Source organism: Astyanax mexicanus, chromosome 10 (genome assembly GCF_023375975.1).
Source record: "Astyanax mexicanus isolate ESR-SI-001 chromosome 10, AstMex3_surface, whole genome shotgun sequence".
In the NCBI taxonomy this organism is placed as follows: Eukaryota; Metazoa; Chordata; class Actinopteri; order Characiformes; family Acestrorhamphidae; genus Astyanax; species Astyanax mexicanus.
Window position 1 is genome coordinate 7,029,323 of NC_064417.1, and position 144,179 is coordinate 7,173,501.

A 144,179-nucleotide genomic window follows, 5' to 3' on the forward strand; every position below is an offset into this window, starting at 1 on the left:
GCTGCGTGAACTACGCCAGAGTTGCGTTTTTCCTGCGTATTTAGTTATTTAAATGATTGACCGCTATTTCATCTACCTCATAAATTAATTTGAATACTATTTTAATATTCTTCATAAAGTAGATTAAAAAACTGACTGCTAGAATCAGCTTTGCTTTGGCCCTCTACTTTTTAAAATGTATTTTAATTATTTAATCCTTTTATTTATTTTATTTTCTGTTTTACATGTTTTGCCTTTATATATATATATATATATATATATATATATATATATATATATATATATATATATATATATATATATATATATAAATAATTTATTATATATTATTAATATTATTATGTTTTATCTTTTGGGCTTCTATCTTTTTTATGTTTTACCTTTTGAGCTTTTTCTATATTTCGTCCATTTATTTTTTACCTTTTTATTTGATCTCTACCGTTCACTTTCTTTATAACCTTAGTGTTATTTTTTAACTACTTATGTTTAAATTTTTTGTTTATTTTTTGTTATTCGAATTATTTATATCTTTATTTGACTGCTTTAAATTTTTAGCCTGTCATCATTTTATGCTGAATTATTTAATTTCTTCTTAGTTAAATCATAATTGTCTGTTTATTTTTCTAATTCCTTGCCATTACATTTTTATTGTTTTCTTTATTATGTTCCTTATTATACCTTAACCTGAATTAATACTAATTTTATTTATTTTTTTAAGTTGTAAGTGCTCTCTGCTGTATTGAAAACAAGGGTTACCCTCTATTCTCCAGTGAAAATAAAGGTTGATTGATTGATTGAATGATTGTTTATTATTGTATGGCTTTGCTCCTCTGTCCTGTGTTTATGTTATTTGTAGTTATGACATTCACCACAAGAGTTTGTATCTTTGTATAATTTGTTCTGTTATGTATGTTGCTAAAAAATATTTTTTCTGCGTCACTCTGTTGAATATTCATGAACGCACATGCTAATCAGGTCTGTGCGTATTTACGACCGCATACGTAACGTTGCATAATGAGCACGCGCAGGCTCGTACTGAAATCTGTGCGCTGATTGTTTTTATTTCTCTTTGTTGGAAAACGACCAGAAGACTCTTGCTTTAATGTTTTAACGTTAGTGCGAAATTAAATTGTGGCGTTTATTGTGAAGCGTTGCAATAAAACGTGATAAGGCGAGGCTTTCTCACGGCCGGCAGCCAATAGCAGCGCACCTTATTTAAATAACACCCTGCGTGCGTGTGTGCGTGTGTTCACGTTGCGGCCAATGAGATGGAGGAGGGGACACAGCGCGGGGATACGTCACCGCGTACGGGTGCCCAGCGCTGCCGCCGCCGCTGATGATGAGAAACTTGGGGGAAGACACAATAATAATAGTGGCGATAATGCTGAGACTGTAGGGGAATAAGGCTCGACCTCGACCCGGAGTTTTACTGCGTTTTCCCGCATCGCACGCTTCGTGTGGACGCCGCTGGACGGATTAAGTCGTGATTATGGTGGTGAATTCGGTGCACTGGTTTCGGAAAGGGCTGCGGCTCCACGATAATCCGGCTTTGCAGGAAGCGCTGAACGGCGCGGACACGGTGCGCTGCGTTTATATTCTGGACCCGTGGTTCGCAGGTTCAGCCAACGTTGGGGTGAACCGATGGAGGTCAGTCTCTGTGCACGTCTCTCATTTAATTTTCTCCCTAAACAGTGTGTGGGAGCTGTTGTGTTGTGAAAGGCAGCTAGCCGTCTAACGTAGCACAGACGCACTAACTACACAGGTTAACATGGTTAGCTTTTACTCCGGTCCACCTTAAAAGCTGCAGCGGTTGGGTTGTGGCGTTGGAGCTGGCGCCCTATGTAACTATATTGGGGCATTTAAGGTGGAACGGACGTTAAGTTCGTATTGGCCCTGAAGAGTTAGCGTTAGTTTCTAGCCGTGTTGGAGTTGGAATAGCTATATCAGCAGGCTACAATACGCAACACTAAGCTAGCTAATTGACATTACGATACGATTTATTGAAATAGCTACGATATTTGAAGTGGTGAAAATCTTTGAAAAAGGACTGATAAAGCTAGCTAGTTGGCTAGCTATCTAAGTTAGTTATCTAGTCCAACCTAAGATAGCTAGCTAGTAGGGCTGCAACTTACGTTAATGATTATTTTGTTAGTCGACTAATCTAATGATTATTTTTTCGATTAGTCGCTTAGTCAACGATTAATTCTGCCATAGAAACGATAAAAAAACATTTAAAAGGCAATTAAATGTCTAAACGTTGTTTACATCTGGAAAGTACTGATCTTTACTGAGTAAATATGTAATTTGTAATGTTTGGGCACTTTTGGAGACAGAATAAGTTTAGTGTAACCTGTGTGAGTGAGCCCATTACCCATTTCCAGTTGTGTTACTGTAGCCAGCACTTGTATAATGTGTAATTTCAGTAACGACCTGTAACAAATTAACCATTAGTCGACAATGAAATTTGTAGTCGACAAATTTAAATAATCAGCATTGTTAATTATATCGACTAATTCTTGCAGCCCTAGCCTAACGTTACATCTAACGTTACACATAAACATCAGTTTCATTGCCCCTAGATTAAAACCCTGTGGAACACCACAATATATGCTATATCAACCAACAGCCACCAACAGTTCGACATCAACAGTTTCTGTATTACAATTAATAGCAAAATATGGTGTGAAACACTAGGGGTGGGCGAAATGGCTCAAAAATAATATCACGATATTTCAGGGTATTTTTGCGATAACGATATACTTGGCGACATAGGAAAACTAAAATAATTCATTCAATTCAGGAATATAGTATAATAGTAACTGAATAATCATAATATGGCAAAATAAATAATATAGCATAATATAATAGAATGCAGCAAATAATATTGCAGAATATTTAGTGCATTCATATAAACTGCAAACTAAAACAATTATACAATAAGTACATCTAAAGCCTCACAGAAAATAATAGACTAATTGTAAGATAGAACAGCCCTATTATCACGATATAGATTTTTAATATCATGATATTTCTGTCACGATATATTGTATACGATATAATATTGCCCACCCCTATGAAACACTATAGTTCACTGTCTAAATCCTTCTGAGATGTCTCAGAATAGGAATAGTACTGTAATAGCCAGAAACAATAATCAAGCTCAACTAGCTAGTATAAAATTACAAATGTGCGCAAGCTTCACAGAACAGGTAGGCTAAAGGATAATTGGCAAAAGATAAGACACGTATATATGTGGATTACTTGTCTAGTTAACTTTGGTGGTACATGGCCTAAAAGGTTTGAGGTAACAAGATCTAAACATCTCTGTGACTAGCTAGCTAGCCAGTTTTCTAGTTTGTTATCTAGTTAGTTACTTAACCCTAACCTAAACTACTTAGCTAACCTAACTATATTTCAACTCAAACGTCCATGGTAAGGCATCTGCCCCCACCACATGTTGCTGCACTGTCAGCTACTAGCAAGTTTAGTAGTTAAGTAACTGTAGCAGTAACGTCATCTGAAGCCTTCCTTTATAAAACCAGTTACTTAAGTTACATGTTGCGTAACTCTGTCTGCATTAATCATTTTTGCAAAGGACGTGATTAATTATCATAAAATAAATGTCTTAATGCTCTGTTATGCTTCTGCTCTAGTCAACTGCAGCCGCTGAAAGACTATCTGGGACTAGCTGCTGTGTTTACTCCCACTTGGTCACTTGGGTTTTTATGTAATGACCCGAATGACTGGTTTTCAATATTTATTTCTGCGTCATTGTGGTTTTAGTGTGACCTGCTGGATGATGCATTGCAAATAAAGAAAGAGAGCAGCATTAATTTAGGTTGATTGCTGCTGTCAGTGTCCCCTGACCTCTTTCTAAGTAGCTAATGAATGAGTTTAGAGGACTCCAGGTGAAAGGGCAGTAGCTAAGAATTCACAATATTTATAATCCTTTACTATAGGAGGAAGATTTTCAATATGCATATTTACAGAAAAAAAAGAGTGCTTAATTGTTAGGTTAACCTACACATATTGCCAAAAGTATCTGACTGCCTGCATTGTGTTTGGTGATGTGAGGCTTGGGTGCAGACATTTATGAAGTACTTATAAAGACCCAGACTTTTTTTTGCTGTATCAAAAAAATTACTTGAGTAGAAGTGGAAGCTCCACACTTAATGGAAAGTGATAAAGTATTCAATATTTTTTGTACTTAAGTATTGCAAGGAGTTTATTCTAAAGTGTGCTCTCAAACACTGGAAATATAAATACAGTACTGTGTTATATAGTTTTTCAGAAAGCAGTCAAAAGTTGGAATGTCATTGTTAATGTTATTTCACATGTTTAGACTAAAGAACACACTCATTTTTTTAGCCGTAGCAGCAGTACAATGATCGAAATGTGTAAAATAAAAGTACATGCACATAAAAGCCATTAGGATATTTTGACCAGTTAGGCATAAAATGTTACTAGTTGGTCTTTTTTACTATTGTAAAATTAACTAAAGCTGTCCATGGATTCATAAGTGTTTCATATGTAAAAACAAGTGACTAGAGCATCTTAAAACACAAAGCTTTAACTCTTAATTAACAAAAAATGATCAACTTTGTCCCTTTAAAGCATTCCACCTTTCTCTTTGCCACACCTACAAATGAAAACACCACATGAACACCAATTGAACAACACATGAATTTTGCAGGCCTGTATTAATGAACTCTGTAGAAAGTTTGTGACCTTTTTTGCCCTATGCACCTCAGCATCCACTGACCCCACTCTGTCATTTTACCTCATGCCAATTTCTATTGGTCCATTCATCATGAAATGTTAACAATGTGAAGAAAAACATTCAGATTCACGGTATATCATGAAGTGATTTTTCACAACACGTTATTTTTATGCTTTAAGTTGGTTGGAACATTGCATTTACCGTAAATGTATGTGCAGTGTAATGATATTGTTTATTTATTTATATATTTCATATATTTAATAAAAAAAAATACATTTAATTTAATAAAATATACCTAACAGTGACTATTAAGTTTATATGTACAGATTTGTCAGTCAGTGGTTTATTTTGTGCTGTGTGAATAAACAAAGAACCATATTTACTATTTGTGTTGGACACAGAGGGGATTTGGCTTGAACACAAAAATGCACAGTCAGTACATATACTCTACATACATCATGCATGACTTGCATTACAATCATATTCCTAGTAGGGGAATAAAAACGTAGAAGTATTGCTCAATGATTCTCAGTAGTTTATTGTGGTGGGCTTGTCTCGTCTGAGGATTGAACCTCAGACTGCAGTATAGAGGACAGTGTTATACTGTACCACACCAACCACCAACTAGGTTACACAGTTGTTGGATGTTTATCTGAAATATTTTAATTATTTAATATAAATTAATACTTAATATAAATATATTAAAGATGGATTTTCTTTGAGGAAATGATTTGCAGTCTGGCAGAGCTGTAGCTTGTCCTCGTTGTCTCTATCTAAATCTAATAATGATTATCAGTAATAAACTTTTAATTGAGTTGTACTGTGAAATAGAGCACTTCCTCTCGCTTAATCTTAAAACAGTGTGCTTTAGATAACTGGCCTCATGCTTTATGGGTGGATAGCTTCAGCTTCCACTCGACTTTGCATTATTTGTGATTTGTGACTTCATGTGATTCAGAGCAAGCACATCCTATCCTTTAATGCACCACAAAATATGGATCATGTGATCTGACTTACTCTCAGGGTCAGCTAAATGATTATCCAATCTTTGATCATATGTTTGGTATAAAGATTGGCTAATAATAACAATACAGCAATCACATTTTTATAGTGTTACAAAAGCATTCACTCTTGCAGTACTGCAGGTATTATCCTATACAGGGATTTTACTTCAAGGTATCTGCCAATGATTTCACCCTGTTGTGGTAACATGTGCGTGTCTGTGTCCTCTGGCAGACATACATAAAACACATGCTTACTTAGGTCAGAGTACAGTGTGGTTCAAATACTGTACTTATCCCAGTTATCGGCTCCAAACACTGTTTATACCATTAAGTCTGTCGAGAGGTTTTTTTTGTTTTTTTTAAATATAAATATTGTAATTGAAGGCATTTATTCGCAGAAAATGAGAAATGGCTGAAATAACAAAAAAGATACAGAGCTTTCAGACCTCAAATAATACAAAGTTCATTAATGAAGTTTTAAGAGTTCAGAAATCAATCACGGTTTAATCACGGTTTTCATGCATCTTGGCATGTTCTCCTTCACCAGTCTTAGACACTGCTTTTGGATAACTTTATGCCTTTACTTCTGGTACAAAAATTCAAGCAGTTCAGCTTGGTTTGATGGCTTGTGATCATCCATCTTCCTCTTGATTATATTCCAGAGGTTTTCAGTTTGGTAAAAAAAAAATTTAAGTGGTCTCTTGTTTTTCTCGAGAGTTGTATATGCTGTAGGCTTAAGAGGATGTCTTTCTGAACTTGATGAAAATTGTGAATTGTGAAATTGTGCCATGGAGTGAGTGGAGCTGCACCCCACACCCAGTAATTGAAATCACCTCGTGTTTTGTCACTGTCCAAATAAAATAATTTATCTTCAAAATACCAGCGGAAGTCAGTCATTTTGGAGCATTTCTGAAACCTGATATTTTTTTTAGTTCACCTAAGCTTCTACTGTGGGAGAATTAAATGTGTATGATCAGAATGAGTGCAGTTAGTATGAACATACCACTCCAGGTCTATAATAATTCAATGAAAATTGCGTTTTGTCACCTTTATGTCTAGACCAGTTCCCTTTGTCCATGACGCTTGTAGATCATTACTATCAAAAAATCTTGATTTTTATTCCCCAAAGAACATGCAGCCATTGTTGTTGCGTTTTTTTTTTTTCGTGTGTAAAATAATCAAATAAGCTCCCCAGTTTAGTAAAGATACAGCCTTAAAAAGGTTCAAGTTTGCACTTTATCCATACTATCATTCTTACAACATTGAACTGATTGAAGTTTGACTTACAGAGCTTTAAAAAAAAACAGCAGTAACGGCTTACAATGAACAACTTTGTGTTTGGTTTAGACAACAGATCAAGTCTGAGTTTAGACTGTATTAAAATACCAGTAATGATCATGGTCATGGTGACGTTTCGTTTAGTCCCAACTTAGATTGTTCCGAGTTTGATTTGACACACAGTAAATAGAATTAGAGGAGATTTGTCTGTAGGTTTACTGCTGGTTCATGGGTCAGTGGAGGTCACCATGGCCACCTAATGATTTAGTTCTTCAGGGGCACTAATAAACAGTCTCTTTTCTCTGAATCAAAGACAAAGTGAATTCTGTTCCTGTACTAATCTGTACCTTTTAACTTGCAGGTTTTTGCTGGAGTCATTAGAGGATCTGGACACGAGTTTAAGGAAACTCAACTCGAGGCTCTTTGTGGTACGAGGACAGCCAGCGGACGTGTTTCCCAGGCTGTTCAAGGTCAGTTTATGTGTCTGTGTCTAACCAGCTCTGTTTGTTGACCTTTACCCTGTAAGCATCAGGCACAAAGACCAGTTTACTTCACTGGACCAGTAACAAAATGCTGTAAATGTTTAAGTGACACAAAAAAATCTCATGTTCAGATTAAAACTAAATTCTGAAAGAACTGTGGAACCTGGAGAAATCCCTGTGCACAAAGACAATGTTAACAGTCAATATTGGATGCTGGTGATCTTCAGGCCCTCAGGCAGCAGTGGATTAAAACAAGTACAGGTTTTGTACGGGAAATCACAATTTATTGTCTGTGAACACAGTTCACTGTGCAGTCCACAAATGCAGAATTACAGATGTCAAGACTTTTCTCAATCAATTGATTGATCTAATTACAGAATCGTTTTACAAGTCCACTTTAAATACCTTATTGTTTCTTCATTTATCTATATTTTAGTTGTCATGCGAGTTGTACCATGCATGGTTCTGTATGTGACGAATGTGTGTGGATTTAGTCCCAAAGCATCCATATTTCAATGGACTTGTACACTTCAAAAGTATTCAAAACTTCATATAATAAAATGTCTTTAAAGTAATAATAATATTATTATTACTATTGTAAAATAGTATTATTGCGCACAGTCACAATGCAAGAAATATTAAAAAACATTCATCTGCCCAGTAAATCACACACCTACACTACCAGTCAAAAGTTTTAGAACAAAATTTATTTTTCAGTATTCAGTACTGCTGAATTTCCTAAACAAGCTTCTTTTTTATTTCTCATCTTAGCAATGACTTTATTACTGTACTTCACCTGTCAGACCTCTGAATTTTCCCTTCACTGCTGAAACTGAGACTTTGCTATGTGGGTCAGCCAGAAATCCTCCTATATAAGGCTGGGTATTGTTTTAAAAGATTTGACACCAATACCAAACAACACTTTTTTGATACATTCTTTAAATTTTAACCAAGTAATACAAAAAGCAAAAATTATTCCACACAATGTATTTATTTAACAGCTTACATGAGTATTATCATTCTAATACTGTCACCTGAAGGAGGTCCATCTTTCAATGAGCATGTTTGTGGCACTTTTTGAAGAACAAAAACAACAGAATTACTTGCATAAATTGTAAATCTTTTCTCTAAGCATACTGCTGGGTAGCATTTCAGGTTTTCTTTATTTTTAATAAATATCAGCATTAGATTAAATTATATTTATTTTATTGGTGTCAATCACTTAAAAATGAATTATCATGAATCATTTTTTTTAATGCAGGTAGTAGGGGTGGGCGATATGGCCCTAAAATAATATCACAATATTTCATGGTATTATCGCAATAACAATACTCTTAGCGATATGACAAAAAAAACACTACTGCAAAAAAAAAAAATTTGTGTACGATATGATATTGCACACCTGAGATATGATATTACATTAACTGAGATATTAAAAAAATACAAGAATTTTAGCAGATTTGTAACAAAACTCCATATATCCAGGATTAAAGTAAAATAAATGATACTGGACAGATATAATCTGTCTCTAGTAGATATCTAATAGGAAATGAGAAATGTGTGATTTTTTTTCTTTTGCTTAAAACAGCAAAAAAGAGGAACTGAAGTGATAATTAGGGGTGAGTGTTATGGCACGATATTTCAGGGTATAATATCGTTCACGATATTCAAAAATGTTGACGATATTATCGCGTACGATACGATATGGCACACCCCTAGCAGGTAGTACTTTGTATTTTTGGGAGGGAAAAAATAATAATAGTGTGGTGTGGTTTACTTCTGGTTTACTTCTAGCAGAATTCTCAGAGTAGAGTACAAGAGACAACGCGAGTGAGCAAGAGACGGCACGAGAGTTTGTATGCGTCAGGATGCCTCGCTGTGCACGTTCTCTGTTTGGCACGTTTTATGCAAAGTATTGAAAATAGGCACCAAATTTTATTTGACCTTTTACTCTTTGGTAGTACCAAGACATTTGGGTCAGTACCTTTTTTAGTATAAAATTTTGATACCCAGCCCTATTCCTGTATCAGTTTTCTCCAGTTTCCAAAAGTCTTTTGAAGGTTTAGGAAACCGTACTCACTGCTCTCTGGCTTTATCTGTAATTTCTCTAAAGAAAAGACGTCTACTCTTAATAGATACAGAGTTTCTCTGTGTTTTTGTGTTGTTTTCTAGTTATTATGATTGAAGTGTGGATGTGCTGTGTGTAAGGTTGTAAATGCTGCAGTAGAGACATTTTTAAAAATTTTAAATCCATTTCCAAAGCTTAGTTCATTTCTATTCCTACTTGCTGGTCCAACCCATGATCACTGTAGTGCACATACTCCAGGTTACTGGATTTGATGCAGTGCTGTGCTGCTCTTTTACTGCCTGTTTAATGAAATCCCAGCATGTGGAGCAGGAGTCACGGTCAGCCTTTTGAAAAGCCCACTTCAGCAATTTCACGCAAAATTTCACGTCTTCAGAGAGGTCAGCTGGCTTCAGGGCAGTAATTGAGAGTGCAGACTGGTCAGAACAGTGTCCTTAATATAAAGAGCATGAAGCCAAGTGAAACTATTCCAGCCTTCTAGGAATAACTAGATCAGACATGCCAACATGACTTAATAAAAGCTAATTGGTAGCAGCTGACTTTAAATAATTCACAATTTGTTGTCAAGGGCTGGGTATTGTTTATAGTTCATTGATGTGAATACCACTAACCATGCTTTACCTTCTGTACAGATTCCTTAATGAGTTTTTCCTTTAAATACTTTCAAATATCTAAGTAAAAATAACAATACATGCAAGTACATTTTGTTTGGTAAAGTAAAGCATGTTTCTGATTTGCTAGAATGACTTAGAAACTGAACTATTTTAAGCAGTTTAAGTTCATTTCTAAATCTTAGTAACTGAAGTGCTATTTAAATAAAAGGCAGGTAAAAAAAATAAATATATATATATATATATTAAACATGATTATTGTGCTTCCCTGCAGTCACCCTCCTGTTTCCAGAATAAAGCCTGTGCCCTATTGGGCATGTTGTTTATAATAGTGCCATGCTGTTTGCACTGATAACATTCTGTGTGTTCTCTTCCCTACACCCTTTTGTAACAGTTTAGGTGCAGTCACCTGTGACAGACACACACACACGAACACACTCCTCCAGTTTTCCTTTGCTGATTAATTTCTCTCCAGCCAGGGCACAGAACACACCCTCTGGCCAGAATGATTTAGCCTCTTAGCCATCTTGTTATTGAAAGTAGGAGGCTGGCTATTCACGAGGTGTTCTGTGTGTTTTCTTTCCCAATGGGAGTAAAAATTTGGCCCTGAAAAGAAGCACTTTTTGCGGGTTTTTCTAGGAAGCAAACAGAACTTAGATTGATCATGTCTGGTGTTATGTTGTCAGATCAAACTTGTACAATATACCATTTTAAAATATTAGGATGGTATAAGAAGCTTCCTGGAGGAAATACCTAATTTTTGCACTACAAGATGTACCGGATTATAGGGCGCACTATCAATGAATGTCTAATGAACATCGGCTAATGCTAATGCTGCTCCAGTAGTGCTAGCCAGGGTTAGCAGCCGATAATACTCACTTCTGAACGGCAAAAGAGCTAGCATTAAGCACAGTTAGTGGCTAATGTTAATGCTGCTCCAGTCTCGGTGCTGGAGAAACGAAACTGTATAACGCTGTACTTTATCAGAGTGGCTTTACTGCTCCTTACAACCTGACGATTTTTGGGAAAATTGAGGAATTTTAGGTGTGCCTTATAGTGTAAAAAATGTGTTTTTTAATAAACAAAGTGTATTTTTTTAGATTCTTTAAAGTAAGCACCTCTTGTTTAGATGACAGCTTTTTTCTGAGATTTTCTCAGTCAGCTTTATGAGAGAGAATGGATTTCATTAGCAGCTGTTAATTACTTGAATTTCTTGTCTCTTAATGTGTTTAAGGGCATCAGTTATAAAGTTGTGAAGAGGTAGAGTTACAGGTATACAGTGAATAGCTCTATTTGAGTAATGTTCTAATCCAGATTATGGCAAGAACTACTCAACTAAGTAAAGAAAAAAATAAGTAAGTAAAGTTCAGTCAGTCCAAAAAATAAAAAAATAAATAAAAACTTTGAAAGTATTCTGAAATGCAGTTGCAAAGACCAAGAGTAGGCACATGTTGAATACTGGTTATTTCTTGCTTGCTCTTACTTTCATTAGAACTTAGCATATGTTGCTAACAACTCACAATTGCAACAAGTGAATTTCCACAGAAGCTCTCTTTTCTTTTTAGCTCTCTTAAATGCACATAAATGAGTGATCAAACAGTCATGATTTTTAATCTTTAATATAAAATTACACCCCATAGTTTTAGGGTTGCATATATTCATACATTCTGATTGCTGATTCACAGAATAAAACAGCTTCGTGAATCTGCAGTGATTACTCTGTAATTTGCATGATTATGAAGCATATTTGTATAATATTTTTTTCTCTTCCATTAAGCAGAGATTGATGAGCTTATGCATCATAAGCACTTAGTCCTTCATTGTGTGAATAACATTTCTTAAATGCTGATTTGTTCATTATTTCACACGTATTTCAAAAGTAACTTGTTGCTTCTTATTGGTCAGTCCATTTCAGTTGTTTGTAAAAAAAAAAAAAACACCAGTGTTGAGGTGATGCTGTATTTTTTTCTTTACATTTTACTAGGGGTGGGCGATATGGCTCTAATGGCTCTATAATATCTATAATATCACGATATTTCAGGGTATTTTTGCGATAACGATATACTTGGCGATATAGAAAAACTAAAATAATTCATTCATTTCAGGAATATAGTATAATTGTATAACAGAATAATCATAACGTGGCAAAATAAATAATATAGCATAAAATAATATAATGCAGCAAATAATATTGCAGAATATTTAGTGCATGCATATAAACTGCAAACTAAAACAATTATACAATAAATACACCTAAAGCTTCACAGTAAATAATAGACTACTTTTAAGACAGAACATCCCTATTATCACGATATGGATTTTTAATATCATGATATTTCTGTGTCACAATATATTGTATACAATATAATATTGCTCACCCCTACAATTTACTGCATTTGTAACATAACATGTACTGATCAAACTGTTTTATTAGGTCTCATTTCATTTTCCTCTGGGCTGTCTAATAGTATGGTAAATTATTAACACCACTAATTTTTTTATTGCTGTGAAGAATAATTCCAGGGTTGACCCTTCAGCATATTTGTAGTGGTGTGGGCTGAAGTCCAGCTGCTTGTGTGCTGTATATTACTGATAAAATTTGTGATTATATCTTCTTACTTATACTTCTTACTTAAACTGAGCTTTTTTTTTTTTTTTTTTAAAGACTTGCAGCTCTATTAGATTGTCTTCTGGTTAACAATAACAGTAGAACTTTTATTTGGTCATAAAAATTAAATCCCCCCCAATGTTTTCCCATTTTCTCCCCAATTTACATGGACAATTACCCAACTCGTTTATTAGGAGTCTCAGGGCTCCAGCAGCCGATGGCAAGCTACATGAACAGGATTCAAACCAGCAATTTCCCGATCATAGTGACAACACTTAGCCCACTGGATCGCTCGGTTGTTTTATTCTATAAACTACGCACAATGTTTCTCCCAAATTTCAATATTTTTTTTTTTTTTTTGTAATTTAGAGCATTTAAGTGCAGAAAATGAGAAATGGCTGAAATAACAAAAAAAAGATGCAGAGCTTTTAGACCTCAAATAACGCAGAGAAAACAAGTTCATATTCATATAGTTTTAAGAGTTCAGAAATCAATATTTGGTGGAAGAACTCTGGGTTTTAATCACAGTTTTCATGCACCTTGGCATCATGTCCTCCTCCACCAGTCTTACACACTGCTTTTGGATAACTTCTATACTTATATCCAGAGGGAATTTGAGTAGACAATCTTGTGTTTTTGTCAAGACACCAGTAAATGTGCCAGTGATTTATGAACTTTTACTTTACTGAAATATAAAGGAGGTTATTTTGCACCTTAATCCAGCCCTAGTTATTAATGTTATTAGAACTTTATTCTGAATACTAAGCCCCAATTTCTTCCCTTTGTTGAAGAGTTTTCACTAAAAGCATCTCAGAATCCTTTTTCACAACCATCTAATCTATACTACTCCTCTCTCCCTCTCTCATCTTTTAGGAGTGGAATGTGACCCGCCTAACGTTTGAGTACGACCCGGAGCCATACGGGAAGGATCGGGATGGAGCCATCATTAAGATTGCCCAGGAGTTCGGTGTGGAGACGGTAGTGAGGAACTCTCACACGCTATACAGCCCAGACAGGTGGGAGACAGTGTATTTCTCATTACTGTGATTTACATCCAGGCCTTTCTGATACTTTATCGTAATCACGTTGCTGTCTAACTCAGACCATGTGTTTGCGCTTCCCTGTTAATTATTAAGTGAGCGTTTCTAATAGACGTTGGATTCTCGTTTTGAATAAAGTGATAAAAGCTTCAGTAGAGTCTGGAGACTGTATATAAGACTATGTTTGAATCGTGTATATTCAGTCTTTGTGATTTTTGAAACCCAGGTTAGATATGAGAATTGTTCTGGTTGTGTTTTATTACATATATTTTGCAGTGCCGGCCCACTGCTGTTAAAGTAATTCTGCATAAACGTAAAATGAACCTGCAGTTTATCGCCTCTCCCTATCTGCAATATACAGCTCTGAAAAAAAATAAAGAGACCACTTTTACTTACATTTACATTTAAATTACATTTACCCAGTTTAGTCTGAACCATAGAAAACTATGGTGAAAATGCACTGCCTGCCCAAAAAAAAGTCTACACCTGGATTTAAGTAAGTAAATTTGGGTTGGTTGATGCTGCAATTGGTGCTGCAGGTTTAGGTTCAGCAATAGTATGTGCTGAAAGAATGAGGTCAGCTGACTACCTGAATATACTGAATATAGACCAGGTTATTCCATCAATGGATTTTTTTTCTTCCCTGATGACACGAGTATATTCCAAGATGACAATGGCTCATGGGGCTGGAATTGTGAAAGAGTGATTCAGGGAGCATGAGATCATCGTTTTCACACATGGATTGAGAGAGAGTTCACCACAGAGTCCAGATCTTAACTTTATTGAGAATCTTTGGGATGTGCTGGATGGAGAAGAGCTGCTTTGTGCAGTGGTCAGACTCTACCATCATCAATGCTGCTGCAAGATTTTGGTGAAAAATTTATCCAGCAACACTGGATTGAAATAAATCTTGTAACATTGCAGAAGCTTATCGAAACAATGCCACAGTTTTGGCCAGGCAGTGTAGTTGGAAAAATCTTCCTAAGTCTGGAGTTTATGTTGTTATAGACATTAGATAAAAATTCAAAAGGACTGTTGTTTATTTATGTTTGCTTATTTATTAATCTATCTTGAATCAGATTGAATTGGCTTTTGTTGGAAATTACAAATGTTTGAAAGTATTTCAACCATTCATGCTTATAGGAAGGATGCACTCTGAGAAACTCTTAATAAACCATATTAATTTTAATATAAAATTAATTAATACCATTTTTATTAAAAATTAGAAGCAGAAACGGTGTTCCTATTTTAATCTGGGTGAATAAACAGTAGGATTGTGGAAAAATAAATGTGATTTTTATCTTATCAGCTTTTGTTCAGCCCTAGTATAAACCAGTTACAGCATGATCTACTGACAAGGAACACCAGTAGAGGCGGCACGTGCTGCTGTAAATAGTCACCTAATGACTGGGAGTGATTATCAGCGGTGTCTGTTTTTATATAACGTCCTTTGTGCTGTCCAGACCCAACCTAGAGACAGTCCCACAGAGTGTTCAGAGTGCTTGAACTGCAGTAGGCAATTACTGTTATATAAAGGTGATCAATGTGTTTAATATACCTGGGTAGACGTGTGTCTTTGAATATTGTGAGGACTAGATTATTATTATTTTTTTTTTTGCATAAGTGAAGATATTTAACTGTTCTTTGAAAAAGGAAGTGTGATATTTGTCACAAATGCAGCCTTTTTTGAAAATACAAATTTTTAATTTCAGGAGCAGGTGTTTTAGTCTTGATCATCTACAAGAAGACGTTCACGCAGCTCTCACTGATGTACTTACACAACAAGCCTTTCTGCAAGCCAAAGTCCCCGTTTCCACACTCCCAGCAGCGCTGTGTCCACCTGCTGGTGCAGAAGTGTAAAAGCATGTCACACTGAGCTGCATGTGCTGTGGGCGGGTTGCTGGTGTGTAAGGGGGTGGAGGTTGGAATAACACTGTAATCCAGCTTCCAGGACATGTGCTGCCTGCATGCGGGTGCGGCCAGACACATGGCAGTCTCTCCACTGCAAACAGCGGGAAGGAAATCATCCAATGGCACGCGTTCTCTCCCGCCCCAATGTAGTAGGGCGTTGTATAATAACAGAACTATAAATAAGAGGTCTGCTGTGGCCGATCTGGAAGATGAAATAGTGTGAGATTTACTGAAATACACGATGGCGTCAGTCAGTGGGAAATTATGAATGGCATGCTGAGAGAGAAGTGAAAATGCTCTCTATTAGAGTGCACTGTAACAATGTTCAACTACTGGCAGTCAAACATTGAATAACTGTATAGAGCAGTTTTGCTTTTAAATGTAAGTGTATTACTTTGAACATTTATTGTTCATATAATTTCAGTATCAGTTTTAAAGATCAGCAATATGCATATTAAATATTTTTTCCTATTTTACTGTAAAAACATTGAGCCACCTATTAAATGAAGACTGACTCCAAAATCTCTGCAAAAAAAAGAAAAAATATGTTTATTTCTTAAGCTCTGACTCTGAGTCTCACTCTTAAGACTCTTATTAAATTAACTGGTTTTAATCTGATTGATCTGATCTCAGGTGGACTTCCATTTACAACACTCATTTCCATGTATCTCCAGTGACCACTGTAGATTAGATTTCCCAATCAGAAAAAAAGGTAATTATTAAATTACCATTTTGTTTGTGGAAATGACTTAATTCACTCCTATGCCATTTGAATCTCACAGTTGGTGTCTGTAAAAGAGTAAAAGAGCCAATGAACAACTCCAGAGTATCGTGTTCTAGAGCTACAACGATTAATTTGATAATTGATAATTCTGAATAATTAATTTTTCTATTAAGAATCTGATAAAATCATTTTTTATTCAAACTGTAGTTAAACATGCATCCTACAATTATTAAATAAAAATATTAGTGTATACATGAAGAATTAACCCAACTATTACATTAACTTTATCATTATTAAATGAAAAGATCTAATATATTATTTAAATGTGTGGATTGATTAAATTTTACTCTAAATGTAACTGCCACCTCATTTAAGGTGAAAGAGAAAGGGCGCTAAACATGAGCAAAGGATAAAAATACTAAAAATGAGTGAATCTTAAATCTTGTTTAACTACTCTAGCAGACTCTAGAAACATTAACTATACTATACTATACTAAGACTTGTGAAAAGGAAAGGTGGTAAAGAAAACACGATGGGAGGGGTGCTAAGACTAACTTGTTCACCTAAAGTAAGTAAGATTTTACTAAATTGAGAGACACCTTGTTTAACTACTCTAGCAGTCTCTCGGGACACTTTGTGAGAGTAAAAACAGAATGAACTGACTAAGAACTTATCGTGAATCTACTTCACCCATGGCTCCAATGTGCATCCAGCTTAACAATAATATCAGGTACATTTTCACAAGTTAAATTCATGTACACGTGTTCCACTTCATTTATCACAAGCTAGAAACTGATAAATAGTAATATTAGCCGAGGTAACTGTAAAATCGGTTTTATAAAAATTCTCAAGCATCTGTGGCAGTCATGCACAGTATGAACAGTATTTTGTGGTGTATAATGACAAAAATCTATATTGTGGTAACAGCATTGTAAATAATAGAAGTTTGTTTTGTTTAGTGTGAAGCTTAAATGGTATTTTTTGCAATTTATGTGCATGAACTAAATATTCCTACGCTTTAGTATTGTGCTAGATTTTATTTACTTATTTATTTATTTGTTTATTTTACTACATGGCATTTTTTGTATTTTTATTATTTCATACAAAGTCTTTTTTTTTCCTTTTTTTACTAATTGTTTTGTTTGCAAAATAATTTCATGTTTTTCTTCATAGTTTGGACGACGTTTGATTTGATATGTTGATTGTTAGGTTGTTACCCATTATCTCCTACTTAGTTTTGTCTGCTAATGAATAACTGTGAATACCAGGTGTGAAAGATTTGCAGTATAAAGAATTTGTGTCCTAATCAATATATATATATATTTTTTTATCATTTGCTAATGTATCTTATCAATTTCGAGATAAGCAATAAGATTACATTTAAATGTAAAAGTACTTGTGATGACTGTAGATTTAAGCTAGGGTTAATAATTTTAATTCTACAGTTTTGACTGCAGCATCTCTGTTTTATTCAGGGTCATCGAGATGAACAACAACAGCCCCCCGCTCACCTTCAAACGGTTCCAGGCCATAGTGAACCGGCTGGAGTTGCCTAAGAAACCGCTGCCCACAATCACACAGGAGCAGATGGCCAGCTGCAGGACGCAAATCTCTGACAATCATGACGAGCGTTACAGTGTGCCCTCGCTGGAGGAGCTCGGTGAGGCTTCATTTACATATGCTGATCTACACGCACTCTAATACACATATACATACAGTCCACTTTATTCTTTTTTGACTGAGGAACAGCTCTGTGCTGAAGTTTAAGACAAGCTGTGAAAATACTAAAATAACATTGTTATTCAGTAAATATTTTGAATTTGATAAATACCATTAAACATTACTTTAATAAATGAATAAAACAAGACTGTGTATTAATGGAATCGAATCGTGAGCCTAAAATCGGAAATAAAATCGAATCGAGGATTTAGAGAATCGTGACACCCCTAGTAATGATCTATAATGTGAACCTATGAACCTACAATCATAGCAGGTGTCTGTGAGGTAGCAGGCCTTCACAGCACATTTTCAATAAAGACCACGGATCATAAAGTGTTGTATAGGAACCGTGCTGAGTGAGCACTCAGAGCAGTGAATAGACAGGATGAGGGTGTGATAAACTTACGCAATCTTTATGTAACAAGGTTAACTATCTTTAAACTGTGAGGGGTAGAGCAATAGACCCTAACTGTAGAGTGTATACCGTCGCTGTCCTATAAAAAATTCTTATCTCCATTTTTGTCGATTTTTAGTTTACTGCATAATTTGAAACTGTCCCTTACACTGTACCAAAATGTCTTGATAAAGGACCAATAGAAACTTTCAAAAAAGTTTCAAAATTACCTAAAATAAACTTTTTAAATTGACTTCCATTGAAAGATTACAAGTTTTTTTATAAGTGATATGTACTTTTAATATCCTTTTTGTTTTTTTTTTTGTTTGTTTTTTTTTTTATTAAAAAATAATTTGCATTGTAGCTGGTAATAAATAATATATATATTTTTGTTTAAATAAATAATAAGAGACCACTTAAACATGAGTGAGTTTCCTTGATTTTACCAAATTGAAAACCTATGGAATACAAGCTGAACTGCTTGAATTTTTACACCAGGAGTAGTAAAGTTATCCAAAATCACTGTGTAAGACTGGTGGAGGAGAACATTATTTGAGATCTGAAAGCTCTTTTTTTTAATTCAGCCATTTCTCATTTTCTGCAAATATAAGCTCTAAATGACAACATTTTTATATTTGGGAGAAATGGTGTCTGTAGTTTATAGAATAAAACAACAATGTTCATTTAAACATATAAACCTATAAATAGTTAAATCAGGGAAACAGATTATTTTAAAGTAATTTTAGTGTCATTATTTGAACTATTAGTTGGTTAAAATCTTTTTTTTTCTTTTTGCTTATATTAGTTATTAGTGTTCATTGTTTTACATTTATGTCTAACTCTGATCTGGTATTTATAATTAATTTTTCTATTTATTTTATAGTTTTTCACTAATTCAGTCCTAATTAGGTTTTATACTGCATTTTTATTTTTTGTACTCCTATGATTTTTTAACTCCAATGAATTGCATTAAAGATAGGGATCACCTTCAGTGTATTTCTGGTTTAAAATATAGTTTGATTTAATTGATTGGTTTAAATTATTTGTGTGTAATATTTTCGTTGTGTTTTCTACTCCTCTCTACAGGTTTTAAAAATCAGGTGGAAGTCAAGTCGATATGGAAAGGAGGAGAAACAGAGGCTTTGGACAGACTTAATAAACACCTGGACAGAAAGGCAAGTCACTGCTGATAGACAGAGAAAAGCAGTCTTTAAAATATGAATTGAAATCAATGCACTAAGCATTTAAAAACAGAAGTGATGTGTTTTTTTTATGTTTTTATTAATATTTGTGTTTTGTTTAGGCCTGGGTGGCAAGTTTCGAGCGGCCTCGAATAAACGCCCACTCGCTCTTCTCCAGCCCCACCGGTCTGAGTCCGTATCTCTGTTTCGGCTGTCTGTCAAGTCGAGTGTTTTACTACCACTTGAGAGAGCTCTATGTGAAGGTATGGGCAACATGTTGTAACATATTCATGTTCAGAAGGATAGCATTTAAGCTAGTGCTAAACAATTTGGCTAAAATTTATGTCACGAAGTTAAGAAATATATTTCTTAACTTCGATTCATAATATATATCCAATATCAATATGAACAGTATAAAAGCCACAGCCTTTGGTGTATTATTATCATGTACTGAATAGAGCTGGGCAATATGGTACATTATATCACATTATATCACAGTTTTTATTGATTACTGTATGATTCACTGTATTTATCGTGTTTTGATTTGCAGACAAATTGCACCAGGAGTGGCAGATTCTTCTGTTCTGATACTCTTTAAAGCACTGAAAATGTATACAGTGATATATTTCACTTTTTTGCTGCACATCATTCAATTTAACAGGATATTTTACACACTCTGTAATGAACTATATCTTCAATAATGTTGTCGATACATTAAGAAAATTGATGACGATATGATCAGATATCGATATATTGACCAGCTCTAAGAGTTAAAATTATCATTATCAATTATCATTTTTAATCGATTCAGAATTGTCCATGTCCACATTGTAATGCAACTGTAAAATCTCCCACTTAAAAATAAAAATACTGGATTAAATCACATGAGTTTGAGTATAGTAACGATAAGGATCTTTCTCTCTCCAGTTGCGGAGAAAATCCAGTCCCCCGCTCTCACTCTTCGGGCAGTTGTTATGGCGAGAGTTTTTCTACACAGCGGCCACCAACAACTCTAACTTCGACCGCATGGAGGGCAACCCCATCTGCGTGCAGATCCCCTGGGACCACAATCCTGAAGCGCTAGCCAAATGGGCCGAGGGTCGCACAGGCTTCCCCTGGATCGACGCCATCATGACCCAGCTGAGGCAGGAGGGCTGGATTCATCACCTGGCCCGGCACGCAGTGGCCTGCTTCCTCACCCGCGGAGACCTGTGGATCAGCTGGGAGAGCGGCATGAAGGTAGGCTAAGAAACCAAACCAAACATCCACCCGCAGGGTTTGGACAATGAAACTGAAACACCTGTCATTTTAGTGTGGGAGGTTTCATGGCTAAATTGGACCAGCCTGGTGGCCAATCTTCATTAATTGCACATTGCACCAGTAAGAGCTGAGTGTAAAGGTTCAATTAGCAGGGTAAGAGCACAGTTTTGCTTAAAATATTGCTCAAAATATAACCAGTTTTGCTCAAAATATAACCAGAGTTCAAAAGAGGACAAATTGTTGGTGCACGTCTTGCTGGCGCATCTGTGACCAAGACAGCAAGTCTTTGTGATGCATCAAGAGCCACGGTATCCAGGGTAACGTCAGCATACCACCATGAAGGACCAACCACATCCAACAGGATTAACTGTGGACGCTGTAAGAGGAAGCTGTCTGAAAGGGATGTTCGGGTGCTAACCCGGATTGTTTACAAAAAACATAAAACCACGGCTGATCAAATCACGGTAGAATTCAATGTGCATCTCAACTCTCCTGTTTCCACCAGAACTGTCCGTCACCACAATAAATCATACAGTTTCAGTTTAATTGGCCGACCCCTGTAGTGTATCACCAGTCAGTCAACACACACTTTTCACTTACACAATAAATATATTTTTTCAAAAATGTTTGTACATGGGAAAAATACTAACCTGAGTATGAATAGCAGTGTATTAGTTTAATCATGCTAATACCTGTGATTTGACTGTGGTGTTCTCTGCAGGTGTTTGAAGAGCTGTTGTTAGATGCGGACTGGAGTGTAAATGCCGGCAGCTGGATGTGGCTCTCCTGTAGCGCCTTCTTCCAGCAGTTCTTCCACTGCTACTGTCCAGTGGGGTTTGGACGCCGCACGGATCCCAGTGGGGACTACATACGGTAAACCTGCTTCAAGCCTACAGACCCAGTAGCTCTAGCTTAATAAAGTAGTATATATTTTAGTTTGGTTTTAGGTCCTATCCAAAGCTATATATGAGCGAGGTTTTACATGATAGAGGTTTTGTATATACAATACCATTCAAAGCATTGGACACACCTTAAATTCAGTATTTTTCATTATTTTAAAATGGTCTGTATTGAAGATATATATTAAGTCACCGAAACTATGAAGAAAAACATATGGATTTATTTAGTATACCAAAACATATAGATAGTTCTAGATTCTTCAAAGTAGCACCTCTTGTTTAGATTAGACAGTTTTGCACCTCTTGGCTGCATTTTCTCAGTCAGTTTTATGAGGTAGAGTCACCTGAAATTCAGGCTTTCAGTTAACAGCTGTGCTGAACTCATCAAGAGTTAATTACTAGAATTTCTTGCGTCTTAATGTGTTTGAGAGCATCAGTTGTAAAGATGTAAAGAGGTAGAGTTAGTATACAGTGAATAGCTCCATATTATAAAGAACTACTCAACTAAGTAAAAAAAAGACGAAGGTCAATCAATCCAAAACATTTCAAGAACTATGAAAGTGTCCTCAATTAACCCAAGTGCAACTGCAAAGACTATCAAAACCATTATGATGAAACTGGCTACTTGCCCCTGTTGCACAGGTTCATCAGAGTTACCATCTCAGAAACTACAGTTAACAGCACCCCAGACTTTGACTAGTACTGTATATGGATATATATATTTACATATTACTGTTAGTCTTGTTTTGATGCTGTATATTTTATAGACAATAGTAACTTTATGGCCTTAGTTTAGAACATTTACATATTGTTTAAAAGATTGTGCTTTTTTATTATTTAATAAAATAATAAAGACCATAGCTTTTAATCTGGTGGTAGTGTTCTCTTCTACCATGTCAGATTCAGAATGCGTCTCTCTATTAATAACCAGGCATGTTCAAATGTGGGTAGAAGTTTTTCTTGAATATTTAAAAGCATCTTCTGTAAAAAAAGTTCCATATTTCTGCCTTTTGTATCTTGAATAGCCTCAGTGCATTCTACCTCTTGTAAATGTCCGTGGAATGGTTGCTTTTTTTCCAAACTTTTGTCATATAAAAGAGAACATGCTCTGTGAGGCCATCGCCCAAAATGGTTGAAGCTCTGATTTTGGAAAGCACTGGTTCTGCAGATTAGTTCATTGAAACGGTGCACTGTTGCGTAAGCGCTAATGTAAACCTCCCCAGCCTGGATTTCACTCTGCTGCAGTTCATGATTAAACTGTGCTGTCACAGCTGGAAGAAACCACAGGCTGTGTTTCTCAGTGTTTGTTCAGAGAAAGAAAATAAAATCTGTTCTAGTGTACACACGTCTGGGCACATTGCTAATGAGGGAGTGCCAAATTTAATTTGTTAGGATATTTTAACATAAAACCATATTTGTATATTTGGAGTTATGTGAACTCCAGACACTGTACAGGGTCTTTTGGATTTTATTTTCTTTCAGTTTAGCTCATCTGGTTTACATCATTATTCAGGAGTCGTGCTGCAAAGTGTAGCCTTTTTTTTTTTTTTTTTTTACTTTTACTGCATTGTTGATTATCTGTCTCATGCAGGAAATACATCCCAAAGCTGAAGGACTATCCCAACAGATACATTTACGAGCCGTGGAACGCACCAGAGTCTGTTCAGAAGGCGGCCAACTGCGTGGTGGGCGTGGACTACCCCAAACCCATGATCAACCACGCCGAGAGCAGCCGCCTCAACATCGAGAGGATGAAGCAGGTCTACCAACAGCTCTCCCACTACAAAGGCCTTAGTGAGTGACTGACTCAGTACACAATACACTCCCTGTTCACAGCCCAGCACGCAAACAGCGCTTGGTCAAAAACAACAACTCAGTTTGGGTCAGTTCCAGTGCCCAGCGCTGGGTCACTGTAAATTTAGAACACATGCTGGTGCTGCTCATAAAAGTGTCCTAAATGTACGGTTACTTTGGCACAGCAGTGGTTTTTTAACACTGACTTTAATGACAAACTGCTTCTTCTAAACTTATCTTGCTTGTTTACTGCAACTTTCACAGACAAACGTATTACAAACAAAACTATTTGAAGTCCCTTTAAACAGACAAAAACATTTTAAGCATCCAAATGATCAACTAATGGTTTTGTATGAAACTATTTCAAAAAGTACTAACAAATGTGCATATTGTGATGATGCATATTGTGTATATTGGAAAGTCTTTAATAGTGCTGGGCGGTATGACCAAAAATGCATATCACAGTATTTTTCACAAGTTTCACAGTATATGACAGCATTTTATATTATAAATTATATATATATATATATATATATATATGTAGTAGTAGTAGTAGAAGTAGAAGTAGTATTAGTAGTAGTATTATTTTATTATTATTATTTCTTTTATTTTTTTGACTGGGCTTTTATATAGGTTTGTGACTTACTGTACTGCACTGTTTAATTAAGGCTTTGATTACAATTGGGTTTATTTTGTCCCACAAAATTACACAATATATGAAGAAATCAGACTTTATTAGCAGAAAAACAGCTAAAGAATCTAAACAATAGACCTTCAAAAAGAGATACACCAACACCTTTAACACAGCTTCCTTTACAAAACTATTTTAATAAATAGTTCAAGCCATTAGAGGAATTACAGTATTAAAATCAGCCACAATTCCTTTCTTTCTCAAGTTAACAAATAAATTCAGTTCAGTGTGCTTTAATGTTATCCTTCAAGCTACAGTATTAATATATTTAAACAGGGCTATACTTACTGATCACCTCGTATCCTTTAGTTTTACTGGCTAGTGTTATCTAGCGAGCTGTCCCAGCGTGCTTGTTTGGCGGCACTGTTCTACACTGTGTGCTTCTACACAGCGCCTCTAGTGGTATGGCGGTATGTGAAAAATGTATACCGGTTCTAAATGGCCATATAGTATACTGTATGAATCGGTATACCACCCAGCACCATTCTCTAAGTATCTTTAATATAATATTTGAGCCATGTCGCACACCCCTTTCAAACTCTCTGTTAAGTACTGTTATGTCAGCGCACCATTTCCACTGAGTCGTTCCTGCTTCTGAATCGGAGGGTCACAGCGACCCTTCCAAGCTTTTGTTCCCTCAGAAAAGTATCTTTTATAATAATGTTGGTCCCTTTTGTGGTTATTAGCCATCTTTTCATGTTTTTTTTTTTTTTTTGCTTCTCCCACAGCACTTCAGCTTTTCAGCTTTCTGACCTGACCTGAGGGTCTAAAGTAGTTGCTCTTCTGCAGACTGTACTCTTTCTGGGCTTAAACAGAAAACAGCATGATCAAGCACAAACTGACTGTTTTGTTTTTTTAATAAATGACAGAATTTTAAGCATAATTTTGTCTTTTTCAAGACCAGATAATGCTTTATGGGACACTGGTAGATTAGTGCTTAGGCGTATAAGAAATATGGATATTTTTTGAGTATTGCAAAGTTATGTTTTGCAATTCTGTAGTGATTCTTAAAAACAATACTTATTTTTTTTTTCATTTATGAGTTTGAGTATAGATTGTTGAAATAGGGTGGTTGTGTTTTTTTTTTTTTTTTTTTTTTTTTCCCTTCCTCTTCTTCTTCTAGACAGTAGTGTTCTATGCTTTCTTCTATGATATCTCACTGAACTGATTGCACAATACATCACAGTATATTGAGTCATTACCTTGGTATTGTGACATGACCTGGTTCTTGTAGATACACTGCCCTGTGAGTGCTACAGCTTTGAATGTCAGAAAGATGCTTATGATGCTTTCTGGGTTTGTGCAAGAGACTAGGACCAATTTTCCTGTTCTAAATCTGCGACACCTGAATTTTGGGGAGCATTTTGACCTGTGTTATGAAGCTCAAAAGGTGGATGAGTCAATGGCACACTGTGCAACCCCTCATTTTACTATTTTATATATCCGTACAGCTATTACCAAAACAACAGTGGGGTATCTGTCTCTCTTTGTGTTTGTTTTATAACTAATTTATGAATTTTTGTGTGTTCTCAGGTCTGCTAGCATCTGTGCCCACCATACAGGAGGAGGCAGAGCCCCCTCTTTCGGACGATTCTCAGGCCAGCAGCAGTGGTAAGAATCGAACACTATACTAGACATCCTGATTGGGATTTATAGAACTAGACAACACAATACAATGCATATAAACACAATAAATAATCACACAAATATCCATGCATCTCCCATTACCTGATTTTATGTTCCACTTCATGATTTACATTTTCTGGAGTTCTATCAAATCAGTTGCACCAGCACAGCAGCGGTGGTGACCGCAAATATTTAAAATAATATTAAAAATATTAGTCTGTGTTCCACAGTACAGACAGTTTGTACTCTAAAACATTATTATGGTTATGTTTTGTAGTTTATCTTGATAATGTCTTTATTTTTATTTATTTTCTTGCAGTAAATTGATAATAATAATGAAGCTGTCTTCCTCTTAAATACTATTGAATTATTTTGTATATCTTAATGACAATTTGTAAAACGTTTCTAACAAAAATGCACACTCAGTATCCAACAGTTTCTAGCTGTGAACTAGATATCAAGCCTTTAGCATATTCCCCAGTGTTCTGCCACAATTTTCTAATTATTTTGGGCAAAATGGGGTACATTTCAGTGCGGTGTGACTTCATACACAGAAGGTTCTAGATTCTACATAAGTATTAATGTAGAAACAACTTGGTCATCATGTAATGGCTGGTGGATTGCCTGCACCTGTAAAAGTTGTCAGAGGTCAATCGAGGCTTGGCAGTGGGTAGCAGATGGATGGGACATTCCGTTTCTAAAGTTTTACCTTTTATAGGTATTTATAATTCCTCAATTCACAGCGTCACGTGTAACAGGAATACACCATAAAAGGCATTACCACAATGGACAGTGCAGGGGTCATTGCTTTTTTATTGAATTTTTAAACCATACAGTACCAGTCAAATGTTTGGACACATATTCCCATTCAATGACATCTCATCTCAATAAAGACATTAAAAAATTAAGGGACAAACATGGAAATATTTAGTAAACAAAACAAATGTTTGGCCTCCACAATCCCCTGATCTAAACCGGATATACTGAGATACTAATCAAAAATCTGGACCTACCTTCTCATTCGCTGTTTTTCTTTATTTAATGTATTTTTTTACATTATATATTAATATTAAAGACATAAAACAATTACGGGACACATATGGAATTACGTAGTAAACAGTAAAAAAGTGTTTGTTCTTCGCATTCATCCCCTGATCTAAACCTGATGAACTGAGATGGTGATTTGAGGGGATTTGAGATGAGCTGTAGCTTCACAAAGTGAAGGAAAAGCAGCAACTATTGTTCAGCACCTCCAGAAACTCCTTCTAGATGCTACTTAGTGGTACTTAGAAGGATATGAATATGTGTAAAACATATTCTGGTTTGTTTAACACATTTGGTTTACAAAATAATTCTGCATGTGTTCCTGTATATCTTTGAATATTTTCAATATTAAATTTACAATGTAAAAAAAAAAAAACATAAAAAGAAAGAAAAAAGACTGAATGAGCCCATCTACTGTTTTCTCTCCAGTTTATTTTCCTCCTTAGTCTTGTGGCCATTATAGCCATATAGTCATTTATTAGACTGCCTATTTAGACAGTACTTATTCTCATTTTTAACTTATGTAACAGTAAAGTGCTGTAAACACACATCAGCACCACTAATATCTACAAATATTACAGCTTTCAGTGTACCGTAGTTCAGTTCTGCTCTCTTGGAATTGACTATCATGTAACTGTACCTGGTTGGATTCTGCTGAGTCACTGTCTGTTCTCTGAGAAACGCCACGCTGGTTAAATCGTCATGTATTGCTTTATATTTTACAGGGCATTGTATGGTGAAGTGAGTGCAGCTTTCTTGATTCTTGGGTTTAACCCCTGATCTGTTTGTTTTGTGCTGACATTTCAGTCATTTGGCCTTTCTGTAAGATATGACCTGTTGAGAGATCTCTGCCCAAGGCATCAAAAAGCAGTAAATGTACTGAAGTGGAATACAGGTGAAATTGGTCTGCTTGTTCTTCCATGGTGGATTTCTGTCTAGATTTCAGGCAAGATATTATTATTGGGCTCTAAAAGGTTTATATACATGTGTGTGTGTGTGTGTGTCAATTTTCATATATATATATATATCATTCTAACATGAAAATGTAGTTCTACTATTTCTATTAATCAACCAACAAACCTTTAATTAAATACCAGCAGTACATTGTGGATAACCCAGTTTACAACATAGCCAAGCAAGAATTAGGACATAAGAACTAAATGAAACAAACAATGTAAATACTATAAAAGTAACAAATTGGCCAAGATGGATCTGATAAAATTAAATACAAAAATAAATAATAAAAAGTTAAGGAGGAGAAATACATATACAAAATACATGTTTTAAAACAGACCATCAAATCAGATCAATATAATGTACAATTTTAAAAACCGATATTACTTTAAGCATTTAGCAAGTGAAATACTAAAACGTGTCAATGAAAATAAGAAATACTAAATAATCTTGGACTCGGTTCTGATACATCATCTCACAGACGCCTTGTGCTGATCGACATCACCCTACGAGTGATGAGGGGAAAGAGCGCCATCTACTGTACCCACCCAGAGAGAGCAAGGCCAATTGTGCTCTCTCAGGGCTTCGGAAGCTAATGGCAAGCTGCATGACCGGGATTCAAACCAGTGATCTCCTGATCATAGTGCCAGCGCTTTAGACTGCTGGACCAGTCAGAGCCCATAAATAATTAAAATTGCATTTCCAGGCCTCTAGATGGAGCCATTACAATGCTATTTCCCTAACCTACACAACATGGGAGAAATCCGAACACCGATTTAATAAGTGGTACGTTCAAACTAGGAGCGCTAGGATGTATGCATACGAGGGCTATGTTGTGATTATTACGCTATAGATTTATAAAAAAATAAAACATGGCATTAAAGAATGTATTCCTACATCACAGACATTTTCCTGAGCCCGGCCAGACCAGTTTGGGTTGGGCATCAGGCAGGTTTGGGCAGGTTTGTGTGTATTTGTGTTGTTGGTGTGCACATTACGCTCATCCAGATTTGTTTTCCACAGGTACACCATCCACATCTACCCAAACCCAACCTTCACGCCAGTCCATACCAAACCAAACCCAGCTTCAGCAAAGCCTGCCCCCCTCCCAGTCTCACCCTCAGCCTCAGCAACCAGAGCCCCAATCTCCAGCAGCAACAGCAGCAGCATCAGCAGCAGCTTTAGTTCCTCCTGCCCAGAGAAAACGGGGTCGGACCCCAGAACCCCAGCGCTCACTCAACTCCAAAGTCCAGCACACCAGCCAGGCCAAAGCAGCTGAACAGCCGGCACAGACCGCAGACAAGCAGTGACCACATAGCTATCTAATAAGGTAACTACTCTCATTTTTAGAGCCTGCAAAGTGATTTTTTTTTTGTGTTTGTGTAATAAAATAGTGTAATATTTGAATTGTTAATAAAAGAACAGGCTGCCCATAAATATTCTGTAACATATGTCATGCCAAATCTTTGCATTTCCATTTTTGTTCATCTTTATTTTGACATAATGTGATGTAATCTGGCCGTAGATTTTTGTATAGTATTTCTGTAATGTAGGCCTGTAACTGTAACTCATACTTTGTTAGCCTCGCTTTAACCTGTGCAAAACCTCTGTGTATTCATTAATGTGTATGTATTAATTAGGTAGCAGTATAGATACTAGGGTAAAGTGTAGAAGTACTGCTTTCAAAACTACTTAAAGTATGAAATTAAAAGTAATATAAGGGGAAATGATGCCATTAAGGACAAAATCTTAGGTTGAGTCCTATAGTGCACTACCACTCCTCCCCAAAACACATTTTTCTAAAAGCCATAATGACTATAATGTTGTATTAAAATGTTAATGTTGTTAATATAATTTGGGATGCACTAGGCTCCCTGTTTCAGCTGCATGTATTCCCATTGTAAATGACCAAGAGCACAACAATAAACTGTATGAAATTCAACCTTTGTTAAGACGGACAACGTTCAAACACAACTCAAGATCAGATCAGACAGTCTACACAAGATGCCGTATAAGCCACTCAAAAATAACACATGGACACCTTTCAACAAACACTGAAATACCTAATAAATACCTAATGAAATACCTAATAAAACACATCCTCATCGACTGTCCAGCTCATAACCATATAAGAAAATTTTGAACAGAACAAAATCAAGAACAGAACATAAAGGACCTTTTTGGGAAACACCCACCAGGGAAGATTTTAAAGTTTTTATCAGATCTTAATCTTAAACATCAAATTTGACACACATGTAGAGGCTTATGTAATATTTGAATCAACTGTGCTATATCTACGCATTTACAACCAAGTGTATGCCACAAATAGCCAAGTTTGTGCTGGAGTGGCAATAAAACCCCAACAACCAACCAAACCAACCAACCATTGTAAATGAATGTATTTTAGTAGAATGTAAATATATTAAAGAGGGTTAGTTGGACTGGATTTTGTCTGGAGTTCTCTTAAGTCTCTGCACGGGTCCTCTTTATACTAGACTAAATACGTCTGCTACGTTCTTGCTGGAGTGTGGGAGGGGCGGGACGTGTGCAGGTGTGATGGATCACAGTATAAACCAATAAGGTGTCAGAATGGTATATTTTTATACTTCTCATCCACTCACAATCTGATTCACTCTATCTGAATGGAGAGATTTGTCTGGATAGGGTTTTTGTCTGAATGAAAACTGAAACTATGCTAAAATTAATTGAAATAGGAGTTACAAGACTATTTTTGAAAAAAAAGTTGAAAGTAAAAAGAACTAAACCAAACCAAAATTTCTGCTTAAGAAAGGTAACAAAGTATCTATCTGTACTTCATCATTTGACACCTCTGTCCACTGTACCAAAACAACACTATCAAACTCACTAATCACCACCATGCCAGTGTCACTGCAGTGAGGAACATTTGATGAACAGGGTTAAAAGGAGGCTAATAAATTATGCAGACACATAAATGCAGCTACAAACTACAGTATATCATTTTTATGTTAGAACACTGAAGTTCTCCTGCTTTGTAAATAGAATTGTAGAATAGAAGTGTGGAAACAAATAAGTGGTGTCAATGTTGTGGCTGATCTGTGTGTTTGAATATGAATTCAATGTAAATGAGTGAATGTAATGAATGTAAATTTGTTATATAACTGGTATTGCATTACATTGCATAACATGTTGAATTTATTAAAGCAGATGGGGGCATCTACTTTGGGTCATGGGGGTTAAATAAAAAAAAAAGGAAACAGATAAACAGATGTTCACTTATGATCATAATTTAAAACGGCTTCTGTTCTGCACAGACAGATGGAGATAATAGAGAGGCTGTCTGACACGAAGATGGAAAATGAGAGGACTCTCAGACATCCAACAGGATGGAAGACAGCTAGATAACTGCTACACTACGCTACGACCAGCCACTCCCCGCACAGGATTAGCAAACAGACTAGTAAAGGAGTGAGAAGCGACTGACAGACTGCTGCAGTATGTTATCCTTCTGCTATTAGACAGAGCTACAGCTTTTCTTTTACAGTCTCCTGTCATCATCTTCAGCATCTTAGGCTGCTTTTCTTTTCATTATGTCACAGACCAATCAGGCGCAGAGTCATGTTGTGCATTCATGATATATTAATATATCAAAACAGTAACTACAGAGGTTTGACAATGAAACCGAAACACCTGTCATTTTAGTGTAGTAGGTTTCATAGCTAAATTGGGGCAGTCTGGTGGCCGATCTTCATTAATTGCACCTTTCACCAGTAAGAGCAGTGAGGAGTGTGAAGGTTCAATTAGCAGGGTAAAAACACAGTTTTGCTCCAAATATTGCAATGCACACAAAATTATGTGTGACATACCAGAGTTTAAAAGAGGACAAATTGTTGGTGCACGTCTTGCTGGAGCATCTGTGACCAAGACAGCAAGTCTTTGTGATGCATCAAGGGTCACGCTATCCAGGGTAATGTCAGCATACCACCAAGAACTACCAACCACATCCAACAGGATTAACTGTGGAAGCTGTAAGAGGAAGCTGTCTGAAAGGGATGTTCGGGTGCTAACCCAGATTGTATCCAAAAAAAACATAAAACCACGGCTGATCAAATCACGGCAGAATTCAATGTGCACCTCAACTCTCCTGTTTCCACCAGAACTGTCCGTCAGGACAATAAATTATTGTGGTCTAAAATCAGGAATTTCAGTTTCATTGTCCAACCCCTGTATTTGGGTTAAAGTCAGAACTTCAGAACAAATCTGATTTTTGTTATAAGCATGAGGTACGGCACGAATTTGTTTAGTGAAGTAATAAATATTTATGACCTCTATCCTCCTCATTTGACAGCTTTTGAATAGCTGAATAAACTACAGCTAAAAGCAGTCAAAGCCATAATGTTCTTTTCTAAATACAAATAATGTATTAAGACAAATACAGTAGATTACTGTGCGTAATTGCTTGCGGTATACACAGGCATTTAAACAAAAACAGGATTTTTTTCTTTTTTTTTTTTTTTTCAATCAGTGTTGAGTAAATATTATTTCGGTCTATATGCTTTGTGTCTTTAGCTCTAAAACAATTTAAAAAATAACCTGTTATTTCTCCAAGCCACTCTAAAATCCTAACGACTCCTGCAGACAGTTCTAAAACACTACTGCCCTGCGGTTTCAGATACATACTATATTTTATTAAGACTAAATCTATTACTATCTATTACAGTTATTGACCATTAATAATAGGCTGTTAATTAGCCCCCGCCCCAGCCAGCTAACTAACAGTACATTCCACGCGAACATGTACATTCAAGATGACGAGTCAAGTTCCCTCAAGCTTAATGGAATAGCTTTATTTATTTTGTCTTTTTTTGTATTGTACAAAAGAGTTTATTTTCATGGAAGCGCTGCTGGGATGGCGAGCTGCTCTGTTAGTAGGCAGTCATTTATTGAAGCCTCCTCACTGCATGTTTCTGTCAGCGACAAAGACAATGTTTCTGCGATGTATTGCATCTACGTTGTTGGAATGTAGATCACAATATGTCCAAATAAATAAATAAATACATTTTCTCAAAGCAGTTGAACTCACTGTCTGGTTATCATTTATTTCATTGTGATGTTTACCCAAGTCAAATTTTGTCTCTAACCCCCCTCTCTCTCTCTTTTACTCGCATTTACTTGTGTTAAATAGCTTGTCCTGTATTTATTTTTATACTATTATAATTTTCATTTAGTTGTTTTTGAGAATTATATTTTATTAGTGTGCATTTTAATTGCCATTTTTTAATATCTTGCTAGCTTGTTGTGCTAGTTCTTACTCTCTTGCTCTCTATGTAAAGCACTTTGAGCTGCATTTCTATGTATAAAAGGTGCTATTTATATAAATGAAAACCCAAAAGTCTGTATCTTAGAAAATTAGATTATTATATAAGACTATAGACTATGTATAGCTGGACAGATCATCTTCTCTCCACAGGTCGGGCGCCCCCTGCTGTTCGGTTGTATAAAGCTGTGTAACCCCACCCATCCCCATAGGTTTCAATGGCAAAACAGACAACTTTCAATCACGTTTTTTTCTAATATACTGTAATTCTACCTCCATTATTTAAATTAACCTCTGCTTATATTGTCAATTTTTTATATCCCCACATAATTATTTTTTTTTATGTAATTCAGCTCAAAATAACGTTTAAAAAGGTGTGGTTGTTGTAAAAGGGCTGGTTGTGGGCCGGACCAATAACTGCAGTCTGTGACCTCGAGGCAGGTAATATTGTAATTTTCCGAGACACTGATTTTTGGGTTTTTATTGGCTGTAAGCCATAATCATCAACAATAAAAGAAATAAATGTTTAAAATAATATTACTATATAAATATAAATAAACTGTATTTATATAGCACATTTCATACACAAAAATACAGCTCAAAGTGCTTTACATGGAGAGAAAGAGAGTAAGAAATAGCACACAAGCAACAAGACATTACAAAATGTCAATTAGAATGAACACTAATAAAATATAATTCTTAAAAAACAACTGAATGAAAATTGTTAGTATAAAAATAAATACAATCAAATCAAATAAAAATACAACCAAAACCAGACAGATAAAAATAAGATCTAAATAAAAGCTAGAAAAATACAAAATAAGGTAATAATAGGGTAATAATAAAATCAGAACCAAATAATAAAACAGTTATAATAAATAAATAGAAAAGAAGGATCTAATTGAAAGCTAGAAAAATAAGAATATAGTCTAATTAGCTATTAAAAACTAATGTAAAAAAGATGTTTTTAGATTGTTCTTATAAATAGTAACAGAGGTTGCTTGAAGCATATTTATTGGAAAGTATCCTGCATATATATTTCACAGTTTGATATGATTTAGTGAAGTAAAGTAATTTTTTTCAATGATATTCTCATTTTTAGAGATACACTAGTAGTAAGTAAGAAATGCAGAACACTTCCCTGCTGCTAGAGGGAGGCATTGTGCTTGTTTTCGATATAAACCACTGCCTCGTCCTTCTCTTAGTATTAAGTTTTTGATATTGATTTTTTTGAAGGGACTATTGTCCACCTGAAATCATAAATCTGTCCTATACTCTCAATATAAAGCAGCGTATGATAAATGATAAATGTGGCCTCGGTTTCTCATGGCATTGCTCACAGAGACACCCATGGGCTTTGTGTTTCTCATGGTTATACTCCATTTGCACAGCTTTTTTTTTTTTTTTTTTATTACTGTTCTGAGGCAGAACAGTAAAGCTTGTCAGTGCAGGGATGTCATAGATTATGAACTGTGGGATTTTTAATGAGCTGATAATGGCTCTTAAATCCCTGCAACCATAATGTACTGCTCACTCACTTGATGACTATTATTGACTACAGTGTGTTTTGTCTCCTAAACAAAATAATGAGAATAGCAGACTAAGCCTAAGCTTAGCAAATGTAACATTTAATTTATGAGACTAGAATCAGTTAAAATTCCCATAGAAATATGAATTATATTCAGATACCAGACACCAAATATTTGGACACACCTTAAATTGTTTTTTGTTTTTTTGTTTCATTATTTGAAAATGTTCTGCATTGTAGATTAATCCTAAAGTCATCCAAACTATGAAGAAAAACATAAGGAATTATTTAGTAACAAACCAGAATATATATTTTTTAGGATCTTCAAAGTATTCACCCAATCTTGGCTGGATTTTCTCACTCAGCTTTATGAGGTAGAGTCACCTGGAATTCAGGCTTTCAGTTAACAGCTGTGCTGAACTCATTTAAGAGTTAATTACTTGAATTTCTTGCCTATTAATATGTTTAAGAGCATCAGTTGTAAAGTTGTGAAGAGGTAGAGTTACAGGTATACTATTTGAGTAATATTCTAATCCAAAAAGAAAAAATTGACTTAAAATGAAATGAAAGCTCAGTCAGACTCAGAATGAATGTAAAATCTTATTTTATCTCTGTGTATAAATAAGGATTAACCTACTGTTACAGTAAATAAATGAATTCCCAGTCTAAGCGCTTTTGTCCATACTGCTGCCTGACGTGTCAAGAGGAGTCGCATTTCAGCACAACACCAATCATTTTTCCTCTTTTTTTTTTTAAAGACTGCCTCAACTTTACATCATTGTTCTGAATATCTACCATCTAAAAAAGGGCTTTCACACTGCAGACAAAACGGACCATAGTTCAGTAGATCCTTTGGTCCGGATTGTGGTTCATGCCCCCTTTCACACCTGCTACTTTGGTTCAGACCCAATCTAAAAAGTCAAAAAAGTCCAGATTAAACATGGTAGATGTGAAAGCATCTTCTGTCTTCCACACTTGTTCTTTACACATTAAAAACTTCACTATTCCTTTACTCATTTAATATTATGCAAATTCCTTCGAACTGAGGAAGTCTTTGAGCAACTGATTTTTTGAGCAACATTTCAAACGAATTTTCTCACACATTTGTTGGCAAATTTGAGATCCTGTTAAAACGTGCGACAACAGTCTGGTTCCAGTTCTATTAGCCAGGAACAGAAAGCTGAGGTGGCAGTGGGCCAAGACTCACTAATACTGAACAGTTGAAGACTGGAGAATCACAGCCTGATCTGCTGAATTTGAATTTCTGCTGAGGATCATCCCACAGATTGTAGGGTCAGAATTTAGTGCCAAAAGCACCAGAGTGGGTGAAGTCAGGGTGGGTAAAGGTGGTGTAATATAATAGAGTCATGATTGTTTCTTGTAAATACTAATTATAAGTCATTGTTAAAAAGTCAGAGCCTAATTGTGAATTGTTTCTGATTATCATGGTCACAGTTTACCCATTTTAGTCTAGCTAATTCCAGTATGATGGTCACAAATCAGAACCATGTCACTAATCAACTGACTTAATGACTGGAAGTTCTCATAATGCTCAACCCAGCTTCGGTTCTAGAATAAAGTCCCGCCCTAGACACCAAAATAACCAATCAGCTTTCTGCATATCGTCGCTGTCCAATAAAAAAACATTTATCTCCATTTTTGTCGATTTTTAGTTTACTACATAATTTGAACAGACAAACTGTCCCTTACACTCTGCCGAAATTTCTTAATGAACGAACCAATACAAACTCTTCAAAATTACCTGGAATAAACTCTTTTTACATTGACTTCCATTGAAAGTTTACATGTTTTTTTCTCTCTCCTGTAAAGTTGCTGTTTTGGAGATAAGTGTTTTTCATTGGACAGCGACGATATGCTGTGAGTGACAGGGGGTCAGTGTGTTCGTGGGGAACTAACCATACCTCCCCTTACTAATTAGGTTGTAAATGCCTTAAAAATCATTAATAATCAGTTATAACACATACGTAGAAAGGGCAACAATATAGAGAGCTGTGGGTTCACTATTTGGCAAACAACAGATCATTGTTGCCCTTTCTACGTATGTGTTATAACTGATTATTAATGATTTTAAGGCATTTACAACCTAATTAGTAACCATTAATAAACTCATTGTAAACCATTTATAAACCCTTTATAAAGGTAGACTTATTTTAAAGTGGTACCTAATTGCCTATAAAGACTGATATTTGCTGGATATGGAGTTTGCTGTTAGCCACCATAGGCTCCTCCACCTCCAGTTGTGTGACTGGTATAACACTGGAAACCAAACTAAGTGACTGGGTATTACCCTGGAGAATGTTGCGTCTAGACATTGGATTTTTTGTATTGAAAGTTAAAAATGGCAGTAGCAGCACTGTTAACATTGACATTTCTTCAAAATCTACAAAGACATCATAGATTATGCCTTACCTACTGTTAGTATAGTGTTTCTGCTAAAATGCTCTGTCACCATGTGACTGTGCAGGTTGCTTACTGCTTAATCCAGGGGTGTCCAAACTTTTTTTTGTTGGGGGCCAGAAGGAGAAATATATTTGAAGTCACGGGACAAAGACTCTGTAATAAAACAAATAATGAAATATACCACTTTAAATAATACTTTTTCCGGATTAATTTCATTTACACATTATTTTACTTGACTTACTATCTTTATCTTTGACAGTGTTGTGTAAACTAAGATTTTTCAAATTTTTGTTTCATATCATGATGTCTCTTAATATTAAACTCCTTAATTACGGCAACTTTTAGACTCGTTTTTCTGCGCTAAAATTGAACACTCTCTCCGCTTTTAGAGTCTTTGCGTATTTTTTGCACTAGAAATGGGCACTCTCTCCGCTTTTAGACTCTTTGACCCGTTTTTCTGCGCTAGAAATGCGCACTCTCTCCGCTTTTAGAGTCTTTGCGTCTTTTTTGAGCTAGAAATGCGCACTCTCTCCGCTTTTAGACTCTTTGGCCCGTTTTTCTGCGCTACAACTGAGCACTCTCTCCGCTTTTAGACTCTTTGACCCGTTTTTCTGCGCTAGAAATGCGCACTATCTCTGCTTTTAGAGTCTTTGCGTCTTTTTTGCGCTAGAAATGCGCACTCTCTCCACTTTTAGACTCATTGGCCCGGTTTTCTGCGTTAGAAATGCGCACTCTCTCCGCTTTTAGAGTCTTTGCGTCTTTTTTGCGCTAGAAATGCGCACTCTCTCCGCTTTTAGACTCTTTGGCCCATTTTTCTGCGCTACAACTGAGCACTCTCTCCGCTTTTAGACTCTTTGACCCGTTTTTCTGCGCTAGAAATGCGCACTCTCTCCGCTTTTAGAGTCTTTGCGTCTTTTTTGCGCTAGAAATGCGCACTCTCTCCGCTTTTAGACTCATTGGCCCGTTTTTTCGGCGCTAGAAATGCGCACTCTCTCCGCTTTTAGACTCTTTGGCCTGTTTTTTTGCGCTAGAAATGTGCACTCTCTCCGTTTTAGACTCTTTGGCCTGTTTTTTGCGCTAGAAATGTGCACTCTCTCCGATTTTAGACTCTTTGGCCCGTTTTCAGTGCTAGAAATGCGCACTCTCTCTGCTTTTAGACTCTTTGGCCCCTAGCGTTCAAACTCCGAATCTCACATTATAAAAACCTGCTTAACAGCGGGCCAACTTTCATTCTATTTCTAAAATACCTTAGGCCATAGTTTGGACACCCCTGGCTTAATCTAATACATTTAAAATGATTTTGCAAAATCCATGAATAGTTCATTTGTAGAACATTGTAGAACTTGTGTTGAACTGCTGAGTTGAATCAGGTATCTTTGAATAGGCCAGTACCAAATTTTGATGGGGATTGACGGTCCAGGACTGTGCAAGTTGTGCAACCCTGTGATAGAGAGTATAGAAAGAGAGATGCATTGCTTTCATATTGATCTTAGGCTGCAAAGCAGGGCACTGTGGCAATTTGATAGGGTTCTTTTTCCACCCGTTGTCCAGTTTTACAGCTCGGTTTGTCCTTTTCGAAATATTGTTTAGGACTGCAGCTCCTCTGAACCCAAAATGCTAACATTATAAAAAAGGCAGTATTTTATCCCACAGCTCATCAAGCATACTACGTCTTGAGTTGTGAAGGTACGTTCAGCTTGTGCATCGATTGTCAGACGCTGACCCACAGTCTGATCATCACATCAGAAAAAAACAATCCAGGAAGAAGAGCTTTTTTTCTTTTATGAAGTTCTCCAACTCTCTTGAGTTTATTGCTGCTAAAGGAGGGTCAACCAGTTATTAAATCCAAAGGTTTACATACTTTTTCTACACTGCACTGTGAATGTTAACCATAGACTGTATATAGCTGGACAGAGCATCGTTTCTCAAAAGTGAAGCCACCACAGGTCGGGCACCCCTGCTGTTCGGTTGCAGAGAGTTGTGTAACCCCACCCATTCCCATAGGTTTCAATGGCAAAACAGACAACTTTTAATCACGTTTTTTTCTAATGTACATCTAATTTATATTCCCCACATAATTCGTTTTTTAAAACGTTATTCAGCTCTATTCAAAAAAGGTGTGGTTATTGTAAAAGGGCTGGTTATGGGCGGGACCAATAACAGACCGTCAGCTCCGCTACTCTACGCTCTGCAGTCTGTGACCGCGAGGCAGCCCCTCAGGGGCTCAGGGGTTATTTAATTGAGTAGGCGGTCTCTCCAAAGTCTTTCTCCCTCCTCTGGTCTCTACTGCGCTCTACAGACTCGGGAATCAGGATCGCCAACATGGAGGAAGATTTTGGCTTCATTTTCATTGAATGAATGGGAACGGCGACACGGCGTCCATCTTTTTTTACAGTCTCTGATGTTAACATGTTGTGTTCAATAAAACCATGCAAATATATATATATATATATATATATATTTGTGTGGTATTAGTTTAAGCAGACTGTGTTTCTCTATTGTTGTGACTTAGATGAAGATCAGAACACATTTAACGACCAATTCCTGCAGAATTCCAGGTATAATCCTAAAGGAGTTTCACATTTTGAACTGAATTACTGAAGTGCACTAGTATATAATAATGGGGTTATTCCTTACAAAATGCTCCAGTTTCCTGCTAGTCTGTTTTGTATAGATTCAATGCAGAATTTGCAGTGTATTGTTTTGTGCTTCCTTTATTTTGTCTTTGTCCCGGTGGAGAAAGTGATCATACATTTGATAGGAGGGTGAGGCAGCTGTACAGTCTGGGTGGGGCCAGATGTTTATTTTCAGCCTTATCAATGGCATCGATTCCAGCATCCCTGCTCCCTCTGTGCTGCTGGCCTGGGCGTCCTGGAGCGAGTGCTGGAGGTGGCAACTTGAGCCGCATCGATCCAGACCATCAATCAGTGGAGTGGCAGAGCTTTAAAAGGTCCCTGCCTCGCTCTCCGCCTCTCTGGCTCACTCTGCCTCTCTCTCTCCCTCTCTCCTTCATCCGCTGCTGACTTTAATTGACCCTGGGAAGGACACACACACACACACACACATATACACACACACTCAGCCCTCACACACACAGTGCACAGGGAGTGTCAGTGCTACAGTATGATGCTGTTGAGAGGAACAGAAGGCTCGCTCCTCCTTGCCAACTCCTCTTTGCTGCTGTAGGCTTTCAGGAACAACCAGGAGCACGTAGGTGTGTGTGGTAACAATTGTGGTTTCCCACACCGCGTCCCACGCCACCCCACCCTGCCCCGCAGATGGTGCTGTGCCTGGCCATGGACTCCAGGGAGGATGGAGACAGCTGGATGGAAGACCAGTGGGAGAAATGGTACTGTATATACACACATTATATTCAGCATATTTGATCATTTTTGTTTGTTCGTGATTTCGCTTTTTGACATAATGCTTATCTGGCATTTTTTCTTATTGTTATATACAGTATGTTGTGTAGTATGACATATGGACCTATAGAAATGCTATAATATCTTTTATAATTAATCAATTATTTTTACATTGGTTTTTACCATCTTCTGAAAAGTTGCATTTTTAAAAACTGAAAGTTTTAGAGGTTTTGCAATAGAATGATGGTGACACACACACACACACATATAGGGCCTGAACCTGGCCTTTATTCCTGTTTTTATGTCTTAGAATTCTTCAGTACCACACTTTTTGGTACAATCAGATGATTTAAAACGTGCTTTAAACCTTAAACTTCCTTTTTTGTAACACATTACTCTGTTAAACTATTCTAAACTATTCTCTAAAAGTGACCCAATATTAAGACTGTATAATTTATTTTTTTAGGGGTGGGGGGGGGGGGGGGGGGCATTAGTATGTGTAGGTGTAGTTCTAGGCTAAGTTGTTCTTTGAATGGAATTTTTAAAGTGAAAGTCAGCTCCAGGCTTAGATATAAAAGAAGTGCATCCGTCTTATAAGATGTTATAATCAGAATCTTAATTTTACTTCCAGTCATTTTGAATTCTCAATTCTTAATTTATATTAATGTGTACTCCAAGAAGGTGCCTAATAGACATATATACTGTAAATACTGTACATACCTAAACCAGTATAAGTGTTCATTTGTTCAGTTTCATTCAGCACCTTTTTTATTGATCCTAAAAGGCCTCCAGGTTAAACAGGTATAAACAAGCCAGAACAACATGCTTTACAACTTCCACGTACACTTTTTTTTACACATTTTACACATTATAGGCTTTAATAGTTTAAAAGTTATGTTCTGTTTAAATCTGTCTAAAATCTAGCGTTTAATATAAAAAAAAATTCTGAACATTGAGAGAAAATGTGAAAATGTGTGGAACACTGTGGATCTGCAGTTCCTTTGATAATAAAGGCCAGTTTCACATACCGTACATGGATTAAAACTAGTACTGTACTACTACTAGTATATATATATATAATCTCTGTCTGGAAAACTGATTCTAAGCATCTAATTCACCTACAGTGCATAGTGTGAATTATTAACCGATCTTGGGTGTATGAGTGTGTGTGAGTGAGTGATGAATTTAATGGGTTGAGATGGGCAGTAAAGTGGTGTCCTATAGAATCTGTAGAATGAGGTCATACACACATTTAATGAGCCTTTAAGCTTGTTCTGAGTTATCTTGGTCGTGAAATAGTGCAAAATTTGCGGCATTAGTTGCTGTTTAAGGTGTTTTTTTTTGCATGACTATTTGTACTGTTGTTCAAGCTCACAATATATTTTATGGTACCACTTTAAAATAAGTCTACCTTTATAAAGGGTTTATAAATGGTTTACAATTAGTTTATTTATGGTTACAAATTAGGTTGTAAATGCCTGAAAAATCATTAATAATCAGTTATAAAACATACGTAGAAAGGGCAACAATGACCTGTTGTTTGCCAAATAGTGAAACCACAGCCATCTGTACTGTTGCCCTTTATACATATGTGTTATAACTGAAAATAATTTTTAAGGCATTTACAACCTAATAATTAACCATTAATAAACCCTTTATAAGGGTAGTCTTATTTTAAAGTGGTACCTTATATATATATATATGTGTGTGTGTGTGTGTGTGTGTGTGTGTGTGTGTTTTATAAAAGTTTCACTTTTTGCATATATGGCAGTTGTGCTTTTTTTCATACTGTCCAAATTTCACTATAAAAGGACCAATAGAAATGTTCTTCTTCTATTCTTCGATTTCTTAAAAAGTTGCAACTTGGGAGATGCAACTTTTTGGAGATATAAGATCATATGCAATACTGCAATATGCAGGTTTCTGTTTAGACTGAAGTAAACTATAAAATGCTATGTAATATTTATACACAGTATACTGTTAGCTCTAAAAGGCTGTTATCTGTTTTAAGTTTTTTTATGTTCTTTGGTACATTCTTATTGGTGTGTTCAATACACGAATGTATACCAATGTAGATTTTTTTTTATGTTGTTTTAAATATATTTATAAAAGTTTAAAAAACAATGACCACTCCCAAAAATGAAGACGCAAGAAGCAAATGCAGTTATATTAAGTTATATTTTTTTCTAACTCAAACTCATTGGCATTGGCTCATTTTTTGTGAAAAAACATATATCAAAACACATTTTCGATAAACACACACTGTACACCCCCCCACCCCCCACATTTATATTACATACAGTATGTTTGGCCAAGGGCTAATAAACATTGCTTCATTTGTAAATTTGAAACTAAACAAATTTTCTACTCATATCTTGAGTTTAATTCATTTTCTTTTACATTTTATTAAAAAAACTAATAAAAAAAGAGTAGCACTTTTTAAAAGAAATGTAACATAAGTAAACAAAGTAAACGAGTAACAAAAATATGAACACCCCACAAGGGTTAATGGTCTGTTCCTGTGTTTATGTAGGAGTTTAAGGCTTTTTTTTTTAGTACAGGATGATTTAAAACCAAACTGTTATCATCAGCATCTAGGTTTAATCATTACTGTAACAGTGTTAATTGATGTGTAGGAGTGCAGAAATTTGCCTTAGCTGGACATTTGGAGCATTTCTGCTGAAGTCCAGCCCAGACAATGATGCTTAAACAGCAAGCTGCCGCTGCTGTGTGTGTGAGTGTGTGTGTGTGAGTGTGTGTGTGTGTGTGTGTGTGTGTGTGTGTGAGTGTGTGTGTGTGTGTGTGTGTGTGTGTGTGTGTGTGTGTGTGTGTGTGTGTGTGTGTGTGTGTGTGTGTGTGTGTGTGTGTGTGTGAGTGTGTGTGTGTGTGAGTGTGAGTGTGTGTGAGTGTGTGCGTATGCTGTGTAGGGCGGTTTCATGCTGCAGCAATAATCACCAGAGAAATGGTTTAGAGTGTAGACTCGGCAGAATCCGAGGAACTCCAGAAGGCTTTCCTCTTTAATCATGTTAGACAACCCTCAGCACACATTACACACACCTTATTCTCACCTCACTTTAAACCCTCTGTTACATTAGGATGTAACACACTACACACTGCATTAGATCACATGACACACCACAGAATACCCACAATAATATTTAAACACCTTTTATCCTACATCTTCTAAGGTTTAATTCTTAGGTTTAATCTTAGTCCGTGTGATCTACTTTTGAATTTTGCGTTTTTATGGACTAACCCTTGATACATGTCCATTTTACAAACACTCTTCACATAATTAGTTTATTTCTGCAGGCCCCCTAACGGCCTGTTCTAAAATTCAATTTTGGTTTTACTGTTTAAATCTGCTACCTGCACCCATTTTACTGTAAACTGCCATGTTTTTTAATTGCTATACAAAAGATGGCCAAGGATTTTGTTTTTGTTGAATGCTCTATGTTTTCCCAAGTGAGTTTGCAAGCTGTAGAAGCTTGTTTTTTGTTTTTTTTTATCACTGCAAGGATAAAATGCATTTTATATATAGCAGTGAAGCATAAACGTTCAGTAACCTAATTAATTTTGGGGCATCATATGTCTTCAGAAAAGGGGTCAGGTGGTGCAGCAACTCATTATTATTGTCCGTTTGTCTTTTATTAGATTTTATTTTAATAACTTTTTCATTCCAAATGCTGCAGCTTTTGCTGACTGTTAGGTGGAATTAAGGTGGAATAGGAAAGTTAGCTAGCAAGCTAGCTAGCTAGTGAGACAAAGTACTATCTGTTTCTGTATCTGTTAAGAAAATGGGCATAAAACATTAAAACTATACAATACACCAGGGGTTGGCAATAAATGGCCAGTGGGCCAGATGTGACTCTTAACCATGAAACATCTGGCCCGTAAGGTTGTTTAAAATATAAGAACGATAATGACAAAAATTTATATGAAATGCTTCTTTGGGGAGCTTTTGTTTACATTCCTTCCCTCTCTCCCTTTCGCACTCGACGTGACTTTATTTTCTTCTTATTTTCGTTTTTCCACCCGTTCTAAGGCTCCCTAACTCCTTATAAGGGTGTTTTTCCTGACTGTGTCCCAATTCACTAGCTGGGGCAGCGATAGTGTATTGGACTGCAGCCCTGACAACACGGGTTTGATCCTGTGTGAGGAGCGGTGTGTTTTTTTAATTCATTTTTTCCCTCTCTTTTTGGGTTTACCTGCTTTAAGATCAACTGTTCTGTAATTGGGTTCAACAACCCTCTAGGCTGGAAAGCTACAGAAAGCTACTAGTCTGTAGCGCTCCATCCCATTACACTTCATTTTCCAAAACTGGATTTTTTTGTGGCCCACCGTGTAATAGCTTGGAAAATATCTTGCCCGCGGCCAAACTTAATTGCCGACCCCTGCAGTACACTATGGTAATATAGTGGTTATCATCATTTTTAATGATGATATTTTTAAGGAAAATACTCAAACTTGTGGGTTTCTTTGGTCGCTTGTTCCTTGCTTATTTAAAATAAATAGTACATTTTCAGTACTAATCTTTACTGTTGCTTTATAATGTATAAAAAATCTATATATATATATATAGCCATCAATGGCAATCAGTTGCTTCAAGCAGTATGCTTGACTTTAGCCCACTAGGCCTAAAATGACCTCATGTAATTAAGGTAGTGTTTACGAGTAGGAGGATGATGAATGCAATTAAGTCAGAGTTTATCAAAACCTCTTCATTTCTCATAATTGTTAGGCAGTGTTCTTTAAATGCAATCTCTGCACTCATGCATGCAGCAGACTCACAAAGCTGTTCAGCTGTCAGAATGAAACAATTTGAGATGCATATGCAATGAGACAAGACTCAGACAAGATGAAGCTCCAGTGAAGCCTAATCAGGCCTGAAGAACCATCTTGCTACTGCCAGAGGAAAGATGATAGAAAGACCATTTGTTCTAACTGTTAAGCATCCAGCTCTGAAAGTATATATTTATTAATGCAAGTCAAAAAAAGGCAAGTAAGACAGACAATTTCTGGTGGAAAGTGGTTTATTTTTTAAAGTTGAAATGATGGAGTATCTCTGGTTTACATGAATTTTAGTATAGTTAACACTAGAAGATTCAATTTTTGTTAAACCTTTCTTAGGTCTCCTGAATGCAAAATTAGCAAACATAATAATTAGCATTTTTTTGTACATTATCAAGCTGCTATTTGTTTGTACAATGTTCTTGTATTTGAATATATTATATTATATTTTTGAACCTCTACAGACCAAAAGTTGCACCAGAATTGTTAGAATGGTCTGCAGTCACGTCCAATATGTGTTTATCAACTGGTAGATGATTGGCTTATTTGAAGCCTTATTTGTTTGTCAGCATTCATTTTCAACTTTTTGACTCTCATTTTAATAATGTTTGGACTGAAACATATATCACATAGTTTTTTAGTGCCTCTTAATTTGTCAAGATCGGTCCCATTCAGATATGTCAGATTGAGTTTAATTCAGGTGGTTGAAAAAATAAAACATGTTTACTGTTTGATAGCTGGATTGCAACAGTAAACAGTTAAAAGAGTTAAAGAGTTAAAACTGTAAATTATGTTTATTATTATTTGCATGAAGGACCACAACAATTGTTGATTAAATTGCTGATTAAACAAACTAGTTCTGGGCTAAGATTTATATCCATCCAAGTTAAAATTTAAGTGAAATATATGAGATAGGCCTTTGTATTGTATGCAAGTGAGATCTGGATTTCTTTAAATGTTGTTCTTGGTTTTTTTGTGACCTCCTGGATGAGTTGTCCATGCCCTTTTGGCCATGTTTCATGTTTTCTCCATTAGTGAATAATAGCTTTTTTCCTGATTTCTGATCTGTTTTTGGATTTTTCCACATCCTGAGATATGTGTTGCTTTTTGAGATCTTTTAGCTGCTTCATGTTGTCAGACAGGTTCTATTTAAGTGATTTCTACAGGTCTTTCAGTAATCAGGCCTGGTTGTGGTTAGTAGTGAAATTGAATTTTCCAAAAAGTGTAATTAATCACAATTAATTTATTTGGTGGCACAAACACTTTTTCCACAAAATGATAGATTGGTTTGGATAGTTTTTTTCCCTTGATAAATTCAATCATCATTTAAAAAGTGCTTTTTTATTTATTGAGGTTATGTTTGGTTGATATTAAAGTTTGTTTATAATCAGAACAATTATAATAAAAATGTAACAAATCCTTTTTTTACACCACTGTATGTAATACATGAATTAATTAATAATTAATTGTATGTATGTATTTATTCAGGTTGACTCATGATATGAGCCTGGATGAGTATGAAGATGATGATTTGTCGGAGGTGACGGAGATTACAGATGAGAGAGGAGGCAGCTTGAGCCTCAGTGACTACAGCATTTCGGTAAGAACCAGTAAACTACAGTACAGAACACTGTGAAGTGTGCACAAATTTACTATCAGTGATATATATATATATATATATACATATATATATATATATATATATATATATATATATATGTATATATATATATATATATAAGTGTAGGCCTACCAGTTTCACAATTACAGACCCTGGTGAAAAAATATACTTATACTGAGAAATGTCTAAACATGCTGTATATATACTAACATATTTATGTATTTACTTAAAATATATTAAAAGTGCATTAATATTATGCTTTCGTCAAATGTTTAAAAAGTAAACTTTGATCATATTTTTAAAAAAGTACAATATAGTGTATTTTAAATAAATAGACTACTATGAAGTACACTTTAATTTAATGTGATTTAATATACTTCTAAAATACTTATTTCCAAATATACTTTTGTACATTTTTAGCATAGTGTTGTGACAGTAGTTCACTTAAAGTACAGTGTATCATGTAACTTTTAAGAAAGTAAATTAAATTACAAAACATTGGTAAAATGTTTTTTATTTAAAATATATTTAGGTATTACATTAATATAACAGATAAAATGTATTTCAATGCTCTGTCATTATAATTAGGAAAATATGAACATAAGTAAATTCTAGGATGAAGTGTTAAATAACACATTTAAATGTCTAAAAAAAAATGTCTAAAAACGCTAAAAATTGTAGTAGAGTATATTAAAATATATTTTTATACCCATCGAAGTATAGTAGAAGTGTCCTACTTACAAAAGACAGGAACGAGAAGCATATTTGTACTCTAATGAAAATAGATCACATATATTTAACATCTATTCTTAGTACATTTTAATATACTCGGTGTATAATAGTAATACCGTTATAATAATCATTAAATGTATTATACTTTTACTGTAAGCATATTTAAAATATGGTGTTACATACATGAAGTAAATAAGTATATTTAAAATAGTTCCATTTTAGTACAGTTAAGTACATGTAGCACAATTTAAGTACGACTTTTGTACTACTTTTATACAATTAAAGTATAATAAGTACAAAAAAGTTGTTCCATTTTATCACTCTTTAAATATACTGATTAATAATGTGGCTACAAGAACACTTTAGTTCGATATAGCATAATAATGCTTAATATACTTTAATCTACTTTTTTCACTAAAGGAGCCTGTTATCACATCAGTGGAGATTAGAATTAGATGAAAAACATTTAATTGTGTCAGGTGTGACAGCTGAGTGTAGACACTTAGCTTGAGTATGTAGGTCAGAGAGCATCTGTTCCCTTTCTTTAGATCCCCTGATTTTGGCTGAATGCCACACACACTACTAGCTTGAGCATTCTGCTGATGGGATTTAAGGTTTCTGTTGGAAAGTTAGCCTGTCAGCTTAGTTAGCCAGGAGTGTGCTAATCAGCTAGCTATGTAAGCTTTGCGATGTAAAACGTTTTTGAGACGTTTGGATATAACATACAGTACCAATCTTAGAAGTATTAGAACACCCATATTTCTAGAATACCAGTCTCAGTGCTGTACGGCACACAAGCTGCTTTTTTATTTTTAATTTTTTAATTGACTTTATTACTGCATTTCACCTGTTTGACCTCTAATTCTGGAAAAATTCTGAGACTAAGTCCCAGTCCCATTTCACCCCTTGGCCCTATCCCTTACCCCTACCCCTTGTTTTAGAGTCTAACCCTTACCTTTGGAACAAAGTTACAAGGGAATGGGGTGAAATCTTCCACTCTAAGAATTGGGACAAATCTTCAAGCACCCGATACGTAATCACAAGCGCTAAAGTTCAGTAACCGAGCTGCTGCTGCTTAACTAGTTAACGTTAGGGCATTGAATGTCTTCAGAAATGGGCGAGATGGACAATAATAATTAATTTCTGCACCATTTCTTAATTCCTCTGTGATGGGGAGCTGAAATTAGCTTTGATTAACTTTTTTTTTTTGTATTTTTCTGATCCACCTTAAATGCTGCACCCCCTGCTGTCTGTTACACCATTTAAGGTGGAACAGGAAAGTTATTTTTGCTAGCAAGCTAGCTAGCTACAGAAACAATCTTTTTTATGCTTGTTTTAAAGAATTTGGCCATAAAACCTTGAAACTGCACATTAAACTATGTTAATATAGTAGGGGTGGGCGATATGGCTCTAAAATAATATCACAATATTTCAGGGTATTTTTATAACGATATACTTGGCGATATAGGAAAACTATAATAATTTATTCATTTCAGGAATATAGTATAATAGTATAACAGTATAATCATAATGTGGCAAAATAAATAATATAGCATAAAATAATATAATGCAGCAAATAATATTGCAGAATATTTAGTGCATGCATATAAACTGCAAACTAAAACAATTATACAATAAATACACCTAAAGCTTCACAGTAAATAATAGACTACTTTTAAGACAGAACAGCCCTATTATCATGATATGGATTTTTAATATCATGATATTTCTGTGTCACGATATATTGTATATGATATAATATTGCCCACCCCTATAATATAGTGCTATTTGTCACTTTTAACAAGGAAAATATTTAAATTTGAGGATTTTTTACTAGTGAGTCTAATACTCTCTCAGTTTGAAGTGTGCATCTGAAAAATCTCAGGTTGAAAGGCTAACAAGCCCTATCCCTCCCCCTAACCTACCCCTCCAGCCTAACAAAAATAAGGTTATCCTTACCTCTCAGCGTGAAAGTGCAAAACAGAGGGGTAGCTGTAAGGAATAAGGACAACAGTATCACCATTATTTTTGTCAGCTGTGCAGTCCTTGGCTTGTTAACTAGCACAGTAAAGTAGCAAATCTGTATTAGCATCTCATTACAGACGGAGGAGTTTAAAACCTTAAGCCCACCAAATTGAATAAACAGCTCTGTCCATCATTTCTTGTGGTTTCCCTTGTAAAGAAAATACATTTTAGATGTGGTGAAATACAGTACTTCTGTACTTAAATTATGTTATTATTGTAACCATTTATTTATATAAAACCTCTAACATTATATTATTTGCTACCTAGTATGTGCTAACTATTCTGGTAATATGTTATTTTCACCATTTTATAAATACATTTTAGGTATATTAGTGTGAACATATTTTGTGTACTGTACTTTATTCCTATATAGAGGAGGTTTCTATATAGAGCTGGGCAATATGACAATATAATATCTTCATAAATAATGAACTTCCTTATTGTATTGACAATATGCCTTTTTTATACATTTATTTCTCATTTTTATCCCATTTTCTCTCCACTGTACAAGGTCAATTACCCAAACCTCTCATTAGGACTCTCCCTATTACTAGCAATGCCCCAACACCAGGAGGGTGAAGACTAACACATGCCACCTCTGATACATGTGAAGTCAGACATTGCCTCTTTTTGAACTGCTGCTGATGCAGCATTGCAGAGTAGCATCACAGTGCACTCAGAGGAAAGCGCAGCAACTTAGTTACGATACATCAGCTCACAGACTCAACTTTATGCTAATCCACATCACCATAAGAATGTTAAGGGGAGAGAGCGCCATCTACCAAACCAGAGAGAACAAAGCCAATTGTGCTCTCTCAGGGTTCCGGCAGCTGATGGCAAGCTGCATGACCGGGATTCGAATCAGCAATCTCCTGATTATAGACCGCTGGACCACTCACCGCCACGCGTTTATGATTTAAGGCTACATACAATTCTGTATCCTCCACATCTAGCCTGCATGAATCACCCATTCACACAATAAGCGTCCACACCCATCACACATCCTGGCAAGCGTGGCACAGAGCAGCCAGGCCTCCAGGAACCTCAGTGTAGAACTGCAGTATTAGTCACAGCATCACATGCTGGTTAACTACAGTCAGGCCTGGAGAAAAAAAACTCTTTCACAGAGCACAAGCTCTGTCTACACTCGTCCCCTGTTGGGGAAATAGTTTTCTAGGTCAGAACCATCTTATTTCTTCTTTCAGCAGCTCGCTCTTTTCCAGCTTCCGCTCTGAATGAATGCTGGGCCGGCTGCTGGAGAAGAGAGAGAAGAGAGAGAAGAGAGAGAGCAGCAGATGCAGTGTTTTCACTCAGAGCCAAAGTTAGTTATCAGCTTAATCACAGACATTAATGCGGGGAGAGCAGAGCCAGGCGCATCTGAGGAGCACACACACACACACACACACACACACTGTGACTGCACTGTTGAAATGACACACAATATCAATATTAACAGTTAGCTTTTTAAATATTTTGGTATGTGTTTAAAATCATCTCATTCTAAAAATATGTCTACTATATAGACTATTTTAATAAATTAATTTATTCATCAATTTAGTTGTTTTGTTATTTCACGTATGTATTTTTTGTATAATTATTGTATTGCAACCCAGAGCAGTATTTTTTAATACTATTAGTATCATTATTAGTATCAGCAGTATCAGTAATATTGGTGATAGTAGTAGCAGCAACATGGTAGTTATTTGTTTAGTTTGTTTTTATTTTATATATAATTGTGTATATATAATTATGTATATGTATTATGTATAAATATAGTTGTTTGTTTATTTTTATTGTCTTGCACTGCATTGTACAGACATGAGAGATACACTACCTAAAAGTAGCCTCTAAGAGCTTTTTTTAGAAGACACAATTTGTTATTTAATTTACACATATTGTATTAATATTATTATGACATACTATGGTTTTGCTACATTTTAGACATAAATACATACATTTATGTATTTGTTTACTAAGTATTTGAATTATTTTAGTTTTTTTTATTTGTATAGCCTGTATTAGTTCCAGACCAGCATTTCAGTGAGAATATATTATTCTTTTTGTTGTTGTTTATTTGTAGTATTATATTATTATCACTCTTTCACTCCTCTCCTCTTTTGTTTGTGATGTCTGTGTTTGGGATTGTACCTGTTGTCAGTGTTTATCTAGAGCTCATTGTTCTCGGGGACTGAATTAGCTTTTCCCCACAGCAGCCACTGAGGCAGGGAGTCAGAGGCTGATGTCATCGCTGCGCCGTGATTGGCTGCTGCCGTGGTTGTCTGCAGCCCCCTCCTAACGGCTCTGCCGGTTGCCTCTCTGCTCTCTCCCAGGGTCACGTGAGCGAGTCGACCAATGGCGGCGAGGACTGGGCCGGTCGGAGGGGGGCGGTGGAGCTGCAGGCCGAGATGCTCCAGCTGGACCTGATAGATGCAGAGGGAGGGAGTCAGGAAGAAGAGGAGGAAGAGGAGAGGGAGAGGCTGCTGCTGCTCATCGATGAGCACACGGAGGGAGAGCGGGCAGCAGGGCTGCCCGCCACAGAGCCACCGCTGAGGGACCTGGAGCCCCCCGCCCTCATCGACATGGACACGTACCGGCCCAAAAGACCCACCACCCTCAATCTGTTCCCGCAGGTGCCGAGGACTCAGGTGAGCTGGAAGAAGGTGACAGCTGGTGCTTTGCTTTGCTGTGGGCGTGTAAGAAGCTTGGCGTTGAGTGTGTGTGAGCGTGAGCGTGAGTGTGAGTGTGAGTGTGAGTGTGTGTGGGTGAGGAGTAGATGGCGATAAGGATCCTTATGCTGACTGACAGGATGTGTGTGTGGCTGAGGATGAGGAAGAGGCTGTAAAAGCAGCGATCAAAGGTGCTCAACATACAAGCTTCCACAGCCATATCTGTACACACCCTAAACCTTCCCTCTCATCATCATCATCATAATCATCATCAACATCATAATCAGCATCATCCTATTTATCATTATAATCATCATCACTATCATTAAGATAAGCATTTCGGTGCTCTTATCCATTTAAACCCTCTATTCTCATAGATACATGTCTCACACACTGTAATAGCACAGTAATTACTGTATAATAAGCACCAATATTAATGAATAGCTACATAGTAAGCCTGGAGTTCAAAGGATTTTAACCTGAACCATCCCTTATGGTCTATTCTTTTGCATCCATCTCTGAGATTAACGCTAATGTTCTGGAATGAAGCTGACCGTGAGTGGATGTTTAGCTGGGAAGCTCTTCAGATTCCCGGCTGAAGCATTGCTGACGCTTCCCGGTGCTCTCCCTGCGGCCCACCTGCTATGATTCACAGCCCTCCCCCCCTCCTCTCTGTGTAACAGGATCAGACATCAGAAGAGATGATCGGAAAACGTGACCTGCAGGGGTCAAATAGCGACAGAGTGGTGCGGAGGGAGGTGATTAACGGGGGCTGAGAAGGGAAAGAGCTCCGTTTAAAAGCATCCTCGCTGTGCATTTGACATAGATGCAGTGTGGATGTTTTTAGGTCACCTTGTGTATGGATGAAGAATGTTTGTGAGATGGAAGCTGGTTCTATTTATTCACAGTCTGTCTTATACAAGGACATGCTACAGTATATAATCCATTATACACTAAAGTAACAGACAGGCATAACACATAAAGAATGTAGCATATAGAAATTAGGTAACTAAGTTTATAAATATTACTTTTCTTATTTTAAATTGGCAAAAGTAAATCATAATGGACTGTACATTTTGTAGATTGTGTATCAAACTAAACACGATGTTTGTGCAAGCAACCCTGCACAGTAGAACAGTGCAGCACTCTCTTAACTCTAAGCTATTCTAAGCTATTCTTTCATATAGTTTCTTTACAGTTGCTGTATATGGAGATTTGGATTTGCCTGTCTTACCAGCACGTGAGGCTTTTTTTTGGAGAGCTTTCTTGATCTCCAAAAAACTTTGTCTTAGAGTGTTTTGCTGGATTTGGAGTTGCTGGAATTGAATCATTCCATCACTTCATATATATGAATATAATGACGGTATGTACAGATGGGCCTGTAGATCATGCACACTAGTAGGTCACCAATGCTGACTCCCCCATTGGTCTCGTAAATTTGTCTTGTTTGGTTATAAATCTGGTTGGATGGCCAGCCAAGGAAATGTTGCAGTCTGGTGGAGACATTCCTGGGAAACTGTGTGTGTGTGTGTGTGTGTGGATGAGCATTATGCTGCTGCATCCATTATCACCAAGCTTTCATATGCAACACCTTCCCCAGATTATCACATCAATATTACCCCCTATAGATTTCATTTGTTTTTGCTTTTTCTTATCATACTTTTTTTTTTACAGATGATTTTTTAGATTAACAAACACATTTAAATACCAGACAAATATAACCTGTGTAAATTAAAAAAGCTGATTTTAAATGATAATTTAATTTGTTAAGAGGAAAAAATGTATACAAACCAACCTGGCCCCAGGCTTGGCGGCAACAACTTTAATCAAGCATTTACGATACTGGGTCTTTCATGTCTCAGTGGAGGATTTGTTTTCTCACTCTTTTTGCAGAATTGTTTTAATTCAAACACCATGGATACATTTATAACTGAGGCACGTGTGGCTTGCAGTTCTGGGTTCTTTTGGAACCTCCTGGATGAGTTGTCCATGCTCTTTTGGAGTAATTTTGCTTGGCCGGTCATACCTGGTTTCCATTTTTCTTTATATGTGGTTCATTAGAGTTCCAAAGCCTCAGGAAAGACTGTGTAACCTTTTCCAAAATTATATATGTCGATGACTTTGTTTTTGGCATCTGTTTTTGATTTTTTTCAGATCGAGGCATAATTTCTTGCTTTCTGAGATCTATATATATGACCAGACCTGTAGAATCAAGGATCTAATGTAAAAGAGTAGTAACAAACATATGCCATTATGTTGTTACCAAGGGTTAGTATGCAAGATTACCATTGTTGGTAGGCAATAGATTGTATACAGATAAAATGCAACAGATTTCAATACATGCTAAAGTAGACACAGATATCACAATATATAAATATATTTGTGCAGTCACCCTTCCAAATATATTTGCACAGATCATTTCATCTATTTCTTCATTCCCTCATCATCCCTACATTCAATACTCACACTGATTCCAGCACACACTCGCCTCACTTGAATGTAAAGTATACACTCGCTTGTGTTGCATCAGCTGATGCTTGACTGGCCTTGCTGACATATATCTTGCTACTGTACATGTTTGCTGCTGCTAATATAAATTTCCATTGCACCTGCCTTGCAGTGAGAAAACCAGTGATAGATTAACACCTCCAGAACCCGGTGGAGCACAGTGCGACTGCACAGCATACACTGGAGACCAGTCTAACACTGAAATCAAATTGCTGTGGATTTAGCAGTGGGGGGTTTTGCTTGCGTCCATAGCAGTGGAAATCTGTTATATAGCAATATAAAAAATCCTGGAATTGCACTTTCATGTAGCTGTAGGCAACTGCCCACCTGCTCTGATAGAAGGTTAATTGTCTGTGAGTGATCTAATGCATTTTCATCTCCAGTCTTTCTGCTAAAGCAACGGTTTGTGCATATATGATCCGAGGGGACTGAGCTCATTTCCAAGCTCAGCCTCCAGAGCTTCAATATGCTGACTTATTAGTCCTGTAATGGGAGGCTGTAGGCCAAAATGGAGGCCGCTGTTTGGTCAAACATGCCTCTGTTAGGAAACCCAGGATACGCCGCTTCAGGAACAGTCTTAAAGGAACAATCCAGCTTTTTACAGCTTCATCTGTATTTGCTGTGTGTGGATTGTACAGTTAGATACCATAGACACAAATAATAATTTGAGTCTGCCTGTATGATACTGTATGATATGGCTAAATACAATAATACGAAATCAAAACCTTACAAACTTTAATGTTAAAGTAACATAAAATATTAGAGCATGCAGTTTTATAAATAGAGTTGCAAAAAAAAGTATGTGAATCCTTCGGGATTATACTTGGATTTCTGCATTAATTGGTCATTAAATGTGTTCTGATCTTCATCTAAATCACAACAATAGACAAACACAGTCTGCTATCACCACAAAAAAATGATATATTTGCATTGTTTTATTGAACATAACATGTTAACATTCTTATTTTTTGTGTGGTATTAGTCTAAGATGACTGTGTTTGTCTTTTGCTGTGACTTGAGATGAAGATCAGAACACATTTTATGATTAATTTATGCAGAAGTCCAAGTAATCCCAAAGGGTGCACATAATTTTCCTTGCAACTGTATCTAACTGTGTAATGATAAACATAAGACAGTTGCACTTTTCACTGCATCTTTCATTTCAGCTTTAAGGAAACTGCACTGGATTATGTTGTTTTCTTCTGCAAAACAATTTGGCAAACAGTTTACTGTTGCCTATTCTATTTATGTGTTGTAACTGCTTGTCACCATATTTTTTTCACTATAAATTGCACCAGATTATAAGGTGTATTATGTGTCACTAGTAAGAAACAGGGGGTGTCGCCATGTTTTCCTTTTAATTCAGCAGGTCTCACTGAGGCCTGTCAAGCTAAGCTAAGTAAACAAAACTGTAATTCTTGAAAAAAATTTTCTTTTAAAATCATATGAGCGCCGGATGTTGATCTACACAACTACAAAGCTGTTTTTTTAAGAGCTTCTGTTTATTTACAGTAAGCTTAGATTTGCAGTTTTCCACTAAGGCTAGCAACAATTAGCGGCTAATGCCAGCCAACAGTGCTACACTGAGGACCCTGAGTGTTCTTGTTAAGCCAGGGCGATATTAGCTTGCAGTTTGTCCCACATAGCTTGTTTTAACATGGTAAACGCACAGACTACTGTCTGAAATACTCACCTCTGAACGGCGAAAGAGCTAGCGCTTAGTACGGTTAGCGCCTAATGCTAATACAGCTCCAGTCTCAGTGCTGGAGAACTAAACTGAAACTTCTGTATAATGTTGCACTTGAGCGGAGTGGATTTACTGCTCCTTACAACCTGATTGGTAGAGTTCAGATTGTATTAAGAACCCCCGATTATATAGATCGGGGGTTCTTAACCTGGAAGTTGTGTCTCTCATAACCATCTTTAGTAAACTTTTAAGTATTTATTTTATTTTTGTTGATTATATTTGACCAAGAATAAAGCAAATAAGCAGCACTTTAGAGACCATAGGAAAATAACGAGCCAAAACTTTGACAAAATATATGTATACATTTCTTTATATTGGTTTATTATTGGTTTTACACCACAAGGTCACATTTTGAGAAGGCTATAGAGAGTTTTTTTATTGCTCATTTTATTTGTTAATTTGTCTATGGTCCCTAAAGAGCCCCTTTATGCTGAAGACACGGGAATACAGTGAGATTATGTTCCAGTCTTGGTCAAATATACTCATATACCAGTTAAGTTTAGTAGAATAAAAGCAAAGTTCAGTAAAAATATTTATCAAGTAATTGTAGGATTCTAAGAGTATCCTAGAATGAAAGACTGCATATAATATAACCATTAGTGACAATTCTAATTCTATCAACCACATTTTATTTATTTATTATATCTACAGGGGTTGGACAATGAAACTGAAACACCTGGTTTTAGACCACAATAATTTATGTTCAGTTCTGGTGGAAACAGGAGAGTTGAGGTGCACAGTGAATTCTGCCGTGATTTGTTTGGTCGTGGTTTTATGTTTTTTTGGATACAATCCGGGTTAGCACCCGAACATCCCTTTCAGACAGCTTCCTCTTCCGTCCACAGTTAATCCTTTTGGATGTGGATGGTCCTTCTTGGTGGTATGCTGACATTACCCTGGATATTGTGGCTCTTGATACATCACAAAGACTTGCTGTCTTGGTCACAGATGCGCCAGCAAGACGTGCACCAACAATTTATCCTCTTTTGAACTCTGGTATGTCACCTATATGTGTGAATTGCAATATTTTGAGCAAAATTGGCCACGAGGCTGGTGCAATTTAGCCGTGAAACGTGAAACGAAAGGTGTTTTAGTTTCATTGTTCATTGTTTCAACGCCTGGCCTGTATATTGTATATATATATATCTTGTCAACACTGTTAGTAATGTAGCTTGCCTGTTTACTCTGTTAGGTATGCTCCATGCCACATGCCTTGCCCTGTGAGTAACACTAAAGTCGGTGCTGATTGTGATTGTGCTGTACTGTATGTTAAGTAGGTATTTAGGGAGGTATTTAAGAGGCTGGGAGATGGCTGGGGACGTGTACAGACTGCAGCAGAAAAGCAGCAGTTTATTCAGCACTGTCAGCGTCAGGCCTCTGAAACATTTATCTTCCTCCTCAGTGTGTAGCGTATCCAGGTCAGCAGCGCTCTCTTGCCTGGGGAAGATGCTGCTGCTGGCTGACTGCAGAAACATGCTGCGATCTGGCAATAAATCCCTGATCTGAGCCCTGTCCACTCCACTCTCATCTCAACACGGAAACAGCGTCAGGGGCCCCCAAGCACCAAGATCACTCTGGGGATTACCAGGAATTTACTAACCCTGCACAAGTTCAATATGTACACAATAATGTTCAAAAAGCTTGGAATCACTGTACACGGGTTTCACTGTGTTTGTAGATAAATAAAAGTAGAATAAGTATATTTTATTGTGCATAAACTGTAATAAAAATCTATTGCATACTATAATGATCATATTTTTCTATATCTGACAACACATGTGTGTAAAGCTCTCTTAGAAGAGTGTAATTCACTGGATCAAAATTGTACATTTGTTTAATTTTGAACATAATGTAAATCTGTCTTCATATTGTGTAAAATGTCATGATAATTGAACATAAGCATAACAGAAAATACTTCAAAATGATGATGAATTAATGTTTTTACACTGACTTCCAGTGAGAGTAAAAAAAGATTTCCTACTATAAATTGCAGTTGCTCTATAGTCACTATGCCACATTAAGAATTAAGTTATAATAACAATAAAAGCATTAAATTGTCAGTGGAACAGTTCTAATCAATACAACTCTGTTCAATTGTAAGGGTGTGTATCACAGGACATCTCACGATACAATATACAATATACATTGCCCTAAATAACAATAATGATATCACAATACAGTGATTCTTCAATACTCAAGGTATCACAGCACCACTTAAAAATGATCACTTTCTCTGATTGTACAGTAATTTTATACAGTGGCTTGCAAAAATATTCATATACCGTGAACTTTTAAAAAAAATTTCACCTTACAACCACAAACTCAAATGTATTTAATTGAGATTTTAGGTGATAGACCAACAAAGTAGCACATAACTTCGAAGAGAAACAAAATTGATACATACTTTTATGATACATAGTTTTATTTATTAAATATTAATAAAATAAAAATCTGAAAAGTGTGACATGAAAAAGGATATACATTTTTGCACATCCTTCTTTGCAAAATACCTCTAGCTCAGCCAGGTTGGATGGAGAGCGTCTGTGAACAGCAATTTTCATGTCTTGCCACAGAAGCTTAATTAGGTCAGTATGTTTTGGATCATTGTCTTGCTGGGAGGTGAATCTCTTCTCAGTCCGAAGTCTTTTGCAGCCTCCAATAGGTTTTCCTCCAGGATTGCTCTGTATTGAACTCCATCCATCTTCACATCAACTCAGCTTTTCTGTCACTGCTGAAGAAAAGCATCCCCACAGCATGAAGCTGCCACCACCACGTATTACAGTTTTACACATTTCATTTTCATTCCGCTTTACCATTATGTGCTACTTTGTGTTGGTCTATGACTTATTATCTTAATAAAATAAAATAAAAAATAATAAGTGTGTGGTTGTCAGGTGACAAAATAGGACAGAGTTTAAGAGATATAAATACTTTTGCAATCCACTGTAGGTATAAGTTTCAATAGAATATACAATGGAATGTAATCAAGAAGAAGATTGATTCACCCAAAATCAAGGTGTAAGACGCATGAAAGCTGAAATTGAAAATCTGAGTTTTTCCACCAAATAATATATATTTTTTTAACTCTTCCTGAGTTAAAACATTAGTATTGATGTTGTTTCTTTTTCTTGGTTTCTTATTGTTGTTGAATTTGGTTTCTTTGCATTATTTGAGGTCTGAAAGCTCTGCATCTTTTTCGACATTCTGACCATTTCCGTTTTCTGCAAATAAATGCTCTCAATGGCAATGTTTTATTTTTGAACTTTGGAAGATATATTGTCATATCATTTTGAAATGGTCTCTTGTTGTTTTTTTTTTATATTAATATATAACAATATTAATATATTGTCCCGCCCCTGTTCAATTGAATGTCATTTTATAATTATATAATTTTCCAAAGATTGTGGGTAGAGGAAGAGAATAACAAGTTAGATACATGGATCAAATCAGCCCTAGAAAGGTTATTTTTAATATAAAATATAAATATCAGTTTATTTTGAGGTGATTACAAACATTTGAACAGTGTTGTATTTGCAAAGCCTGAAAAAGCACAGTATGACCCAGCATGATACAGCATGTAAAAAATGATTAATTATATATAAATAAAGAAATGCCTACTGTTGGCAGCAAGTTTTGAAATCCCAGCTTGTTTTTTGTATGGCTTTTTGTACTCTATGAGAAATGAAAAATAACTTGTTTCTAAAAAAACTTGTAATGGTAATTAGACTACCATTACACAGGTTTATGATTTGTTATCATTTGTTAATTAATGGATATTAACACTTAAAACAATCAATAATCATTCATAAAATATAAACAGAAAGGGAGAAAGTGATCTATAGAAGTATAGAAGTTCTTCTATCATGTTCTATATCAGTCATTGTTCTACATGTCAACTTCAGTAGAGATCTGTTAAAAAAGTAATTTAGTTTAACATCAAAACTGAGCTTTTATAACTCATTTATGATCCCCTGATCAGTCTACAATGACATTAACAGTATGAAGTCTCTGCTTTCACATTATTGCTGAGCTTTAAATTTTTATAAACTCATTTTTTATATATGTATAAATCTTAATAAGGAAACATACAGTATAATATAAAATTATTATTGTTAATGAGATAACACAGAAATTAAACTTGCATATAATTTAGAGTCAGTGACTGGTAACACAAGTGAGTACACCTCATAGTAAACATGTCAAAATTGTGCCCAAAGTGTCAATATTTTGTGTGACCACCATTATTATCTAGTACTATCTTAACCCTCTTGTGCATGGAGTTCACCAGAGCTGCACAGGCTGCTACTGGATCACCTTGCCAACATCAAGGAGCTGATATTAGAGACCTTCCGCTCCTCCACCTTCCATTTGAGGATGCCCCACAGGTGCTCAATAGGGTTTAGGTCTGGAGACATACTTGTCCAGTTTATCTGCAGAAACTAACTGTTAAAAATATTGATTTTCCATAATATACAAAATGGTAAATTAACACTTTTTAACACATTAACACAAATGCCCCTGCTGACAGATTTCTTTTTACAGTTTTTATCTGTCATAAAACTAACAGTTTATGTAGTTCCCATCATGATGGTGATTATTTACACTACCAAAAAACATCTAACCAACCTCACCAAAACATCTCTTACAACATTAAAGAGCACAGCATGACAACTCCCTACAAAACTACTAATAAACAATGGAAGCAGATCACTGTGACAAAACTATAAAAAAAAAAAACAGAAAAAGGACAGAAAACGTAACATGTAACAACATGTTTGCAGCTGTAAACTGTATTTTAACAGTGATATATCCGCATAACAACAATCATTTTTTTGTAAACAGTTAGTTTCCTAAAAAACAGCATTAAAAATCAGTAAAACCTATTTAGTTTTTTTTTTCTAAAATCACAACACATTAAAAGAAAACATTCTATTCTTGTAATTATAGGTAGTTTTTTGTTCCAGAGAACAAAATTACAGGGAAATACTGTATAATTTTACTAGGAAAAAAATATAAAACATATATAATAATAATAACAAGTGCAATGAAATGATTAAATTTAATATAGTTTGTTTTATTTGGTTGCATTTGGTCTGATTTTAGCATTGTTTTAGATCAAATCTTTGTAGACATTTAAAAATTGTAAAGGTTTCACATATTCTTAAGCACTACTGTTAACCTTGAAATGGTTCTTCTTTCATCTCTGTCTTTCAGAAATGCTTTTTATATGATTAATGTGGCTCCACACACCTTTGTGGCTTACTTTAAAGTGTTATCATTTAACATTCAGACTGAATACTCAGATATTTCCCCCATGGGCTGTTGAGAGTGATTATGAATGCAGTTGGTGTTAGATGAATTTAAAGCAGCAGCAGTGTTGAGTGTTGAATTCATGGCGTTGGTCTTTCTGGAAGTCTGGATTTGTGCATTTCTGGTGTGTTTAGGTTATAGATTTGCTGTTTGGAAGTGTATTTGCTCTTGTATTGTGCAAGCGTTTTGAGATTTAGTAAAACGTACTGTACGATTTTTGACTGCAGCTGTTTTTATTGATATTTTACTTTATGTTTTACCTACAGCAAAAAAAAAAATAAAACAGTTGGGCTGCCAATACATGTTTAGTATTCAAATTCTATTAGAGATTTGATGGTAACACAAATAAAAGTACTTAGCATCGTAAGTACAGTAATAAGCATTGTTAAAAGGTTACATAATGTACAAAACTAATTATTAATTGACACTATGTAAGACATTATTAAATATCAATACATTAATTAATTAATGCTTAAAGGTCTCATTCCATCGTTTTTTTTTTTAAATGTCTAGCTGTGGTCTCTAGTATAAATGAATGCCCTAAGAGCCCTGTGTTTTTTGTGACAAAAAGTATTTCGGTGATCCGGTTTACCACTGATTTAGTCTGGTGCAGGAGTGTATGGGGGAACGATAGGATTTTACAGTACTGCAAGGCAGCGAGATGAACAACAGTTAGAAATGTCACTGTTTTTACATTAATATCTTTTTTAATAAGTCTTTGCAATGTCATATGTTACTTTACATCATGTGTAATGCCCTGCTAGGTGCAGTTCAGCTACTGACCTAATCTTAGAGTCTCTGTAAAACCACTGCCAAATCCACCGGAGATCCTATTTAAACCTAGTATATTTGAACACGTCTGCAACTCTAAGCTCGCCACATTTTAATCAGATGCCAATTTTTGCTAAAACTGTCCACCCTGCCATGACAAACTGCATTAGAGGATGGGCAATTGTAGCAAAAATTGGCATTTGATAGAACATTTATAAAAATATGAATTTAAAAGTGATTAAGCTGGAAATATGATTCATGTGTAGTGTGATGTCTAATTAATAAATGGCCAAAAATTTGGTATAAAGGTTTTTTTTTGAGGGCCAAAATCTGATAATCTGATAATGATCAACCCCTCTCGAGCATATGTGCTGGAAGTAGAACAGAAAAGCATGCATGTTGAGCATGAGATCCCTTTAGAACGATATTGCTTTTCCTTGATGTTCTGAAAGAGAAGGATGGATTTCTGGTCTGTATTCTGGGTGTGGTGATCTATGCATTCCTGTGTATTTGAGGAAGAATCCAGTTAAAATAGTCAGGAATGGAAACGGATAACAAATGTGTGTGTCTCCCTCTTCATTTCATCATACAGCGTCACGCCATCTGCCCACACCTCACACACTCAAGCCAACACCCACACACACACACACACACACTCACATGCGCTGCACAGATATATGTATGCACAGCCTCCTCTAAAGCTGAGTTTCCATGGTGACTGAGGAGTGTCTGTACCCGCTGCATTGTGATGCTGTGGCCTGGAGATGAGTCAGCGAGAACAGACAGGCCGAGCTGTAAAGGATTCCCGATAATTCTTCTGCCTGGAACTTCGGTCAAGCTCACGTCACTGGAGTGTGTGTGTGTGTGTGTGCAAGACCTAGACCTAGAAAGTCCCCTACATTGAGAAGGCTGGGAAAGTCATGAAATTGCCTGAATCCTGAATAAAAGAGGAAATGTCCTCTATATTGTACTAAACAAGAAGGATTAAAAAATAAATCCCCCTTTTCTACCTTCAGCATTTTAGTACATAACATTATCCTCTCTTATTTCCCACAGGACACAATAAATAACAACTCTTTTGGTGAGAAAGACAGAAGAAAGGAGAAGAAAACCCATTCATCTTCACCACACATTAAAGGTAAGAAAGGACAATCCTGTCCAAACTTTTAAAGGGGCACTAAAACCCCTGATTTTAGCTGACTACACCCTCGGCTCAAATTTGAAATAGGTTAAAAAATGGGAAGAGAGTTTGGGAGGGGCACTGGGTGATGTATGGGTTTAGAGGCCGGCCAGGAGGGAGAGCTGGTTGGCTGAGGTGCAGCAGCAGTGAGCCTCTGATAGCGGTGAGGCGTAGGACAGGTGGTTGAATGTCAGCAGGGGGGCATTGTAATTGATTGACTTATTTGCATATTGCAATGTGTCTGCATACCAAATTACATGGACACACCATCCACGCCTATAGCACAGTTGAACCTGAGAGGGCGCTGCACAGGCAGAAATTACCACAATAAAAGTGTTTTTTAAAGGTTAGGAAATGTTTATAAAAATTTTAAGCAGGACTGGTATGTTAAAAAAATATATGGTTTAGGTTCTAGTGGCTCTTTAAAGCAGATGCTTGGTTATGGGCATGAAAATGCAACATTTTCCACACTGCTCTGCAAAAGCGGCAAACTGATCTGGCACAACTCTGAAGAAATTTAAATCCAATGGAGGTGAAACGAAGTATTTAGCAGTGTGGCTACTGCATGCAATTTAAAAGCACCTTAAGGTCGAATCTTCTGCAGCAGGATTTTTTTTCAGCTATTTGGGCACCTGATCAGGTCCTAGGGGGTTAAAGGCACCTTAACAAACTTTAAAAGGTAAAGAAATATTAAAATAAAAAGTAGTCAGGTCAAAAAAAGATTTGCATCTGTTTCTGATACATAAACCCATGCAAATCACAAGTGGACCCCATGAGAAAATACTCATTAAATCCTATTTTGTATGTATACCCATAACACGTGGAAGCGTGCTAAATGACCTTATGTACTGCATTACATTGTAAACACTACTACAGGGTACACAACACCTGGAAATATGTGCAGCTTTAGTTCTGTTGAAAGCACTGTGTGAGAACAAATATTGCCTCAATGGGATTTTTATTAATCTGCTTAGCGAAATGGTTCGCAAGAGGCCACACGGCCAAAAGAGGACGCGTGTGGAGCCGCAGACAGATTTGTCCTAATTTTAGAGTTAGAACTTAAGTATAAATGGATGTGTACAAATTGCAAGGCTGCATGTAAACTGATCCTACACAGACTGAATTTGTACATTATGTTGTCGGTAATAACACAATTATAGTATCTTAGTCAGAGAAATTGTATTCATATTGACACACAGTGTTTGGTGTTTGCTTCATAATCCTATTCCTGTGTAACCTATTGCCTGTTATATAATCTGTCGTTTGTTTGTTTGTGTGTCTGCGTATGTGTGTGTGTGTGTGTGTATTAGGGGACCTGCCTCCTAAAGCTGAGCAGGCTAACCAGACCGATGGGGACAAAGTCCAGGCAAGCATTCGGGTGAATGCCAAGCCCCACGCTGCCGGTTCTTCTGCACACAAAGCTCCAGACTCCGTCTCCAAGAAGCAGGACAAACCTACTGACACTGCGGTCAACAACGTCCATACTGCTCAGCCTTCCACGCAGACAGACATGCGGGAAATGCCCAGGGATGGGACCCTCATAGAGGGCCTCCATGACGCGGACACAATCAGCAAGGAGAAAGCTCATTATCATACCCTGAATGGCTGCCGAGAACAAGTGCAGTACCCTGTAGAAAATGGGTGCACACACCCTCAGCCAACAGACAAAAACAAGGACTATCGCTCATCGGATGTCGGCAAAGAGGCGGCGCAGGAGATCCACCTGACACCCGTGAACGGGGAGCAGGAAAGACCTTTCTTGTCTCAGAGCAGCGACAGCAACCGCATGTCCATTAGCTCAGACACGGAACTCCCACCTTTGCATTTCCATCCCCTCACAGGTCGTGCTAACCCCTCCATCAGCGAAGAGGACGAGGTGTACCCCCCGACGCCCCCATGCAGGACTGACAGCCTCAGTGAGTTGACAGAGCCTGTTGCGAAGGCAGGGGCTGGAGACAAAGCAGCTGCAAATGCTGCCGTTAGCAAGGATGCTTCAGGACTATCGTACGATTCAGTGAAGTACACCCTGGTGGTGGACGAGCACGCCAAGTTGGAACTGGTTAGCCTAAAACAATGTTACCAAGGCTACGACAGCGACAGCGACAACACCGTCTACGAGTCGGCCATTGATGAGGATGAGGATGAGCACGATGTGGACGATGAGGAAGAAGAGTCAGGCGCAGGAGGCATCAACAGAGACACTTCCAGTTTGTCGGTGGACTCCAACACTGACTCCACGTCAGACGTGCCTCGCTCGCGAAAGTTTGTGAATGTCTTCGTGAACAGGCGTTCACGGTTTACCGGTGGGTGGACTGCAGGTTTCCTTTTATATATCTCTTTTATACGCACTTTGAGTTATAGGATGTTTTGTGTTGTCAGACTTGCTGCAAAATGAGGGTGAAACAGTTCCTGGGAGAATGACAATGGACCACGAACGGAGCCTTGTAGCACGCCTTTTTTTTCTCAATACTCAGCTTCTTTCTGGAGCTAATACATCTAAAAGTAAAAAAAAAAGATATTCCTCTTGTAGCTTCCTCAGGAACACTAATTTTGCAGTGAGGTTTTTGACAAACGTCTTTCTTTCTCATGACTAGAGACTTCTGATGTTTTGTCGTTCCGTAGGTGCTGAATCATTTGGTATTTTCTCCTGCATTATCGATGGTGAGGAGAGAGAGCAGAGCCACAGGGCAGTGTTCAGGCAGGTCTTTCTCATCCACACACTCTACAGGAATCTTTGTTTGTATTTTGATTTACTTTAATACGGAATTGGTGTTAATACCAGGTCAGGACTGAAAGTAATAGGGCAAAAATACTTAGGAATAGAAAGTGGCTATTAGAATTTGAGTCAGGCTATCATTTGTGCAGAGGATTTACTCGAATAAGCACACTACACTTAGTTACTGTTAAAATTCTAATGAGCAATAAGGCTTTATGAAAATATGTTTGGGAGGCTGTCCCAGAGTTTAGTTGCACCATAAAAATCCTGCTCATCCCTAAAATTCAACCGTGAAACTAAAAGCAACTGGTTGGAGGATGACAATGATCAAGAGCCAAGCCCTGAATCTTTAGATCTTTAGATTAGTTTTAGTACAGGTAAGAAGCTCAATCTCGTAAAGCTATTAAAATTGCATTTAAAGTCATTTTATTAAATTGATAAAAAAAATGACCTGAGGGTTTTGTAGATTTTACCACAGGTGGCCATGCAGCATCATGAGGAGATGATATATGCAAAAATGTTTCACAAAGGTGATAATATGTTTTTAAAAGGCTCTTTTTTTAAGCCAATATTTTTTAGCCTATAGTGCATTCCACCTCTCTTATTTTAATAACCCCGCTATTATTAAAATGTTAACATTGATAAAATTGGCATTCATTTGGCTCCCTGTTTCAGCTGCATATATACCCATTGAAAATAAATACATTGTAGTACAATATAAATATATAGTAAAGAAGTTTAGTTGGACTGGAGTTTGCCTGGAGTTCTCTTGAGTCTCTGCACGGATCATCTTCATACTAAGCTACATACATCTGCTATGTTCTTGCTGGAGTGTGAGGGGGCGTGACGTGTGCAGGTGTGATGGATCATATAAGCCAATAGGGTGTCAAAACGGTATATGTTTAAACTTCTCTACATCCAATCACAGTCAGATAAGTTCAGAAAGTTAAGATAATTGTGTGAAAATTAGAAGAATTAAAAGTAGAAGTCAAATAATTATTCCTGTAGATTTGCCAACTAAAGCCAGAAGATGGATGGATGGATGGATTTCCTCCCGAGAACAGAAAGAGCTACAGTCATCAGCCAAACAATAGAAACTTAGACTTGCATGCTTTTTTTAAATAGCAAGTTAAACACTAATACAAGCATTCAGATATCTGTGAACAGCCTACAGTAAATATAATAATGAACATAAACATAATAGAATAACAGATACTCTCACTGAGGGCGAACCTGTATAACTGTACAATGCCTCCATAAGCTGGTCAAATCCAAAGAGCCTCAGTGTGACATGAGTGAGCTGACGTTTGTTTGTTTACAGATTCATCCCCCGGCATGAGGATGAGCTGGAGATGGAGGCGGATGACCCCTTGCTGATGGAGGTGCAGGCAGAGGATCTGTGGTGCGAAGCTTATAACATGCGCACCGGCTCCAGGGGCATCTTCCCCGCCTTCTACGCTGTTCAGGTCACGAAGGACATGCGACCAAAGGGTAATAATGCCTTAAAGCTCAGAAATCGTAAATGTTTTTTCTTCTAACGTACCTGTTGTGTCTTTTTATTTATTGTTGGATTTTATTTTTACAGAGGTTAAAAGTGACTGGCTAGACTCATTCTGGCTGAAATTCCTGGGCTCTGTTCAAGTGCCGTACCATAAAGGGAATGATGTGCTTTGCGCAGCTATGCAGAAGGTATTAAAATCATTTTTTTGACTGTCTCATGTTAGATTTTCATGCAAAAGCCTTGTATTTCTACTTTTGCATCTTTACATTTTTTATCATTTGAATTAGGCAGTTTTACCTGTAACACTGTGTCAAAATTTCATAATGAATGAGTCAATAGAAAGTCTCTAAATCTATTTGAATACAGTACCTGATTTAACTCACCTTAAATTAATTGGTTTTCCATTATTTTAAAATGTTTTATACTGTAAATTAATGATAAAGTCATCCAAGCTGTAAAAAAAACATATATAATTATTAAGTAAACAAAACAGTGTTACACAAACCAGAATATGTTTTATATTTTAGATTCTTCAGAGTAGCACCTCTTGCTTAGATTAGACAGTTTTGCACATATTGGCTGGATTTTCTCAGTCAGATTTATGAGGCAGAGTCCCCTGGAATTCAAGCTTTAAGTTAACAGCTGTGCTGAACTTCTCAAGAGTTAATTACTTGAATTTCTTGTATCTTAATGTGTTTGAGAGCATCAGTTGTAAAGTAGTGAAGAGGCAGAGTTACAGGAATACAGTGAATAGCTCTATTTGAGTAATGTTCTAATCCATATTATGGCAAGAACTACTTAAGTAAATAAAGAAAAAGACCATAAAAATGTTACGATGAAACATCAAAGAAACGCCAAGAGTTTGCTCTGTTGCACAAGATAAGTTTATCAGTATTTTGGTTTGTTTAACACTTTTAAGTTACTACATGATTATGTATGTGTTCCATCATAGTCTGGATGACTTCAGTATGTATTTACCATAAAGGGAAAAAAGTGTGTTCAAAATTTTGAACGGTACTATAATCTTTGTATGCTGACCTCTTTTGATAATTCCATAGAATAACTATTTTGTTTCACAAAAAACAGTTTTACAGGGCACTTTTAATTTACATTTGTATTAGGAGGGCTTTTAATTTGGTATAGAACTTTTACATTATTTGAAAGTTCCTAGAACCTTAAATAGGTTCTTTGCAGCACCAAACTCTTTTTCAGACATATTTCCAGAGTTAACCAAAATTGGTTCTTTAGTGGCATATTCTTTAGTGTAGAATCTCCATTATAGTGAATGTATGGGTACTGTAGCACAATTGAAACAATAAATAATGAATGAATTAAACAATGTAATTAACATTATCAAGCATCTCTATTTATTTGGGAACCTCCAAATGTTCCAATTATTAGTTAATCCAGCAAGAGTGCGTAATCAGAGTTTAGAAACACAGGGTCACCATGGCTGTAGGAGCTCCATGCCAGGAGTTCTAATGTGTCTGCTGAAGTCCTGACTGCTGCCTTTGTGCTGCAGAGTCCTGGAGGCAAAGGGTTGTGAAGGCTGAGGGGTTTTGTAACCTGGTACTTCCGTTTCTCTCAGACTATTCCACTAATCACTGTCGCCTTGACAAAGGGTAATGACTGCTCAATCACAATCAGGAATAAAGTTTATTTACTTATTTCTTGTTTTTTTTTCGTACCAAATTAAACAGCGAGTGAAATGAGCAACCATTAAGTAGAGTAATGTCATTGCTAATGTCAAAGATCATTTACATTTCTTTTGGCTGCATTAAGGCAGAAAAGTACATTAAGATCTCAAAGCAAAATCTATTGCTTTTAAGATGACTTAAAATATATTTATATATTATAGGCATTTTACCAAGACAATGCAAATCCACATGCTGCAATGCAAGTCTGCAGGTCTGCAATGCAAGAATGGCTGTATATTAGCAGATAAAATGAAGTCGACGAGACAACACATAAAACATACTGTTTACAATTAATTGAATGTAAAAGTAAATGTAAGAAACACTTTGCATGGTCCATAGTATCCATTTTTTCTGATTTGGGGTTGTAAAGATAATAATTTAGTTAGATTGTGAAACAGTATCTATATCTTCACTTTAGTGCAGTTCCTGCACTTTTAATTGAGTTAGATTGTGAAACAGTATCTATATCTTCACTTTAGTGCAGTTCCTGCACTTTTAATTGAGTTAGATTGTGTTACAGTATCCATACTATCACTATAGTACAGTTTATGCACTTTTAATTGAGTTAGATTGTGTTACGGTACCCATACTGTCACTAAAGTAAAGTTTCTACTCTTTTATTCAAATTAGATTTGTATACAGTATTCACACTTTAATTTCAGTACAGTTTCTGCTCTTTTAATTGAGTTAGATTGTGATACTGTACCCATACTTTCACTTTAGTACAGAACAGTTTCTGTGCTCATAATTTAGTTAAATTGTGATATTGTACCCACATTTTCACTATAGTGCAGTTTCTGCTCTTTTAATTGAGTTAGATTGTGTTACAGTACCCATACTTTCACTATAGAACAGTTTCTGCTCTTTCAATTGAGTTAAATTGTGATACAGTATCCATATTTTCACTTCAGAACAGCACAGTTTCTGCTATAAGAATTGAGTTAGATTGTGATACAGTGTTCATATTTTAAATATAGAACATATTCTATTCTTTTAATTAATTTAATTAATTAATTTGAATTAATGATTGTGATTCAGTATACATACTTTCACTATATTGCAGTTTCTGCTCTTTTAATTGAGTTAGATTTTAATACAGTATCCATATTTTCCCTATAGTAAAGTTTCTTCCCTTTCAATTGAGTTAGATTGTGATTCAGTATCCATACTTTCACTATATTAGATTGTAATACTGTGCTCATACTTTTACTTCAATACACTTTTTGCTCTTTTAATTAGAGTTAGATTGTGATACAGTGATACTCATACTTTTAGTACTGTCAGTATAGTTTCTGCACTTTTAGTAATTGAGTTAGAGTTTTATACAATACCTGTACTTTCACTGTAGTACAATTTCTCATTTTTTATTGTTTGACTTTAATGCAGTGCCCATACTTTCACCATAGTGCAGTTGTGTTTTTCTGTGCTGTTTTTCCACTCCTACAAGGCCTCTTTTGTGATTGTTCTGATGACAGATTGCCACAAACAGAAGAACAATGCGGTTCAGCCCTCCGTCAGCATGCATTGTGGAAATCAACATAAGAGGAGTGAAAATCATCGTTCAGGATGACTGTCAGTCTTCTGAAAGGGTAAGCTGTGCAAGAATCAGTCCTGCTATTCATAACTGAAACAGGCCAGTTTCTACATGTTATGCTTTTTATACTTTTTTGTTTTATTGACACCGGCTTTGTTTTACTGACCTCAATTGAACCATTTAGACCCATAAGATCATATCAATAATTTGTTTTTTTTGGCAGGATCCTGTTGTTATTTTTGTAGTATTGTATTAAGTTGTTGTTTTAGAAGTGCTTTTATGGAGTAAGAAATATTAGTCTAAATAAAGCAAATTTTAGTTTTTTTATATATATATTTTTTGTAAATGTTTGGAAGGCTCAGTCACCAAACAATACAATACAATCGTCATGCTATATTATATTAGAAATCAACTTTTACTAATATTTCATCTTATCTAACATCTAAACTAGATGTTACTACAGTAAAACTGTATGTACTGCGAGTGACATAACTGTTCTGGTCACATCATTATATAACAAGCAGTCTTAAGGCTGAGCCGTAATCCGCACTAATGCCTCTGGGTCTCCCCCCTTTACCCCGTCACCCAGTGAGTGTTTAGTAGAAATACACTATAATGAATAGAACTATTAGCACTGCTCCTTTTAATTCTGCACTATAGTGCAAAATAACATCTACCAGGGGGCTTTTCCCTCAGGCTTTACAAGACTAAAGGCTTTTCTTTGCTCTTAGCCTGTGTACAGAGGAGATATTGGAGCAGAAACAGTAACTCATGACCTTTGTTAGTACAGAATTGTAAGTTCCATCCCCAGCGATGCCAAAGTTTTCTGTATCCGTGACTCGAAAAGAGCATTTCTGGTCTCATTCTCTCTGTGCTGGCCCTTGATTTTCTTTATAACTCAGTATGAAGCTACTTAATGTAACCTTCCCTTCAATGCTAGCCTGTGCAAGTGATTGTGAATGGGAATTGGCAACAAACAATCTTGTATTTGTCCCCGTCCTCCAAACATTATTTTTTTGCCATCAGGTAAAGGTAATATAAAGCATTATGTGAGTATTTTTCGTTCATGGGCTCACCCTAAAGTTAAGGAGTATAATTCACTGCCATAAATATAAATTTTGATCTGGGGCCCCTTCATGGACAGCTGTTCACATGCATTTGTTGACAAGATAAGAGATGCAGAAGAGACAGCTGAAGTAAAAAGAGCATATGGACCGATGTGATGGGGTAATATTACTGGGTTTTACACAAATGCAGGTGCATCTAAAAAATATAGAATATCATTGAAAAGTTACTTTCAGTAACTCAGTTCAAATGTGAAAAAATATATATTATATATTATGTGGATGTATTACACAGACTGATCTATTTTAAGCATTTATTTATTTTATTGTTGAAGATTATGGCTTACAGCCAATGGAAACCCAAACATCAGTGTCTCAGAAAATTATAATATTATATAGGACCATTTGGTACTTTTGGCAATGTGGGCAGTGTGCCAAGTCCTGCTGGAAAATTAAATCCGCATCTCTATAAAGATTTTCCGGAAAACACTGCACTGACTATGGACTTGATATAACACAGTGGACCAACACCAGCAGATGACATGGCACACTTGCCCACACTGCCAAAAGTACCAATTGGTCTTATATAATATTCTATTTTTTTTGTGATTTTCATTGGCTGTAAGCCATAATCATTAATACAAGAAATAAAATTTTTAATAGATCACTCTGTGTTTAATACAGCTATATAATACATGAGTTTCACATTTTGAACTGAATTATTGAAATAATGTAACTTTTCAATTATATTCTTTTTCTTTTTTTTAGATGCACCTATATGGGTTTATTAAGGTTATGCACTGTTACACAGTTCTAGACAGTGCTGTTAAAAAGACTGCTGTTATAAAATCCTCCCTATTACAGTCAGTAGAGCATCAACAAGATTCAGAAGCTGCTATTTTAAGGTGATTAGAATAATACATAATACATAATACACAATACATAATGATGCTATAATATTGTCAATATGAATAACTTTTTCTCATTATATAAAAACAAGGGACATCAACACAAGCTGAAAGAGGCTTAAAATTGTTTTTCATATTTTTATTATTTTTCATTCAATGTGTTTCTTCCTTTTATTGATTTTATACATTGTAAATTTAATGGTGAAGACATGAAAGCTATACAGGAACAGATATGGAATTATTTGTAAGCAAATGTAATTTCATATGTGTCCCTTAATTATTATGAGGTCTTTAATATTAATTTACAATGCAGAAAATAATTTAAATAATGAAATAATGAGAAACACTGAATAAGAAGGTGTGTGCAAACTTTGGTACTGTATATGCAGGCAGTTTGTAAGAGTCCAATATACAATAGCTATATAATGCTGTGTATGGAATATAGTTTATTATTAGTAAATAGTTTACTGATAAATATGTGTCTGGTGTTGTGTATATTACATAAGCTTTAACAGCAGGAGGTAAAACTGTTATTGGTAATGATGCAGATTGTTAAGACATACTTAAACATTACACCAGACCCACAAAACACCAGTCAAAGCAGTTGCTTTTCCAGCAGACTGTCTTAGTAAGCTAAGCTATTTGGGTTTTAAAGTGTGGAAACGTGCTTTTAGCTACGCAGGCCTTTTCCTCACACTCTAAACTGTCATCATGAGGCAGCAAATCCCCTGGCTGCAGTTCAGACCCTGCTGCTGACCGGCCCATTCCTGACTTGATTTTTCTCCCACAGGGAGACAAGTGCTGTCACTTCTTTCAACTGAAGAACATTTCCTTCTGCGGATGCCATCCAAAGAACAGCAAGTGAGTAAACAAGTAAACAGCAATACTGTGTGTATACAGTATTTGTGCAGATGGGGACAGTCCCAGTCCATTGCCCTCATGCTCCTTCCCACCTTTTTACTCTTAGAGGGAACATTAAGTAAAGAAAGGGGAATGAATTCAAACAGACTGTTGCTGGACTCATGGAGATACACAGTGTTAATGGGATTCCTACCAAGATTTAAGGCCATCAACCGTAAATATCATGCCAACAGTGTCATAATCTAATCATATTTTGAATTAAAAAGATTATGGGCACAAGGTAGGTTGCAGTGCTCATTGCTATCTTACACCCTGCCAACACCCTGTCTATTTTCACTGTGCCCGCACTTCCTTGTGCCCGCATCGTTTAAATAGCAACAAAGCTTGTAAATATGTCTACGCTGTTGAGTGTGGTGGTCTTGAAATAAGGTGTGTTCAGGTAAATTTCTGGTTTATTGCTACCTTGGCAACAGAAAACACAGGTGCACCACTGACTGACATCAACCATGAGAAGTTCATTACAATCTTGGCAGTGAATTGTCAACACAGGCTCGTGCCCAACACACATACACCCCCACTCTGCTGAGAAGTGTTGGACATGTCTAGATAGCTGCGCCATTGAAATAGCAATGCGTTGTGCTTTTGTTCAAATTATTAAGTGGAGATTAAGTGGAGAAGCTGATTGTAAGTGGAGAGTTAGAAACGTCTAGTAGCACAGCAGTCTAAGTATAATTGTCCTTGCTGGGTAAATATATAGTTGTCTCTGGCGTTTTTTGGTTCACTAGGGCGACTAATTTTATGGGAAAAGCAATAACTTGTAGTGATTCTAGCCATTGTGGGCATCTCTTAGCTTAACATAACAGGATTAGCATTTAGGGCCTTTTTTTAGCCACTTGTAGGCAGCCCGTCAACCGTACAGCATGCTGCTTGACTTAGGGCATGTCAGTGTGTCTTTGCTATCGTGACGACGAGGAAAGTATGTCTTGCGCAGCTCAAAATGTACAAAAGGCATGTACTAATTCTCTTAATTAATCATGGATGTGTTTTAAGCATAATGTAAAACAAACCAATTAGTGCACCACTTGCTGCACCCTTTAAGACTTTGGTACATTGTTATTTTAAGGACACAGCTACCTGGACGCATCCACCGCTTTTTGGCAGAGGAAACTGATCTGCGCATTAATGCTTTGAAGTTGCGCGAGCAGGTCATTTATAATGTAGATATATATAATGTTATTTTATTTTTATTTTATTCTGTTTATTATTGATGTAAATGTTTGCATAGCTGCCAGCAATGCACACACTATGGGTTTGTGCACTGCTGTGTGTCCATGTGTGCCTAACAAAAAGGATTAACGTGTGTTGGGGGCACGCCTGTTGAGAGTTGTTGTAAGACAGCAATGAGCATCACAATGCACCTTGTGCAGGATGTATGATAGGGCCATTACTCTGCATCCTATAGGAGGACGTGATTTGTACTCGCGACAGGGGCAAACGACAAAGTGACAGATTTGAGATTTTTCCAACTTAATGGTAAAGGCAGTTATGAGGCAGTGAAGAGACATTCTACACCGATTGGCCAAACAAATGATTTTGACCGATCACATTATATGATGTGTTTTTGAATAAATTGAAGTAAATAAAGCAGTGGACAGCTCGATAGGTAGCTTGCTAGCATGCTAACCGGCCACACATTTATACACCCACTTGTGACTGTGCGAACAGCCTTGGACACACCAACAAGAGACAAACGTAACACAAGGCAACTTGTTGCCTGACAGTGTGAACGCAGGGTCAGTGTTCTCCTCCAAGCGTGTTGAGCAATACAATGCTGTTCAAAAAGAGCTGATAGATCTTCATGTGATATTATAAAAGTCATAGCAAGTTATCATATTTTAATTACTTGGGATGCAATTCTACAGCTTGTTACAACTTGTGGGTGAAGAAAAGCCAAGTAAAGATTAAGCATCATCCATCCTGTGTGTGTTTTGATTCAGGTATTTTGGACTAATCACCAAACACCCAGCACATCAGAGGTTCGCCTGCCACGTGTTCTTCTCAGAGGAACACGGCCCACATCTGGCTTCATCTGTTGGGTAAGCACCAGTGACGTTTAACGCAGACCAATCAGACCCATAACAAATGCCCCAGGCATCATTTCCAGTAAACCATCATCTGTCTAAACAGAAAATTCAGTTTTGTCTACCTCACCCCACCATTAAGTGACCTTTAATTTAATAAGGCATCTGTTCTGTTCATTCTGCTTCATATCTGACTCAAAGTTGGGATAACACACATTGTTGCATGCTCTTCTAGTCTGGCATATTCTGTAGAACTATAAATATGTTTATTTATAGTTTTTGCTGTTTTTTTTAACAGGAAAGCATTTCAGCAGTTCTACAAAGAACACATGGAGTATTCCTGCCCCACAGAAGACATCTTCCTAGAATGACCTTTGCTCTGTTGCGTACTTTTGCACTACTGTACACATTACTATATAAGGTGTTGCATGATGGGTGACAAAAATCTCTTAACATGTCATGCTATAATGTAAGCGTCTATTTTAGACAAAGCATACAATTAAAAAGACACAATATGTGTTAACAAGGGTGTTGTTGACCACGTGCAACTCCTTCCTCTGAGTACTAAGAAAAAGGCTTTAGGCCAATCTGTCCAAGGCTAATGCGTCCAACTGGAGTTTAAGAGGCACTAAGTGTGGTTTAGGGGCATTGTAAGTTACTGATGACCTGAATATTTATTTAAAGCACAATGCCAAATTTACACAGAGAAAATATAAATATCTTTAAGTCAAGCCAAAACGGACAAATCGCCCAGTGATTTTTTTAAATCCATTTATAAACCAAATTAACAATATCCCAGCATATCGATTTAAAAACAATTACAATAAAGACACATATACAGATAAATGTTACTGTATCTTATTGAGAAGACGTTTTGGTCACTCCTCACAATACACATGTTCCTCTCTCTTTAAGGCAATGAGGCATACAGTATGCTAGTAAATGCTAGTTAGCTAGCTAGCATGCTAGCTTCTACGGCCCTCACGAGTTCTGTGTTGTGCTGGCGCAAAAAAAAAAAAAAACGCCAACGTCTCTTCCACTTTTGTCCACGGAACGTTTGCTGGATCTCATTGTGTTCAGAGTTTATGTGATTCAGTGCTGAAATCTGTTGAACTGCAAAGAGGCCAGCTGTCACTGATCTCTGACTTTATGTAGCCATGACACCAAATATCTTTATTTTGTTCTTTTAAATATATAAATATGTACATTGCATTTTGTAAGTAGCTGCTGAAAGTGATGTCAAAGTTTGTTGGGATGTTGGCTGTGGTCCATTGAAACAAAGCTTTATTATTATGAGATTAACCTCTTAAATTTCCAACCGCTAGCTGCAGTTAGTGGCTAATGCTACCCGACAGAGTTAAACTGAGGAACTCTGAGTGTTCTGGTAAGCCAGGGCAATATTAGCTTGTGGTTTGTCCTACATAGCTTGTTGTAATACAGTAAACACGCAGGCTACGGCCCGATACACTCACCTCTGAAGAATGCTGCTCCTGCAGTGCTAGCCCGGGTAAGCAGCAGGCTACAGGCTGATAATACTTACCTGTAAACAGTGAAAGAGCTAGCGTTAGCGTGGTTAGCGGCTACTGCTAATACTGCTCCAGTCAGGAAAACGGAGAGGCTTCACTGCTTCTTACAACCTGACTGGTAAAATTCATACATAAGGTGCACCGGATTAAAAGGTGCCCAAACGATTTTTGGGGAAATTAAAGGATTTTAATTGTGCCTAATAGTCTGAAAAATACAGTAAGTTATAGAAAAATGTAAACTAAATTTACCTGTGATTCCAATTTGTTTCACCTAATGTAGGCACGACTCACAAATTAAATCTTGTTTTAAAATTTTTACTTTTTTTTGCACTTCAAACGGCCAATACCCTACATTATTATAGTTTTTAATAGTAACAGCAGGTACACAGCCACTACAACAAACCTGCGTCACTGTGCAGATACTTATAAACTGCACTAAACATGAGCATAGAGTCTTCTGAAGAGTAATTATTTTCTTTTAAATTATATTATTTAAGAATCATAGTAAATAAAGCATATTTAAGCATATGGAGGGTATTGTACAGTGTTGAAAATAATTTTAAAATCCCTCTCATTCTGATGGAATACGGTGAATATCTTGTTTATACAGGAGGTGTACTGAGCTCCAAAGCAGAAAGTCGATTATCTAATGGAAACTTTCGACTGGTTTGGTCTTCTCTAATGGACAAGGCTGTTTCTGAACAGGCAGGAGCCTGAAGCCACATTTAGCAGGACCATATTAGTCCACAGGAACAAATTAACCATTAGAAATAGAGAAAAACAAACAAACAGAAACAAAATACTGGTGGCACCCTGTAGCTACAGTGTGAGAAACAACCCTGCAGACTGCAGTAACCTAAATCTGAAGTGAATGACCTGAATTCCTTTTTTCTAAACCTTGACAGCCCCCTACCAGCATGTGCTTCAAATGGATCTAAAGCTTAACCTTTTAGCGTATGCTATTTTTAATCCTTTGAGAAGTAAATCTTAGGAAAATGTCTACCTACGATTCTCTCAGATGTTGGAGAACTGAAAACAGCAATGCATTAAATTTACTAATAACACACTACTAAATTTACATCAATACAAATACTGCCAAAAGAAAGTCAAATGTGAGTCTAGTCCAGTCAGACTTATTTAAAGAGCACATTTAAGAGAATATGGCCATCCAATGTGATGCAAAAACAATATACAATAAAATGTTTCATGACCATCAAGACAGAACTGATTTGATGTATTTTATTCCAGTCTTTTAAAGTCATCCTGTAAATTCAGTGCATTATTATTTTCACTCTGTCAACTTAAAATGGTTAAATAAAGCAGATAATGAAGTGGATCATGGAAGACGCTGCTATGCTGATACACATCAAAAGGTTAAGATTAAGCTCATCTTACTCTCCTAATAATATCCTAAGAAATGAGTCCTGAGAAATGAGTAACGTAAGAGAAAATGACGGAGATGCGGAAGACACGTAGAAAGAGATTATGGATTTATCGCTGTTGGAGGGTGGCGAAGTGTGGACCACAGGTGTCTTCAGATCAATCCTGCGAAATCACAAGTTGTGCCTATTCTTTTTGTTTGTTGTGATTATTGTATATCGTCTTTTTTATTTTGGATGATCTTGACTGTACTATGGAACTCGTAGAATTAAATTCTGTTTGTAAATACACTGTCCTTGTGTCTGATTTACAGTCATGGACACATCATTGTCACAGTAGCAGTAAAAGGAATCAATGTGAAAAACCAGAAATAGCTCTTCAGTCTATTTATATCAGTTGTCTACAGCAAATAAATGATACAATAATAGGTTTAGTGCAGAGTTTCAGTTACAGGTTTCCATTAGGCTGCATTTTTTGTGCAAAAACAAACAACAGCATAACTGACAGTAATGAAATTTTGACAGATCAGGCATTGTGTGTAATGTAAACGCATTTAATCAGAAACAGCTATTTCAGACATACTTTGCAATCTAGGAAACTAATAAATAAATATTCAACCTATTTTATAGGAGGTAAACTGCTTGGTGGTCAAATGTTTGGGAACACCTTACAGAAGTAATGTATCATTTTCAGTAGTAAGAGCTTAAATAATGGCATGAAAAAATATTCTATTCATCTAAACATTTACACTAGTTGGGGGCGCTGAGTGGTCCAGTGGTCTAAAGCACTGCCACTATGATTGGGAGATGATTCGAATCCCGGTCATGCAGGTTGCCATCAGCAACTACTAAGCTCTGAGTTTCCCCTTCTGAAGTCTCCATTGCTTCACCAGCCGCTCGGGTTCAGTTAAACTGAGACAGATCGGATCCTCCTTTAGAGACTGTATATGTGATGTAAGTACACAAAGGCGTGTGACGTGGCCAGAAGAACTCCCGCAAAAAAGCAACCCGACACCCCAGATTTTAAAATAAATATACAGTATTAAGTTTAGCAGGGATGGTTGTTTCAGCACACTAGTACCATTAAACACAACATTCTGTCCCTTATCCACTCAGAAATGCTTCTGCCTTCAGTTTAGAAACAAAATAATATGGACTGCCACCTTAACAGAAGCTAATTTTAGCTTCCCATCAAAGAGAAATTAAGGAATGGACAATAAGAATGAATTCCTGCACCACCTGCCCCCTTTCTGAAGACATTCGATGTCCTAAAGTTAAAGTTAACCAGCAGCTAAGTTACTGAACTTTAGCGCTTCACTGTTTGGTTGTATAAATGTATCGGGTGCATACATTTATTTTTTTTTCAATTCTTAAGGGGAAGATTTCACCCTTTTTCCTTTGTAACTCTGTTCTAAAGGGAAGGGTTACACTGAAAAACAAGGGATATGTGTTAAAAGGAGCCATGGTTTTAAGACTCGAGAAGCCAGTTTGGAAGAAGAAGGTTGGTGTTTTGTTCCCATGGACTGGTAGTGATGATGGATTAAATGCAGAGCTCAATGTAATGCAGTGCAATGGTTGTAAAATGTGTTCCCAAACATTTGATGGGCAGCATATGAATGAATGACATACATAACTGTTGGTATTGCTATAATACTGTGATGGGAGTCTAGATGAGTTTAGTACTGTGTGATAGACACAGTGAGATTGTGGCACAGTGGGGTGGGGTGCAGAGTCTCTGAGTTTTAATTCTCAGAGGAGTCGGTCTCCTCAGTAGATCCATCACTCTCCATCTCGATCCTGCGCCTCTGGTGGAGGGATTTGCGGGGTGAGGCTTTCCTGGGCGGCTCCTTCAGTCCAGCTGCACTGCTGCTACTGTTGGACGTGGGACTGATGGCCACCTGAGCTACACTGCAGAACATACACACAATAACAACAACACACAATCAAATGCAGTACACACTTAGCCTGTATTAAACTGTATACATACATGTGTTATAAAAGTTAATCATACACTGAAAAAAATTATGTCCTATTTGATAAACAAAAGCAATAATTAATTTAATTTAATAAATTTATTTAATAATATGTTTATTATGTCACTCCTGCCTCTGAATTTGTTTACTAAATTGTTTAAAGTAAAATGTTGATGCTTGATTCAAACTCACAGCCTCTCCAGTTCCTGATCCATCTCTGGGTCAATGAGCAGATCGGATCTGTTTGGAAGAGCTCCTGGAAATATAAACAACATGCTGATGTTCTGCTCTATATATTAAATTATGATTAACATTAACTGCAATGGCGTTAGGTGATGTTAGTAATATGAAGCAGTAAGTCTCACCGATGTCCTGGCTGATTCCCTCGTGTTTGGCCAAGGCCATCAGGAAGCTGTAGTAGGACACTCTGAGGTTGCTCTCGAGAATCTCTTTAATGCAGGAGACAGACGGATGTCTGGAGGAAGAGTGGATCGATAACATTATCCTGTACATCACCACAGCACAGCTACAGTACAGTATATACTCTTCCTCACCCCCCTCTCAGTCAGACAAAAACAATCCCTGATTTGATAAAGAGAAATAATGACTGCTGCTTTCCTTCTGTGTACATATCTGTAATGTTTAATATTTATCATTTATTTGATTTAATATGTATGACATGATATTTAAATCACATTCAGTAGATCTAAAATAAGTCCCTATTTTAGCAATCTACAGTGAACCGCTTAATTAAGTATCGCGCAGCTGGATTTAGGGCGTGTCAATGTGTGTTTGGTATCGTGAGGACACAAAAAATAAGCCCTGTGCAGCTTGAAACACGCAAAAGGCATTAACTAACTAACTTTCTTAATTAATTATTGGTGTGTTTTGGGCGTAATGTGAAACAAACCAATCAGTGTGTCACTTGCCATTCCCTTTAAGAGCCAGGTGAGCTCTGACTTTGGCACATTTGTATCTTAACAGTGTGGTGCTTTGTGTGTCTCAGCAGAGGATATTGACCTGTTCATTCACGCTGTGAAGGTACACCAGCAGCTCATTTAAGGGAACAGCAATATTATTTTATTTTTTATTCTGTTTAATGTTGAGATAAAGATCGAGTTTGTGCTCTGCAGTGCGATGCTATTTAGATGGCGTGGGAGCAAGGCATGAAATTAGACTGCCGACAGCTTACGCAGGGTGTACGATATGTCGATATGGCCCTATGCTGTAGTTTCTTGCAAATTTTGGCATCACAGTGTGTTTAGAGGATAATAATTTAATATGTTAGGCCTAATAGAATCTTTGCACATGTACACCAGTTATAGTCATAAGCTCTATTCGGATGAGATTAGTTCCACCTGAAGATGTGGGGTAAAGTAAGGATTACTGGACATACTGAGTGGTTTTACTCCCATCCAAATGCGCCATGTCAGTCATTTTTACAGACTGTGACAGTAACGATTCCAGAGCCTTTTACCTCCTGTAAAGGGAGGCGTACAAATCGTATACATTGTAATGTGGGTAAATAGTCCGTTTTCACAGATTTCACAGTGTGAGGAGGTGTTTAGTTCCATTTTTCATGGCACACACATCTTGGAAACTGTAGCGGCTCAGATTCGGAGACTGGATGCAAGGGAAAAAGGTTTTATTAGTAGCCATATTTAAAAAAATAAATAAATAAACTAATAATACTATCTACCCCTCTGTTTTGCACATGCATGACTAGAGGTAGGGGGCTCTGATTCTTGTTAGGCTGGAGGGGTAACGGGGAATGTGTTACATGACCTTTTAAACCAGGGGTCGGCAATTAAGTTTGGCTTTGAACCAGATATTTTCCAAGCCATCACGTCTTCAGCCACAAAAAAATCGTTTTTGGAAAATCAAGTGTAATTGGATGGAGTGCTACAGACTAGTAGCTCTCCAGCCCAGAGGGTTGCTGAACCCAATTGCAGAACAGTTGGTCTCGAAGCAGGTAAACCCAAGAAATAAAAAAATTAAAAAATAAAAACACTGCTCCTCACGCAGGATCTGACTACCGCTGCTCCGGCTAGTGAATTGGGACACAGTCATGCCGAGTGTGACAGAGAGACAGGGGAGAAATGTAAACAAAAGATCTCAGACTCCGGCTGCTGCATGACCCAGAATAGCACAGGACAATAGGTCAGGATGCTCTGGAGCCACAAATAAGCCAAATGTTGTATGATGCAAAGTGAGTACACTAGAGGGATGCTGGGGATGCTAGAGTCTTAGCTGATCATCATTAGTACCGTATTTTTCGGGCTATAAGGCGCACTTAAAATACTTATTTTTTCCCAAAAATCGTCATTGCGCCTTATAATGCAGTGCGCCTTGTGTATGGATTTTGCTTGTGTTTACTGACCTCGATTTTTATGTGGTACACGGCGCTCTGTTGTGCAGAATTCCTCACCCACGCCAGAAAAAGATCCCCCTCTTGGGCTAGCGCGCGGTTACCTTTGACTGCCGTACTGCCTCTCGGCTGTGGTTCAGGGTAGCTAGTTTCCACTGTAGCTCCGTGGCCAGAACAAGGTGCCGGTAAACTTTCCTTTCCACCCGTTCTGGGGTAATAGCACAAACCGTTTCTTTTTAGCGCCCACTTCTAAGTAAAGTTAACCTCTTAACACGCGCTGGCCCACCGGCGGGCCAGAAATATTTAATATTTCATAACTGGCTGTGTTTCTGAATAGTTATGAACAGTTACAGGTTCAATATAGACATCCAATATACCATTTTAAAGCTTAGAATCTCTGCTTTTGAGCTATTTAGCCTATTTAGCGGAATATCCTTTCAGAAAATAAACATTTAGGGCGAAATATGCCTTGGTTATGATTTTAATAATTCATAACTCTCATATTTGCGTTTATCGTTCGTCCATATTTCATCGAATGCGGTCATGTCATACACCATTCGAACCGTCTGGCTCTCCGGATTCCAGAACTGTGCTTTTACTGTAGGATGTATGTTTCATGAATTAGAGCTGCGTCAGAGCGCATGTTTCCAGTAATAAAAGGCTCTCCTTTTGTCCGGGGTTAACCTCCGGTCACTGCCGCCACCCCCCGAACACACACCCGCGCTCAGCCACAGGTCCTACCTTCAAAACGCGTCCAGACTAAAGAGAATCCATCAATCCAGTCTCCTGTAATCCACAGTTATATCCAAACAGCGCTGGAAATCACTTCATCCATAAATGAAACTTATCCAATCTTTATCTCTGTTTTAAAACCGTTTTATTCACCGAATTCGGCACAACACGCTATTATAGTCAGAAGCCTCGCGGAGTAATGCGGTACTTGCTGTGCTTCAAGTAGTATTATGGTCTGTCGGAGCGTTGCGGCTACCGTTGTCAGGAGCCTCGCGGAGTAATACGTACTTGCTGTGCTTCAACATAATATTATGGTCTGTCGGAGCGTTGCGGCTACCGTTGTCAGAAGCCTCGCGGAGTAATACGTACTTGCTGTGCTTCAACATAATATTATGGTCTGTCGGAGCGTTGCGGCTACCGTTGTCAGGAGCCTCGCGGAGTAATACGTACTTGCTGTGCTTCAACATAATATTATGGTCTGTCGGAGCGTTGCGGCTACCGTTGTCAGGAGCGTCGCGGAGTAATACGTAAGTTACTTGCTGTGCTTGTTGATTTATTGCTCAGAGATGTTGTTATTTTTCACAGATATTGTGAAGGATTTATTGCTCAGAGTTATTGTTACTGATATAAATAAAGTTTCATTTAGTGCGCCTTATAATCCAGTGCGCCTTGTGTATGGACTAACACTAAAAATAGACCGTTCACTCATCGTGCGCCTTATAATACGGTGCGCCTTATAGTCCGAAAAATACGGTAATGCCCTTCTGGCTGAACACAAACAAATCCTAAAAGCAATGTTCCAAAAAATAGTAAAGTGTGATGTATAGAAACTGTTACTGCAGCAGGTTAAAGGGGGCCCACTCCCTATTAATACAATTGATTTCAAAATAATCACTACATGAATAGGTGTCCACAAACTGTTTTATAATACTGTCTAAATTATTGCGATTCTGACCAAGTTGGAAAGTGCAAGTTTCTAAATAATAGCAGAGTCTTACTTGTGTTTGAAGCGCTCGCACAGACCGTTGATGCACTCCAGGAAGACGGATGAGTCCACCCCCTCCTGTGTGTCCGTCTCCTCACTGACCGTGCTGGATAACGGCTCTGCCGATGAGGAGGTGGGGACGATGACAGTGTTTGGGTTCTTCCCCTCGAGCAAGTCCTCATAAATCACCAACACACTCTCCAGGAACTCTGGCAGAGAGATATATGGATTAGACTGGAAATCATCATCATTTTGCAGCATTCAGATACAAGTTGATCTTTTAGGAACGAGTCATAATAAAAGTTAAAATTCTAATATAGTTGTGCATGGTCAAAATATATATATATGATAATTTATAAAACAACAGACTGTTCATGTTCCTTCTTCTACAGAAGGATACTGATCCTAACAACAACCTCAAGACACTGGCTGACTTAAATGATGTCCTCATAGGTGACAAAGCATCCCTAAAATGCCCCGTGGAGCAGCAAAAAAGAGACAAATTCATAGCCCTGTGTAAAAAAAGTAATTGAGTGTCTTTGAGAATTGAATTGAGAATGCCCCTTCTTGCAAAAGATTATGAGGATGAGTCCTCTGCCTCAGGAAATGTTGATAACGTGTCTTATCATCAGCCTAATTATGATTAATCACAAAATTGTTGTTGTGTGATTTTTTTAGCTTGTAAAGATGCATATTTAAATGGAGATTTGTGATTAAAATACAGTTGTTTCAATAACAGCAAAAAAAAACTTAACTGACAACTTGTCTCTGGAAGTGTTTTTTTTTTACTGCATTGCCAAAGTATCGAATGAGGACTCAGTATAGGCCAGATACTAGAAATCAAATGATTCTCTAGAGCATTTTATAATGGGCTTACCTTCATAGTAGAACTGTAACTGAAAAGAGTAGATGAAATCTGCGAGGGACATTAGGCAGTCCATAGCATCGTCCATTAATACAATCCTAACAGAGAGTAAAACGCATAATTATGAATATTATATATAAAAAATTGTGGACACCCGCTCCTCTTAATCTCATTTACAGAGTTTACCCCCTTTTCTGCAGCGACTGCAGATTCTTGTTTGCATAAGTAGGTAATGTACAATGACAATAAAGATGGAAGAAGGTGAATGCAGTGTATTACCGGGCTGTGTTCTGCACCATTTCAGTGGGAAAGTCTGGACACAGCAGCTGAAGGAGTGAACTGTATTCCAACACCGTCAACAAATCTGCAAAGAGGAGACCACATAATTCCACATCTACAGCATATGATATATTTTACACATGTGCAATTTTTCTAAAAATGAATGTTGGTGCACTGTTCTTCCTTTTTGTGTGACCTTACTACAGAAATCATAGTCAAACCGGGAAAAAAACACTTAATAGGCTGTGTTGCAGCCAAAGGAACTGGGAACATTACACTGACGGGGCGATATCAGCAAACTATGGAAGCAAATATCACAACTTCTGTAAAGAAAAAACCTGATAAATTAAGAAGGCTGCAGCAGGATACTGATCCCAACAACTTACATGATGTCTCCTTTGGTGAAAAAGCATCCCTAAGCTATAGCTGCAAAGCTGCACCAAGAGATGTGTGGGTACGAGAGAGAAGCATGTAGCGCTAATTAGGGGTGGGCGATATGGCTCTAAAATTATATCACGATATTTCAGGGTATTTTTGCGAAAACTATATACTTGGTGATATAGGAAAACTAAAATAACTCATTCATTTTTAGGAATATAGTATAATAGTATAACAGCATAATCATAATGTGGCAAAATAAATAATATAGCATAAAATAATATAATGCAGCAAAAAATATTGCAGAATATTTAGTGCATGCATATAAACTGCAAACTAAAACAATTATACAATAAATACACTTAAAGCTTCACAGTAAATAATAGACTACTTTTAAGACAGAACAGCCCTATTATCATGATATGGATTTTTAATATCATGATATTTCTGTGTCACGATATATTGTATACGATATAATATTGCCCACCCCTAGCGCTAATGTTAATGCGTTAAAGCAAAAAGACGCATGAATTCCGATTTTGACTGTTAACATTCATGTTGCATGTTCATGGATCAGATATGTATCCAATTTAGGACCACATATGAAAGTAACTCAAATCTGATTTGAAAAAATCGGATTTAGTACATTCACGCAGCCATTAAAAAAAATCAAATCTGCGCCTCATTGAGTTAAAAATCAGATTTGAGTCACTTCAAAAAGCAATTGAGTGTCTGCTAGGGTGTCCCTTCAAGCAAAAGATTATGAGGATGATCCCATTGCATCAGAAAATGTTGATTATGTGTCTTAAAGAATGCCCAACCCTGGGTGCCTATCCAATAGAAAAGGGCACCATTATGAAGTGTCTTCTATGCCACCCCTCTAAAAAATATCCTAAAAGGTGCTCTTTCCAGTATAAAAATGTGTTATTGTGTGGTTAGGGTACTAAAACAAGTAAAAAAAAGTGATGAAGAACCTAGTTAGTAGCTCCTCTAATAGAAAAATGCAGAGAAGAAGCCTAGTAATATTATTTTACAGAATAAACTACCTCCTGAGGTGCACGCTGATGATAAGGAGGTTTAAACAGCTCAGTTACTATAAGAACATATAAATATGTATATGCACACACAGGGGCGTAGCAGCAAATTCGGGGCCCTGTACACTCTCAGTGACAGTGGGCCCCTATCCATGCCAGTACGTGAGCAAAAATTTTCATGGGCCCCTCTCTCTACTTGGGCCCTGGGTGGTCAGGTCCACTTTTCCCCCCACTACCACGCCCATGCGCACACACACACTCACCTCCATTTTTCCCAATTTGTCTGAAGCACTTCCAGAAGATGTGGATGAAGGAGGCTCTGTTGTGTGGTGTGGCTTTAATGTAGTTGAATTCTCTGAAGAGGACATGATTTCCATTCTTCACACTTGTAAAACTATAAAAAATAAACACAAGGTTAAATGGTATTTACAATAAAAGCATTACAATGTACAGCAGCACACCGTTTACTTGCTGCCTAATACTTATATTCCCATTGACAGGTGCCATTAAAACCAAACTTCCCTCTGATGACAACTTTTGCCCTTTTTTTAAGCTGGCAACTCTGATGAACTTATCTTGTGCAACAGAGGCAAGTCCTTGTTCCTTTCCTGGGGTGGTCCTGATGAGAGCCAGTTTCATCATAAAGTTTTTGATGGTCTTTTTTGACTGCACTTGAGGATACTTTCAAAGTTTTTGGATTTTTTCTGAGTGACTGACTTTCATTTCTTAAAGGGTATTTTGATTTACTTAGTTGAGACGTTCTTGCAATAATATGGATTAGAACATTACTCAAATAGAGTTATTCACTGTATACCTGTAACTCTACCTCTTCACTACTTTACAACTGATGCTCTCAAACACTTTATTAAGAGGCAGAAAATTCAGGTAGCTTAATTAACTCTTGACGAGTTCAGCACAGCTGTTAACTGAAAGCCTGAATTTCAGGTGACTCTACCTCATAAAGCTGACTGAGAAAATCCAGCCAACATGTTCAAATCTGCCATCTAAGCAAGAGGTGCTACTTTAGAATCTAAAATATAAAAACATATTCTGGTTTGATTAACACTTTTTTGGTTACTAAATAATTGCATATGTTTTTCTTTATAAGTTTAAAGACCTTAGTATTAATCTACAATGCAGAATAAATAAATAAATGCTGTTATTTGTACAGGTAGACTCACTATTCTGCAAAATAGCGCACGATGCCGAACTGAATGTACTCCTCTCTGTGCTCCAGCAGCTGCGTGACCGCATCACTCAGATAGAACAGGGCATTAGTCTCGGCTGAAACACACAGCGTTAATACACGGATTACTGCTTTAAAACCGCGCCTGCAGTTAAATACTGCGATTCTGCGTTTAGTGTAATAATAAAAAAGACATAACATACCTAAATAGTCGTCTGTTGTGAGGGTAAACCGCTCTGTGTTCATTTTCATCGTCTCCTGGATACAGCCATACTGCAGCGTGCAGCTTCTTCCCACCTGTATTCCGGCAGGCCCCGCCCTGCACTACAGGGATTGGCTAGTGGTTCACACAGCTTTCAGCTGTTAAAATAAAAATAAAACTATTTTATAATTGAATGTACAAATTAAAACTGTTTATTTTGCTCCAAAAAGACTAGAAAAAACTAGAATATTTATTTATTAATGTTGTTATTCAGAATTTTAAAAGATCGTTCTAGATATTTTCCAATAAAGTGGATTACAGGGTAAATATAAATATAATGATGTTATTTTGGGTTTTAACTGTAATATCTCTTCTGTCAGCTTCACTTAGAATCTGATCCTTTTTGGGAAATATTATCTGCACATCTTCAGTTTCATCAGTTTTTCTTGTTGAATTTAATATATTTATCGAGTCTCTTAATTGTCTTAGCAATAAAAAAGATGTATCCACTATAAAGTGTATAAAGAAAAAAATACCACAATATTTTTCAAATATATAATCAATTCTGACATTACAACATCACAACTTTCTGTAAACAGAGAGCACAATTTAAAGTGATGCACACGCTATTGTTTTCATTAACATAATTTCAACTTTACATACAGCTTTTATATTAAACCCGCTGTAAACATGACCTCCTTGTATTTCAGTTAAGGAAAAGTGTAAAAATATAAATCACTGTCACATAAAAGAGTTATTTGCAGGTTTCTGACAAAAGCAGAAGCCTTTATACTAAAATTCACTCTGGCAACTTTGACATGTAAAGGTGTACAATTGTAGGAGGTGTGTTTGTCTAAAAAAAAAAAAACAAATAAAAACTTTTTTGTAATTTGTATTTTTTGTCATTTCATCTTTATCATTACTGAAGAGTCAACACATAGTACGTCTTTACGTCTTTATTAATATGATGAGAAATAATTTCCCTTTAAAGTATAATATCATAAAAACTGTATGTGCATAGCATACATAAAGGAAAGAGCTCCAAAGTTTAAACAAATAGGAAAATTTAACGTAAGGCAAACAAAAAGAAAATCTAAATCCAATTAATATTCTATTACTACTTATTAAAAAGGATTATTTGTTAATTAATTTAAAAGAAAAGTAATATAAAATAATACACAGAAGGTAGAAGGTGTTTAAAAACTCGAATTATGAACTATAGTCCAAATATACTAATACATCTTTAGTACATGCAAGAAACTGCAAAACAGGCCACGTTATACTCTATTTCAGTCGTCTCAAAAAAATCGAAGGTATTGACATTTCAGCCTAGCAACGTGGCCAAGAAAATTTACACAAAAGGTCTATTGTAGTTTATTAATATATGTTTTTGTTCTAGTTATTTTAAAATATAGACCGATAACTATGGATATATTTCACATTCTGCCTACTAGCCAATCCCAGTGCAGGGCGGGGCTTGGTAGAAAACGGGTGGGAAAGAGAGTTCGTGACTGCAGAGGCAGAGTCATGAGTCCGGCAGCGCGATCTAGTGGTGAATTCAGGGAATGAGCTTTAATAGCATTTCATAATCTGTAGTTAAAGCTGAAGCCTAAAGACTGCATATGAAAATTCTGAGGTTATCACATATTTATTTTATAGAATGATTGGTTCATTCATCTTAGAAAAATATTATACGCAATTTAACTGTTTTTTCTACTTAAATGAATGTGAATAATGAAACAAAATTAAGCAAAATGTGTAGATGCACACGTTAAAAAGAATAAATGCTGCACAATTTAGTTTCCCTATGTCTAAGTTAGAAATTGTTTAATGGTTTTTTTTCACACGTTTATTATTTAATGAAGTTTAGTAGTATTTCATGAGAATAAAATATCAGTGCTGATAGAAGACAAGGACTACATAAAATATAAAATGTATAGTTATAGTACATTTATAACATTCAATTAGTCAAATTTACAAAAAAGTACATAAAAAACAGGAGGTAGACTACTTGTCAGCATTATTTAAACAATTATTTGGATAATTTATAATGTACAGGACCAGAGCTAGGAAAACTGCAGGGACAAAATGCCAATTTTATATACCATCTTCAAGTAACAGAATAGAATAATTTTAAGATAATTCTGAGTATGCATCAGCTTAAATCTTGAATCTACACAGACAGAGAGAGAGAGAAAGAGAGAGAGTATTATATCACTATAATCGATATAATTATTATAATTACTATAATAACAATTCAGTGGGTTTTTTGTATTTTAAAATTTCTGCATTGTACATTAATACTAAAGTCATCGAAATCATGAAGAGAAACATATACAGGTGCTGGTCAACGAATTAGAATAATTTGAAATAGTGCAATCATGAAATTCTTTGAATGCATTTTTTGTGCAGAAAGCAAATCAGGTGTTCACCGCACCTGTCCTACTCGTTAGACTAATCACAGAACTCGTTACCTGGAAAAAAATTTGCTCAGCTGAGCTTTCCAAAAGGCCCATTTAGGCCATTTAACTGTGACACTGTTGTTTTATTGAATTAGAATAATGGAGAAACTGTTTCATTGAATTAGAATAATTTTTATTATAATTACAATCATCACTTTCTCAGTATTTTGTGGCTGCCCCCTTGGCTTGTATGACTGCCTGAAGTCTCCGCGGCATCGATTTGACCGGCTTGTCGCACGTTTCCGCACTCACAGCTTCCCAGGCAGTGGCGATGTTCTGCTTCAGTTGGTCCAGCGTAGTAGGCTTTCTGTCGCGAATTTTCCGCTTGACGATGGCCCAAAGGTTTTCAATGACATTGAGGTCAGGCGAGTTGGCCGGCCATGCCAAAACTTCAAGCTGTTTTTTAGTGAACCAATCTTTGGTCGACTTTGCCGCATGAGCCGGTGCAAGATCCTGTTGAAATATGAAGTCTTCTTCGCCAAACTGTTCCTCAACAGTTGGAATTAGGAACGTTTCCAGAACATCTTGATATACGGCAGCATTGACAGTCTTCTTGAGGAAGCAGAGTTTCCCTACACCTCGAGCGGACATGCATCCCCAGACCATAACGCTCTGGGGAAACTTGACGGATCTTTTCACGCACTCGTGGTTGTAGGTTTCGCCACCACGACGCCAGACACGAGGACCTTGGTCACCGAAGGAGATGCAGAAGCGTGATTCGTCACTGAAGACCACTTTCTGCCAGTCTTCAGCAGTCCACTCGCCGTGTTCTTTGGCCCACTTCAGCCGTTTCTCCATTTGTTTCTTGTTCAGCATCGGTTTTACTGCTGGAACGCGAGATTTGAAGCCGAGTTCGCGCAGACGACGGTAAGTGGTTGATCTGGAGACGTCAGCGCCGGTCTGCTTGTTCCACAAGTCGGTGAGCTCGGAAGTGGACTTGAACCGGTTGCTGACTGCGATCTTTCTCAGCTGCTTGTTGTCGCGAGCAGAAGTTTTTCGGACGCCGGAACAGTTGGTGCGCTTGCTGCAGTTTTTCTTGAGAGCTTTGCAGACGGAAGACTGGCTGATGCCGAGCTGCTCAGCAATTTTAGTTTGGGTCAAGCCTTGTTGGCGAAGGGCTTGAATTTGAGCCACTATTCCGGTTGAGAGGTCGCGCTGCTTACCCATGATTGATTTTACAACTTAGAAATTCTACTCAACCCTGACTTTATACTGCACAGTGAACACTCTTCACAGAAAACAAAAATTCGAGCATTTATTCTAATTCAATGAAACGGTTTCTCCATTATTCTAATTCAATAAAACAACAGTGTCACAGTTAAATGGCCTAAATGGGCCTTTTGGAAAGCTCAGCTGAGCAAATTTTTTTCCAGGTAACGAGTTCTGTGATTAGTCTAACGAGTAGGACAGGTGCGGTGAACACCTGATTTGCTTCCTGCACAAAAAATGCATTCAAAGAATTTCATGATTGCACTATTTCAAATTATTCTAATTCGTTGACCAGCACCTGTAGAATTACAATTTACAATTAAGGAAATATGTAGTATGAAAAATATAATGTTAAAGTGCTGAGTAAATAAAACAAATAAGATTGATCTACTAAAAGCATGAAGTTCAGAGCCCCAGGGGTCAGGGTTGTGTCTCCGGCCTGCTCCCGCCGGCGCCTGCGCGCTGTCTGCGGCTCCTCCCTCCCATTCTCCGCCCTTGGAGGCGTTTCAAAAGGCCGGAGAAGAGAATGAGCACAGCGGCTCTGGTAGCTCCAGCACAGCGCCCTGCCTTCCCCAGCCTACTGCAGGTAACCCAGTGCTCCCTCATCTCTCTGCAGCCGATCTGAAAACAGCATAGGTGTGTCCGTGTTATCTGGGCGGAAAGCATCGCAGGGCGGCGGCGTGTGTCCGCGCTGTTCCGCTGGGTGTGTTTCCAGGGCCTGTTGTGTGTGTGTGTGTGTGTACATGTAGATATGAGTGTGTGTTGCGATTCTTTCAGTCTAACAATAGCTAGTGTGTATGTGTCGCATGTAGTTTCCACGTCACGGACTGTAATGCGGTCTCTTGTGTGAAATAATCCGTTTTAATTCATTTTTTTAAATCGTAGTGTTTGGAGTTAGACCTGAAATGTCCGTTTTGCCTCCGCTGTGGTTGCTATGTGGAGGCTAAGCTAAGCTAGCCTCGTACACTGCGTATTTACACTGGCCTGTGAGGAGCTATGTTTCATCAGTCAGACGTTTTAAAACATATTTAACTAGCTGGCTGTCTAGCTAACATGCTAACCAAGTACATTTCCTGCTTTTCTCTGATTAATTTGGTGAGTACTCTGAATAACTAATTAAGTTTATAACCTGGTTAAGCTTGTATAGGAGCTTTAATGCATAACGTTACATAGTTAGCTCGCTAGGTTTGCTAGATAGCTAGCTAAGCTAGCTACGTGTAATATCTAACGTCAAATAACGGACAGAGCTAACTAAGTTAGCTACACAACTGTCTGTACTTTTCATCTATGTGTGCATATGTTGCGTTTAAAGCTATGACTGCCTTAATTTAAAGCTAGTAATAATATATAGATAACATCTGCAGTGTGTTTTTAAGTAGAGTTAAAATAGTCTTCAATCATCCCTTTAAAACAGGACTTTATATGTTGTCAGGTATTGTGCCAGTAGCCTAACCTAACTAAGCTCGCTATCTAAGTCACAAGTATGGGGGAATTTTGTTTAAAAAGCTTAAGCTTAACGTCTGCGTGTATCTTTTATTTGGTACGCTGCTTGTGTGCAGACAGGCTGGGTCAGTAGTTCATATTCTGTATGTTTTGGCTGTCACACATTGGTCTAACGGAGGTCAGTTTGTTTACATGCTAACTAGCTAGCTGGCTAACCTAACTAGCTAACCTAACCTATATGCCTGGCTCATTCTTGTGATATAAAACAAATATAGGTTACCCAGCTAGCTGTACACCTGAATCTGTTATGAAGTCAATAACGTTATTTTTCAGATGGGTGATACTGAGCATATAGTTACAGTACCAGTCAATTTTCTACATTTTCTGTATATTAATATTAAGATATGAAAACAAATAAAATGCACATTAAGCGAAGTAGTAAATTTTCTGCTTTTCTCTGTCTAACGTTAATTCGTTTTTTAGAGTAAGTACTCTGAATAACTTACTAGCTAGTAGGGCTGGGCAATATTATATTGTATACAATATATCGTGACACAGAAATATCATGATATAAAAAAAAAACATATCATGATAATAGGACTGTTCTGTCTTAAAATTTGTCTATTATTTACTGTGAAGCTTTAGGTGTATTTATTGTATAGTTGTTTTAGTTTGCAGTTTATATGCATGCACTAAATATTCTGCAATATTATTTGCTGCATTATATTATTTTATGCTATATTATTTATTCTGCCACATTATGATTATTCAGTTATACTATTATACTATATTCCTGAAATGAATTAATTATTTTAGTTTTTCTATATCGCCAAGTATATTGTTATCGCAAAAATACCCTGAAATATCATGATATTATTTTAGAGCCATATCGCTTTATAACCTAGCTAACGTAAGCTTATTTAGAAGCTAGCGTTATAATGCATACATATTTAGTTAGCTAGCAAGCTAAACTACATAGGTTACCTTTCTGTACATTTAATCTACCTGTGCATATGTTGCGTTTAAAACTAGTCAAATATAACACCTGCAGTATAAGTAGAGGATTTAGGTACGTTTAAAATAACCCACTGTCCTCTCTGTGAAACTGGACTTATGATATATGCTATCCTATAGTTTCCAAGTAGGTACAAGTATCGAATTTTATGTTACAACACGATTAACATGGCTAAAGAGGCTTTTTGTTGGAAAAGTGTCCTATGAAAGCAACGTATGCATATATCTATATCTTATTTGTTATACTGCTTATGTGCAATTATGGTCATATCTGTTGGCTGTCATACATTGTTCTGGACAAAAGGTCAGTTTGTTTATATGCCATCCAACATTCCTCATTATATAAAACAATTAATTTAAAGCAATACACCTGATAATATTTTATGATGTCAATATTTGGGTGATACTGAGCAAATACAGTACCAGTCAAAGGTTTGGAGAGATCATTTCTCAATCAGTGTATTTTTTATGATCTTATTTTTACATTGTAGATTAATATTAAATACATAAAATGTTTAATTAATTAAGTGACTTATTTAAATATGTACCTGACCTAAACCCAACTGAGATGAGCTGGAAAAGATGCAACTATTGTTCCGCACCTCCAGAAACTCCTTCAAGAAGCTGAGAGAACTATCCCAGGTGACTCTCCCTCATGAAGACACTGAGATTAAAATATCAAGAGTGTGCAGATCTGTCCTCAAAGATAAATGTGGCTACTTAGAACAATCTAAAGTATAAAACGTATGTTCTGCTTTAATACTTTGTTTACAAAATATTTCCACATGTGTTCCTGTATAGCTTTAATGTCTTCTTTTGACTGGTACTGTACATCATCATGATATTTTCTAAATAATCAGCGTATCAGGTAAGGTTAAATGTGCTATTTAACAAAAACAGTGAATCTCTCAGTTCCTGTGTGGTACTTTTTCATGCTAGACTTACAAACTTACAAAGGTTCCTGAAAAATTAATATTTCTGTTGGACTGTTTTGTTCTTTATACAGCTTCTTTTCATAGTCTTCTTGTGTGCGGTTGACATTAGAAGACTTAAAGGATCTGCTGCTAATGTTTTTGCCCAAGACACCACAGGACACCTTTAGACGTCTGGTGGAATCCATGCATTGATGGCTCAGAGCTGTTTTGGCTCCTGGTGTGTTTATCACTTAACTTTACGTATTGACAAACGTAAAAAAAAAAAGGTTTGTTGTCTATAAATACGGCTCTGTATTGGATTTCCCAGCACAGCAATGGTTTTACTGCCTGTATGTTGGCGTTCCCCTGTCGTATAGTTTATATGGGATGTTCGTATTGACCAAAGGGTTTTCTAATGTGAAGAAAAGTCGTGATGGTGATAGTACACTTGCTTTGTGCTGCTTTGTGTTCGATAAGGGGTTTGTGAGTTGTTTTTTTTTTGTGTTTTTTCCAGTGGTTATTTCCCAAGTACTCTCCACAGTAGTGCTGTTTGGTGAAAATCGATATGAAACGTGAAATAATCGTTTCATGCGGATGTGCATTAAGGAGCATTAAGCACACCACTCTTCTCAGCTCCAGTAGCTGTCGTTTATGATCCGGAGATGCTTGTCAGGACTTTGCATTGACAGTGTGTTGTTTTTGCCAGTCTACTTTGTGATGAGTCTTATTGGTTGATAAATGCCACAATATTACAACCTAATAAATTTCTCTTGACCACGGCAACAACCTTATCTGTGTGCTGTAATGTTATTGTAATGTCAGGTATTGTGGGTAAAAGAGAGGTTTGTACATCCATGTGCAAAACTGCAATAGATAGTTTTCCCATCCCTGTGAGGCATTGTTGTTGTTGTTGTTGTTATTGAAATATGGTAACAAATAAGAGAGCCATCTCATCTCTCTGTATTTTAATGCCATGTTATGATGAATGTTTGTGTGCCAGTTTCTTTCTTTGACTTTCTTTGGCTTTGACCTAAAATGACCAATGACATTCTTTCAGTGCTCTTCTCCCCTAGGCCTATATTATTAAGATGAGCAGTAGAGAGAAGAGGCAGGCATTATGATATTTATTTTTTTTGTATTATGCTTTTTCAGTATAAAAATTGTAAATATCATCCTTCTTTATAAAACCTTGACTGTGCATTCAGTTTCAAACCAAACAAAGAGTTTGAAATATTATAAGCATATTTGAAAATTGACTTATTGACAAGGAGATGCTGTTTCGCTAAATAGATTTGTTCATTAAGTACAACAAAACGGGTGCTTTACATCATCTACACTGTATATTTGTGTTCCTTTATGTATAACATTAATATTTTGCTGTCTCGTTTGTGGTATGAAGACAACAATGATGATTATGATTGATATTGGCCTTTATCATAGTTCTGAACAGGTTTTCTGTACAAATTAGTCTACAAAACTCTCAGTCATTTTCATTTGTCTTTTGTTTTTCAGTTGAACAGATAAGGCAAACGCAGAGGAGCCGCCATGGGGGACGACAGCGAGTGGATGAAACTACCCATTGACCAGAAATGCGAACACAAGGTGATTTGAATCTGATTTTTCTAATTCATTTTCTTTTTCTGAAAAGTCATGTACTTGTTGAACAAGCTTTGGCATTGTTCATTGGGCTGTTTCTACCACAGCTCTCTACCACAACTTAGAATTTTTTTACATGTCCTTTAACAGGCAGAGCAGAGAGTCTGGTGGAAGCATTGTTTTACTTGTACAGTAGTTTTAGCTTGTTTGAGCTACATAATGTAATGAAACACATTTATTTTGGACAATAACTTAAACATCTTTATTTTAGAAGAATTGTCAAAAAAGAGATAGGGTCACATCAGTGTGCATCTGAGAAAATATTGTCATCAACATCTGTACAAGCAGAAGTTAAAATGAAAGAATTCCAGACCAACATAGCTCTAAAACATTAGCAGAGGTACTACACCCTGTAAGATTGCTGTTGTTCTCTGCCTTGGAAAAATAATAGGCCAGAGTAGGATCCATTTGATCAATAACAGTCTTGGAAGTGGGTCACTCAGACAGTCTTAACCATGATCCCATGTTTAGATGTATTTTCATCTCAATAATTTTCCTTCTCCTATTAATCTCTACCAAAGGTATGGAAGGCCAGACTGAACGGGTATGAAGAAGCGCTGAAGCTTTTCCAGAGGATAAGCGACGAAAAGAGCCCTGAATGGGGAAAATATCTGGGACTTATCAAAAAGTTTGTCACAGAGTCCAATGCCGTGGCTCAGCTGAAAGGCTTGGAGGCAGCACTTGTTTTTGTTGAAAATGCACACGTAGCTGGAAAGTAAGTAACTTCCTATTGGTTTCTTTGCTTGGAGGGAATACCTTGCATGCGGGCATTTCTGTTAACAGAGCAGGACAAGCTGTTATTTATTAATGTCAAATGCTTTAATCACATGTTGTATAGCCTGAAAGTGTAGCCTAATGTATTGTTTATTCAAAAAAAAAAATGGGGTGTGCTTATGAAAACATGGGCATCTAGACTGATAAGCCATAACCTAAAAAACACAGATAAATGAATTTAATAACATTAGTTTTCAAAGCTCCGAATGGTCCAGCGGTCTAAAGCGCTGCCGCTATGATCGAGAGATTGCTGGTTCGAATCCTGTTCATGTAGCTTGCCCTCAGCTGCCGGAGCCCTGACAATTGGCCTTGCTCTCTCTGGGTGTGTGGATGGTGCTCTCTCCCCTCATCACTTCACGGGTGATGTCGGATCAGAACAAGGCATCTGTGAGCTGATGTATCAGAACCGTTTCGCTGTGCTTATCATCCGAGTGTGCTGTGATGGCCTTGTAAATTGAGGAGAAAATGAGATAAAAACTTGAAATACATTTTAAAATAAGTAGTTTTTGAAGTTGATCTGTTGAAGCAGGAATAATAAGCAAGTGTAAGAATCTAAAACACTTTGACAAAGAAGCAAACATCTACAAAACTTTGAACGAGTATTGTGGAGTGTGATGCAGTACTGGAGTGTTCCCAGTATGTGGTGGTCAGTACCTACCTGAAGTTCTCCAAGGAAGCAGAACTGGTAAATCAGTGATGGGGTCATGGGCACACAAAGCTCATTGATGAGCATTGAGAACTCACCTCAAAAATTACATGTCTTAAGGTCAAAAGAAACTGCTGTTTAATGCATGATGCATGCTAGAAAGCACAAAACACCTCCAGGGGTCTTGTTGGCCCATCCCTTAATGGGTCTGAGCTGTTTTTGTTACACAAGCGAGTCTACATAAGACATACATAGACAAAAGACAATTGCTTTTATTGTTATTTTGGCTGATCTGTGTAAACTGTGAAAATGGGTATAGGCAAGTTATGGCTTAGGCCATCATTACATTGAATAGTGTTGGGTGCACAGTTAACGTTAGCCCTGGGCCTTACACACCTTTAGATTGCTAAGCAGAGGTTCTGGTTGGATTCTGGTTGTGACATTGTGCTTTTGCTCCCTTTTTGCTTTGTATGGAAAACAATTAGTTGAGAGAATGTATTGTTGAGTGTGTGTGTGTGTGTGTGTAATATCAATAGAGGAGAAATCTGATCCCTGATGAAAGTACAGCTATTTAGAGCGAGAGAGTGAGAGAGAGGGAGGCAGTCATCAGACCCATTAGTCATTGTTTGTTTTGGCAAACAGAAAGTTCAGAAAGGAGCAGATGCTGCTCTCACATTTGAATTTGCTGGCCACTTTATTAGAAACCCCTGTTATCTTGTGCTTCCACTTGCTGGCCATTTTCTTAGACTGATTAAAGCACCATCACTCCAGAAAGCACAGTTCCACTGCTCTACAGCTCAATGATGGAGGGATTAATGCCCTTTAGTTACAGATTTATACATGGTGCCAATAGGTTAATGGGTAATGTTATATTCACTCCAGAGAGTTCTATGCTATTGCCAGTGCTTTAGGGCTGCACGATATATTGCTTAAGCACAGTCATCCCGATGTGCACATGCTCGAAAGTAACATCTCAGGACGTGCAATGTCATTTAAGGCAATTAAATCAAACGCATCATGTTGCAATGTTTTGATTCTTGACACAAGAAGTAGATACACAGCGTTGTCCCTGCGTCTGTGTAAGTGACAGGCTGCAGCTGCCTGAGGTGCGTGATGGGGAGGCACAGTTCAGCACAGTTTTGTGCAGTTATTTCCAGTTACAGCTGAATTTACGCTTTTAATTATAGAAAAACACTCTTATTTACCTTTTAAAAAGCCATTTAATTGCCTGATTAAAGGGCCGATTACTGTTGTTTTGCTGTTTTTCTCAGCTTGTGTTTCCACCCACTGGCCACTTCACTAGAAACTTCTGCTTTGTGTTTTCAGTTAACTCTCTTATCAGTAAGTGTTAATTCATTTGCCTGTTTATCAGACTGTCGCCGAAGACAAAGGTTCTATAAGCTTTGACGTAGTGAAACGTCCAGTCTAAATGTCAGATGGAGCAGTGTTCTGTGTTTTTTTTTTTTTTTTTTAACCGGCAGCAGAGATGTGCATTACGCAGTGTTTCTGTGGCTGCTTGTCTAACTATAGCTGGAATGGGTGGAACCTGGTCAGGCACTGTCTCTTCCATCAGGTCCGCTTTAGGCCATTGATTGTTTTGGTTAGCTTCATCTATGGTGGCCATATGTGACCTCAGCCAGTGTTCTGTGTGTGAGTGTTTTTGAGCGGAGTAGTTGGGACGATGTGTTGAGTTACAGAGGTACTTTGGGTGGATTCAGCAGCTTAATTAAATATTTAATCATTACATCACATGACTGCTGTTCATGGGTGGGGATGGGTTGCTCTAAGGACAGATGTTTGGTTAGGTCGCTTCTAGAGTTTCTACATTTTAAAATATGCATTGTTTGCTAGAGGTGCACAATTTTGTTTTTGTTCTATCAAGCGATTAAGAAAATTAAACTAATAAATTACATGTTCTTAATCACTTTCTTGACTTTTTGCTATGAATTTTAAACTGTATGATTCAATTGAATTTTGGCAGAGTAGGTTTAAACATTTTAAATTAGGCAAAATTAATAATAGATGTATTAATAAATAATAAAAAATATTTAAAGGTGTGATTTCTCTAGAAACCGTTTGGTACTGGCGCTTTTTAAAATACAGTGTATCACTCTGTTGCATTTGTGTACTGCTTGTGAAACTGTTAATTTATTCCCATTGCCTGCATCAACCAATACAAAAAAATGGACAGAACAGACTGACTTTGCCCACCTTGTCTTGCGACCGCCCTCTGCAGGGTGGGGCATATTAAAGACAAGCTGTTTTCATGTCAGGAATATTCATGAGTAAGAACCGAAATCCTGTCGTTTTCCCAGCCCACTCCTCCACTGAACTAAAACTGCCTGAAACAGAAGCAGCGGAGCACTTCTTTAAAAGAAATGGCTCAGTGGGCATTCATTCATACCAGAGACCACTGCAAAAGTAATAAACATGTTTCAACTAGTTAAAAGCAACTGGAATCATGCTGTAGTGCCTTTAGTAGCGGTATAGCAGCAACAATATGAATGATCTTGCACATTTCACCTCACAACAGTCTAGGGCTGGACCCGAATATTCGGGTATTCGGATATTCGTTCGTTGAGTAGGTATTCGGTTTTTAATTTTGGTATTCGGATATTCGTTTTTTTTCTACTTTCCAGAGCTCCACCTCACTCTAACCACTTCTGTTCTCGCGGGTCCCGTCAGAATATCTTGCGTGCGGGACAGAACTGAACTGTTATTGGCTGGAGCGGGAGTTTAATCCAGACGACAGTGTTGGGAGTAATGGCGTTAAAATAAACGGCGTTACTAACGCCGTTACTTTTTTCAGTAAGGAGTAATCTAACTAATTACTATGACTGTAACTATAACGCCGTTACCATTTTCGACACTCCGTTACTGCACGTTACTTTAGCAGCTGAATGAACTTTTTTTAAACTTTGCGCATACAGACAAAGAGCCCTATCATACACCCCGCACAAGGCGTGTAGCGTGGCGCTTTGCCACCCGTCAACAGTCTATTTTTAGGCCTTGCACGCGTCCTTAAAATAGCGTTGGACTTTGGAATATATTAACACCGATGGGCGTGGTGGTCTGGAAATGATGTGTGTTGAGGTAAATTTCTGGCGTGTTTCTATCTTGGCGGCGGAAAAAAGCTTAGCGCGATTGCTCACCCTGCGCTCCAAAATACTCCATACCATCACATCTTTACCACATAAAAATAAACCACACCCAGAGCCTTCAGCAATCAACTATGAAAAAATATATATACTTAAAAATCTGCACTGTAACTATAAATTATTATTAGTTATATTTATTTCTGTCAGTTATAAGGATTTATATTTATGTTTAGTACACAGACTAAATAACTGTAACTAGGCATTCTGCTGTTTAAAAATTTCAACAGATGCTTATTCTCACTCAAATGCTGGAGTTTTGAAATGGAAAATTAAAAGAGAAAATAACTTTGACTGAACATAAATTTATTTTAGTTAACTTTGCTATTATTTAACTGAATTTCACTTTTATATCTGAAAAATAAAGCACATTGTCAATCTGGCGCGTGGTGCTGCCCGTCAATTACATAAAACTTAAAACATTTGAAATACACAGAAATATAAAGCTATATGTTAGCATTCGTTTCTTATCACCAGGGCAAATTTATTAAAATATTAAATATATTAATTCATGAATTAAAATCTCGTCCAGCACTCTGAAATGTCAGGCACGCAAAGTGGTGCTTGGCGCAGCGGCGCGGCATTGCGCGCAGAATAACCTCTGTCTTCTAAAAAAAGTTTTTATAAATAAGATCTGACAAGTATACTAAAATTAATGTTATTAAACTTACTAAAGCCAACAAATGTACTGTTAATTAAAATCAGGCAAAATGCGCTGCGCCTCTCTCTCTCTCTCTCTCTTTCGCAGCGGGAGATGAATTCAGCGCGAGGCTATAAATAATTTACAACTCAGTTCAGTTAAATAAAAATAAGTAAGGACCTGTAAGTTAATCAAATATTGTCAAATATAAAGGATAGGTTGAGGTTTTGGTGAGCTGTTTTCATGATTTGAAACTGAAACTAACCGAAACTTTTATTATTCTGCGCAAAAAGCCTGTGATTGTTTTAAATGAGTTTTTTAATGGATTTAAATGAGTTTTTTTAACGGATTGTTGTTTTTGTCCATTCTTTTGTTTTGTTTATATATACATTTATTTCTTTGAGTGTTGTTTGGTTTGTTTAATTTTTATCCCCAGACGCGTATTTGTTTTTTCCGTTTTTTTTTTCAGTATTACATGTCTTAGTAATTTTCTTTGGTCCTGTGGAGTTTTTCGTTTCTTATTTTTTTTTATTCGTTAGACTATATTTTTGTCAACATTTTGGGTTTATTTTTGTTTGTTATTTTTCTAATAATAATAGTAATTACATCATTTATTTTCTTTATTTATTCTTACGCAGCAGATAAGACGCGGTGTGCGGCAGCAGAAATTCCGGGATGAAAACACAAAGAAATCTGGGCTAAAAACACAGAAAAAATATGGGGTGAAAAACAAAAATCCGGGATAAAAACACCAAAAATCCGGGGTGAATATGTCTTAAGGGGGCCGTGATTTTCTTTTTTTTTTTTACCTCTTTTTTTACCTCTTTTTTTAAAAACGAATATTCGAATATTCGCTTCGAATCAGTGCCGAATATCCGGAGCTCAAAAAACGCTATTCGGGCCAGCCCTACAACAGTCATACAAGTCATACATATGACATTTAAGTCATACAATTTAACCCAGATCAGCCAAAATAAGTTATAAATTGTCAGACTTTTTTGTTGTACACCCCTGATAAACATGAGTCAGTGTTGTTTTACTCCTGTTCTACAGACCAGTGTTCCCAATTTGGGTTGCAAAGTTCCCCTGCAGTGTTTTTCCTGCTCTGACACACATGATTCAGCTCATTCAGGTCATTATGAAATTGGCACAGGAAGACGCTGTGATGTGTGGAGCAGGGAATGAATAGGCCCCAGGCTCATGTCAAACTCAGAGTAAGAAACAACACTGATCCGAAATCAGTGATGAACAAAACACGCAAACCGATCTCAGGTCAGCGTTCTTATTCTAAATCTAAGAGATCAAGAACCCTGGATTGAGAGACTGGTTGAAAAACACAATAAAGAATTTAACTTAAAGTTATGTTTCAGAATATAATCAGATTTACGCACTTTTGCAGCTCACTCCAAATGTATTTAGATTATTATTATTATAAATTATTATTTATAATAATATATATTATAAAAATTATTATAAATTATTATTTCATACTCCAGGTAATTTCAGTTGATTAGCAGCTTACACAAAACATATATCTATTAAAATGTATGCTTACCAGGGAACCTTGGTAATGCAGCATTTTGTCAAGCTTTTGTAATGTTCTGCATTGTCTCTCAAAATGAAATCAGCTTTCCTTGAAAAATGAGTTACCTTTTTAAATGCTGTCAAACTTCAAATACAAGCTGAGAAGGCTAAAGGTTTCTATGTAGAACTGCACTGTGGATTTTGAAGTAGGAATACAACCATAAAGCTGCTTATCTATTGCTAAAAATGATAGCTTTCTGACTGTCATTGCTGTATTTTTGGTGGTAGTTAAACATGGTCTGTGTTTTTTTTTTTTTAATTTATTTATTTACTTATTTTTTGTGTGTCTATGCTGTGCTCTAATACTAACTGTATCAGGCTGAGTGATGTACTCTTAAGAGAGGAATCCGGTTAGTGGTGTTAAAATGGTGTACCTTGCTTTCTTTTAAAGACACGTTGGTTTTACATATTCTCCAAATATTTGAGTTTGAGTGAGATACAGTTTTAAAGCAGCAGACTTTAATGGGTTTCTGCAGCCGTGCCCAAGTTTAGTAGTTTTATCTAGGGGTTAAACAAAAAATTGCAGCATCCTGTGACTGAAGAGCCTCATGCAGAGCTCACAAATATTTTATGATAATCAGACACGTTGGAGACCAACTATCAGCAGCATATTCAGACTGAAAATCATCCAGGTCTGATACACACCCAATAGATTTTTTTTTTCATCTCTAAAAATATGCACATGGTGAATGGTGCCAGAAACCACATCAACATGTTTTGAAAGTTTGAGGCAAGTGCATGGTGATTTAGTCATGCAGTTTAATGATGAGTTTTTTTTTTTTTTTTTTTTTTGTGTTTGTGCTTTTTGATTGCAAGGCAGTCAATCAGAACTGGGCTCATTTATTTTTTTGTTAGTTACCATAACATAATCTTCAAATTCATAATTTTCAAACTTTTAAAGTGCCCCCAAGGCAACACCCATCAAGAATGCTGTGGGGAATTTGAGCTGTTTATTGGCTCTTTGAGGCTAACTAGGTTTGTCTGCCTGTATAATCATCAGCAGAGACGTTCAGTGATGAGTAATTCAGTGGCATTCTTGTCTTACAGGACAACGGGAGAAGTGGTATCGGGTGTAGTAAGCAAAGTCTTCAACCAGCCTAAAGCTCGAGCCAAAGAGCTGGGAACAGATATCTGCCTCATGTATGTAGAGATCGAGAAAGCTGAGATTGTTCAGGATGAGCTCATCAAAGGCTTGGATAACAAGAACCCGAAGATTGTAGTGGCCTGTATTGAAACACTAAGGAAAGCTCTTAGGTGAGTCTGGCTGATTTGTTATGTAATAATAAGCGAGAACAATGCAGCCTGTGTTAACTGAGGTCATTCAGAAGAACAATGGAATAATAAGACTGCTTAGGCCCAGTTGTGGATTTTCAACGTTTATTTATTAAAGCAAATGTGTTTTTACAGTTCCAAATTCATAAATAATATATATATATATATATATATATATATATATATATATATATATATATATATATATATATATATATATATATATATATAAGCATGCAGTACCAGTCAAAAGTTTGGACACACCTTCTCATTTAATTTCTTTTTTTTTTTTATATATATATAAATTCTTCTTAGTAGCCACATTTATCTTTGAGGACAGATCTGCACACTCTTGGTATTTTAATATCAGTGTATTCATGAGGGAGAGTCACCTGGAATAGTTTTCAGCATCTTGAAGGAGTTTCTGGAGGCGCTGAACAATAGAAGCTCCAGCTCACTCAAAGCACGCCTCTCCGTTCATCAGGTTTAGGTGAGGGGATTGTGGAGGACAAACCCCTTTTCTCTTTAATATTTAATTCCAGAAGTGTCTCTTAATTGTTTTTGTGTATTTTTAATAACGTACAAATGTAACAATCTAGATAAACATTGAATGAGAAGGTGTATCCAAACCTTTGACTGGTACTGTGTTCATTCAATTTCTTGCTGTCCTAACAAATTTTTCATTATAAAGTAAAGCAATGCTCTTCTTAATTTAGCTACTGTGCTCAAATATTGTGGCCAAATTCAAACCTGAAATGATGTTCAATTTGGTACATTAACAACAATTTTACAATTATGTATTTCCTATGTTGCCCTTCATTTTTAGTGAATTTGGTTCCAAGATCATAACCCTGAAGCCAGTAGTCAAAGTGTTGCCAAAGCTGTTTGAGTCTCGAGAGAAGGCTGTGCGAGATGAGGCCAAATTGCTAGCAGTAGAGATCTACAAGTGGATTCGAGATGCTTTGCGAACCCCTCTGCAGAACCTCAACTCAGTGCAGGTAAGACAAGACCCTCTGCCTTTACAGCAGTCTGCTGTTTGATCAATCTGTAGACGAACCCTGAAACAAACATGCCTAGATGTTCCCTATAAGCTCTATAAGACTCTCAAGAGCTTAAAGGTACATCTGAAGAATCCTTGTTGTTCCATGAACAGATGCAATGAATAGGAAACAGAAGGCAAGGTAACTTCTGTTGCAAACTGTGAGCTCATACATCCAGCTAGTCGTTATATATTTTTATTTTTAATTTCAGGACATTAAAACACAGTAAGGCCCAATCCCATTTCACCCCTTGCCCTTGACCCTACGACTTAACCCTTCCCAGCCTACACATCTAGGGGTAGGGTGTCGCGATTCTTATTAGGCTGAAGGGGTAGGGGGGGATATGTTCGAGCTACATGGCCCTTCAAACAGAGATTTTTCAGAGGCACACTCCAAACAGAGGACTATGAGAATCACTGGCCCCCAAATTTGAGTATTTTCCTGAAAAATGATGATGACCACTGTATTTTCATAGTTTACTGTGTAGCTTAAATGTTCTGTGTCCATTCTCTTTATGCCAAGCATAAAAACTTGCAGGTACTTCATCTGAGTAGCTAGCTAGCTAACTAATTTTCCAATTCCACCTTAATTGGTGCAACAGACTGCAGAGGCTGCAGCATTTAATGTGGAACGGAAAAATAAAATAAGATAATAAAGGCTATTTTCTGCTAATCTTTACAGAGAAATTAAGGAATTGGCAATAATTATTAATTGCTGCACAACCTTTTTCCATCCCAATTCTTAGGGAGAGGATTACACTCGAAAACAAGGGGTTAGGATACAAAAGAGAATTGGGATTGTGCCTTTGACTCATTCTTTTAAGCTGTGTTCATAACAGTAACACATGAAATAGATAAAATATGTGAAGTATATGTATTTCTTGTAAGCTATGTAATTTAATATAAAATTTAATTTTATTCATAAGATGGTTTGAGTGATATGTCATTATTGGCTTGGTAAAAAGGCTTATTGTTTATTGTTTCCCCCCTGAGTGTTTTATTGTTTCCTGCCCTGACTAAAGAGTTATGTGTATCTGTGTGTGTTTTGTTCATGTCCACAGTTGAAGGAGCTGGAGGAGGAATGGGTGAAGCTGCCCACAGGCATACCAAAGCAGAGCCGCTTCTTACGCTCTCAGCAGGACCTGAAGGCCAAGTTTGAGCAGCAGCAGGCAGCCGGGAGTGATGAGGCCGATGGTGCGACCACTTACCTCTATTGCACACTGTTTTGTATACAATCCAACTGTCTGGCTGGGGCTGCACAGTAGATTTCTGTTAATATTGTGGTGTTGAACTATACAGAGACCTATTTACAACTGTAACACCAAGTATAAAGGTTTGAATACAGCTGGAATATTTTCTATTTAAAACATTCTTTTAACTCAGTCATTTTGTTTTGTCTTGTAAAACCTTTTGTATCTTCAAAATGGCAACTTTACAAGGAAACTAACTTCATACATTTCTAAACAAGAGGTCATTCAAACTTACTGTACAGCTTTTCTATTGGTCTGTTCATCATAACATTGGGACAAGGTAAAGAAAAGTAAACTTCTAAATTACTTTTTTTTATATACATAATGTGATTCACAAAAAAACTTATTTTTTATTTTAAGTTCTTCATTGTAGTACTGTTGTTTTGTCCATATCATGTAGCCCTGGCTGGCATAGTGCAACACCAGAACTATATAATTATAGCTGTATCGTGCACATTTTTTTTTTGTTTTTTCCTTTTTATTGGGCCTAATGATAATATTAATCTTACATCAGCACAGTATTGAGTTTATTAATGTTTTAATTTAGATTATTGTAGTAATTATGATGTTGACAAGGATGAGCATCAGCACTGTTGATCTTAAGTTTTTGGTTTAGGGCAATGTAAATTTAAGCAAGAAAAAGGTGTATTATGTTTTGTTTAGTTTTACTGGCTCCACATTCCATGTCTTCCTAGAACAGCTGAATACAAATCTTACTGTGTCCTTGTAGGTGATGATGATGAACAAACTGATACACGTGTTGATCCTTATGAGCTTCTGGAAGCTGTGGAGATTCTTTCCAAATTGCCAAAAGACTTCTATGACAAAATTGTAAGTTTAATCCTACATATATTTGTTTATAATTTATATAAAGGCATTCACTGCCTTGAATGCCTTGAACATTGTTTATAGCCTTGATTGTTTATGCATCACCTCTCCCTCTTTCTTCCACTGTAGGAAGCAAAGAAATGGCAGGAAAGGAAGGAAGCCTTGGAAGCAGTGGAAACTCTCACAAAAATCCCCAAGCTGGAGAGTGGAGATTATGGGGACTTGGTCCGAGCACTGAAAAAGGTAACTGCTTCTGGCCTTTTTCCATTCGCTACACAAGTCTGTTCTCTCCTAATGAGGATGCATCGATGCTGTTTGTTTCCAACAATACAAGTACATGAATTTTTGTATTCAACTGTACCGATAACAATACCTACTTAGAAATAAGCAGTCAGGAACATTATTTAATGGTGTAGTTTTTAGTGTAAAGTATTGCAGTGCAATTTTAAGATTTGTTGAATCATGGTAATTTTGTTTAATAATAATAATAATAAACGTTTCTTTTTACTTTCTCAAGCGAGCAGAAATTATGCCTAGATAAAAAAAAAGAGAAAAAAATAGAGGTTAGTTTTACTTTATGGGGGTATGTTAATATTTCCAGTGTCATCATGTGACATCAGGACCATATTAGCTATTTAGAAATATTTGGAGGGGTGGGTGAGGTTGTTGAAACAGCATTTTTAAAGATTCACCTTTTTACCTGTGTTTTTTTTTTTTTTTTTACTGCCTGTGGACTTGGATGTATAAACTATTTGGTTTAGTTGGTGTGGCGCAGTAAATAACACCACTACCTGCTAGTGAGTGATCTCATCATGTGGGAGACCAATAAGAGTCCTTGGGCAAGACTCTTAACACTACATTGGCCCACCTCCATAACAGTAATAACCTTGTAAGTCACTGGATAAGAGCGTCAGCTAAATGCCATAAATGTAATGAAAACTCTTTAACCACAAGTTGGACGAGGTTCCACTCTGAGTTCAGCTCCCTGGTGGTCTTAGTGTCGGCATGGGGGGGATAAATGAGGCGATAAGAGATTCGTCTTGCCGAATCTCCGCAGCTTCAGGATACTTCATGAATTATGGTTTGCTGAGCTGTTGGGGTTTAGACAGTAACATTGTCTCTTGCTCTTTCTGTCTGCTCTCTCGCTTGTGCTACATCCTGTTCAGTGTACCGTGCTGTAGATCTGGGACTAAATACAAGTACATTTAACGTGGTATTGGTCTAGAATATTAGTATTGGTATTCATGCCGGTTGGGCAAGCTTCACAGCAAAATGGTACTGTAGTATTTTAATTAATTTTAAAGTGTCACTGTTAAACTAATTCAGGAGTTAATCTCTTTTCTAATGTAACTTATTCTCTATTCTACAAAAAACCCTACTTTTTAATACCTACAACAGCACATTTTAGCTGGAAACTTTAATGCGCATTAAGACGTGACTTAACGTAAAGTGTTTTCCAAAGCTTTTCCAACCTAGCCACTGCAGCTATGAAAGAGCAGATTTGTGGGCTGAGTATGGAGTATAGACAGATGTTTTTGAAAAGTGGAGATCCCCAGTGGATTAACCTGCTGATAATGTTTTTTATTTTTTTACTTTGTAGGTTGTTGGCAAAGATGCCAACGTGATGCTGGTGACTTTAGCAGCCAAATGCCTTGCTGGACTGGCAACAGGACTGAGAAAGAAGTTTGGAACATATGCAGGCCTTGTAAGCAGAGATCTTTGGAGACTTCTACAGTTCACTTAAAATATTGACTTGACTGGCTGTAAATAGCGCTAACCTATTACTGTAAAGATCTTTCCTGCATTTAACTTTTTTTTTTTAACACTTTTTTTTTTTTTTTTTTAACTGTTTTTCTATTTTTCATTACCTCAGAAATAAACAGCCTGTTTTTGTCACTGTTGGCCAAATGCAATACATTGGTCATATCATTCAACTGTATCTAAATGCTGACTAAAATGCTACATTTGTTTTTAAAGGTGGTGCCAACCGTTCTTGAAAAGTTCAAGGAAAAGAAACCTCAGGTGGTCCAGGCTTTGCAAGAGGCCATTGATGCCGTCTTCCTAACTGTAAGATTTCTTAGAACTTCACTTTTAGAACTTCACTTTCACTCTCCTAGCCTGAATTTAGTATCAAGTTGCTTTTTCTTGTGATTCTCTTTCTAGTAATATAATATTTACTGTGTACTGTCTGTCACCTGTGTTAGGCAGTTGGGATGGTATATCATGTGACCGTAACACTATTGATATGTTCTTACTTCTCTGTAGACGACACTACAAAACATTAGTGAAGACGTGTTGGCTGTGATGGATAACAAGAACCCGTCAATTAAACAGCAGGCCTCACTGTTCCTGGCCCGAAGCTTTCGTCACTGCACTCCCTCCACTCTGCCAAAGAGCGTTCTGAAGCCACTTTGTGCGGCCTTCCTGAAGGTGAGAATTTTCTCATTTTATTGTTATTCTCCAGTGATATCCAAAAAGGAGAAGAAATAGCATCTTTATCATTGATTGCTACTGTAAGATTGCTGCTAACTGCACTGTGTAACTTTGGTGAAGCAGCACCACACCCTCCAGAGCTGTTTGATTAATTAATTAATTGATTGATTAATTGATTATTAACTTGTCATAGTGTAAAATCATGTCATATTATTTGATCAACTCAGTCCACATGCTTATTGTACTCTGTTTGTCTAGAAATGCATATGTTAACTGTGTCACAGAGCATGAATTACACTTCCTAAGTCTTAGGAAAAACAGCTACTCTCACATAAGCTTGCTCTAACATTTTTAGTACTTAGTGATGAGTGCTTTCTGAATTGTACTACAACTGACATACCAGTTTTTCTTTATTGTGACCAAAAACATCAATGTGTACACACTACCAGTCAAACATTTGGACACACCTTCTCATTCAGTGTTTTTTTTTTCTTTATTTAATTTATTTTCTACATTGAAGATTAATATTTAAGACATCAAACCAATTAAGGGACAGAATTGTAAAGATACAAAGAATTACATAGTAAACAAAAAGAAGTTGGTGATTTATGATGAGCTGGAGCTTCACAGCATGAAGGAAAAGCAGCAACTATTGTTCAGCACCTCCAGGAACTCCTTCAAGATGCCGAGAAAACTATTCTAGGTGACTCTCCCTCATGAAGACACTGATAATAAAATACCAAGAGTGTGCAGATCTGTCCTCAAAGATAAATGTGCTACTTAGAAGAATCTAAAGTATAAAACATACATACTTTTAACACTTTGTGTTTAAAGAATAATTTAGCATGTGTTCCTGTATAGCTTTATTATAATCTTCAATATTAAATTTACAATGTAAAAAATCATGAAAAGAATGGAAACACATTGAATGAGAATGGGTGTGTCCAAACTATGTGAGTGGTACTATTTATATGTATTGTTGTAAACATTAAAATGTGTTTAGACTGCTTTCAAATAGGTTTTATTGATCATGCATGTAACTATTAATATAAATTGTTCATATACAGCAATAATAATATTAATAACAAAAATAATCTAAAACATTTTGCCTTCTCTGTTTTGTCAAACAGCAAGTAAACGATTCTGCTCCGGAAGTGAGAGATGCTGCATTTGAGGCACTGGGAACTGCCATGAAAGTAGTGGGAGAAAAAGCCGTTAACCCATTCCTGGCTGACCTGGACAAACTTAAACTGGATAAGGTAAAAGGGGGGTGGTTATTAGACTGAGAAATTTCAGTGTGGCCTTTTGGGTTTATGGATTTTATGAATCTTTTTATAAGAGGTAGTTTTAGCCTAGTCCAAAATATTTGCATTTACAGTTGACGACTTTGTCATTTCTGGATAAGTATGAATATTTCTGTTGATCTTTTTCACACACAGATAAAAGAATGTGCAGATAAAGTGGAGCTTGCTGGTGGGAAGAAGGGGGGAGGAGGAGGGGAAAAGAAGGAAAAACCTGCAGCTAAAGCTCCTCCTGTAGAAGAGCCTCCCCCTAAACCTGCAGCTGGTCCTTCTAAAAAAGCTCCTGCTGCCAAAGTAAGTTAGTAGCCTTGTGTGTTGTGAAAAAGTAATAGTTTGCAGCAAGTCCTGTATCTGGTTACTGTCCAGATTATTAGAGTGGTTGAGTACTCATTCAGTACTCAGTACTCATGAGTACATTTCAATTATCATTGTCCGGTATGAATGGGAATTGTGGATCAGTGTTAAAAAAAAAAAAAAAAAAAAATCAATACAAAATAATTTATGTTTATTTGTTATTATGTGTCACAAAAACAAAGCATGTTCTGAGCAGTTGGCAGCATCATGGATGCTGTAATAGGAGAAGAACTCTGCCTTCTGCATCAGTCAAATCACACTTGTGGGAGCGTTTCAGCTTTATGTAGTGTATACTGATGGCAGAGGACATAAACTCAACAGTATTTAGACACTGTGGCACAAGAGGGTCATATAACCATGGCAAAACATCCAGCACTGCTGCATGTTCAGGTCTGTATTGCTGTGTCAGAGTTAAAACCGGGACCCACACAACTTACCGTCACCATTTATTCAGCTCTTTACTGCAAAATCAGAGCAGGATAAAGTTATAGTAGGATATAGCCCATACTCTTGTTTTTGAAAACATGGTGGAAGTGTTTAAACCATGCTAAGAAAGTGCAACACACACACACACACACACACACTTACTTCGGTACGAAGATTGTGCCAGATCTTTATGAACGCGACAAGATCAGAATTGTCAAATACTTTTAAGGTATATTCTGTTAAGGTATGTTCAAAACAAGACCGGGTAGGAAGCGTACATAAATAAAAAATATGCAAACAAATAAATACATTTGCCGTTTGGGCCCCCCTCTATGTGAGTCCCACAGGCAGCGGTCTAGATCAGATACTGAAAGGAGCAGTTACTAAGTGGAAGCTTAAGAAACCCAATACAAATATCTATGTTGTTACATTATAAACATTATAATCCATTACTCAAAATCCATGACATTTTTTAGACTCGTGATCCGTTATACCACTAGTACTCAACAAATTAAGAATGTATGCTTATTATACATTGCAGTAATTGAGGTTATGCCATCATAATTTGTTTCATCCAGAGACATTTTTAATTTTATAGGCTGCAGGTCCTCCCAAAAAGGGCAAGCCTGCTTCAGCTCCCAGTGCCAAGGGAAAGAAAGCTGCTGACACAAAAGAAGTAGTGGAGACTGAATTATCTGTAAGTGAACTATAAATTGTTGTGCTTAAATTTTTATGTTTATTTGTAGCTTCAAGTTTATTTTAACTCAGTGTTTTTCATATGTTCTTTCCTTCAGCTGGAGGTCTGTGAGGAGAAGTCAGCTGCTGTGCTCCCAGCCTCCTGCATGCAGCTGCTGGACAGCGCTAACTGGAAAGAGAGGCTGGCTAGCATGGAGGAATTTCAGAGGGTGACTGTTTATTTATTTATTTTTTATTTTTTATTTTTTTTGCTGTTAGTATTTTTCTTTCTTATTTACAAAATCCAAAGCAGGGGTCGACAATTAAGTTTGGCCGCGGGACAGATATTTTCCAAGCCATTAGGTGGCGGGCCACAAAAAAAAAAAAAAAAAAAAACAGTTTTGGAAAATGAAGTGTTATGAGATGGAGCAACTCTCCAGCTCAGAGGGTTGTTGAACCCAATTGCAGAACGGTTGATCTCAAAGCAGGTAAACCCAAGAAGAAAGGAAAAAATAAATGAATAAACAAACCGCTCCTCACCGGTGTCATCAGCTTAACTAGAGAGAAAAAAAAATGCGCTAAATAAATTAATAAAAGATTCTGTGCGTGTGCAGCCACTGAGACATGGACTAGGAAATGCAGGTAGATGACTTGATTTGCCATCTCTATAATCAGTGATCCATTTTCTTCCAAATGTTTTTCAAAGTAGAGACAAAGGAGGAACAGTGATTCTACAGAGCGACCATATCACAGTTTTTGTAGTCTGTGTTAACACAACAGGTAGTTATATTTAAAGGGAAATGTGTGTCAGGCTATGGCATACAATATGTGGCTATGTCTAGTAGGGCTGGGCGATACATATAGCCCTAACATAATATCACAATATTTCATAATATCACTTAATGCATAGGCATGGACTTTGAAATTAGCAATAATATGAATTAACAGAATTGCTGAGTTGTGTATGTCTTTGTGTCTTTCAGGCTGTTGAACAGATGGATAAAAGTGAGATGCCATGCCAGGCACTAGTTAGGATGTTGGCAAAGAAGCCTGGTTGGAAAGAGACCAATTTTCAGGTATTTTAAATGTCTGTGTGAATTATATTGCCTGTACTATCACAGCAGGCCAGTCTGTCTGAAATGATGATAAATGCCGTGGTGGTCTTGAGGCCATTCATGTTAGCCTAAGCAGAATAAAGTACACACATTTTCACAAATTATTCCATTGTATTCATGACAATATATAAAATTATTTTTTTTTTGGTTTCGTTGTTCAGTTAATCTGACCTCAGACGTGTAAATCTTGTCTCTGTTTGTGTTCAGGTGATGCAGATGAAGCTGCACATCGTGGGGCTGATTGCAGGAAAAGGCACTTTCTCCAAAACCTCTGCACTCGTGGTGCTGGATGGTCTGGTGGACAAGATTGGGGATGTTAAATGTGGTGGAAATGCAAAAGAAGCTCTGACTAACATCGGAGAAGCCTGTTCACTGCCGTGGACCGCTGAACAGGTCCGTTCACCTCAGGGCTTTATAGAAACAAGCATTTAGCATTTAGAATTTGACTAGATGTATAAAAATATTGCTCAGTAAGTATTAGATTACTTTAGTTTGAATACTACTGAATGTATTTATATACTGTACCAGTCAAAATTTTGAACACGTTTAATTTTTTATTTTTATTATTTTAAAAAGTTCATAGCTGTTTGTTAAAAACAAAGCAGAATATGTTTTATGTTTTAGATTTTCAGAGTAGACACACCTTGCTTAGATGGCAGCTTTACACATCTTGGCATTGTCAACAGTTAATTACTTTTATTTTTTCCTCTTAATGTGTTTGAGAGCATCAGTTGTAAAGTTGTGAAGAGGTAGAGTTGTATACAGTGAATAGCTCTATTTGAATAATGTTCTAATCCATATTATAGCAAGAACTGCTCAACTAAAATGAAAAATAAAAACTTTGAAAGGTACAGTAAATGTTTAATAAAGCATTTTTATTTTCTGTATTAATAGTAATGAGTAATAGTACTGTATAATATATTATTTTAACTGTGAAAGGATATGTTTATTTCTTAATGTATGCATTTTAGTTTATAATGTCTGTAAATATGAATCTGTATCTGTAAAGTCCTTATTATACTGTAATGGATACTGGCTCAAGAATTTGACATTCTTTGAATTAACTTGGCCAGTAAAAGGTAAATCCTTTTATACTATTTAGTATACTATATTAGCACTAATGATTATTACTTTACTTTGAATAAAATCATGTGACTTCCTGCAGAAATGTGCAGCTTTCCTGTAAGTACCTGTAAGTGTGTAATTTAATTATTGAATGTTGTTCTGTAGGTGGTCTCTTTAGCCTTTGCGCAGAAGAACCCAAAGAACCAGGCAGAGAGTCTGAACTGGCTGGCCAACGCGATGAAGGAGTTTGGGTTTGCAGGGTAAGTCTTACTGAGGGTGCATTTTACTGATTTCTGTAATCTCATGTGTTATGCATTTTTTATTATTATTGTTCCTTCTTTCTTTTTCCTTTTCTTTTCGCTCCTTTTCTCTTTTTCATTTTCTTTTCCTTTTCCTTTTTTCTCCTTTTCCTTCCTTTTCCTCTTCTCTCCCTTTCCCTCCTTTTCCATTTTTTTCCCTCCTTTTCTCTCCCTTTGTCTCGTTATCCTTTTCTCTCTTTTTTCTCCTTTTCCCTCCTATTTCTTTTCTCTCCTTTTCTCTTTTTCCCCTTCTTCACATTTTCTCTCCTTACACTTCCTTTTCCCTCCATCTCCTCATTTTCCTTTTCCCTCCTTTTCCTTCTCTCCTTTTCCTCCTCTCTCCCATTCCCTCTTTTTCTTTTTCTCTCAATTTTTTCCCATTTTCCCTCCTATTCCTTTTTTCTCCTTTTCCCATCTTTCCCCTTATTCACATTTTCTCTCCTCCCCTTGCTATTCCTTCCTTCTCCTCATTTTCCTTTTCTCTCCTTTTCCTTCTCTCGTTTTCCATCCTTTTCCTTTTCTCTCTTTTCCCCTCCTTTTCCTTCTCTCTCCCTTTCCCTCCTTTTCCTTCTCTCTCCCTCTCCCTTCTTTTCATTTTCTCTTCCTTTTTCCGCCTTTTCTATCCCTTTCTCTCCTTTTCCTTTTCTCTCATTTTCTCTCCTCCATTTCTCTTCTTCCCCTTCTCCAACTTTACACATTGTAACCCTTCAAATAAATCTTGCAGAATTAACGTGAAGGCTTTCATCAACAACGTCAAAACTGCTCTGGGTGCCACCAACCCGGTGAGTGCTTTGTGTTTTAATAAGAGATTTTTGGCATGATTATCAAATTAATATATAAATCGTCTGTACTCTAAAACCTACAGATATTTATAATCGGGGTATACTTCATTGAGAGAACACGTTATTCCTTTTACATTTCTTGGTAGTAATTTCAGTCAGTTTATTGTATTGTTTATTTAAGTCCCGATTTGTACAGAAAAGTGTATGTATGTTCAGTGTCTTGCCGTTTGTATTTGATTTCAGGCGGTGAGGACCTCAGCCATTGCTCTGCTGGGGGTGATGTATTTGTACATGGGGGCTCCTCTCCGTATGTTCTTTGAAGATGAAAAGCCGGCCCTGCTTTCTCAAATAGATGCTGAGTTCGAGAAGGTATGAGAAGACACCATGCTAATAATAATGGATCAGGCATTAGCTAATAATGCAAATACAAACAATGCAAACCGTGAACAGTGTTGCCATGCTAATGATTTACTATCTGCTTGTTTTCTATTATTAGCAATATTAACATAAATAGATTATTTATTATTTTCAGGCATAGGTTCTGTACTGTCTTGTGGCTTGTAGTTTCTAGAATAAAGTCAGATATTATTTTTTTATTTGAATGCTCATCTGGATGGGTGATATAATGCCCTTTATGTGTTTGTGTTTATCTTTTGTTGTTTCAGATGCAAGGCCAGTCACCACCTGCTCCTACCCGAGGACAGACCAAAAAGGGAGCAGAAGAGGACGGGGAGGATGCTGATGAGGAGGATGGAGTGGATAGGGGAGCTGGTGACATCATGGACCTGCTGCCCAGAACTGATATCAGGTCAGTTTTAAACTGGACCGCTTAAAGGGGCACTATACCCCCTGCATTTAGCTCCACACTCAGCTCAAATTTGGAAAAAGCTTCAAAATGGGAGGGGTAGTTTGGGAGGGGCACTGGGTGATGTATAGGCTAAGAGGCAGGGCAGGAGGAAGAGCTGATTGGCTTAGCTGCAGAAGCAGCAGCGTATCTCTGATAGCGGTGAGACTTGGATGGTTGGACGACAGCAGGGGAACGGCATTATTGATTTGATTTATCTGCATATTGTAATGTGTCTGCGTACCAAAGTACACATTCTCGCTTATCCTCTCTTATAGCACATTTAAACATGAGGGGGAACTACAGAAATAGAATTTACCACAACAAAAGTGTTTTTTTTTAAGGTTAGGAAATGTTTATAAAAATGTTAATGGCCACTGGTAGGGTGTTTTTTTTTTTTTTTTTTTTTTTTTACTTCTTTACTACATTTCAGCTTTTAATGGAAAAAATATGATTTAGGATTTAGTGGCTATTTAAGGCAGCTCTACAGGGTTAGCTTCTATTACTTATTTGCTGTAGTTCAAATTATTGAAGCAAATTTCAAACTGCAAAAAAGGCTGATCGCTGCAAATGGTTCAACATCGTTTTTTTTTAATTAAGAAATAAGAAAATCTGCATTAGAATCGTAATAAACATGTTATCTATTCATCCACAGTGATAAGATCACTTCAGACATGGTGGCGAAGATCAGCGATAAGAACTGGAAGATTCGGAAGGAGGGTCTGGATGAGGTGTCTGCTGTCATATCAGAGGCTAAGTTTATTCAGTCCAACATCGGAGACCTGCCCATGGCTCTGAAGGGTCGCCTTGGTGACTCTAATAAACTGCTGGTACGATGTTTGTTATATATTTTCTGCCGATTAATTTAATTTGTTTATATTTTACTTCTACTTTTTCTTAATTTGAAGTCATTCAATCAAAGCATTTTACATATACAGACCCATTAAAAATTGTGTATGTGTGTGCACATGCAGGTCCAGCAGACGCTGAACATTTTTCAGCAGATTGCCACAGCTATGGGCCCGTCCCTGAAACAACATGTGAGGAATCTGGGCTTCCCTATAATCACTGTGCTGGGAGACAGCAAGGTAAACCAACCCTCTGTTTTTATACACTTACTTTAACCCACCCACTGGCAACAACTGCTCACCCCTGATAACCTCCAACCCTACCCACAAGCTACAGCACCCTAAATAACCAAAAACCTCTCTACTGTCATCTGAAAATCGGAATTTTCTGAGCAAGCCCCTGAGTGGAGTTTTTTTAAAAGTGCTACCAGTTGCTTCACTCACTGATTTCTACTGCTGAATGTTTAAAAAATATAAAAGTTAAATTAATTGGTTCATTTAAACCCTTCATTGATCGATTTTATAGTTTAGAAACCGGCATTACATGTAGCCATTAAGTAGAGATCACCATACTGTACGCACTGCTAGGCTAGATTTTATTTTAATTGTACAGTACCAGTCAACAGTTTAGACACTCTTTAAATTCAGTGCCTTTTTTTTTTAATTTTTAAATGTTCTGCATTGTAGATCAATATTAAGTAATCTGAACTATGAGGAAAATTAATTATTTAGTAAATAATAATAATAATAATAATAAATAATAATAATAATACATTTTAGATTCTTCAAAGTAGCTCATTTTGCTTAAAAGACAGTGTTGCACATCTTGGCTGGATTTTCTCAGTCAGCTTTATGAGGTAGAGTCACCTGGAATTCAGGCTTTCAGTTAACAGCTGTGCTGAACTTGTCAAATGTTAATTACTTGAATTTCTTGTTTGAGAGCATCAGTTATAAAGTTGTGAAGAGGAGTTGGTATACAGTGAATAGCTCTATTTGAGTAATATTCTAATACATGTTATGGCAAGAAGTACTCAACTAAGTAAAGATAAATACTTTTAATAAATGAAGATCAGTCAATCCGAATCATTTCAAGAACTTTAAAAGTGTCAATGTATATTCGCAAAGACCTTAGAAAATGTCATGATGAAACTGGCTCTCATCAGGTCCGGCCCAAGAAAGGAAGACCAAGAGTTACCTCTGTTGCCCAGGATAAGTTAATCCTCAGAGTTTCCACCCTTAGAAACCACAAGTTAACAGTACCCTAAATAAGAGTCTCTTAAATGCATGAGTGTTTAGGTTTTTTTAAGTTACCACATGATTCCTTATGTTTCTTCATAGTCTAGATGAATTCAGTATTAATCTACAATGTATGAGAAAAAAATAAAATAAAACATGGAATGACCAGGTGTGTCCAAACATTTTACTGGTACTGTACATATAAACACGCAAATACTGCTTTCCTTGATAATGTTTAGAAATCTTCTGGGTAACCATACACATGTGAAAGGGACTTGATTTTGATTTCTTCCTTGTGGTGCTTCCACACCTGTTTTGTTTGGGCCTAAAGAACTTAAAGTTTAGTTCAAGCCAAAATAGCAGGTATAAAAGGTTCCATGAACTACAGTCTGGACAAAAGGAACAAAATTTGGTCCGACCCAAAGAGGTGGTCTATTGAAGGTAGTTGTATTGGGGAAAGTTGGCACAATTCAGCACAAAATCTGGAAAGGCAACTATCTGAACTGATAGTAGGGGTGGGCGATATGGCTCTAAAATAATATCACGATATTTCAGGGTATTTTTGCAATAACGATATACTTGACGATATAGGAAAGTTAAAATAATTCATTCATTTCAGGAGTATAGTATAATAGTAAAACAGTATAACCATAATGTGGAAAAATAAATAATACAGCATAAAATAATATAATGCAGCAAATAATATTGCAGAATATTTAGTCCATGCATATAAACTAAAACAATTATACAATAAATACACCTAAAGCTTCACAGTAAATAATAGACTACTTTTAAGACAGAACAGCCCTATTATCATGATATGGATTTTTAATATCATGATATTTCTGTGTCACGATATATTGTATACGATATAATATTGCCCACCCCTAACTGATAGTATTCTACAAACCATTCAGTGTTAAGCCTATGTAGGTGATGACGGGGATTTAGCCAAGTTCTTTAAGCTGCTTAAGCCCTGGATACACTACACGACTCTTATAGCTGGAGCAGATTGTAAACAGACTGCACATATTACACTACACAACTGTACACTACACAATTTTTTTTTTCTTTTTATTTTAAGAATTGAAAACCATATAGCCCACACGACACGGCTGGGCATGATGCACCACACCACTAGATTGCTGATCACAACCCCTACCATGCACGTTAATATGTTAACGGTTGCCATTGCTAAGGAGATTCAGACGCTAACATGGAGGTGCACAGGCTTACTGCAGTCAAAGTTTGTGCAGTAATGACTCCAGCTGCTGCAGTAGTGCTAGCGGTATATGATGGAACAGAAATAAGATTGATTATTTGATGTCTATGGTTAGACCGTTTTATGTAGTGTCACTTTCTTGTTATGCTAATATAGGCAGAAGACGGGTTTAGTTCAGATTTGAGTCAGTGAGGAGTTTACACTTCCAGATTCCACCAAAAATCATAAAAAATAAATCACATTTGATTTTCTGCAATTTTGAAGCTAAAAATAGAGTCTCAGCCCATCATGCACTACACGATTTTCACTCCAACTGTCAGCTCAGACTGCACCAGAGTCTGCAGACTAGAGCCACTATAATCAGGAGTTTGCCAGTTTAAATCCTGTTTATGTAGCTTGCCATCGGCTACCGGAGACGTCAGAGAGCACAATTGGCCTTGCTCTCTCTGGGTGGCTAGATTGCACTCCCCACATTTCTCCAAAGGGTGATGTCAATCAGCACAAGGCCTCTGTGAGCTGATGTATCGGAGCCGAGTCACAGCACATTCCTCCGAGCGTGCTGTGATGCTGCATCATCATCAGCAGCAGTTTAAAAAGAGACTGTGGCTGACTTCACATGTTTTTGAGGAGGCATGGGCTAGTCTTACCCCTCCTGGTGTTGAGGCATCACTAGTAATAGGGGGAGTCCTAATGAATGGGTTTGGTAATTTACCTTCTAAATTGGGGAGAAAATGGAATAAAAAAATAATTAATAATAATAATTGTATAGTGTGAAAGCAACTATATTAAACTACAGTGTGACACCACTAAATCGAACCAGACCAGCCATATACAAAGTACCAACACCTGAACTCTTTTTGGGACTTATCCCACTAGGATAAATCTATAAAATGTTATTTTAAAAACCTAAACTGAAATAAACTAGGTGTGTATTTGTGCCTTCTTCTATCACTGTAGCTCATCATCAGTAGCTTTCAGGAATCTCTGGATCAATAACACCATCTGCTTGTATGCATGAAACTAAACCCAACCTCTGCTCCCCAGCCCAACATCAGAGCCACTGCCTTAGCAACACTGAACTCATGGGTGGAGCAGACTGGTATGAAGGAGTGGTTGGAAGGAGAGGACCTGTCAGAGGAGCTGAAGCGGGAGAACCCTTTCCTCAGGCAGGAGGTAAGCCCCACCCCCTAAAAGTCTGCCCAAGTATACTGATCCCAGACAGACACATTAGTGAAATTAGATCACTGGAGATAGGAGGAAAGCTAATAACATCAGCTCGACCATTTACACGACGATTTCAATAGATCACAGTCAAGATTATGGGATGCAGTTTCGTGACTTAATACAGCTGAAGCTAATGCTGTGCCTGTGTGATAGATCTTGTTCAGTTAGCGCTACACTTATGCTAGCTTAATGTACTTACAGCCATGTAGGCATTTTTGTTTGGACTACTTTTTTAAGCACATTTTTGTTTCCACAAAGAGTGAAAAATATTCACTCATATTTACATTTATCAACCAAGACATTTCATAGTAGCTAGGCATTAAAGAAAAAAAGGAAAATATTTTATACATAATGTATATACAATATATAATATGTTATACAACATAATATTTAATAAACAGAGACAATATGAACAGTTAATAAAAGTAAATGAGTTTTTTAACAAATTCATCAAATATCAAGATTTTCTCAGCAATGAATTAAGCTTGGTCTTGAATTAAATAATAATATTGGTGTTATTTCTTTTTTTATTCTGTAAAATTTTAATTGGCAAGAGAGATAAAATAAGCACAAATTAAAATTACCTTTAAATAATTTTTACTTTAGCTTGAAAATGTGTGCTGAAATAATTGAGAAATTAATATGGTTGCTAAGTTGTTTCTGTCCAAAGAGTGTGAAGAGTGGTTGCTATGCTCTTTCTATGGTTTACCACATGGTTGCTATGGTGTTGGTAAGCTTTTGATAAGGAATCTCAGGTAGTTGCTAAAGTGGGTGCTGTTTTGTTGCCATGGTTTACCAAGTGGTTGTTTAGGTGTTGCTAGGGAGTTTCTAACATATTCCAGGTGCTTGTTAAGGTTTTGCTACGTGGTTCATGTGAAGATTATTTTAATAATTAAGTAAAAAAATAAAGCATTAAGTACTTAAAGTAAATGGAGTCTGGCGTGTTTATAATGCTGCAGATTGTTTATTGATTGTATAATTGTATAATGCAGATGCTGATTAACATAAGGGATGATATTCTACGTGCAGAGTATTTCAATATTTGCTTTGCGATGTAGTCCAATACCAAGCTTAATCCATGGCTCAGAATCTGGTTCTAAATCCCTCAGGACTGTGCTTCTCAAACCAATCCTTAGAGATCACCAGATGGTCCAGATTTTTGTTACAGCTCTGTGTGCTACACACAAGAATGTAGAGAAAAAGCGGACTGCATGGGGGTCCCCAGAGACCCATTCAAGAAACACTTTGCTTAGACATGAGCTATCTCCAGTTTTCTTCAGTTTGTCCTTCACTGTGTGTATGTTCCTTTCTGTGGTAGTTGCTGGGGTGGCTTTCTGAAAGACTTCCCAATATGCGGACTGTGCCTGCGGACCTGATGCTCTTTATCCCCCATCTATATGCCTGCCTGGAGGATCGCAATGGAGACGTACGGAAGAAAGCCCAGGATGCACTTCCAACCTTCATGATGCACCTGGGCTACGACAAGATGAACAAGGCAACTAGTAAACTCAAGGTGGGTGTGTTTGGAGTTAATCCAAGCTGCTGCTTGGATGCTTAAGGGCCCTATTTTAGCAGTCTATAGAGCACCGGTCAATTGCATATTGCGCAGCGTAATTTAGAGCGTTGGTGTGTCTTTGGTATCATAAGGGTGGAAATAAAGCATGTATTAATTCTCTTACTTAATCATTGGTTTGTTTGGGCGTAATGTGAAATAAACCAATCAATGTGCACACTGCACTCCTGCATGGCTAAGATATGATCGGATTGCAGACTGTTGACAGTCATGGATTTAATCAGTCAGTGGCGCACATGTTTTTCCAAGATAGAAACGCACCAGATATTTACCTGAACACGCTTCTACATCCATCAACGTCAATATATTTCTAAATGCAGACCCTATTTTAACACCGCAGGCGCAAAGCGTGAAAATTAAATGTTGACTGGAGTAAGATAGGAATGAGCATCGTGACATGCCTTGCATGGGGAGTACTATAGGACTCTTAGACTTTCAGTCCCTCAGTGTTCTGGTTGTATAAACTGTAAAGTTTTCTACAAATTGTTTGCAATACTGTAAGAACAAATATTGCTGTGTATTGAAATGGGTTACTTCTTCTATTGCCAGGTTCTTGTGAATACACATCCCTGCTTAGACTTCCTAAGTATCCATGCTTAAGCCAGCATTAGTAGAAAATGGATTAGTTCTGCGGTTGAGAGAGTTAAACTGACCTGCCTAAAATCATACAACCAAAGCTAGTATGATGTCACATGACTTTTGCCATTTCACATGAGAGCTAAAGGTTGCAGCACTAATCTGCGGGTTGTGTTTAAAAAGTTCATGCATTGAAAAAAAGTGTTTTCATGTACTCACCCTCAATTTCACAATGTTAAATTAGGTGTAGGTATAAATTAAATGTTTTAACTGCATCTATTTCCCTCCTGGCTTTGGAAACTGGCCTTAATGTCGCAACCTCCTTCAGTTCTGCACTTTCATAACGACTAAATTAAATAAAACGACATTGTGGGATTTGTGTGACTAGTGATGTTACTCTAATCTATTTCTCTTTTCAGTAACAAGTAATCAAACGGGTTACTGTTCCCAAATCAGTAATCAGATTAAGGGAACTTATTCACATCCTTGTTCGTTATTTTTTTTTTTTTCTCATTTTCCTTAGTAAAATGCATTACAGTGATCGCTTTATTGCTGGAACTTACAATGGTTGTTGATTGCAGCAACTACACCAAAATAACAACAGGCTAGCGAGCTAACAAGCTAACAGGCATAAAAATAACTTAAAAGAAAGTAACTAAGTTACTTTATTGATTACTTGATTTTAAAAGTAACTAAGTTACTTTTAAAGGGGTAATCAGTAATCAGATTTTTCTAAGTAACTATACCATCACTGCTCCAGACTAAACATTGCTAAATGTTAACAAGTAATTAACAGTACTTCCTACATTAGAAATTAAAACTAAAAAATAAACTTAGTGTTCAGTAAATTAGACATATATATTGTAAAAGTGTTTGTCCAGATTTCTGATGCCCTGGTGCTTTTCTCTCCGTGTAGACATCATCAAAGGACCAGGTGGTAGCTATGCTCGAGAAGGCCAGAGCAGTAATGCCGGCCAAACCTGCTGCACCTGCCAAAGCTGCTTCATCTAAACCTGCTCAGAGTGCTCCTGCTGCAAAACCTGCCTCAGGTAAATCCTCCCTTTCACTCTTTTCTTCTCTAAAATCACAATTAATACCACAGTGGCAAAAGAGTGTGTGTTTATTATTTAATGTAAGAATGGTTATGGAAATACTTGTGCACTCTTTTATTTAGTGGTAGTAACAATTATATGATCTGAAGATTAATCAGTACACGTAGATTTTTTTATAGCCAGATAATAAAGATACAGTAACTTTAATAAAATATAATTTATTTTTCAGTGTATGTTAAACGTTTTAAATAAGCCTGTATTCTAGCTTTGTTAAAAAAACAATGTTATTTGTGTTGATTTGTATAATTGGCTGCAGAAGCAGGCTCGGACTGCAGTCAAGCTAAGCCTGTCTGATCAGTGTAAGCACTGGTAAGGTGCTTATACTGCAGCATTTAAATCACTGACTGGTTTTGTTTGTCTCCTTTTTTCCCTTCCTATTCAGCTCCAGCTAAAAGCCAGCCTGTTGTGGAAGACTACAGTGGGGGAGAATCCAAACCAGACAAGAAAGTCAAATCAGCAGGTCCTGCAGCTAAAAAGGTCCGAGACAAGCTTTTTATTTTTTGCTACAATACCAGTCAAACCTTTAGGACACCCAAATCTTTCCCTTTATTTTTGCTATTTAAGCTCTAGGTCAAGTCAATAACCAGATATAGTACAAAATCCGGTGTGCAACATTTAGCAATAAACTGCCTATACATTTGAGGTAAAAATAATTAAAAATGGTTAAAGACTTACAGCTGCTAAGTAGCAAAGGAAATAAACTGAGCTTTGGAAATGAATTTTAATGAAAAAGAAAATCTATTTGCAAAGCCTGTGTTACTGCACTCTCTATAGCAGCATTTACACAACACATTCACACTTCCATCATAATAACTAGAAAAAATATACAGAAACACGGAAACCTCTAACTATGAAAAGTAGAAGTATTTTCTTTAGAGAAATTACAGATGAAGCCAGAGAGTGGTGAAATCTGTTTCCTACACCTTCAAAAGGCTCTTGAAAACTGGAGAAAAGTGGTATAGGAAGAGTCGTATCTTGCTGACCCACATGGCAACAACACTTTTTTTAGCTCTTTAGTTTAACACTGGACTAAGTCTCAGTTTCAGCAGTGAAGAGAAGTCTGATAAGTGAAGAGTATTAGTAAAGCCATTGCTAAGAGGAGAAAATAAAAAAAAAGCCATACAGCACTGCTACTGGATTACTGAACAATAGTGGTGTTCTAAAACTTTTGAACGTTAGTGTATACAATGAATAGCTTTGTTTTTGTTTCATTTTTTTCCTGACAGTCAGATATTTTACTGCTTACTACATTTTAAACCGTCTGTTGCTTATCAATTTCAAAGCTGATGAACACAAACAAAATGAAATGCAGTTCTGTGCCTTTCATTTTAATATGCAGGCTCCCAAATTTGCTGTTTCTAGTGTTTGCCCAATACTCCTGATTTAGAGAACAGAGGTTACACAAGTAAACTGAATTTAATATTGCTTTCACTGGTTGTACAGTATCTTACTATGGAAAAGATGGAGCCAGTTCCTGTTTAAATAACCCTGATTACAAAAAAAATAATAAGAGCCACAGTTCCCAAACCATCCTAAATAGAATATACTGCTTTTGGAACTATCTGAACATTGAGATACAGGAGGACTAAGATCTCCAGAACTGATTAGAGCCTACAGTGAGAACTGTATGTGCCAGAGAACACTTTGTATCATCAAGCCCATAAAATCTGATAATGTGTCCTGCGGTGACCAGCTATCTGCAGCACATTTGTCCCCAAAACAAATCAATTTAGAGTTCACTCTAACAGAGTTTTGGCTACTTCATGAGCTATTTTTAATGTTGTCACCTCATGAGTGTATAGTTAATATTTAATAATTATTAATAATTAATAATTAAGCGCCCTATGTTCTAAAAGCGAATGAGCCACTGTGTGCGCACACATTTCTACATTTTATTAATTTTAAGTTATTCCATTGTAATAAACATGTCAACATGTCTATATGATAAAAGAGATGTATTTTAATATTGATATAAATATGGTTTCTAGGGTTTATGGTAAAACCAGCTGCAGTACTTGCATTATGTTTTGTCTTGCTGCATATGATAGATCATACATAATTCACGATTAGAGTAAACCTTTTATTGACCTCCAAGTTGACAAGACGATTACTTACAAAATATTTAAAAATTCACCTGCATTTTGTGAGTTTCAGACAAATATTAATATGTTCAGTCATATATTTCAATTTGGAATTACAAATAGATATATATAGTATTTACAAAATTAATGTCTCATCTCATGAACCCAATATTGTCTTGTCTTGTAAATTGTGTGTCTAGTCACACACCTAGTCTTGTCACTGTCATGTATTTAAAAAAAAAAAATCATACATCTACACCCATAAAACGTTTTTGTGTGCAAGTCTGTTTGAAAGACTATATTAATAATACTGTGTATATTTTTTACCCCTTCAGGGAGTAGTGGGGAAGAAGGCCCCAGCTAAGCCTGCTGCTAAAGATGAAGAAGACAAATCAGGCCCCATCTTCATCCTTGTGCCCAACAGCAAGGAGCAGAGGATGAAGGAGGAGAAAGCTCTGAAGGTAGGCTATTTATTAGGAGCTGTGTCAGCCTCTTGTCCACTACTTTTATAGTACAGTGTAGTGTTCACTTTAATGAGGCCCTTTAAAACCTTATTGAATATTCATTCTTTACGTGTCTAATACAGCATATTCTAGTTGAAATTTAATTATTCATAAGCTGGCACTTAACTTTGCTGGAATTTATATCTGAATCAGGTAGACGGACATTTTTTCCATGATGAAGATATAAGAATTATGTTTACATTTTAATTACAGATTCACTGAATATTTGGCAACCAACAGTATTAAGTTGAAAAATAATGAACACGTACTCCATGTCATATTGGTGTCCAAATTATTATACAGACAAATTCTAAGTCATATTGCAGTGTCTTCTCTAATGTTAGCATTTTTCCAGCATTTAATTTACAACGAAATTTGCACTACTGAAGTACATTTATATTCCCAACAGCACTACTAAGGTACATGTATGACTAAAATTTGTATTCTGCAATAATAAAGTCAATTCATGATATAACACTACTGAAGTAAATTTATGATTTAGAATAGCACTGCTGAGGTAAACTCATAATTAGAATCGTGCTACTGAAGTAAATTAATGATTAGAATAGCACTGCTGAAGTGAATTCATGATAAAGATTGTGCTACTGAGTTAAATCATAATTTGAATAGCACTACTGAGGTAAATTCATTATTTATAATAGCACTGCTGAGGTAAATTTGTAATAACATCACTGATGAAATAAAATCATGTGTTGCCATGTTTTGTTGGTATGTCTGCTGCGAAAATGTTGTGTTCAATAAATATGTTTTAATATATAATATAGAAAAATGGCAAAATTTAATGAAGACAAATGTTCAGTATTCAGCCTTTGATTAAATATTCAGTGTTCGGCCACTATTAAACAGTGTTCGGCCAAAATATTTAATTTTAGTGCATCTGTAATTTGAATTCTCCTATTTGACAAGTTTTACCTTCATACAAAAACCTGTGTGGATTTGAGATACATGCAGGTTAATTTTTCCCTCTAATGAGTTTATGATGTTCGTATAGATCCTAAAGTGGAACTTCATCACTCCGCGGGACGAGTATGTGGAACAGCTGAAGACTCAGATGGCCTCTTGTCTGGCGAAGTGGCTGCAGGACGAGCTCTTCCACTTCGACTTCCAGCACCACGTCAAAGCTGTTAACGCTATGATTGAGGTGAGGCCACAATAAACATGTTACACTTCATCACAAACGTTTAATCTGTCATTAATGTCATTGATCTAATTGCTATTTATTTAAATACACAATTTCTAACCCTTCTTTATTTCTTCAGCACATGGAGGCTGAGGCAGAGGCTGTGCTTGGCTGTCTAGACTTAATTCTGAAGTGGTTCACACTTCGGTTCTTTGATACGAACACCAGTATTCTGATTAAGGCCATGGAGTTCCTCAAACTCCTCTTCACCATGCTGAGCAGAGAGAACTACCACCTCAGCGAATACGAGGCTTCCTCTTTCATCCCCTACCTGATCCTCAAGGTTAGCAAATGCTGTGTATTCTCACGAACACATCAAAATCCCTGCCTTGCTAGATGCTGGTCATGTTTGCAATCAGTTAAATTTATATAGCCAGGAACTTTTAATGGATGTCTTTTAAAATATACACTTTAAATTATTTTAATTTTATTACCAAATTGTTTAACTGAATGTGTCAAACAATAGTAATATTTCTAGATCATATACCTGATGCTACTTTCATTTGAGGCAGTTAACCTAATTGTGTTTAATTTAAACATTTAATTTAATTTAAACATTCATCTAATAATAGTGGTTATTTTCAAAAAATTAAGTGTAATTTTCATTTCTACATTTTTTTACGTGTTTTTATATATTATCCAAATCTTACTTTCTATATTCCTCTTTTTTTCTCTTGTCCAGGTTGGAGAATCAAAAGATGTGGTTCGTAAAGATGTCCGGGCCATCCTGACCATGCTGTGTAATGTCTATTCTGCCAACAAAATGTTTCCATTTCTCATGGAGGGGACGAAGTCCAAGAATTCAAAGCAGAGATGTGGTTAGTTGCATATTATTAATAATAATTATTATTGTTATTGTTATTATTATTATTATTATTATTATATAATTTACTATATCTTTTGTTATATCTTCTTAAACTGCGATCATTTTTATGTTACACTAGAACAGGCTTATGTTAGTATAAAGCATTTTACAGAATGTTACAGAACATATAACCTTTTTAATAAATTGTTTTTTTAGGAAACACAAAAAAATCATATGAGAAACTACGTATTGCTAATTTTTAATTTGCCAAAACAACTAAGAGCATAGTTTCTCAAACAGCAGTCGATGCAAACAGAAACAGTCCTAAATGAAATGTTTGAAAATATTGATTGAAAAGACAGAAAACGGTTAGCATTTTAACAGCCACAACTTGTAGAGCATTTCTAGCTAGCTTTTTATGGTCTTAGCTTTTTTGCTGATTAAAATGTAGTCTAAAACATAATCAAAAACTAAACATCTATGCAATATTTATAGCCTATATTAATAAGCAATACATTTTATATTATAGTAAAAATCGCTTACCAATCACTTACCTATTAGGGACAAGCTCTGAATTGTGTAGATTAGTTCAGTTAAGGTAAGAATCACCATCTTCGAAAGTGATTCAAACTGCCTACATCACATTTTATTTTCTTAGTCAAAATGAATTAGCCTAAATCACACTCCTGACATTATAATAAAGCTTAAGAATCAAATGATTTGATCAACTGAGAGTGTATGAGATTTTACCACAGGTGGCCATGCAGCATCATGAGGAGATGAATAAGGCAAAAAAAAAAAAGTCAATTCAATTTCTGTTTCAGAATGTCTTGAAGAACTTGGGTGCCTGATTGAGAACTATGGAATGAACGTGTGTCAGCCGACTCCAGCTAAAGCTCTTAAAGACATTGCCGTTCACATTGGTGATCGTGACACAACGGTGCGAAATGCTGCTCTCAACACGGTGGTGGCAGCGTACAATGTCTGCGGAGACCAGGTCTTCAAACTCATCGGCAACGTAAGGCCACGTCTTTTAACTCTGAAAAAATCTTTTAAGATTAAATGATCTTTAGACTTTAAAGTGACATTTTGCGAGTCATACTTGTTAGAGGGCTGCTATAATGTTGAGGCCAGTTAGTGCTATTATGTATTGTGTGTGTTTAACATGCTATAGTGATGAATTATTCTTCATTTTGATCACCAGCTATCAGAGAAAGACATGAGCATGTTAGAAGAGCGAATCAAACGCTCAGCTAAAAAGACGCCTGCTGTCTCAACCAAACAAGAAAAAGCTCAGAGAGAGCATCCGACCAATCCCAACGCAACGTTCCTCCGGAAGCCTGCTCAGGAGGATGTGCCCAACAAACTCAAGTACGTTCCACTGTCGCTCAGGGCTCTAGAAGCAGCAGTTAGAAAAATAAAGTAAAAGTACAATTTATGTTTGGCGATCAGATTCATTGAATCAGATAATGAAGCATAAAATGAATGTGTTTCTTGTGTGCTACTAATGTCTTCTTCACGTTTGACATACTGTCTTTCCAAACTCTCTTCTCTTCATTGCTGGAATACGAAGCCAAGCCAGCTTGCTTTCAGGTTAACTACTGAACCAAGTTAACGTATGGTAGCCAGATATAAGCTTAGCAAGGTTTATTTGCCTTCAACTCAAGTCTACCTCAACGGAACAGTGCAGGAAAATCTAATTTAATTCTCCATCCTTACAGTAGTTCATCCCCCAAAACGCATACTGTACCTTTGGTTTAGTTCTGCACTGGAGTCATCAACTAGTCATCAATAAAAATAAGCATATAGTACCTGGCATAGTTATATACCATATAAGCAAAAGCCTGACTTGTCCATGTTTGTGTTTGTAAATAACTGTCATACATATTTTTAGAAAAATATTGTTCTATAAATACAAGTAATAAATACACAAAAATATTGGTGGCATTCAACAAAAACACGAAAAATCCCAATAGGCAATATAGAGGTCAATAAAAATTGAGCCATGTGTATAAGAATGGTGTTTCTATCATCATAATTGTGACTGGTCTGATTTAAAAATCACTGAACAGCTGTTATGGTTAGAGTCAAGAGTGTGATTTTAAAGGAGAAATCCGCTATGAAATCAAACTCTTTACCATCAAAGAGGCAGTATTTTGAATTGTGTACTGATAACAAGCTGGATGGTTCCTCTCTTCTTGGAAGAATCACTTTCCAGCCTTTTGTTGCCCCTTTTTTTCAACTTTTTTGAGATGCGTTGCTTCCATCCAAGTTCTTAAGTTCTAAACAAGTGTGTATATATATATATATATATATATATATATATATATATATATATATATATATATATATATATATATATATATATTATTTTTTTTTTATTTAATAAAATGGTAAAATGTCTGCCTTCTATTGTGAATTAAATATGGGTTTATTTGATTTTACAAATCGATTGATTATATGTCTTATACAGCGTCAAAACTTTTTTTTTTAATTAGGTTCTGCAATTTTCGAATCCACAAGAATCAGTGTAATAAACCCCCAGTGTCATTCTTTCCTCTTGTTTCATTGCATGTCGTGTCTCTTAAACCTGAGCCTGTCTCTCTCTCTCTCTCTCTTTTCCTTTATGATGATTTTTTTTTCTCTCGCTGCTCTTCCTGGACAGAATAATGTATCGCACGTATAGGATGTAAGTACTGCCGACTTGCTGTAGGATCCTCTGTTCACGAGGCACGCACCTCCCCGGAGAGACTTAGACAGATAGCAGAGGAACAGAACAATCCCCTGTCATTTCAGCTGCTGACACCATTGCAGACGTTGTTCTAGCGTCCTTCACTAGCGCTGCGCCAAAAGTTCTTTACACTTCAGTCCAACGTTCCTGATCCAATTGATTGCTAATTTGTGTAATTAAGTAATGCAAATGCAAATGGAATCCACACACCTGATAATCAAGTGAAGTCATTTTTATGGGATGTGATAACATTTTCTTAAGCTATGGAATGCCAATGGATACTGTTGGAAAAGTGTACAAGGGCCTTCAGGTGTTCGTTCTCCCGCACATCCACCTGCTCCCTGTCTGTTTCCCAGTTCGTTCAAAGCTCTTCGTGTTGTAAAGCTGTGAACTGCATGACTTTAAAATTCTCTATCCTTTTTTTTTTTTTTTTTTTTATATAAATACCTCCTCCACCAGTCAAGCACGGTCGCAGAACGCTCACTCCGAGCACACAGCCCCCTCTATTCCCAGGGAGTTTCAGCTGGACCTGGACATGATCGAGAACGACCACACACGGGTCAGCGAGTTCCCTGATCTCGTGCAGCACAAACTGGACGAGCTGCTTGAGCCTGTCTCCATCCCTGAACCCAAGTAAGAAATTCAGCTGACCACCACACACGGTGCATTTGATGATTTTTTTAGGCAAACACTAGGTTGAAGTGTTTTCCATGCATTAAATTTGTAGTGTTGCTTTTTTTTTTTTTTTTGTGATCTTTAGTACTCAGTCTTAAAGTCATATTTATTGGCCAGAAGTAACTCTTAAATATTTTGGTTCCAAGCATTGGTGTTTCTCTAACTCTAAATTTACAGAAAATGTGTATATACACAATATAGTCACAAACAGTATACACTTTTGGTCAAAAGTTTAAAACAACCTGATTGTTTAGTAGTCCAGTAGCAGTGCTGTATAGCCAATTTCTAATTATTAAAGTTTCCAAAGTTTTATTTTCGTTGCTACTTACCAGCTGTAAGCTGTTTCACCCTTTCAGACCTGAATTATCTCCAGTGATGGGGGAAAAAAAAATAAGAATGCTGTTTTCTATCTGTAATTCACAGAAAAGAAGACTCAAATATTTAAGTTTATTGGATTTATTTGCTATATAGATTTTGTAGTGGAATATCAAAGTTTTTTTATTATTATTTTTATTGCATTTTACGCCAGTGTATAATATTTTATATTGACCTTTTTGTTTAGTAAACCATCCCTAAACAGTAAAAAAAAAAAAAAAAAAAAAAACATGATTTAAATAAATTAGTAAGTAAGATTAGCTGTTACTTTGCCTCATTGGCTGTAGTACTAATGTTTTGTAGTGGGCGTGGCCAAGCTAAGTACTGTTTCATTGGTTTATTGACGTGTTCATTAGCTGGTTCATGGTCTATTCTGATGGACAACCGCTTTCAAATAGTATTATGTGCAACAAAACATAAAAATAAAAATTACATGTCCACTGTTATGAATGCAGGGTCTGAAAGGGTTAACAAATGGACTTTCCTTTAAAGAAATATAGATTCATTTTTTAATTTTTGTTATTTTTTACAACTAGCAAATGTTTTATTTTTTTTTGTATTATTATTATTATTATTATTATTATTATTTTATAATACTAGAATTCCTTTTTAGGACCTGCAAGTTTTTGCATACTGGACCTGAAGAGCTTAAAAGTGGGAAAAGAATAAGAGTGTTCTAAAACTTTTGACCAATTGTGTACATTATATAAGTCATAAGCAATACGATTATCCAAGGACAGCAATTTATACAGACATTTTTCAATTTAATTTACAGACAGAAAATATACATTATATAGCATCATACAGATTGTGTGTGGGGTAGTGCAGTGAATGGTCTACATCCATAATCTTATGGAATGAAGCTGTTCTCTTGGGCTTTAAAAGGTTTTTATTTTTGTTTGTTTGGTTCCCTCTTGTGGTTGGGGTGTGTAGTTCACTTTTACTCCCCTGCATTTAAATTACCATTTGGGTCCTTCTTCATGAGTAGCTGTACACATGCATTTTTTAAAAGCTGGAGAAACACTTTTGAGTTATGCAGCATTACACGTTTTTGGGGAGATAGATGTGTTGCACAGCTCAACAAAAGATGCGTAGTGCAATAGCAGTTTTCTGGCCATACGTATTGTATGTACTCAGTGAGCCATCAGCATAATTATGAATGCTGCTTAATGTTGCATTAAAGCAATATTTTGACTTTTTGTCTGTACACTTTAGAGAGAACCTTTCCCCTTCAGTACATTTTATAAAGTGAAAGTCATTGTTTTGTTAAAATAGTGTTTCTTTTTGCTCTTCTACAGGATTCGCTCAGTGTCCCCTCATTTCGACGACCTCCACAACAGCACAGCCTCCACAATCAACTTTGTCATCTCACAGGTGGCCAGTGGTGACATCAACGCCAGTATTCAGGCTTTAGCACAGGTACTGCCTTTCTTACATCTTTATTTATTAAACTATACTTAATATTTTTTCATACTCCAGCTGTTGGAACCTGTCACAATTAAAAGGTATCTGCAATGAACTGCAAGGACTTTCCAGTAATGGTTATTCTAGCACTACGTTTGTCATCTTGCCCCATAGAAGCCAGCATTCCCTAATTAATTTTTATTTCCTCTGTAGATTGATGAGGTGCTTCGACAGGAGGACAAAGCAGAGGCCATGTCGGGCCACATTGACCAGTTCCTCATCGCCACCTTCATGCAGCTCAGACTCATCTACAACACACACATGGCTGATGACCGGCTGGACAAGAAGGACATCTTCAAACTTTACAGCTGCATCATCGGCAACATGCTCTCAGTAAGAGTTTCAGAAATCATCTTTATGTTCTCAATAACTGTTGTAGTTAACATCTATTTGACTACTCATGAGCAAATGGGGAATTATAAATGTGATTTCTCATAAACCATTTTTCACCTTTGTAGTAAGCCCACACCCTGTTACTCTCACAATTTGCATCAGTTTAAGCGGCCCTAAAATAGGTCTCAGGGGGAATTCTAGAAAATCTGTTATGATTGCTTTTATAGGGCTGTCAATATTAAAGCTTTAATGCGTGCAATTAATTTGGAATCAGTAACGTTATTTTTTTATGCAAATTAATTATGTCACCAAGTTGGACCCCCAACTTCCACCCACATTGGTTTTATCTCCCCTCAAACATACAAGTATATACTAGTATTTAGACACCACTAACATCACTAGTATAAATGTAATTGCATTTTACATTTCTTACATTAATTCTTTTATTTAGATTTAAATATCCACTATAAAACTTGTCTTAAGAAGAACAAGTTAGAGTAATCACAGTTGATCACAGAATATTGTTGTGATTGATCAGATAATTTCTTTTAACGATTGATACCACTATATTTTATATAATAATTTTCGTTTTGGGATAGATAACTGTATCATTTAATCTAGGGTTTAAGGGGTTAAGCACTTCTCTGTGTTCTTTTGGGTGAATGAGCATTACTGAAGCTCCTCTTCTTAATCTTACAACCTAACAACATCTCTACCTTGTTGTACTGTGTGTGTTCATGATGGGTCTTCACAACCCTCCACCACTCGGTTATCTTTCTTTTAACTATTTATTTCCCCTACCCATCTGGCTTCCTACCTGAAACAGAAGCTACCTAAAGTTTTTAATCATTTACTATAGGACAGGGGTGTCCAAACTACAGCCCGCGGGCCATTTGCAGCCCGTTTCCTTTTTTGGAGCGGCCCGCGAGGCATTTTAGAAATAGAATGAATGTTGGCCCGCTGTTAAGCAGGTTTTTATAATGTGAGATTCAAAGTTTGAACACTAGGTGTCAGAAACGGGCCAAAGAGTCTAAAAGCGGAGAGAGTGCGCAGTTTTAGCGCAGAAAAACAGACCAAAGAGTCTAAAAGTTGCTGTAATTAAGGAGTTTAATATTAAGAGACATCATGAAATTAAATATAAATTTGAAAAATCTTAGTTTACACAACACTGTCAAAGATAAAGATAGTAAGTCAAGAAAAATGGCGTGTAAATGAAATAATCAGGAAAAATGTATTATTTAAAGTGGTATATTTCATTATTTGTTTTATTACAGAGTCTGTGGCCCGTGACTTTAAATATATTTCTCCTTCTGGCCCCCAACAAAAAAAGTTTGGACACCCCTGCTATAGGATTTCCATTATAGTGCTTTCTTTTTCATTATTGTTTTCTCTTTTTAACTAGCTGCTTTTGATCATGTTACAGGTAACAAAAATAAATTATAAAAAATTATAAAAAAAATATAATACTCGTATGTGTTAAATTACAGAAGATTGGTTATTTCAGTATGTATGAAAAAGAAGTCTTTGTTTCAGAGCAGTGCGTAGTCATTCTAAGTGTGTCTGATTGTGCACAATTCTCTCTTGTTCAGTTGTTCTCTATGGAGAGCCTGGCGCGGGAAGCCTCCATGGGCGTGCTGAAGGACCTGATGCACGGTCTGATCACACTGATGCTGGACTCACGAGTGGAGGACATTGAAGACGGCCAGCAGCTCATCCGTTCCGTTAACCTGTTAGTGGTGCGCGTGCTGGAGAAGTCTGATCAGACAAACATCCTCAGGTCAGCCGGCTGACGAATGTTGTACAAAACCATGTGACACTTCAGAAAGCCAAAGTTCAAACACAGTCACCCCTTATAAAAAGCCTCGTGAGGTCAGCACTGTAAAACAAAGACTTGGTCATTTTGACTGTGCTCAATGTAATTCAGTAAAGAGGTTTTGTGTTTGTTTAAACAGATCATGTCCTACATTGTGTTTGTTAGTCAGTTCCGGATTCTGTATTGAGCCTGCTCATGAATGGCAGACATTTTTTGAGGAGCAAGACAGTTAATGTAAACTGTAAGGATGATTTGTAATAGTTTGTCTCTCTTGTTTTTAGTGCTCTGCTGGTGCTGCTGCAGGACAGCCTCATTACTACTGCAGGATCGCCCATGTTTTCTGAACTGGTCATGAAGGTAAGTAACGCTTTTGTTTGTTTGAGTATTTCTCACTATAGAGAACCCTCAAGGCTGAGACATTCAGTTGATTACAGCTCTAATCCACTACCTTTATCTCAAGAAGGGCTTGTTAATTAGCTGATGATGTGGAATAGGTGTGTTTGATTAGAATGGAAAGATCGATTGGCTGTGTTTAGTAATATAAGTACATAAGCTAAAATATGCGCTTTGAAATCAGTCAGTGTTTCTCTAATGTAGCCAGTAGTGTTTCACAGTATACAGATACTAGGAAAGTATCTCAGTACTTCATCATTAAATGTATATTCTCTTGTTCTATTATTTTCAGGAATTTTAGTTTATTTGCTGTGGTATTGTTTTAGTATTGGTCTTTAGACTGATATTTAGACTGGTATCATATCGAAAGTCACTAACACTACAGTTCTACATCCTAAGAGCCGGTCAGATCATATGAAGGAAGGCTCATTCTAAAGGCCTTTTCGGCTTTTTTAACACAAAGCTTCACACTTGAGTTGTGTAAAAGTTTTTTTTTTTTTTTATGAAGTTGATTCCATAAATCAAGGAGTATTTCATCTTAAGCGTGAGTAAATACACAGTACGTTTATAAAAACCCATGATCGACCCAATGACATGAAAGATGATCCCAAAAACACTGATCTGTTGATCTCTGATTGGACTTTTAAACACCCAAATGTCCAGAGCTGGAGGTCATTCAGGACTAAAGGTGTCAAAGGATTCATATTTTTACTAAAATAGTAGGTATAAGTATAGATACTCTGTGTTTAAAATACTTCTGTAGAAGTTGATGTATCAACTCAAGCTTTTTACTCTTTAAGTAAAAGTATAAAAATACTGCTTTTAAAACTACTTAAAGTATAAAAGTCAAGGTAATGTGAGGGGAAAAAATGTCAATAAGGACAAAAGCTGAGGCTGTGCTACAAGAGCCTATAGTGCACTACTAAATATAGATAACCAACATTTCTAGTAAAGTAAGATAATAAAGAATTAGTACTTCATTACTTGACACCTCCATTAAAGAGTAGAGCTATGAATCACTGCTCTAAAGATGTATGTAACTGTTTTGGATTGTCTTTATTTGTGTATTCCAATTTACTTGCTTAAATAAAAATGAGTTCTTTACACCTCCATCTGTCTCTACAGTGTCTGTGGCGAATGATCCGTTTCCTGCCCGAAACCATCAACAGTATTAACCTAGACCGCATCCTCCTGGACGTCCATAATTTCATGAAGGTTTTCCCTAAAGAGAAACTGAAGCAGCTGAAGAGTGATGTACCCCACCGCACACTGAAGACCCTGCTGCACACGCTCTGCAAGCTCACTGGAGCCAAGGTACATCACAGAGACCCAGACTCATTGAAAAGTTACTTTATTTTAGTAATTCTGGACAAAATGTGAAATGTATATATTATATAGATGTATTACACAGTGATCTATTTTCAGCGTTTTATTACTTTTATTGTTGATGATTATGACTTGAAAACCCAAAGATCTGTCTCAGAAAATTTGAATATTATATAAGACCAATTGGTACTTTTGTCAGTGTGGGCAGTGTGCCAAGTCCTGCTAGAAGTGCTGTAGGATTTTGCAGAAAAAACACTGCACTGATTTTAGACTTGATAGAACACAGTGGATCAACACCAGCAGATGACATGTCTCTCCAAACAAACCATCACTGATTGTAGAAACTTCACATTAGACATCAAGCAGTTTGGACTGTGTGTCTGTTCACTCTTCCTCCAGACTCTGATCTCTTCATTTACAAATGAAATGCAAAATTTACTGATGATCAGTGATGAAAAATGTTTCTGTTGCTGCTGTTACACTGAAGAACCAGCATTGTAGAGAATTTATATTAACTGAAGAAGACACTCCTGCATATTTGCATAGAAGGTCACAGTGCACTTCTGTGGCTGTCTGATGGCTAATCAGCATACAGAAGATTTGAATATGTAAATTATTATGTAATGTTTTTGAATATTTATGATGTTTACAGTAGTCTCCTCTGCACACAGATCCTGGATCACTTGTCTATGATCGAGAACCGTAATGAGTCTGAGCTTGAGGCCCACCTGAGGAGAGTTGTCAAGCATTCTGGAAACCTGTCAGGCCTGAAGTCTGACCTAAACACAGAGAAAGGAGCCTTACGATCAGTACGTCATCCCAAATATTCTTTATGAAATACTTTGACCTAACGTTTTAATGTTCTGATTTGATTTCTCTTTATTTTTTATTAAAACACTTGTTTGCCTTTTTTTTTTCCTCTTCCCTACTTTGTGTTGCAACAGGATGATAAACTGATTAAAGCAAAAGTGAGCGATATCCTTTCAGAGATCTTCAAAAAGATTGGCTCAAAGGAAAACACTAAAGAGGTAAGCAGCATTCCTCTGCTATCCATCTATTCTGCGTGATGACAAGTAGGAAGCCATGTTTGTTTAATCTGTGTTGGAAGTTTCCTATTTCCGTTTATATAGATTACACCCACAGTGATAATAAATGTACAGAATCAGTAATAGAATATACTCAATTGGTTACAGAGTGTTACAGTAATTGGAAGAAAAAAAAAAACTAACACACTCTGAAAAAAAACTCTTTAAAATAGACGTGGGACAATAAGGTACTCCACATTTGTTTATTTCAGATGTTTAGTGGTAACTGCTTCAGAATTCAGAATGTACCGTAACACTTCACGCAATTCTATCATAAATTTTTTAAAAAGATCCATTTTACTATTGGTTTATCACAGCACATTCAGAATAGGAGGTGAAAGAGCACATAAAGCTGCGTATACAGCTCTTTATGAAACACGGGTTGTAACTAAAAATAAACCGAATTTGTTGCGCACAACTCAGCAAATATCATTTCTAGGCCTGACACTGGATTGAATGAGTTGAATGATTTGAAAAGTGTCTAGATTTGCTTAGGAGGGATTTAAAATTCCATCCTGCATGGATCTCAGACTTGTCAGACTGCTGTTATCCCGTTAGACAGTATGGCTGGATCCGCTCAGTTGGTGGTGATGGCTCTGTGTCAGTGGAAGTGCTTGTGCTCTCTCACACAAGGGATCCCTGTGGACACATTGCATGCCAGACAGTCACAAGTGCAGAATAGTGGAGTCACTGTCAGAAATTCGGTGCTGAGAGATACTAAGGTATTTTCTACCATTTTTAAAGACCCTAAAACTACATTTATGTAGTTATGTAATTACGTAATTTATTCACTGGTGATAAAATGGCAAAATGAATAAAAACAAAACAAAAACACATTTGGTTTTCTGTAAAAAGTTTTATTAGTTTGGTTGTGGCCAGAAATGTTCAGTTCAGTGTATCTTTACTTTTTATTCTTGAGGGCATCACATGATCACATGTTAAAGGAGAACTCCGGTGTAAAATAGACTTTTAGTGTAGTAAAACATGATAAAGTTTACTTACCTTTGTTGAATAGCACACCTCTGTTTTCCCACAGCTTTCTGAGATCTAATAATTTAGTGTGTTTTTTAACCAGGCACTCTTCACAACAGCTGCTTTGGGCATACTTTTGTCCTGATAAATCGCTACACTATTATCCAGGCTCAAAGTAGCTTCAGAGGGGCTGTAGAGCCCTGATATGCACAAGAAGTTTATTAACAAACAACCTGAAGGGAATGGCGAGTGACATGCTGATTGGTTTATTGCACGTTATGCCCAAAACACACCCATGACTAATTAAAGAGCTACTTAACCTTAAACCATATTTTTTCCATTAATAGCTGAAATGTGTTCCTTTTAATATAATGAAACATATCAGTCCGGCTTAACATTTTTATAAACATTTTTCTAACCTACAAAACACTTTTATTTTGTTAATTTATGCCTCTGCAGTGCCCTCTCAAGTTCAGCTGTGCTATAGGTGAGGACGATGTGTCCATGTACTCAGACACTCACAATATGCAGATCAATCAATAATACCTTCCCCTGCTGGTGCTCAACTGTCTGACTCTCAGCGCTATCAAAGGCACACTGCTGCCGCTGCAGCTCAACCAATCAGCTCTCTCTTTTTTTTTTTTTTTTTTTTTTTTTTTTACCTTTATTTTACCAGGTAAAATGTTTGAGAACCAGTTCTCATTTACAAACATGACCTGGCCACATCCCTCCACTTTAAACTGCTGCACACCCACTTAGTTACAGTATAGGTACAAGACCTACAGTTAGTAGTGTAAGCCTGATTGAGACAAGGGGCCCTATTTTAGTGAACCGAGCAGCTTGATTTAGTGTGTCAGTGTGTCTTTGCTATCGTAACAATGGGAAAAGTATACCTTGCATGGCTCAAAATGTGCAAAAGGCATGTAATAATTTCTCTGCCTCCTTTTGATCTGCCTCTAAACCCATACATCACCCAGTGCCCCTCTCAAGCTACCTAACATTTTTTAGACATTTTTCAAATTTGAGCTGAGGATGAAGTCAGCTAAATTAAGTGGGTTTAGAGGCCCTTTAAGAGAAATTATTACATGCCTTTTGCACATTTTGAGCCATGCAAGGTATACTTTTCCCATTGTTACGATAGCAAAGACACACTGACACACTAAATCAAGCTGCTCGGTTCACTAAAATAGGGCCCCTTGTCTCAATCAGGCTTACACTACTAACTGTAGGTCTTGTACCTATACTGTAACTAAGTGGGTGTGCAGCAGTTTAAAGTGGAGGGATGTGAAAAGGGTTCTTATTTTGGAGGATAACTTTTTTTATTTTTTTATCCCCCGCTCTGTTTCTTCAGGGGTTGACGGAGCTGTACGAGTATAAGCAGAAGTATTCGGACGCAGACCTGGAGCCGTTCCTGAGAAACACCTCTCAGTTTTTCCAAAGTTATGTAGAGCGTGGTCTGCGTATGATCGAATCAGAGCGAGAGGGGAAGAGCCGCATCCAGACTTCTGCAGGTACAGACCCCACACACTTCCTCAGTCCTGATTCTAAAAAAAATGGCTTTAATTGGCTTTAAAAAAAAAAAATCAAACACTATTGCACAGCAGCATGTTGGAATTTATGCTCCACATTTAACCAATAAGTGACCATTCCGATCTCACACTGTGGATTAGTGCAATGAACATATCTAACCACTAATGGGGGTGGGGGCTAAGTTACTTGTTAAGGATTTACCTATTTAGGTCATGTCTGCCCCCAAGGTCCCCAGTGGATATGTGAATAAATCCAGTAGCATTAATTAAAATAAGAATATCTGGTGTTAATAATGCATCTTTCTATCTCTTCTTACAGTGATTCCCCAGCACAGCACAGAGTCGTACACCCCCAGCCACAGCTCCATGCAGGTTAACAGTAACGGAGAGGATTTGAAACCTGCTGTTTACTACGAGAGACTGAAGATTCTCAGGCAGCGGCATGGACTGGAGAACTCTAAGGTTTGTCTTACACATTGTTTTATCATGTTTTATACTTCACTCATCTTCAGCTCTAAATAAACTCTAGATGCAAGATGTGATTAGTATAAATCTCATTGTAAATATTAACTTATCCTTTACTTACATATATTAAAAACTTTACAATATATGATGTCTAAAGTCTGCATAAATACCCGATATAAAAAAAAATGGGGGGAAAAAATAGTC

At 36.7% G+C, this 144,179-nt stretch overlaps 4 protein-coding genes across 8 annotated transcripts in view; 3 read left to right on the forward strand and 1 right to left on the reverse strand.

Annotated features, from left to right (window-relative positions):
* Positions 1 to 1,291: 1,291 nt before the first annotated feature.
* cry2 (cryptochrome circadian regulator 2) lies at positions 1,292 to 33,083 on the forward strand. 2 transcript variants are annotated; one of them, XM_022683863.2, is made up of 12 exons: positions 1,292 to 1,647; positions 7,364 to 7,472; positions 13,663 to 13,805; positions 17,940 to 18,124; positions 19,664 to 19,752; positions 19,881 to 20,021; positions 20,686 to 20,997; positions 21,740 to 21,891; positions 23,509 to 23,711; positions 25,936 to 26,013; positions 29,050 to 29,356; positions 31,320 to 33,083. In XM_022683863.2, the coding sequence occupies exons 1-11, from the start codon at positions 1,490 to 1,492 to the stop codon at positions 29,334 to 29,336; spliced, it is 1,857 nt and encodes a 618-aa protein (XP_022539584.2). In that variant the 5' UTR covers positions 1,292 to 1,489; the 3' UTR covers positions 29,337 to 29,356; positions 31,320 to 33,083. The 2 variants fall into 2 exon arrangements, with proteins under 2 accessions (XP_022539584.2, XP_022539585.2); XM_022683864.2 differs by having other exon boundaries at positions 31,324 to 33,083.
* A 7,279-nt stretch (positions 33,084 to 40,362) lies between these two features.
* Positions 40,363 to 79,538, forward strand: mapk8ip1a (mitogen-activated protein kinase 8 interacting protein 1a). Its single transcript, XM_022683866.2, has 12 exons — positions 40,363 to 40,620; positions 46,913 to 47,024; positions 52,133 to 52,447; positions 63,861 to 63,942; positions 65,295 to 66,287; positions 66,607 to 66,682; positions 68,022 to 68,191; positions 68,286 to 68,389; positions 71,374 to 71,487; positions 74,195 to 74,265; positions 76,263 to 76,361; positions 76,645 to 79,538. The coding sequence occupies exons 1-12, from the start codon at positions 40,550 to 40,552 to the stop codon at positions 76,715 to 76,717; spliced, it is 2,280 nt and encodes a 759-aa protein (XP_022539587.2). The 5' UTR covers positions 40,363 to 40,549; the 3' UTR covers positions 76,718 to 79,538.
* An 85-nt stretch (positions 79,539 to 79,623) lies between these two features.
* cstpp1 (centriolar satellite-associated tubulin polyglutamylase complex regulator 1) lies at positions 79,624 to 89,365 on the reverse strand. The gene is made up of 9 exons (XM_007237101.4): positions 89,255 to 89,365; positions 89,047 to 89,149; positions 88,129 to 88,259; positions 86,454 to 86,538; positions 86,187 to 86,272; positions 85,323 to 85,518; positions 81,590 to 81,699; positions 81,417 to 81,480; positions 79,624 to 81,159 (listed from the first exon to the last, which is right to left on the reverse strand). The coding sequence occupies exons 1-9, from the start codon at positions 89,301 to 89,303 to the stop codon at positions 80,994 to 80,996; spliced, it is 990 nt and encodes a 329-aa protein (XP_007237163.2). The 5' UTR covers positions 89,304 to 89,365; the 3' UTR covers positions 79,624 to 80,993.
* A 4,010-nt stretch (positions 89,366 to 93,375) lies between these two features.
* The window catches only part of ckap5 (cytoskeleton associated protein 5), a 52,600-nt gene continuing 1,796 nt past the window's right edge, over positions 93,376 to 144,179 (forward strand). For 2 of the 4 annotated variants that reach the window (XM_022683867.2, XM_022683869.2), the window contains exons 1-44: positions 93,376 to 93,510; positions 97,808 to 97,897; positions 98,473 to 98,666; positions 105,798 to 106,004; positions 106,849 to 107,020; positions 108,123 to 108,255; positions 109,042 to 109,142; positions 109,269 to 109,382; positions 110,740 to 110,844; positions 111,117 to 111,206; positions 111,405 to 111,569; positions 112,703 to 112,831; positions 113,012 to 113,167; positions 114,252 to 114,350; positions 114,448 to 114,558; positions 115,312 to 115,404; positions 115,651 to 115,836; positions 116,674 to 116,768; positions 117,532 to 117,589; positions 117,833 to 117,958; positions 118,255 to 118,397; positions 119,089 to 119,263; positions 119,408 to 119,521; positions 122,784 to 122,912; positions 124,282 to 124,476; positions 126,029 to 126,161; positions 126,607 to 126,701; positions 128,641 to 128,766; positions 129,821 to 129,970; positions 130,089 to 130,292; positions 130,692 to 130,827; positions 131,639 to 131,832; positions 132,019 to 132,185; positions 133,480 to 133,503; positions 134,005 to 134,178; positions 135,894 to 136,014; positions 136,213 to 136,392; positions 137,982 to 138,169; positions 138,487 to 138,562; positions 139,724 to 139,912; positions 140,596 to 140,733; positions 140,869 to 140,952; positions 143,333 to 143,492; positions 143,830 to 143,972. In XM_022683867.2, the coding sequence (XP_022539588.2) occupies positions 97,841 to 97,897; positions 98,473 to 98,666; positions 105,798 to 106,004; positions 106,849 to 107,020; positions 108,123 to 108,255; positions 109,042 to 109,142; positions 109,269 to 109,382; positions 110,740 to 110,844; positions 111,117 to 111,206; positions 111,405 to 111,569; positions 112,703 to 112,831; positions 113,012 to 113,167; positions 114,252 to 114,350; positions 114,448 to 114,558; positions 115,312 to 115,404; positions 115,651 to 115,836; positions 116,674 to 116,768; positions 117,532 to 117,589; positions 117,833 to 117,958; positions 118,255 to 118,397; positions 119,089 to 119,263; positions 119,408 to 119,521; positions 122,784 to 122,912; positions 124,282 to 124,476; positions 126,029 to 126,161; positions 126,607 to 126,701; positions 128,641 to 128,766; positions 129,821 to 129,970; positions 130,089 to 130,292; positions 130,692 to 130,827; positions 131,639 to 131,832; positions 132,019 to 132,185; positions 133,480 to 133,503; positions 134,005 to 134,178; positions 135,894 to 136,014; positions 136,213 to 136,392; positions 137,982 to 138,169; positions 138,487 to 138,562; positions 139,724 to 139,912; positions 140,596 to 140,733; positions 140,869 to 140,952; positions 143,333 to 143,492; positions 143,830 to 143,972 (5,829 nt within the window). In that variant the 5' untranslated portion in view covers positions 93,376 to 93,510; positions 97,808 to 97,840. Of the gene's footprint in view, positions 93,511 to 93,751; positions 94,020 to 97,807; positions 97,898 to 98,472; positions 98,667 to 105,797; positions 106,005 to 106,848; positions 107,021 to 108,122; positions 108,256 to 109,041; positions 109,143 to 109,268; positions 109,383 to 110,739; positions 110,845 to 111,116; positions 111,207 to 111,404; positions 111,570 to 112,702; positions 112,832 to 113,011; positions 113,168 to 114,251; positions 114,351 to 114,447; positions 114,559 to 115,311; positions 115,405 to 115,650; positions 115,837 to 116,673; positions 116,769 to 117,531; positions 117,590 to 117,832; positions 117,959 to 118,254; positions 118,398 to 119,088; positions 119,264 to 119,407; positions 119,522 to 122,783; positions 122,913 to 124,281; positions 124,477 to 126,028; positions 126,162 to 126,606; positions 126,702 to 128,640; positions 128,767 to 129,820; positions 129,971 to 130,088; positions 130,293 to 130,691; positions 130,828 to 131,638; positions 131,833 to 132,018; positions 132,186 to 133,479; positions 133,504 to 134,004; positions 134,179 to 135,893; positions 136,015 to 136,212; positions 136,393 to 137,981; positions 138,170 to 138,486; positions 138,563 to 139,723; positions 139,913 to 140,595; positions 140,734 to 140,868; positions 140,953 to 143,332; positions 143,493 to 143,829; positions 143,973 to 144,179 lie in introns of those variants that run through there. The other 2 variants (XM_022683868.2, XM_022683870.2) reach the window with 2 other exon arrangements.

Excerpts from the sequence above, each read along its gene's own strand:
- mapk8ip1a (XM_022683866.2), top strand. The coding sequence starts at position 40,550 with ATGGTGCTGTGCCTGGCCATGGACTCCAGGGAGGATGGAGACAGCTGG. Across the intron at positions 40,621-46,912 it reads GAAGACCAGTGGGAGAAATG|GTTGACTCATGATATGAGCC; the intron begins GTACTGTATATA and ends GTATTTATTCAG. Across the intron at positions 68,192-68,285 it reads GAAGGACATGCGACCAAAGG|AGGTTAAAAGTGACTGGCTA; the intron begins GTAATAATGCCT and ends TTATTTTTACAG.
- cry2 (XM_022683863.2), top strand. The coding sequence starts at position 1,490 with ATGGTGGTGAATTCGGTGCACTGGTTTCGGAAAGGGCTGCGGCTCCAC. Across the intron at positions 1,648-7,363 it reads GTTGGGGTGAACCGATGGAG|GTTTTTGCTGGAGTCATTAG; the intron begins GTCAGTCTCTGT and ends TTTAACTTGCAG. Across the intron at positions 7,473-13,662 it reads TGTTTCCCAGGCTGTTCAAG|GAGTGGAATGTGACCCGCCT; the intron begins GTCAGTTTATGT and ends CTCATCTTTTAG.
- cstpp1 (XM_007237101.4), bottom strand. The coding sequence starts at position 89,303 with ATGAAAATGAACACAGAGCGGTTTACCCTCACAACAGACGACTATTTA. Across the intron at positions 88,260-89,046 it reads GTGCGCTATTTTGCAGAATA|TTTTACAAGTGTGAAGAATG; the intron begins GTGAGTCTACCT and ends TATTTTTTATAG. Across the intron at positions 86,273-86,453 it reads ATGGTGCAGAACACAGCCCG|GATTGTATTAATGGACGATG; the intron begins GTAATACACTGC and ends ACTCTCTGTTAG.